Source organism: Lissotriton helveticus, chromosome 6, assembly GCF_964261635.1.
Source record: "Lissotriton helveticus chromosome 6, aLisHel1.1, whole genome shotgun sequence".
In the NCBI taxonomy this organism is placed as follows: Eukaryota; Metazoa; Chordata; class Amphibia; order Caudata; family Salamandridae; genus Lissotriton; species Lissotriton helveticus.
The window spans coordinates 2,102,077,623-2,102,221,801 of record NC_136067.1 but is presented as its reverse complement, the minus strand read 5'-3'; positions in this window follow the sequence as shown (position 1 = coordinate 2,102,221,801).

Genomic DNA, 144,179 nt, shown 5'->3' with positions numbered 1-144,179 from the left:
TCCCAATTGGGTATGTGAAGGCCCCAGTTCCAAAAGGAGTGAACCACCATCCTATCCGGTGGACATTAGAAAAACAATACAGGACTAGGGTCAGAGCTATGTTCTACCTGCACACTCTTCCACTATATTTAGTCTATTGTCAAATGATCAAAAACCTGTGCGTATAGGTTGAGGGAGTGACCCTTAAACACCCTCTAAATAGTGATGCAAACCATCACATTCAATGAGAAGAAACACAGTAACCCGCACAAGGGAAATTGTACACAAGTTGTAATCTTTGCCAAATAATGCAACAGTATTTTTCAGACATATATCATAAGCAATTTCTGATAAAAGGTGAAGTCCAAATCTTGAAGGTTGTGTTATGAGCCTTTTTATTCAAGAAAAACAGAAGTTCCGAAAAATTGCTAGCTGCCAACGCGTTTCGTCACCACCGTGACTTCTTCAGGGATTGTAAAGGGTACTATGGCATATCCCCAATGGTATCTCTCGCTTTTACATGTGTAGTTTCTGAGCTTTTATTGGACCCATCATGGTTACTTCAGTAAGTAGCGGGCATATTTAGCGTGCCGCCGAAGTTTCGTGTAGGGTCCTTTCCAAACTCGTTCACCTTTTATCAGAAAGTGCTTATGATATATGTCTGAAAAATACTGTTGCATTATTTGGCAAAAATTACAACTTGTGTACAATTTCCCTTGTGCGGGTTACTGTGTTTCTTTTCCTATCCGGTGGACATTAGACTGACCAGTCATATATCCTCTATTTGAAGGAACTACATACCGTTTTGATACAATCGGTTATGTTTGTTGTACCGTTTGTGCATGTTCTTTATTGTTGCTCTCTCTTTCAGTCCCTCCTCTGCTCTTTTCTTTTTCCCTTTCTATCCTCCATGCACATTTATTAATTTATCCCTATTGCCGTATTTCCAAGCCGGGTTCTCTGGCCGGGTCATCTTTAATGGTGTTCCCTGCCGTTCTTTGTTCAATTTATTGCTTTTTTCTGATGTCTATTCTATGTCTTCTTTCCAATGGGTGATTGGTCATACTCTTCTTTCTATCTCTTTTTCTTTTTTCACCCTTTCTATCCTTTCTTTTTCCTTTTCCAGGTTTCAGATTTCAGTTTTCTTCTTTCAGCTTGGATGGTATATAGATACGATATTCTCTGTTCTTATTCATATGTGGAATTTTCTTTTCAAATGTATGATTTTTTTACTTGAATTTATTTGCAATACTCTCCAAATTGTTTCTTGGAATGTCAAGGGTATTCGTAGGCCTATAAAGAGACTTTGGGCCAGATGTATCAACATTGGATTTTGTGATTCCATAATAGCGAATTTTAAAGATTCGCTATTATGGAATCGCAAAATGCAATGTATGTAGGTTTTGCAAAAATACTTGCGATTTCTACATATTCCTTCATTGTGAATCGCAAATTGCGATTCGCTATTAAGGAATACCTTCCCATTAATTCCTATGGGCCTAGAGGCCCATAGGAATGAAGGGGAAGATATTCGCTATTTGTGAGTACCAAATAGGTACTCGCAAATTGCAAATGCAATTTCAAGGGTGATAGTGGGCCAAAAGGCCACCCTGATGCACCCCCAAAAATGTAAGTGTGCACATGAGGCACACATACATGCCCTAAGGGCGTGTGTGTGTGCCACATGGCACTTAGAAAAATGCAAAAATTTACCTTTTCTAAGCAGTTGCAAATTACCACAAACTTGAAGTTGGTGGTAATTTACGATTACTTAAAGCAAGGTCGCAATTTTTTACTGCTTCCTGCGTTGCATTTAGGTAATCGCAAATTGCGATTCCCTAAATGCATTTGCAAAATGGGTAATCGCAAAACTTGCGATTCCATATTTTGCGATTGCCTTTTGGGATGATACATCCCAAAAGGCCTTTTACTGTTTGCAAACGGGTCAATTCTGCGAATCGCCCCATTTGTGACCGGTAAAAGCCTTGATACATCTGGCCCAGAGAGTTCTTACTCATCTCCCTAATTTTTCTCGTCATATTGCCATGATTCAAGAAACTCATCTCCTTGAAAAAGATGTGCATTTGTTAAAAAAGAATTGGGTTGCTTCGCTTTACTGTTCACCTGCGGAGTTATCTTGTTTCATAAAACTTTAAATGTCGCCGTTTTTAAAAAAGAAACTAAAGTTGATGAGGATGGTTACTTCTTTCTGTTAATATCAACGGTTGTTTTTATTCCTGTTTAATGTTTATGAACATATGTTATGATATGTTATTCGGATTTATGTAGCGCGCAGCTGCCCGAGCAAAGGGGCGTCCCGGCGCTACCAGCATCAGAAAACGGACCTAAACACCAGGACAGAGGAACGCTGAAGAATAAAAAGCGGCCAAGGAGACTAAATTAAAGGAAAGAGGAAAGTTTTGATAGCTTTCCTAAAGTCCAACAGACCTTCCATTCCATGGATCTGAACAGGCAGGAAGTTCCATAGCTTGGCTGCCAGGCAGCAAAACGACCGGGCCCCCGCTCAAAGAAGTTTCACACGGGGAACAATGACCCAAGGAGTACAGCTGGCATGGGAGAACATATGGGGTAAGCAAGTTACCAAGCAGGCTAGGCGTAGCAAGCTTCAGAATCTTAAAAGAAAGACACAGCGTCTTAAATTAGATGCGCTCCACCATGGGGAGCCAGTGGAGTCTCTGAATGGCACCAGCAGAGGGGCAGGACCGCGGGAGCCCCAACAAGGCTCTGGCTGCGGCGTTTTGAACACGCTGCATATTATTTCAGCCTGATTGGCCCCTAGTAGGAGAGAACTGGCATAGTCCAGTCGTGATAGAATAGCTGACTTGACAATCAGCTGGCACACTGGTGGGTCAAACAAATTCAGAAGGGGCTTAAGACCCCGCAAGAGGCCAAAGCAGGTGCCAGCAACTTTTTTGGTATGGTCTTGAAAAATGAGAGAGGAATCCATCCATACCCCCAGGTTCTTAACCACTGCCTTGGGGTTAGGAGTATGACCCAGAACACCCGGCCACCATTGCTCACTCCACAAGCTCGAGTTCTTCCCTGCTTACAAAGCCTCGGTTTTGCTAGCGGTCAGTTGTAAGCAATTAGTGGTCATCCATTCTGCATCGGCAGCCAGGCCGCCTCTAAACCTAGAGGCATTCAGTGTGGAACCTTGTAGGACGGGCGTTAAAATTATTGCTGATTTAGCGGCAGAAAACTGCCGCTAAAGCGGCGATAATGGGCTTGATAATATGCACTTGAGAATTCCCAAAGAAGCCCAGGTTCTGGTGTTAACCTGGGCTTCTATGGGAATTCACAAGGGCATATTATCAAGCCCATTATCGCCGCTTAAGCGGCAGTTTTCTGCCGCTAAAGCAGCAATCATTTTAACGCCCGGCCTTGATAATATGCCCCATAGAGATTTAACAGAATGCAAAAATTATAGGACTATTTCCTATATTTCTGCAGATTGCAAATTGTTTTATAAATTATTGGCTCTGAGTACTACTGAATTGATCCCTTTTGAATTTGCATTGAACATTCCGGCTTTGTACATATTTCTGATAATTCTCGCATCTTTCTAAATATTATTCACAGCGCTAATTATTGCCAAATTCCCTTGGCGGTAGTCACCTTAGAGGCTGAAAAACTTTTGATTGTGTTAATTGGGATTTCTTTTTTAGAGCTCTTAATTGGTACGGATTTGGTTCCAAATTTCTACATAATATTGAAGCTCATTATTAATTTCCTTCTTCTTCTGTTTTTCTTAATGGTCTTCGGTCGTCATATTTTCCTCTCACTAGAGGCACCAGGCAAGGTTGCCCTCTCTCTCCATTGTTGTTTATTCTAACGTTAGAACAATTTTTACAAACGTTATGCCGTTTTGCGACCCTTCCTGGTTTCACTCATAGGAATATGCATATTAAATGTACCTCTTATCCAGACAATATTTTACTTTATGTTTCTGACCCTCTTACCTCTATCCCCGAGTTCTTTGGTCCACTGTCTCGCTACTCTTCTGTGTACGGGTTTTGGTTTAATATTAACAAATCTGAAATAATGCCTCTTAATAGGTTTTATCTTCAGGACAGGTTCAGATACACTGGTTTCCTATGGAGTTCTTCTGGGATTAAATGTTTAGGTATTTTCTATTCCTCATCTCATAAAGAAACTATTGCGGCCAATGTAGATGTGTTAAGAACAAAGATTATTTCCCTTTCTGCTAAATGGTCCCCCCTATATCTGTCTTTGTGGGGCAGATTATCCACCATTAAAATGATATTTTTACAAATGCTTTCTCTTAGGCTTTTTCACACATTATTCTGTTCTTTACATAATTTACCTTCAACGCGGAGTCGAGTTTCCAGATTTCTCAAGGTATCATTCAGCTTTTGTTCTTGAATATATTTGGTCTTCTGTAGGTTCTGTTAGTTTGTCTTCTTCTTCTCTAATCCTCTAAGGCAATCCTTTGAACTCTCGCTCATTTCTCCTTTTTGATTTCTTCAATTTGTTCTTATTCCCCCAAAATCAGGCATCTCTGTTTCCCTATATTAAACCACTCTAGTATCTTTGCTAAAAAGTATGTTTCCCAGGTACAAATTAATGTATCCCATATGTGTTATGATAAGATTTTGTGCATATTTTATCCTTCTAGTATTGATATAGATTTTGTATATGACATATCTCAATGGTGTGTTTCTCATACATGTTGCTGTATTTCCTTTGAATATTTTTCGTGAAAGTATTTTTAACCTGAACAAATAAATCCTGCTTTGTCCTACCAGACTTCTGTCTCTAGGTTTGTTGTGGGTACAATGAGTGCTTCAAACTGGACTTTTACTATTAGATGTGGAAAGATGGTAGAGTTACCACAGTACAGTACCCAGTCACCCCCCCAGCCTCAGAGTCCAGGGATAGGGCCTGTTTACAGTGAGGCAAATATGAAATACTGAATAAGTGGGAGGGGTGCCTAGAAATTATTTCAGGACTAACTAAAAATAAAAGATTTTAGTTTTCTTGTAATTTGTTCGAAGTGAATCTCAATAAAACCTCAACACACCGTGGGCACTGCAATTCACTTTAAGATTGTGTCCCCAGTGGAAAATGGACAATGTTTCACTGCAACCCACCAAACGTGGCATGCAAGTGTAGAACACTCTTCATTAATCTATTTATCCTCACTTTAAGGGTAATTAAGTATTCTGGTCCTGACAAGGGGCGCTTCCCTATAGTTTCACACTTATGGAAGCAAAGTAATAAAAATGGTATTTACAGACCTCAACCTGTTACCGTATTTTTGGGCAAGACACAACACAAACATAGTGGCATGTACCATGGTTGACAACACATAGTGGTTATAAACACTACCTACAGTTGTTTTTTTAGTATCAAATCCTGTTGATTATCCCATAGGTAACATAGTGAATGACCGGTAAGACTAGCCCTCGATTTAGGCCGAGCCTTCATGCGCACACACGCACTGTGGCTTGGCAACAACATATTTTAGGTTGAGTCTGCTCTCTGGCAATGACCTATTGTATCCTAAAAAGTTACTTACCTTTTGTTGGCATCCTTATCACTCTTCTTTACATCCTTCTACTTCGGCCACACTTTCAGGCGTCACTTACTGTGTGACTTCCTCGTGTTTGTGTGGATCATGGTCAAAGAAAAGATTGATTTAACTTAATTGGTTTTCCGTCTACTTCTCCCACTGTAAACTGAGGTACAATTTTTTTAGGTTGCGTTTTTATATAATACAATCTGACCAGAAAATATTGGACGCTTTACATGGGCAGCAGTTACAGTACAAAAGTTAAATTTATTTTTGTATGCCGGGAGATTAAGTGACTTGCCTAGAATAACAGGATGTTAAGGTGACTCTGCATGTATTTTTTTTTTCAGCCCAAGCCCTTAAATGTTTCAAACTGTTGAGTCAATAACGTACCACTGTGGGTGGGCTTCAGGCAGTGCTGTTTTCATTCAGCAGCAGTAAACACACTACCTGTGTACTTTCACTGTTCTCATTACAAGGGTCAGACTGCGACCACAAATAGGCCCAGGCATAAATATAAAAGTGGCCCTGATTAGTGATCCATGTAGCTAACAAAGTGGCCCACATTTGCAATTTAGGCCAGTTTTGAACTTGTAAAGACACCTTGTATGGGTATTTTGCAAGGTGTGATAAACTGCATGCATGTGTGCTTGTTGCAGGCAATGCTTGTGCTAATATTAGGGAGTTTATCAGTAAAAACCGGCCCACAACCAGTCAAGAAAATGCCTCCCCAGAGTTATCTGCCAGACCAGCTTATTGAGCACTGCCTGATTACCCTACTGGGCAGTCCGACCCTGCCCATTGCAAACCCTGTCATGGACACTGCGTTGCACAGGCTGAAAAACAACAAGGTTGTTGGAAGCCACCCTTTTGTAGGAAAATCTGCATCTATGTGACATGCTCAATTCATGGGGTTAAAACTATTATCAAGATCATTGGCATGTTCCATGGTGACCACTGCTGCTCTGCACTCTACCCTACTCCAATATAACCCACTCCACTACTATCCACTAAATCTACTCTACTCCAGTCTACACCGATCTACAATCGTCCAATCTACTCCTCCCGAATCTACCCTAGTCTGTTCCATGCCACTCAGCCCCAATTCAATCTATCCTACACCAATCTACCCATCAACACTCTATCCCTATCTACCCCACTACATCCCATTCTACCCCACTATACACTACCCAATCTTCCACACACAAATCTATCCCAATGTTCCCCCACTCTACCCTGGTTATACTCATCTGTATCGGACACAAATATTCCTATCCTTGACTGCTTCCCTGTTTTAGAGCTTCAGGTTTTGCTGGATCTACTGTCCAATTTGAAATCTGGCTCGCCACTTGACCCTTGCCCTGCCAAGTGCCTTGCGACCTTGGCGCCTGCCCTTAACTCTATGATTAATCCTATGATTAACCTGTCTTTGAGCTCGGGACAAGTCCCTTCATCTTGGAAACAGGCCCTTGTTCTCCCCCTTATTAAAAAGCCGAATGCAGATGCCAAATTGCATTCCAACTATAGGCCAATTTCCCTGTTGCCCGCCCTGGCCAAAATTGCGGAAAAGCATGTGCATACCACCTTAACCAGCTTTCTAGAGGTTAATTCCTTATTACATCAGTCTCAGTCAGGGTTTAGATCTAACCTGAGCACTGAAACCGCGTTACTTGAGGTAACGGAGGTTGTAAAGGAAACTCTTGACAGGGGTGGAAAGGCCTTGCTCGTCATGCTTGATCTGTCGGCGGCCTTCGACACCGTTCCCGACGACCTTCTCCTAACCAGACTCTGGGAGATTGGCCTGAGGGGAACGGTGTTCGAATGGTTTCAATCCTTTCTGGCCGACCGCAGACAAACAATCTGGGTCCCCCCATTCGCCGCCCCTATGCCGCAGTTGGAGGTTGGGGTTCCGCAGGGCTCCATACTCAGTCCCTCCCTCTTTAACATCTTTATGTCACCTTTGGCGGCTCAAGCGGAGGAGCTAGGGGCCCAGATTGTGTCTTATGCGGACGATACGCAGCTCCTGTTCACATGCGACAGGGGCTGTGATTTTGACGGAATGGCCATCCGGAAATGTCTGGAGTTCGTGTTTGATTGGTTCGGAAAAAGCGGCCTCAAATGCAACTCGGACAAATCCGAGATATTGTTTTTTGGTTGTCCTGAAGACTCAAGATGGAGGCACTGGTGGCCTGCGAACATGTTCCCCCCTGCCAGCGATTCTGTTACAGCTAAGAACCTGGGCATGTTGATTGATAACACTCTCTCCTTCACGGCCCAGGTAGCTGGCCTGACGGGGAAGTGTTTTGCCATATTAAGGATGTTAAGAAAGTTTCTGCCGTATCTATCTTTGGAACATAAGAAGATTACGGTGCAGGCCCTGATAGGGTCACGCTTGGACTATGCTAACATCCTTTACCTTGGCCTTCCTGAATATCTGTTAACCCGTCTACAGGTAGTCCAAAATTCGGCAGCCAGGGCAATCTTTGGTCTTGCCAGAAGAGCTAGGGCAAGCAATCTCCTTGCGACTCTGCACTGGCTGCCGATTCGGAAGCGCATTGCGTTTAAGGCCTTAACTATAGCCTTTAAGGCGCTCCACAATTTCGGCGCTGGCTATTTGCAGAAAAGGGTCAATTTCTATCTACCATCTAGACCCTTGAGGTCGGCTGCCCTGGCCAATGCCATCGTGCCGTCAGTGAGACGTGTGAGGTGTGGAGGCCGCTCTTTCAGCTACCTTGCCCCCCGTCTCTGGAACACTCTGCCCTTGACGCTGCGAACGTGCTCGAATCTGTTTGCTTTTAGAAAGGGACTCAAAACCTATCTCTTCGCTCTGTAAGCCGCCTGTGTTGTTTGGTGCCGCATGGCTGTTGTTGTTAGTTGCTGGTATTTGTGTGAGGATCTATAGCGCCGGGACGCTCTATGAGCAGCTGAGCGCTTTACAAAACCCCCAGTAACATAACATAACATAACCCTCCCACAATCTACCCCACTCCACCCAAATCTCCCAGTTCCAATCCACCCCATTCAAATCTACCCAACTCTCATCTACTCCATGCCAATCTACCCCACTCCACTCTACTTCATTCTATCCCTCCACCCCACTCTGCTGTAAGCATACCACTTTATTCTACTCTACCACACTCCAATCTACCCCACTCCACTCTACCCATCTATACCTCTCCACTCCACTTTAGTCCAATCTACCTGACCCCACTCTACCCCAATCTACCAGATTCCACTCCAACCCCCTCCACTCTACCCAAATCAACCCCACTGCACTCCACCCCAATCTCCCCACTCCACCCCATTTCACTATAATCTAGACCAATCTACCACGCTCCAATCTATACCACTCTGTCCCAATATACTCCAATTTGATCACCCCCACTCCACTCTACCGCACCCTATTCCTCCACTCTACCCATCTATACCTCTCCACTCCACTTTAGTCCAATCTACCATGCTCCAATCTATACCACTCTGTTCCAATATACTCCAATCTGATCACCCCCACTCCACTCTACCGCACCCTATTCCTCCACTCTACGCCAGTCTACCACACCACACTCTACCCAACTCCACCCAATCTACCCAACTCCATTTTCCCAATGTATCTCACTACAGTCTACCCCAATCTACCCCACTAACCTACACTATACCCCACTCTATCCCAATGCACACCACTGTACCCAATTTACCCCACTCCATTCCACTATGCCCCAATCCACCTCAGTGTACCCCAACCTACTCTACACCACTCCACGACACCAATTTACTCCACTGTACACCAATTTACCCCACTACACCCCAATCTACCCCACTATACCCTACCCAATCTTCCACACACAAATCTATCCCAATGTACCCCCACTCTACCCTCCCACAATCTACCCCACTCCACCCAAATCTCCCAGTTCCAATCCACCCCATTCTAATCTTCCCAACTCCCATCTACTCCATGCCAATCTACCCCACTCCACTCTACTTCATTCTATCCCTCCACCCCACTCTACTGTAAGCATACCACTTTATTCTACTCTACCACACTCCAATCTACCCTACTCCACTCTACCCATCTATACCTCTCCACTCCACTTTAGTCCAATCTACCTGACCCCACTCTACCCCAATCTACCAGATTCCACTCCAACCCACTCCACTCTATCCAAATTAACCCCACTGCACTCCACCCCAATCTCCCCACTCCACCTCACTTCACTATAATCTAGACCAATCTACCATGCTCCAATCTATACCACTCTGTTCCAATATACTCCAATCTGATCAACCCCACTCCACTCTACCCCACCCTTTTCCTCCACTCTACGCCAGTCTACCACACCACACTGTACCCAACTCCACCCAATCTACCCAACTCCATTTTCCCAATGTATCTCACTACAGTCTACCCCAATCTACCCCACTAGCCTACACTCTACCCCACTCTATCCCAATGTACACCACTGTACCCCAATTTACCCCACTCTACCCCACTCTGCCCCAATCCACCTCAGTGTACCCCAACCTACTCTACACCACTCCACGACACCAATTTACTCCACTTTATCCCTATCTACTGCACTCTACCCCATCTACCCCACTGCACTTGATCCCACTGTACCCACTCTTCACCAATATACCCCATCCCACCGCACCCTACCATGCTTCCTCCACCAACTTGTAGCCATGCTGAACAGCAGCCAAATTGGTTTACAACATGTCTAAAACACTATGACAAAAAACTTAGCTTTCGCATAGGCGAGAACTATTGGTTTTGCAATTGCTTGTTTTAAAATATGTCACATATTTGAGGGGACAATTAACCACATGGAGAGATTCATTGTTATAGACTATGCTCCTAAGTATTCCATGCATGTCTTTGTTGTAGCCTTTCTTGCCTACTTATGATTGGTGTAGAAATAGATACCCCTTACACAGCATAGCTCCACCATACCGAGCACAATTCTTCCAAGCACGGCATAGCTCCTCCATCCCATGACAGAGCTCTCTTTTCACATACCTGAACCCCCCTGATGATGCCCCAACTCTCGTCCATAATAATGTCGCACTTAAGGCCCACAGATATATGGCTTGTCTTCCATCCTTCCTCATGTATCTCTCCACACAGCTCACTTGTGTCTGCTTCTCTCCGTTACTCGTGGTGACCTCACTGGAAAATATCAGTAGATGCTCCTAAAGCAACAGGGCACATTTAGCCTAGACTGTCATATAACTGCCTTTATATATCATTTACTACTATAGATGAGGCATTGAAGCATTGTATGATGAGTAAAACGCTACGACCGAAGCCAAGGTTAGAGGTTAATCTACTAGTCACTGTTGTTGGGGATCAGAATTAGACCCGTGCTTCCAGTGAACCCTGTCATGCATTTACTCCAGTTTCTTTTTGGTCAGTTTAATGAAAATTAGGTAGATGTCATCATTCGTGGGGGCCATGTGTTTATTTAAATGGTTTGTCGGATGAAAGATCGACTGGAGAGATTCAGAATTCTTAGGTTGCAGGGATGATGACAATTTGAGATTCTCCTGGACTAAACACCCACTTCTGCTTTTTAACTAACCCCCACCCTACAGGCTCATGCACGAGTCAAGCACCCTGGCAAGCCCTCTCCCTATCTCACTGGGCCGTTGACTTGGTCCCCATCATTGCGACATCACTGAACTTGCCCATCTGCACAGGAAGTGACATCACTGGAGTCCTATCATCCATCTACACAGGAAGTGACATCCCTGGATTTCACATCCTCCATCTACACAGGAATTGACTTCACTGTGGTTCCCCACCAAATCTGGTTTTAAAAGAAGTAATTTCCATCATCCAACTTCATGGGAAGTCACTTCACTCGAAATATCTTCATCCATCTGAGTAGGACATGACCTCACTAGATTTATTAGCATCCATCTGCATAGGAAGTGACATCACTGGATTTCCCATTGTCCATCCACACAGAAAGTGAAATCATTCCTCTCCCCTGCTTAGTAGTAAACCTGTGTAATGGTGGCTGCAGTGTGGAGGTACACCAAAGGGAAGGCAGTCTGTACCTGGACCTCATGCAGTGGAGAAGTGTGGCTAAATGGTTAGAGCGGCAGACCCTGATGCAGAAGTCTAGTCCGGGACCAGGGTTCAATTCCACGCCTCGGTGGGTCATGGGCTCAAAAATTCCACGGACCTGATAATTCTCGCCTCGGTGCCTATTCCAATCATGGAGTCCCACTCTGCAACTCTGGGCAATAGCTTGCTTAATCTCCACAACGGCCCCCACAACGCTAAGGATGCCTGGCCTCCACCTTGGGGGTGCCCAGGAGTGGACACCTCAATGGGAAAGCCAGGACGGGTTCCACAGCGGTATTCGTACAAGCGCCTTGAGACCCTTGCGGGTGAGTAGTGCGCTATACAAGTATCAATTTACAATTTACATGCAGCAAACAGAAACACGTCCTTCCCCTTCCCCCTGCTACCCAGCAGTGACCTTCCATGACCTCAAGCCATCTCCATCTCCTACTCATTGCTGTACCACACAACATCAAGAGACCACTCTCCTGCGCTTTCTGCACATTTTCATGCACTTATCCACAACCACAATTCACTGCACCCACACCGGTATCACCAATAACCCACTCGTGCACAGTCCTGTAACCATCCACAGACTCACATGCATGCTCTTCAACATCCCTTCAGTCACCTAACACACTACAAAGATTGAAGACCTGCTACACAACAGCACTCCGGATCTGCATTTCCTCATAAAAACCTGTCAGACACCTACATCGGCATCTGATATCTTCACAGCCATCCACCTCCCCTCCAGCTATAAGATTGGGGGGCAAGATAGACTTCACAAGTCTGGAGGAGGAATCACTATCATCCACAAGAACACCATTGGTTGCACCACCTCAATGAACAGGTCACCCTTCAACATGGAGCACCTGTCTTCATGTCACAGCTAACTTCACCCTATGCGGCGCTCTCAACCACTGGCCACTGGGAACTCTCACCAAATTCACAGACTCCATCAGGAACTTTGTTGCACCACTCACCCTTGATACAAGCAATTACATCCTACTCAGAGACTGGAACTTTTATCTGAAGGACCACCCTACCTCTACTCAAAATCACTCATTGAAGAGCTTGGAAGCCTGGGCCTCACCTAATGAATAAAAAGTCCCATTTGGAAATGGAATAATATCAAGGACAGGAACACCATTCCTAGTGGCTGCCAAGCCGAACACAGCAACAGCCTTCACAAACCTTCAACAATTTCATCATCTTCTATGCCAACTTCATGTCCTCGTCTTTGCCATAGTGAAGTATTTCACCTCATCAAAGGCCTCCTCCAAATCTGTTGTTCCTTTGCAAGACCTCTACAACTATCCCTCTCAATTCAAGTACAAAATCACTCAAAAAGACATCACTAAACACCTCCTGGTCTTATCCAAAAATCAATGCTAACCACATTTCCCGTCATCACTCCAGAAGAAACTGCTGCTACCAAGAAGTACATCCAATCAGTGACCTCATCGACCCCCTTGCACCACATGTGCACTCCATAGGACTTCAACCCATCAGCAACATGCTCACACCCATTCTGTATGCCTCCATCTCTTGCATGACTTTCATAGACCCTTGAAAAAAAGCAAATGTCCTCCGATTGCTCAAGAAACCCTATGCAGATCCTTCAACTCTCGTCATCTTCAGGGCAGTCTCCCTGCTGCCATTCCAAGCCAAGGTTTTAAAGAAAATCATTAACAGAAACCTCTCAGAATATTACAAAACAAATAGTCTTGTGCTCCCAGAAACACCATTTCATGCATTTACTCCACTTTATTTGTGGAAGATTAAATTAAAAGGCGGTAGATGTGATCATTAGACCTACTTCAACACAACTCAGTCTGGTTCCAACGTCTATACAACATTGGAATCCAAGGACATGCACTCCGATGGATCTTCTTCTTCCTTAATAGAAGGAGCCAGTCAGTCAGCCTGGCACCGCACATCTTAGACACCCGTGACTTTATCTGCTAGGTTGGAGTGTGACTGCAAGCACACAAGCACGGGTGGGAGAAGTGGACCCTGCTATGTGTGGTGGTGGTGATGGGGCTATCTCTACCAGCTACCCTCCAAGTCCAGACCTGGTGGATAGCTGGTGGCTGAAGGGGGTTCATAGTTGGGCAGTGTGGAGTCAAACTAACAGCAAAGGCCCTGCAGAGCCGGCAGTGAATTCAGTGTGACGGAGTGCTGTGTAACTGTGAGGGAGCACTGAGGAGAGGTGCTCCTTGTGTGAGGGCAGGTGCAGCAGTCCTAAAAGACTGAAGCAGCACATAGGTTTCAATGGCCGCTGAGGAGGGTGTCCTTGGCCAGCCCCGCCTCCCCTCCTACCTGGTATTTACTGGAGAGGGATCAGGCCTACCACTGTGTTTTGGCACCTGGGCTTGCAGTGGAGGAGGATGACTGAGATTGAGTGAAAAGGGCCATGGGGAGTAAAATACAGAAGTCTGTTGGGGCCCCTCCTGTCCTAGAGTACAGAAAGTAACTTAGGGGCACATAAGGATGGCGGGCAGACTCTGTCTGCCCGCCATCCTATTGTGAAAGGGGACTGCCCGCCATAAGGGCTTGGGTCCCGGGCCATTAGTACTCAGCACCACCTACCACAATGCCAGGAAGGCATGTTGTGCACATCCATGCACAACATGGCAGGCACCGCGCGGTGCCTGCCATGTTGTGCATGGAACTGTGTGCACCCCACATGCCCCAGAGTCCATGGGGGCCTGCAACAGGCCCCTACAAGCAATTCCCGCCTGCCTTTCCGTGGCAGCAATGCCGCCACGGAAAGGCATGTGCCCGCCATAATGCTAATATGGATGGCGGTGTCTCCCAGACACTGCCACTATGTTAGCAGCTTTTCCGCCCGGTCGACTCTTCGACCGGGCAGAAAACCGGCGCACGGTCTTTCCATCCACCGGGCTCCCACCCGCCATGGTCATGTGGCGGGGGGAGAATTCAGAGCGGGCAGAGGTTTTTTGCGGGCGGATCGCCACCGCCCGATCCGCCCGCAATCTTAATGGACCCCTTAGTGTCTATGATATTTGGTGTTCCTGGTCTCCTGTGCACTGCCTTGATGTTGTTTTTGGTGACTCGCTACACTTTTCACTGATCAACCTTGGGAACTAGGGCCCCACCCACCCTTCCTCTGCTCATCACTCATGGCTAAGGGCAAAGCCCTGAAACCACCCTGACAGGGCAAAATGGACTGATATAAATAAAACAGTGGGACCCTGTTCTGAGGGCCCATAACACCCTGAACTGCAAGACAATGCTGCATTACTCAAGGTGATCTAGACCTCTAGCATGACCCTAGAATCAAGAATCAGAGAATCGGAGAGTGACAACAGTCACAAGTAGAATATCTAAAGTCGAAATCATGGTCCGTACCCTCAAACACTAAGTCTCTTAGGTCAAGATGATTACGAAGGATCTCGTCTGGCATGTTGACGATGCAGAAAACAGAGCAAGGAGAAACAATCTGAGGTTTGTGGGATTCCCCAAAGGGTGGGGGGGGAGCAACATGGTGGACTTCCTGGGTTAGTGGCTTTGTACCACATTTTCCACAGTTAAATTATCCACTTGCTTTGTCATTGAACGAGCACATACCGCACTCAATGTGAGACCCCCACCCTGTGTACCCCACACCCTTGAGTAGTCATCTCAAATTTTCTGAATTCAAGACAGTGACATGGGCCTCAAGGAAGCTAGACAGAAGGGAACTGTGATGCATGCACAATCATGATAATACTGTACTACTTTAGAGAGGTGCAAAACTGATTAGCACTTATGATGCAATTAATGGTAAGCTACATGCACTGCAGTTACAAAACATGCTATTGTTCACAGCAAATTTTAAAGTGATATTTTGGGACAAAACCTTCATCTTCCAAACTCCAGAGGAGGCATGGCACTGGCTGGAGTAATGCTCCCTACTTGAAACACCTGGAGAGGGATCCCTGATGACCGCACGCTAGATAGGACTGGGAGCCTGAACCAAATTTTAAAGTTCAGTGAAGCGAAGAAGGGGGTCCTGGGGGGAGGTGGGGGACACACCAAGGAGGAGAGATGCTCAGGATTAAAAGGAGTGATCTATGGACTCCGATGTAGGTGCACTACATCGGATGCACTGGACTCACTAGGCTGACTCCAAAGGAGGCCTGGCACAAGATGGAGATGGAGGGAAACAGAGCTCTGATGATGCGGCTCACTGCTAAATGGCAGAAGCTTTTGGATGGGGTCCAGGTGGCAGAACTATAAGGACAAGTTGACTTTTCGTAGTAGTGAGTTTTCACAGCTACTCTCCCTGTTGCTGTATGGTACAGTGTGTCTTGCTTTATACTCCCAAATAAAAGAAATTCAGCACTCTCAAGCATAGACACTTGGTAAAGCATGAGGAAAACACCTGGAAAGGGTGCTTAACTCCCATAAAATGAGGTACATCAAAAGACCGTTCCAGTCGGGTCAGAAGTATTAAACCCTGAAAAATAAGAAAAGTTCTGTGCAAACGTTTTTGAGCTATCATTTGGTGGTGTCGGGCAATGTTTCCATTGGTGGTATGTAAAAGCATTTTGTGGGATACTGAATTGGTGTAAAAAGTGATGTACCTAATGGTGGTAACAGTACATAGTTATAGTCTGATGTGTCTTCTAACATTTCAATGCTTGAAAATGCAGCGCATTGTTCTAAATCAGACAACATATTATTTACAGTTTCAAAATCCTAATTGTCAGAAAATGTACTGGAAATGTACTGGAGGTAATGATATCATTTAGAAAAATTTTAAATAGATGTAGTATGTTCAGAGGTTCAGTGGGACCAAATACATAATCAACCTTGTCCCAAACTATACCATCAGGAATTGGAGCAGCTGTAATGTTCATGAAGGACAGGTCTCTTTGTTTGCAATGAGAAGATGTATGAACTTTCAGGACCAAGTTCACATTTGATACAGCAGAACGTTCTGGGAGATTGTATCCATTCACGGTTAAGCAAAAGACAGTCACTAGGCCAATCCAGAAATGAAATAAACAGTACACCAGTTATTATCCAGAGCTGGAGCCAAGGTAATACTAGGTAAGACTTTTTCAGACAAATGTAGAAGTCACAAATTAGTTGCTTGCGGGAAACTGGTGATGGCATTGTTTCAGGTTCACTGGAATCCAGAGAGAAGGTATCAAAGTCAATGAAGTAGCCAGATGCAAGTCGATCTATTTTTGGTAGCTAAGCAGGTTTTTTGAACTGGCAGACGTCTCTTGTAGAGGCATATCCAAAACGCCACTGCTCGCCTTATCCTCAAAATTCCCCTGTGTTTGTCAGTTTCTCACCACCTCCGGCATCTTCATTGGCTCCCTGTTAACAAGAGAATTCAATTTAAGGCTCTCACCTTTGCTTTCAGGGCCTTTACTCATTAAGGGCCTCTTTATCTCAGGTCACGATTGAAGCCCTATTCACAAACCAGATTTTAAGATCAAATAAACTGCAACTGCTTCAAGTCCCTCGCATTTACAAAGCAGGAAGAGGTGGGAGTTCTTTCTCATATCTCACTCTCAGACTATAGAATGCACTGCTCTTAGTTTGCGGTGCAGCCCTTCTGAACCCTGCTACAGACAGAGCCTTAAGACCCTGCTTTTTGACTCCTGCCTAGCAGGCTAATTGGTTCTTACCTCTTTTTAGGCTTTTTTTTTCTTGAGCACTCCTCTAGAGCTGCCACACCTCTTTGGAGGCAGTTTTGTGCTAATATCGTATCGTCAATTGGCTACTGATGAGAGTGGATTCTGAACTCTTCATTTGTGGTGATGCCTGTAATCTGGTTTGATGCAGAGTGAGGTCAGGATGATTTTTGGATGAAAACCTTGCAGAAACTCAAAAATTTGCTTTGAAGGGCACCTGCTCTTGGAATGCCAGACTATATTAAAGATGTTGTTCGTGTTTCCCACAAAGATGATAAGTGTGCTCTGTCTGTACTAACACAAACTCATGGGGCACAACAAGCTCATTGGACGGACAAGCCATCAAAAAGCAATTTGTCAGCTATTTTTGTCAGCTTGCAGCAGTGTTTCCTGGTTGTCTCAAATCAGTCAATTACCTTTATTTGATCTCAGGACATAAGATCAGAAAAGTACAGTACATCATAAAATGCATATTCAATAATACAATACATTTCCAATAAGTTAAATACAAATAAATACAATCAAAAACCAAAACTAAAAACAGAAGACAACCTCCCTGCATTAGTAAGTAATACATCCAAATCATAATATAATGTCCAAAATGCCAAGACGGCTTAAAATAGTATTACAAGGCAATTAATCTCCTACTTGTTAATACCATAGATAAGTAGGATGCAAGGGAAAGACATGCATAGGAGTCAGGGAGCATTTGGAGGAAAGACAGAGCTGAGCGACATTGCACAAAGTTATATTTCTGCAGTAGAGGAAAAATAAACTTCTTACGTTCAGAATATATAAAAATTCCCAAAAAATATAAGGTGGAGATTAGATTGAGAAGAGATATCATCGCATGGACAAACTGGCAATTCATTAAGTGGGTACACTCCCGCAGGAAAACCCAGAATGCACGAGATAAGATTTAATCTAAATCGCACCAATACATATCGAGGGCGCTGAGGTATTGGAAATGAATTTCAACAACTTCCCTACTGTTGCGCAAACTGGAGTAGGAATAGTATTATTGGAAGTCGTAGTAAAGACTTGCGATGTAATGCATCACGGACTAACATCGCGGTTATTTTAACGACCGCGTCGTCATAGCACGCAATGTAATACATCACGTAGTAAAGTGCTATATTCATTTAAATTTTAACAGCTTTGAGGAAGAGATAATAATTTCTTCGAAAAGTGGGTAAGCAGAAGACAGTCACTAGGCCAATCCAGAAATGAAAAAAACCAGTACACCAGTTAATATCCAGAGCTGGAGCCAAGGTAATACTAGGTAAGACTTTTTCAGACAAAGTAGAAGTCACAAATTAGTTGCTTACGGGAAACTCGTGATGGCATTGTTTCAGGTTCACTGGGATCCAGAGAGAAGGTATCAAAGTCAATGAAGTAGCCAGATGCAGGTCGATATATTTTTGGTAGCTCAGCAGGTTTTTTGAACTGGCAGACTTCTCTTGTAGAGGCATATTGATGTAGACATCGGTGTTAGGTCGAATTAAAATTTCTCTTTCATTTGTGTTTTTAAGTTCTGTTTCAAGAGGAACGAGTTCTATTTCATTGTTAAAAATGCCATCATTTAGTATTTGTGACTCTTCAAATGTTATGAGTCGTTCTGTCTGAACTTCCTGTATGGTAGTGAGAGGAGAACATTGGCTACCCATGAGCCCAAGAGGGCTACTATTCAGTATTGGCCACATAGTGTGGTTTGATCAGATAAATGGAGACAAATCTCTTTTATTTTTGCCCACAAGAGGTGGAAGAAGTACTGACCCAAATTCTTTTTTGTCCACAATCTTTTCTCTGACCAGATCCCCGACTTTTCAGATACAGGCAGGTCTTGCCGTGACTGATTTGACTTCCCCAGTGGCGGTGCATTCTACCTGCATGTTACTTTGTAGTGCTCAGAATTAATTGAGATCCTGTAAAACAGCCAAACGTTTATTGATGTCAAATGGTTTTTCATTCGCCAATGTGCTTTCACAATCAAGCCGTCCTTGAAGTGGTTCACAACATGCAGTGTTTTTAATGCAGGGCTAACGCACAGTTTCCGGATTAAAAAGTTACAAGTATGTGTGTGAGTTTAGCTCAATTTTATTAGAGACTTCTTTTGTTATGTTTTTTTACGGGGTCTTTACTTTATGTTTTGTCTCTACACCTTTCTTTCACTGGACAAACACTTTTTTCTATATGAGAGAGCGATCAATGATGACAAGAACGTGGGCAAGCTGGTGAGAACCTACCAGTAGCTCCTCTGGTGGTACGCAAGTGAGATACTTTCTCATTTCTCTACACAATTATTCTTTGTAGTACACATACACTTAATTAGAATGGGTATGTTGTATGTTGAGTGACTTGACTGACTACTTTCTTTTTGTTTAAGAATATTAATCAAGTAGGCACAGAGGATTAGGTCATACTGTGTAAATGAGCATCTGGGTGAAGATAAGAATATCCACCCATACCAATCCTTTATCAAATTTATGAGGGTTCCCTCTTCAGCTCCTTGTTGAAAGCACTTTCACAATCAAGATCAGGTACCCACATTTTTGTCCCAAATAAGACCTTGTAAGGAGTGACACCTCCTAGGGAACTTCTTGGCATATTGTTAAGGGCTCTGTGGACCCCGTATAAGTGATTGACGCAACTACCACCCAAACCTAATACTCTTGCTGTTAAAGATTGCTTCAAATCTCAGTTTTTCCTCTCCACAACCGAATTTCCCTCTGGATGGTACGGAGAGGAGTACTGCAATGCAGTGCCCAAACTTCCCATGGCTTCATTGTAAACCCTAGAGCTAAACACGGGGCCACGGTCAGAATGTAATGTGCCAACTCCATATGTCCCTATGAAGACTCGCAAATCTTTTATAACAGTTCGAGCGTCAGCCGAGAGCTGAGGCCATACCCATAGGAATCTAGAGCATGAATCCACTAACACCAAGACATACTTGTAAGCCCCATATGATTAGTAGGAGCCACAGTGGTCCAAATAGACACAAGCAAGTGATCTGTCTGATATCAGTAAAGGTGTTCGCTCTGGACGTGCTACAGTGGAACCCTTCATCTGCTGACAGATGTCGCACTTTAGGACAAAATTCCTTGTCTGTTTGGTTAGTCCTGGCCACCAATAGCGTTGCTTCAATAAAGAAACTGTAGCGGTAATCCCTGTATGTGCAGAACCTAGACCATCGTGTGGAGCTAGAATTAAACCTAATCTGCAAATCCATGTTTGGTATTACTCTATCCCCCCACTCCTGAAATGTGAACATACGGAATGTTATTTGTATCTAACTTGTAGGTGTACTTGAGTGGAAAACCTTTTGGTAAGGCTGTGCTATTTTTGCATGAAGCAATGACAGCTACCGTTATCTGGCCATCTAATCTCGTTTTTGAACGAGTGTTTGCAGCTACAGCAGCAGTTCGTACTGCCCCCTTTGCGGCATCATCGGCCAATGAATTTCCTTCAACGTGAACGCCATCACGTTGATGACAATGCGTGTGTATCACGTGAGCTCTCTGTAGTTTGTTTTTCAACTCAGCTACCTGTTCCCATAGCATTTTATGCTTAATTGTGAAACCTTTTGAGTCTTTAAACCCATTCTGACCCCAGTAATGTAGATACTCATAGTATGACTGGACACAATAAAAAGAATCACACACAGTCAGTGTGGGGAATTCTCGATCCGTAGTTATTAGTGCCAGTAACAGGGCTTTTAATTCTGCCAGCTGTGCTGTGCAGTCTCCTAGAGATGGAACTTGCCTTCCAGCATACGACCCTTCACGATCGCACACGTGGCGCTGTATTGATGTTAACTTCCTACAGCTGGATGAGCAAATCCATCCATGTTAATAATGTATTCATACTGATCTAGAGGCATTATTTCATTCCGGAGTGGATATTCTTGTTCATATTGCAGAAATGCTTGTGTTTTAAGTGTAGAGCCAAATTTGCAATCTATATCTGTTGCAATGAGAGAATTAGCCCATTGTATCCATCTTGGTTGTAAAACTTTAGCATTTGGAACGCTTGCTTTTGTAACAGCCTCTATGGCCGGTACTGGAGTTAGGACAATTATTAGTTTCCCTTGTGCCAGTGCTCTTTCTCTTACTATAGCGGTCTGCACTGCTGTCAGCATTTTTTTGTGTACAAGTGTGATTTGTATGCTATAGGAACAAGTTTGCCTTCATTGAAGGTTAGGTAAGTATACCCAGATTGACCCGCTATGACACAGATCATCAAATTTGTGGTGTTTACACATGTGTGTAGGTGTTTGGAAGCTATCATTTCAGCTTGTAGGGAATGAAGGATATCTGTGTGTTTTTGTGTTCTTGTGTCCAATGCCTAACTGAGAAATGAGGTCTTATTAGGTAGTAGAAAGTACTTTTTCTGCGTAATCCAAAATGTATGTTCTGCCAAAATGTAGGAATCCCAATATAGATTGTACATTTTTCAGCGATTTAGGAGGTTGGAGCAACGCACACCTTTCTAAAACGTTAGCTGCCAGGCTTTTCCCTTCACTTGAAAGCTCATATCCCAAAAAAGGACATTGAGGTGGGCTGTTTTTATATTTTTTTTAAGTTGAATTGGTAGCCCTCAGAGGCGAACCACAAAAATATATTGCTCACCCTAGTCAAGTGATCCTTTAAATCATCATCCGTCAGATAAATATCATCTATATATCACAATGTCTCTTCCTCAAATTATGAAGTAACTCTGCTACAATAGCAGAGAACAACCCAGGGCTATTCTTATACCCTTGAGGGAGTTGACAAAATCAACCCTGAGAACAGAGCACTGAAAATGCTGTCGAATACCTGCTCTCAAGCACTATATTTTGACAGAAAAATCCATGAGAGATATCTAGTGTTGTTTTGTATTTTTCCGCACAATGTTATATATTAATGTGGCACTGTGTGCATTCTGTACGGCAAATCTTTCAGTGCATGTGTTCAGATGTCTGTAGTCTAAAACTAGATGGTATAAATTATTGGGTTTCATTACGGGAAACAAAGGAATATTCATTGAGGAGGTGCAACTTTCAATTACACCCTGGTATTCAAGTTGATCTAAAAACTTCCTGACGTGTTTGTTTGCTTCTTGTTTTTTTGGGTACCGTCTCTGTGGAGTTGGAGTCGTTTTTATTGGTATTTTATGGTGAGGCGACTCACCATCCCACCCAACATGGTTGCGATATAATGCTACCGCCCACTTCTGCACGTATGTATTGTATTTGGAACGAGGTCGGAAAAAACAGGTAAAATTACAGTTTCTCCCTTTAAGCACTCCAGAACAATTTCAGGCCGCCAATCTTTTTCAGCTAAAAGGATGTCATAGCTGTAAGTCAGGTTCTTCCAAAAGAGACTTTGAATTTTTCTAGGTTTGTTCCCCTCCATTTGAGTGTTATTTCATGTAACCTATGCAGGACACTTACCCTTGTATCAGGTGTGTCAACCGTGATATGCTCATTCATCTCTGCTGACACCAAAAAATTCCATCAAGTTCTGGTGAGCTATTGTTACTTCTGCTGCGCTATCTAGCATCATCAGAGCCCATTTCCCGTTCAGAAGTTGAGTTCTCAGAATTCTGGGCATGTCTAACTTTAAGACCTGCTACTTTCTTCTATTTGAATAGAGGTTTTGTTGTTGGCTTCTCTTCGTTTTCGGAAGTATACTCAGAAGCACATTGCATATCTCTGAACTTCTTGTCTGTGTTCTGACCCTCTTTCCCTCTCTGAATTTTTTTAAGAACCCTGAAAGGAACAAGAGGAACGTGTATCAGTATCCTGATACCTGGCAGGTTTTTTTTATGTTATCATGATTCCTAAGGTTGTACTTCTTTTGTGAGGGCTCCTGTTGAGGAGACCACCCCTGGATTGTGATCTGTTCTCTCTATTCTTTTGGGGGCATATCAGCAAGGGCTGGAGTTAAAATTATTGCCACTTTAGCGTCCAATTTCGGTCGAAAAGCGACGATAATTTTAACGCCCTATTAGCTAACACGTGAATCCATGCTTCTTCGCCCTTTCCCTTATCGCCCAGCTTTGCATCTCTAATGAGACGCAAAGTGGGCGTTCCTCACCAGGATAACAGGAGAAATGTCACTAAGTGAGATTTCTCCTATTATCAAGCCTCAAGCAAAGAAGCATAGCGACAAGAAAAGTTGCGATAACCTCTGTTATTGCTACTTTCCTTACACCTGCTTTGAAACTGACTTATGAAGACATCTTAAAGAGGATAGGATGCACACCTTCTGTATTCTTTTTAATCAATCTTAATCTTGTCTGGTCCATATGTACAAAGATTGCGTGCAGATTGCTATAGCGCCATGCCCCATGGCACTGAGGAACTAGTATCAAACAGGTGGTGTGTGGTCACGTCCCAAGCAAATGCACAGCTCATTGTGCCATTCAGGCCTACATATATCTGTATCAGGCATTAATACTTACTCCATGTCATCCTTGTATTCGCATGTTTATATCCCATTTTTCAAGCACTGCGAAGAGTCCACAAGTTAAGTATGCATAGCTTGTTTACACGTTTCTACTGTTCCTAGTGTGTCTACCAGACTTTCCATACAAACATGACTGAGGCTTAGAGTTCTTTCCAGGCAGCATTTTATTCGATAAAAAATGACCCAATGCATTTCGGGCTCATCGCCCTTCTTCGGGGGTCGCTGTGAAAGATCATTAAAAAACGCAATTACCAACTGCTAGTAACACAAACATTAACAGTTATCATTTGTCCCTCCAAATAAAATAACACTCTGTACTATGCTCCCAGAAGAAGATTATCATCTCTACGTGAATCAACATGCACTGGATTATACAGAAGTACCGCTTATTGTGAACCATTCCTTGTTGTACCTTTCTTAAGCATTCTATCTGCGCACTTTTTCCCTTTTAACTGATCAAAAAAACAGACTCCAGACTAAACAGTTCTGTATTCTTTATCCTTCACGTGTCCCTGACAGTGTACAAACGTTGTTCTATCTCTCGCTCTGGTCTGGCCTCACCCCTCTTCATCCCCCTTGCCGCTGCCCGCCAACAATCTTCCTGTGACCTTTTACTTGCATGTTTTCAATCTATCCTCATCTCCTCGCTCACCATACTGGTTCGCTTCTATTCACCATCCCACTGCATTGTATAATTAACCACCAATACACTATTCTGTGATGCCTTGCTCTTATGCTCTTGTACATACCTGCCATACAATGTTAACATTTCTCCACCCTCGCTGTTTCTTCAACCAAATCCTAAAGCGCCCCACAATCCCTCTCACTTTTAGAATGATTCTTTGCGTCTTTTTTATCGAATAAAATGCTGCCTGAAAAGAACTCTAAGCCTCAGTCATGTTTGCATGGAAAGTCTGGATAGACACAGTAGGAACAGTAGAAACGTGTAAACAAGCTATGCATACTTAACTTGTGGACTCTTCGCAGTGCTTGAAAAATGGGATATAAACACGCGAATACAAGGATGACATGGAGTAAATATTAATGCCTGATACAGATATATGTAGGCCTGAACGGCACAATGAGCTGTGCATTTGCTTGGGACGTGACCACACCCCACCTGTTTGAAACTGACTTAGCCATGATATCCTATTGAAGGTGGATATCATGGCTAAGTATGTGTAGCCTTATCAGCAAGCTATCGCCAAAAGTTGTGCGATTATCGCTGGATTTCCAGCGATAATCGCACAGTTGGCAGTTTGCGCTCTGAATTTTATCACTTTGAAGATAAGCGTTGCTGATAGCACGCTATCTCCGTGATAAAATTCTGAGTTGGCCGGCAATAATTATCCTGGCGCTAAGTGCACTTAGCGATAATTATCGCCGGCCCTTGCTGATATGCCCCTAGGTTTTTATTGTTATTATCCCATCTTGAAAGAATTGGGTGCTTGCTTGGTCTTATCCTTTTGAGGACCAGCCATCATTTGAGGTTTTTTTGCTCTAGCTCCCAAACTATCTCTACCTAATTCAGCATAGATGTCTTAAATAATTTTAGGTAATTCACGTTCCTGTTGTAAAGGAGTGAAATCCCTCAGGCGTTGGCTTATTGCCTCTGCTGCTGCCTCCCCTTTTCTATTTTCTAACATAACAGCTGATACCTGGGCAAAACCTCCTAACAATTTCATCCCTAAATTCGGAGCAGGTTCTGCTCCATACTCATTCTGTATTTGTCTTAATACATCTGATATTACTTCTAATGAAGGGATACCATGTGCTCTGGTATATATGGCAGCGAAAACTGTACCCCAAGAGGTACAATCCTGTATCTGGGGCGCTATCCCCCTTGGCAAGCAGATTGTTAGCATTCTGTGTTTTTCTTGAGGTTGTGTGAGCTATCCAGAATGGCATTTGCTCATGTCTAGTGGAAATTTTATCCATAACTGAGTGTAGCATTTGTGGTAATATTTTAGCTGTAGATCCCTGAATTTGTCCTGCTTGGGTAGCCCTTGCTGGCTGAAGTGTGAGTGTTCTCATCACGAACTGTGTCAGGTTTCTGTAAAGTTGTATTATTTCTTTATGAAGTGGACGTAAGTCTGCTACTGGCATTGTGTCAATGTCTGGATGTGGTGTTTAGGCTGCTGGGACTGGCCAAGTCGCTCCATCTCTTCCAAGCGGACCGAGTCTCACTTTTTCCTTTGTGTGTGGGAGGGCGCCTTTAAACCAGTTTATGTGCTCCTGGTTGATTAGCGGAACTTCAATGTCATCATACGGACAGTATTCATTTGGTGTTTCATCTTCACTGTAAGAATGGAATGTATTTGATTGTGCATCTGCTTGTGGGAATTTAAACCATGAATAGAATGCCTCTGTTTTGTATGATTCGTGTGTCTCAATACCGAATGCTACTGTCCCACCCCTAGCTGTGACTCCATAGTCTGCTAGTTTTAAAGTAAGAGCAGTTATGAACTGAGAGACTGTAAGACCCCTTCTTGGTCTCGAGATTGTCACCACGCGAGGGATGGCAGACCATTGCAAGCTGGTTTGTCTGTGTGCAGGAACCTCAGTGTCTCAAGGCAGTGTGTCAGCATAAAGTCCTTTTTTCTCCTCTTGCCTCAGCAAATATATGGTGTATATATACCCAAAGTAGTACACTCAGGGGTTCTACCTTGCTGTTTCATGTCGGACTTAGGATGACAGAAGGAATGACCCTTATACTTAGTTATTATGTAGAAGATGGTAGTCCTGTTGAGATCCAAGAATCCTCATCATAATGGATGAAGCTAATTTTCTGAGAAATCCCCACGTCCTGTAAGCAGTACCGTAGCGAGGTAAAAGGTCAGCCCCTAGAACCGTTATGCCGTGTAATGGTAGGGGAGAATATAGGTGAAAGGTTATGTGGTTCCGTGGGCCTATATTGGGGTACCTGTATGAAACATACACTGCCCAGATGTGACAGATGCAGAGGTGTCTTTTGGAGTCAGGTTTCCTTACCGGAAACAGTCTGGATCAAGGGGGCCTGCATGCGGAGACTGCAGGGGACATCAGGAAGTCCATAAGGGGGGGAACTACAAGGGACTTGAGCTCTGGAGGGCTGGGGAACCTTGTTGCCATCAGTGGCCCACTTCAACTCGAACCAGAGGTGACTCGTGCAACGGTGACTTCAGGTGTCGGATTTTTGCGGTTCCGTAGGCCTCAGAATCCTTGCGCTTGGAGTTTCTGCAGGATGCAGGGAACAGTTCTGCCCTTCTTTGGGAGGTCTTCATCTTTCCCAAAGGCAGGCAGTCCTCCTAGGGTTCTGGCTCAGGTTTTAATGAGGGATACATACAGCTGCTTCTTCTCTCCTCTTCTGATTTTGCGGCTCTTCAGTGTCCTCCCTCTTCATAGGTCGTCAGGATTTGAGTCTCTGGTGCTAGGGACTCCCCTAAATACTGAATTTAGGGGCATTAAGGTAGTGTAGGGTAGTAGCCAATGGGCTACTGACCCTTGGGGTCACTACGCCCCCTATACGACTATTCCCTGTGGCAATAACCCTGTCCCAGAATTCCTAAGTATGACATATCAAAGATGAATGAATGAAATTAAATGAAAAAGGATTTATAAAAGCGCATGGCTGCCCGGGAGCGTCCCAGCGCTGGAGTACAGAGGACAACCAAGGGAAACTGGGGAGGGGGGGGGGGCAGGTTTTTATGCATCCTGTGGGAACAGGAGCGTTTTCAAGAGTTTGCGAAATTTCAGGTAGCTCGGTTCGGATTGAAGCCTGACCGGAAGGGAATTCCACAAGGTCGCGGCATTGACCAAAAAACGGCGTCCTCCAGTTCAAGCCTTCCTGACTCTTTGAACTGTGGCCAAATTACCATGAGCAGAGCGCAGAGTCCTGGTGGCCTTATAGGAATAGAGCATGTTTCCAAGGATAGGGGGCCCTTTGCCCTGAAGGGATTTATGAGTGATGCACAAGGACTTAAATGTAATCCTTTCTCGGACTGGCAACCAGTGGAGGGCCTTGAGTGCCGGTTTGGCCGATGATCTCCAGGGAGTGCCTATAAGGAGCCTGGCCGCTGGGTTCTGGATGCGCTGAAGGATGTTAATAGTTGATTCTGGGGCGGCCAAAAAAAGGGCATTGCTATAGTCTAATCTGGATAGGATTAGACCCTGAATAAGCAACTTCCTGGATTGTGCCGGTAATAGGGGAAGGATCTTACGGGCTGAACGGAGTAAGCCCACACAGGTGCCGGCAGTCTTTTTTGCCTGTGTCCTGAGGGAGAGGTCCTGCTCAAGCCACACCCCTACACTTTTAAGTTCCTTCTTCGGTGCGGGGAAATTCCCCAGGCACGAGGGCCAGATGGAGGTAGGAAGAGATGTTATTTGCTGGCCCAGAAGCATGAGTTCTGTCTTTGTGCCGTTCAATTTAAGTCGGGAGTCACACATCCATGCGTGAATTTCAGAAAGGCAGTTATGCAGGTTTTCTGAGTTACCCTTCTCCAGGGAAAGCGAGACGACCAGCTGGGTGTCGTCTGCGTACGTAATGACTTTAATCCCAAAGGGAGTGACCACATCCTCCAAGGGGGCCATATAAATATTAAACAAAGTAGGGCTCAGTGATGAGCCCTGAGGAACCCCACACTGGAGGGGGAATGGCTTGGAGCGCGCGCTTCCTTCCCAAACCTGGAAAGTTCTATTCTTCAGAAAGGATGTGAGCCACAGCAATGCTGTGCCCATTACCCCTAGATTGAAGAGGCGCTGGACTAAGATCTTATGGTCCACCGTATCAAAGGCTGCGCTTAGATCCAGGAGGATCAGCACGGCTGATCCTTCCGAATCCAAGATGCACCTTGCCTCCTCGACCACTGCTAATAGAGCGGTCTCAGTACCCTGCCCAGGGTGGAAGCCAGTTTGAGAAGTGCGAAGCGACCTATTGGTTTCCAAGAAAGCGGAGAGTTGCTGATTTGCGATTTTCTCCGTGATCTTGCTGAGACCTGGCAGCAGAGAAATTGGTCGGAAGTTGGCTAACTCTAGGGATCAAGTTCTGTTTTTTTTAACAGCGCCTTTACTACTGCCTGCTTCCAGCCAGGGGGAACCACCCCTTGATCAAACGAGGCGTTAATAAGATCCGTAGCCAAGGGGGAGATGGTGGGTCCCACATGTTGCCGGATCATTAGGGGATCCACTCTTCATGGCGGACAGAGCAGTTTGGAAGTCGTCCCTGGATATCTGGGCAAAGGAATCCAGAGAGGGGCCAGAGATTGGAGCAGTGAAGTCCGCAGGAACATGAGTATAAGACCTTTGCGGTAGAGATTGTAAAATGTTTAGTATTTTATTCTCAAAAAAGGCCGCTAATTGATTACATCTAGAGTCTAGAGGCTGTAATTTTGATATCAGTGACCCTGATTTAACATGGGCAGGTTGAAATCATCCCTTTCCTTATTTAGGATATGCTGATACAAGTATATGCTTACGGGGCATACACTGCACCGAATCTGAAGACATCGGTAGCAGTAACACCTCACTCGCGCATGCGCGAATGATTTCCAACCCCGGCCCGGGCGCATACGCAGACACTACTTCCATGCGCATGCGCCGGCGGATAGTGTTTTTCTCCGCGTATGCTCAGTTCGTTTTTGGACGCGCCCAGCCACCCCGCGCAGAACCGGGTAACACTTAAGGGCCATATCCATCTTTGGGCATTTTCATTTTCCAATTAAGGGTCAATCAACCAACTATTGCGATACTATAAAATGGGCTACCTCTTACTGGACCAACACTTCGTCGGAGCCGCGTTGACGGGAGGAAAGCCAACCAGGCTCTGCTGTAACCGTGAGTGTGTGTGTATATGTCAGAGGTGTTTTTCTGCCTAAATCCTAAATCTGGCTCTACTGCCTCTGATCCTAAAACCTGATTCCTTAAACACCTTATAGGTTGCCACAGTGGGCAGGACAGGAGACCCCCAATACCACGCATCTGGCTCATGAGGTTATTAGACCTGTTACCATAAGTAAGCTACATACTTCTTTACAGCATGCCATTAATTCCATTTATTCATCGTATGGAACCAGATGAAGATCTTCAGAAACTATTAATGTGTGTCCCTGTCTATGTGTTTGTTCGTATTTTTACTTTTTCTTTCCTAGGGTTCCTGGACCGCATTTTGGTTCCTTGTTACCCTGTTATGTATTTACACATTATTTCTTGAATATGTTCTACTGAGGTGCCGGGTTTTTAGGAACCCGGTGGTGCCAGGGGGTAGCACCCGAAGACCTCTGAGTTCTCCCTTGTTCCGGACCACAGAAACACTGAGTCTTCTAGTTACCGTCAAAGATCAAGTTTTATTGGTAGCTACCAAGTAACACGTGTCCCAGAAGTACACCACACGGAGAGTAGGTTCTCGGGAGACTGTTCGTTCTTTACAGAACCAGCCGTCTCCTTATATACAAAAATAATAGCTGCAAGCAAGAATTCCGGAGTTTATGATATGGCTATACACATATTTCTACAATAATACAAAGAGCGAAGTCATGTAAGCAAGCCCATACTTTAGATGTCCAGTTCGTTGATAGATTACCCAGTTAGGCCTGGAACTCCCATCAGATATCGATGAAACCTCAATAAAGAAAGGTACAACCCAGTCATAAAACTGGCCATAAACAAGGAACGTGGACAGGTGCATGTTTGCAGAAAGCATGGTCTGTATGTAGTGAATGGTTTGTGGAATGTTATGTATTGATGCTATCGTATTCGGCCACTGGGCGGGGAGCTGCTAAAACAGGTTTGGCTTAAGGCAATGGAGTCAGTTGGGACAGGTCAGGGGGAAGTCGCGCAAGGTGGACGTGTCCCTTTTGATCAAGCTCGACCTTTAATTGTGTGGAAAAGTAACTTTTGCCATGTTATATGTGCCTACGTGTTCCCCATCCTATGTTATATGTGCATGATCGATATGCATGTATCCCCCTATGATCGATTAAAGATGCAATCATAGTTGTGTCCAACTCTAGAATGCCAGTTTCCAGTTCTCGTGAAAGCAACGAGTATTAGGCCTATGTTGCCACGTTTTACAGTGTGCACGTTAATTCATTGAATTGTCCCCGTTCCTAGGCCTCAAAAGGGCCCGGACACCAGATTCAAGCTCCAGTCTCCTGAACCCACTCTGAGGAGCGATACAGCCCCCACCTGCATCCCTGACCCTTCACTTACTTCCTGCCGCACAGTGCCCGGCCCGGCCTGGCTCTGCCTGTCTGTCTGCCAAGAGTATGTTATACTTCTAGTTATCAGTCCAGCCCTCCTTCTCTGCATTCCTAAGCTACTGAATCGCATCAATAGTTTCAGCTATGGTCTAGCCTTTCTGTCTCCATGCAAGAGAGTTACTGTATTAATATTCATAGAATATTCCTAGCACACGCAATACATGTAGATTAATGCATGCACCAGTCTCAGTGTCAAGTAGCTTTTGCCCTGATAACTTTTGGATTCCATCAACATGTACTCCAAACACCAGATACCAGATATGATATAGGTACATGTCGTCCTGACACCGCAGACTTTAGTCTCCTCTTCCAGCGCAGAAGTCATAGCCCCCAGTTTTCCCTGGTAACACGTCATTGCCCGTTTGCGCGCACCACTAGGTTAAAGGTCCCAGCTGCTTGAGTAGCCCCCTCCATGTTTCCGCCCATTCATGACACTTTTGTGACGTTCACCTCACATGTCTCAGTGTACGCCTTGTACACGCCTTCTTTCTCCACCCATGCACTCATATCTTACGTTTGTCATAAGTTACGCCTACTGTATGCAATGTAATGTAATGTATTACTATATATATGCTGCACTGTCGATGAAGCATTGCAGCTGCCTTCCTTCTTATTTATTTCAGGCTGTCCCGTTCCAGTCCCTTCCCTTTTTGCCTGAATAAATCCTTTTGACTCGGACACATCGGATCCTGCCTCTTATTTATTGAGCTATCTGTTATTGTTAATATAGTAAAAAATAGTCCCGGTATTATTTATTTATATACCACATAATGGCGCCCGAATAGGCACGAGCCCCTTCCTCACGCGCTGGCGATGCCACGCAGGTCCCCTGACCCTCTACAGCCGTGACGGAACTCTACTGCGCACCGGCAGATATTTCTGCTTCAAGTCTCCCTCAGGCCCACGGAGGAAACGGAGGCTGCGGTCCGACATTCAGACGAAGCGGTGTGGAATGCGGTTCGTCCCGACCAGAGCCCAAGCCGAGAGAGCAAGGTCCGAAGTATCTGGAGGCCCACCTGTAACCGAAGTTTCCGAAGTTCGTAGTCCGACGTCGTAGCAGTCCAGTCCAGTCCGAGGCCTTCCAGTTTCTGCTTCCCGGTGAGTACCGTCGCAAGGGAAGTATCTAGACAGGAGCATTAGTTTGTTCCTGGTCCGATGGGTTTGGGTACGCAGATCCAGTACGAAGTATTCACCTAGGTGGATACGGGTCCTGACATGTCTCTTTATGGGACCGGTATGTTCTGTACTGTTTTAGCAGTGCATCCAGTAATTCTAGTAAGTTTCGTTTTCAAGAAATTCATGTGTTCTGTTTTCAGTGTATCAGGTAATATTTCTGTTCGAACTGTTATTCATGTATTTTTATGTCGTGGTATGAGAGTTTTGTTCGCTATATTATTACTGTGATTATTGTGTATTGTGTTTCAAGTGTATTAGTGAAATGCCTCTGTTCTCGAAGTTACGTCAGCTAAAGACCAGAAAAGGGTTACTCGAAGAAGCAGTTCCTGTCCCTCCTAGGGACAGTCCAGGACATTTTATGTATCACAAGCATGGCTTAGATGCCATAATATATCTAGACTTGTGGGCGGACTATACCAAGGAATTAGAAGAGAAATATAGATGGCCCGCATCAGGTACATGGGATGCCGAGTGCATCATGCGAGTAGAAGAAGCATTATGGAAAAAGAAAGCCAGACAGTCCCAGAAAGATGCCATCGAGTTATGGCGCAAAGAATCTCATAAAAGAACCGAAAAAGAATTCAGAAAAACAGAATTAAGTAGGGAATCCTCAGAAAGAGCCCAAGAAAGGGAATTAATCGAAGAAGGTGAACGAGTTAGAGCAGAACAGTCAGACAGACAAAGAAATGCCCTTATTAAGGGTATGTATCCTCTTCTTGCCGAGGGCTTGCCAAAAGCAACCCCGGAAGTACCCTGTAATTTCCCGCCGCCATTGGTCCCGATTAAACTACGTCATAAACCGACCGCAGCTGATATTTTTCTTTTGTCCTATTTGGACGACACAGTCCCAGAATATGCAAGTCCTATTCCGCCTGCTCCCGTTAATAATGTAATTCCTGCTCCTCCAGTCGCTGGTTCCGTGGGTTCAGTTCATGTTACAGCACCCGTTACAGCAGCTGTTACAGCACCCCCGACCCAGCCCACAGTACATGTACCCGTTTCGTCAGTCACTCTACCAGCATGTACAGTATACACCGACGATTCTAGTTTAGGAGCCGCGGGGGGAGATTCCCCTAGTACCCCGCCTCAACCAAGACGTATGACGCTACATGAACTAGCGTTGCAGCGTACGCCAAAAGTCCAGAAAGTGACTACATACGTAGATATCAAGCGAGCACTTACTGAATGTCGTTATGATCCAGTTCCAGGCGATGATTACATGGTCATATATTCATTACGTTTAAGAAGGGTTGCCGGCTTTTTGGAAACCCTGCCCGATATGAGAGAACATCTAGACAGAATATATCGTTTTATCCGTACAGGAGTGAATCCAGAAAGTATTCACGAAGCCATGGTTCAAAGAAAAGTCGAGACTCAGCTCATGATTTTAAAGTTTTTGATTAACTGTTTAATACGAGAGCAAGATTGTCCAGAAAAAGATCAAGAAGAAATGAAAGCCCTGACCAGGTGGAGTGACAATATAGCCGAGGGAAAACACAAGACACAAAATTGTATAGAGGTTATGTACAAGAAAATCCGTAGGGAAATCATAAAGATACACGAGAAACGAGAAGCAAAACAAGCAACCGAGAAAGAAGACGACTCTTCTACTGAAGAGGTAGACGACGAGAATCCCTCCAGAATAGCGTATGTAGGTAGAGCTAGACTTTCCGACCGACATTCACGCCCAGATTACAAGAAAGTTTTTCCTCCTCCAGCACCAGAACAGTGTTCTCTTGAGCAAGTATTCCAAGCTACCGATCACATTCTGAAATCACGAATAGGTTATAGCGAGCTTAGTACAATGCATGAACAAGAACTAGCCCGATCAGCAGTCCGATGGACTACTGATTCTACCACTTTTCCAGACGAAATAGTGGCACAAATGTTTCTGAAACTGCCCCCAGCCGAGCAACGTCTGGTGGGTATGTATATGATCCAGCACCTCATTACGCTCTATGAGGATCAACATTCTGATCCAGGTCCATTGCATGATATATTGAACGAGTTACTCCAGTACAGATGGAAAGGTCTAGGTACTGATTTAATTAGCGTCATTCTAGAACAGCGCCACAAATACCGAACGTTTCTGAATCCACATTTTGTTCACGTCTCACCCCCAGAAAGTAAATCATTCTACATAGACAGACAGAATCCGTTACGAGAAGTACATCCAGTCAAGAAAGAGGGTGGTGGTCTAGAACGAGTATTTGTTTACACCCCCATCACAAAAATGGAACTCTTAGAAATGAAGAAGTTAATTCCCTGTCATGATAAAGATCCATCAGGGTTCCACCGTGAATTAAAGGACATGCTCCGTATGGGAGAATACACATACCCTGATATCATTAAAATGTTAAAGGTCCTGTTGCCTGCGGGCATATATGAAAAACTCAAGGAAAAAGAATGGGAGGTGGGAGAGAAAAAGATAGATTGGACAGCTCTAGAAGCTGAAGATAATTCACGAGTACCAGGTACCGGTCTTGGGGATAAAGCTAAAGAATTGCCCGAGTTATTAATACAAGTTTTGCCAAGATTACTAGCCACGAAAAAGGAAGATTGGGATGCCATCTCAGCCTGTAAACAGAAGCAAGACGAAGATACTAGTGATTTCTATTCTAGATTTGAAAAATGTTTTATTATTAATAGTGGTCTAAAAACAAGTAGTGAATCATACCCTCATCTTTTTGTTACTAAACTAGTTGAGAATTCAAGTCCACAAGTTAAAAATCGAGTCTTGAAAGTCGAAAGCACCTGGCAAGCTAATTCTCCGTCACAGATGCTTCAAATGCTCCAGTACCACCAGAACAGAATCAGGGAAGAGCAGGAACACGAAAGGAGACGTATGAAAGACACGAAAATGAAAGTATTAGTTGCGCAATCTGTTCCACAAGACAGTCAGAAGAGGGGTCCGAATCAAGCCAGTCATCCTGCAGCTCCCATTAAAGGGACATGCAATTACTGTAAACAGCCAGGTCATTTTATAAACGAATGTGCAGTTCTGAAACACAATATAGCTACTGGTAAAACTAAAGAAAGACCACGTCCGCCTAGACAAGAACAAGTTTCACAGACTTCCCAGCCACCACAGAATGCACAACAGACAGTTACAGCACCGCAGCCTATCGCTGCAACACAGCATGTTACACAGCAGATGTACCAGTATGCACAGACAGAGTATCCAGATTATCAGCCATATTCATGAAACAGCCTAGAGAGGGAGGTAGGCTTGCCTCTCATCGAGATACCTGTAGATCAAGAGGGTCCCTATGTGCATAGTCAAGTATTAGGGAAAGACAGAAAGTTTCTGATTGATACAGGGGCGAGTAGGTCTACCATCAGTCATGACGAGGTTCCAGGGGCTCCGCTCTCAGGCTCTAGAAATGTTTCCCTTGGATTTTCAGGAAAGCCTATTGTTAATGAAATATCGAAACCAGTTACTCTAGAGGTTGGTCCATTGTCCCGAACTACAGATCTGTTACTCACGAAGTCTTGTCCAGAAAATTTGTTCGGCATTAAGACATTAAAAGAATTAGGAGCAGTCATATGCTGCTCCCCAGAAGGGGTCCGCCTGTTCCTCCGAGATTTCAAAGGTCATTATGTATTACGTGATTTTGATCCAAGATTATTGAATGTACCACAGCATTTATGGGCGAAAGGTCCAACTGATGTAGGTTGTATGCATATCACACCCCATCGTGTGACTCTGAAGCAAGGTGGTGTTTTACCGCGAATCAGACAGTACAAATTGCCACCTGAGGCTGTAGCAGCCTTATCCAAAATTATTGACGAACTTATTGTTCAAGGAGTGGTTGTAGAAACTGACTCCAATGTATGTAATTCTCCTATCATTCCAGTCCTGAAACGTACTGATCCAAATGCACCTCCAGTTTATCGATTAGTGATTGACCTTCGAGAACTTAATAAGTGTATCATACCTCAGTACCCAGTAGTCCCAGATATTTCTTCCCTCTTGACAGCCATTGATTCTGAAGCTAAGTTCTTCACAGTTATCGATCTCAAGAACGCATTTTTCAGTGTCCCCATTCATCCAGACAGCCAGTTCCTTTTCGGATTCTGTTTAAATGGAAGAAGCTATAAATTCACACGAGCTCCTCAAGGTTTTACAGAAAGCCCTAGTATTTACAGTCAAGCACTTAAGAGACAACTAGACAATATTCACATGCCAACTGACACTGCCCTGCTCCAGTATGTCGATGATCTACTGATCACAGCCTGTTCTGAACGTTACTGCGAACGTGCGTCACTTACAGTTCTGTATTTTCTGGCCGAGATGGGGCACAAGGTGTCCCCATCCAAATTGCAATTCTGTGTCCAGCAAGTGGTCTACTTGGGACACTTACTGTCCAAGTGGGGTAGGCAGTTGACACCTGACCGTATCCAGTTAATAGCACGTCTTCCACAGCCCAAGACACAGAAGGAGGTACGAGCTTTTATCGGCCTCACTTCTTACTGCAGACAATGGATCCCTCAGTACGCATTTCTAGCCAAGCCACTGATACAGTTAACGACACAGGAGGCAGCCACATCGACTGTCCTCCCTTGGACCCAGGAACATACACTTGTTTTTAATGAGTTAAAGAAAGCTTTATGTAATGCACCCGTTCTAGCAACACCGAACTACAGTAAGCCTTTTACACTTTTTGTGACAGAACGTGATGGTACTGCATTATCTGTTCTCACACAAGATCAAGCAGGACAATACAAGCCCTGTGCTTATTTTTCTAGCACATTAGATCCAGTGGCCCAGGCTCTGCCTGCGTGCCTCAAGTCAGTTGCAGCCACAGCTCTAGCTATCAGACAAAGTGATTCCATAGTGTTAGGACACTCCCTGACAGTACAAGTTCCACACTCCGTGGAAGTTCTTTTAAACCGAACACAGACTCAGCATTTGACAATTGCACGTTTAACAGGTTATGAACTGACACTGTTTCAGCCACACATAGAAATCAGACGCTGCAACATTTTAAATCCAGCTACACTGTTACCGTCAGTTACTTCAAATCCTGCCACACATGACTGTGTGGAAGTTGTTAATACCATGACAAAGCCAAGGCAAGATCTGACAGACATTGCATTACCTGATCCCGACCTGACACTTTATGTGGATGGTTCATGTATGAGAACAAGTACAGGGGAACTAGTAGCCGCGTATGCAGTGACTACTGACACCGAAGTTATAGAAACACATCGTATTGACACCCTGTCTGCTCAAGCAGCAGAGCTAGTCGCTCTGACCCAAGCCTGCATACGTGCCAAGAACCTGAAAGTAAACATATACACAGATTCACGTTACGCATTCGGAGTCGTACACGACTTTGGAGTGCTCTGGCAGGAGAGAGGTTTCATGACTTCCCATGGAACCAAGATTCAGCATGGTCTCCTCATTCAAGCTCTGTTAGATGCAATACATTTACCGACAGCTATCGCTATCATGAAGTGCAAGGCACATACGAAAGTCACTGACATCATTTCCCAGGGTAACGATCTAGCAGATCGAACAGCCAAGCTCACAGCTCAGACTCCAGACATTCCAGTTAACACGACACTGGCACACATTCCAGAACAGACTACTTGTATGACAGTTAAGGACCCTACCCAAGATGTCATAGACATACAGTTACATGCTACTCCCGATGAAATCAAGAAATGGTCCGAACAAGGAGGGGTCCAGACAGATCAAGGATGGATGACGAAGGGAAAAACCACATGGTTTCTCCCCGACTCTATGGTTCAAATCATTATTAACACCGCACATAGTCCAGCACATTTAGGAGAAAAAGCTATGTTAGACAGTATCCAGAACCTTTGGTTCAACAAGCATTTACGAGCAGCAGCCAAGCAGAAAGTACGTACCTGTATGATATGTTGTCAGTTCAATCCAGGTAAAAGTGTCCCGGTGGAACAAGGTGGATTCCAACCTCCTGACCACCCTTTTGAAGTCCTCCAGATGGATTATATGCAGATGGAGCGATGTCGAGGTTTCAAGTATGTCCTCGTAGTTGTATGCGCTTTGTCCAGGTGGACAGAAGCATATCCAGTTCCAGATTACACAGCTGCGACCACTGCCAGGCAGTTGGTTCGTGAGTATTTTCCCCGCTATGGATTACCTAGGGTCGTGTATTCAGATAACGGCCAGCCATTCTCATCCGAGCTCATGAAACAAGTTTCCCTTCTGTTAGGGTACCAGTGGAAGTTCCATTGTGTACGCCATCCTGAAGCAGCCGGTCTTGTAGAGAGACATAACCAGACTTTGAAAATCCGCATTGCGAAAGTGTGTGCAGAGGAAGGTGTAGATTGGATAGTAGCACTGCCAGTTGCCCTTTTATACATGAGAATGGTCGCTCACTCCCGTTCAGGTCTATCTCCCTATGAGATAGTATTTGGTCGCCCCCCTAACATGTGGGGTACACCTAGACCCCGTAGCATTACCGATATTGACAGTAATATGTTGACAGATTACCTTGCCTCCTTGATGTCTGCAATACAATCTTGTCGTTCACAGGTTGCCGCTGCATTTCCAGACAACACCGAGGTGAAACCGCATGAAGTCGTTCCGGGTGACATGGTCCTTATAAGGAACTTTGATCGTTCAAGTCCGCTGGAGCCCCGTTGGAAGCAGCCCCGTCTTGTCCTCCTTACCACCCGGACGGCAGTGAAGGTCGAGAATCGCAAAGGGTGGCTACATATGAGCCACGTTAAGAAATTTCACGGACTGAAACCTAAAACATTTCTCAAGGACTGCCCCGTCCCCAAGAACTGTCCAGACTATGAATCTAAAATTCCCCTGTTAGAGAAAACTCCGCAGCAGGAGTATAAAGCAAAGTTGCGGTCTAGTAAGATAAGTCAGCCAGTTTAATTGTCTAAGTCCCTCTCGGGTGAAACGGTTAGACAGGTTCCTGACATGTATGAGATAGACCCACACAGTGAGAGAGTTAGTCAAAACTCTAAAAGATGTATTATCGTTCTATCCTTTTTATTGTTCCTGAGTCTTATGGTTACATGCATAAGTTATGCGTTACATTTATGTTTTCCTATTTCACATGTACATATGTTTTCTAATGTTACAGTAGAGCACACATTTAGTGATCTGCCTCCTCACGAGTTATCCTATCGTCTTGCCATGCGTAACAATACTTTTATCCGAATGTTGCACTATTCACACCAGACCAGCAATGCCACTAATTGTTGGGTGTGTGGTCGACTCCCCCCTTTCCAGACACCGAAGGGAGTTCTGCCACTTTTTCCCTATCCGTTTTCACATAATGGTTCGTGTGGAGCATGGTCCACGTTAACGTCATCCTCCACTGATATGTCCTTTCTGAATCGTACATGTTTCCCAGACAAGCAAGGTCTTACCCATAGAACAGGGTTAGATCTAGAAAATGAAGTATATGATTTAGGTAATTATTCCTCGAATTTCATGGTCTTGAATGTTCAATCCGATACTACTCCAGATTTGCCTGCTATTTCAGTACTACCAGTCAAAGGCGAATTATGTGTCAGAAAGAATGGTTCCGCACATGTAGGACATAGTGATTGTACTACTATGGTCGAGTATAGTGACAGTGGGAAATCTATTTTCAAAGCCTCACGTCATTCTTATTTTGTTTGTGGTCAGACCGCATATGTTCGTCTGCCCCTCGATTGGGATGGAACATGTTATATTGCCTTCCTACTGCCACCAGTTTTCCTAGCCCCATCTGATTATCACAGAAACACACATCTAGTACACATTAGACATAGAAGGGAGACTGAGTCCCCAATTGTCGATCAAACTGAAACTGCTCTAGAACAATATCAAGACTTCAATAAAGGTTTCTTTTTCTTTATAGGTCCTGTCCAGAATAGTAAGTTAATACGTAGGTTAACCAGAACCCTTGAAGCAGTAGTGAATGAGACTACTTCCGCTCTAGGTAACTTGACCGAAGAACAATCTGCTATGCGTTTTGTTGTGCTCCAAAATCGTCTCGTTCTTGACGTCATACTGGCCGATAGAGGAGGAGCTTGTAGAGTCATCGGATCTAGTTGCTGCATTTTCATTCCTAATAACGCGCCGTCTGTTTATTCAGCTATAGCCAGACTTCATAAAATTGCCCATCAGTTACACCAGAATCCAGGCACCTGGACATGGTCCGGTTGGCTCTGGAGTATCATATCTGCCTGGGGATGGAAAGTATTGTCATTCCTGGGTATAGCAGTAATGATCATATTCAGTTGCTGCGTCTGTTTACAATGTGGCCCTGCGATTTGCGGCATGTGTGCTACCTCTTGTATTCCTAGTCCTAAGTCCCGTTCTAAGACAATTCGAGACGAGCAAATGATGCTATATGAACAGATAGATGGTATCATGAATATTGATGTTTCCTGATGGAAACGTAGGGCACAAGGAGGGAATGTGGAAAAGTAAATTTTGCCATGTTATATGTGCCTACGTGTTCCCCATCCTATGTTATATGTGCATGATCGATATGCATGTATCCCCCTATGATCGATTAAAGACGCAATCATAGTTGTGTCCAACTCTAGAATGCCAGTTTCCAGTTCTCGTGAAAGCAACGAGTATTAGGCCTATGTTGCCACGTTTTACAGTGTGCACGTTAATTCATTGAATTGTCCCCGTTCCTAGGCCTCAAAAGGGCCCGGACACCAGATTCAAGCTCCAGTCTCCTGAACCCACTCTGAGGAGCGATACAGCCCCCACCTGCATCCCTGACCCTTCACTTACTTCCTGCCGCACAGTGCCCGGCCCGGCCTGGCTCTGCCAGTCTGTCTGCCAAGAGTATGTTATGCTTCTAGCTATCAGTCCAGCCCTCCTTCTCTGCATTCCTAAGCTACTGAATCGCATCAATAGTTTCAGCTATGGTCTAGCCTTTCTGTCTCCATGCAAGAGAGTTACTGTATTAATATTCATAGAATATTCCTAGCACACGCAATACATGTAGAATAATGCATGCACCAGTCTCAGTGTCAAGTAGCTTTTGCCCTGATAACTTTTGGATTCCATCAACATGTACTCCAAACACCAGATACCAGATATGATATAGGTACATGTCGTCCTGACACCGCAGACTTTAGTCTCCTCTTCCAGCGCAGAAGTCATAGCCCCCAGTTTTCCCTGGTAACACGTCATTGCCCGTTTGCGCGCACCACTAGGTTAAAGGTCCCAGCTGCTTGAGTAGCCCCCTCCATGTTTCCGCCCATTCATGACACTTTTGTGACGTTCACATCACATGTCTCAGTGTACGCCTTGTACACGCCTTCTTTCTCCACCCATGCACTCATATCTTACGTTTGTCATAAGTTACGCCTACTGTATGCAATGTAATGTAATGTATTACTATATATATGCTGCACTGTCGATGAAGCATTGCAGCCGCCTTCCTTCTTATTTATTGCAGGCTGTCCCGTTCCAGTCCCTTCCCTTTTTGCCTGAATAAATCCTTTTGACTCGGACACATCGGATCCTGCCTCTTATTTATTGAGCTATCTGTTATTGTTAATATAGTCAAAAATAGTCCCGGTATTATTTATTTATATACCACAATTGACTTAACATGAGGGCAAGATGCAAGATGGATGCCGTTCACAAAATGGAGTTTAAGGGATGGGGACGGAAACTATGATTTTGGGGTGTTGGCAACCCTCGATTGTGACGCAAATACATAGGAATGATGTCCTAATTATTATCGGTTCATAGACGCCAAAATCGTCTTGGTACGTTGAGGTTTTGTGACACGGGTATTGGACCTCGATATCGGGAGAACAACAGGGTCCGGATTTTTAAGAACCACAGACCCTCCTTTTGCCCTCATATAAGGCAATAACTCATGCTAATCTGAGTCCAAATCGGTATGAAGAAATTCGTGGAGATGTTGCCGTAGCATCATTCTGTTACTCAGCTCGTCCTGGGACACAGGCTTCCGTACACACGAGGTAGCACAGAGGCCACATAGTGCAGGAGCACAATGTATACACAGGCAAAACATGAACAGAAGTGCCAAGATCATCCCAATGAAGATCAAGGTTTTCCATCCCCAGGCAGTGATCAGCTCCCAGAACCACCCCAGCAGGGACCAATCCCCTTTCTCAACGTGAAGGGAACCAGATATTTCGTGTAGTTTGGAGATGGCCTGGTATACTGTCGGTGCGTTATCAGGGATGAAAATGCAACAACTGGATTGGATGACTCTACACACACCACCACGATCGGCGAGTATGATGTCTAAGGCAATTCGGTTCTGAAGGGTCATAAGTCGATCCGACTGAAGCTCGGTTGTCAGATTGCCAAGCGCTCCGGCCGTCGTAGTCACGGCGGATTCAACTATCCTCGATAACTGGCGAATATTTCTGCTGTTCACCATAGGCCCCCAAAATGGCAGAAAACCCTTTGCGAAGTCAGCGAATTCCTGACCCGCGGTGTCGTCTTTACTCACGACACCCCTAGCGGTCCTTGTCCGATGGTAATCTGCTCTGGCCGTGTAGGTGGGAGGCAGCAGAAATGAGATAAAACATGTACCTGAGAAGTCAGGGGGCAACCACGTGTAGGCTTGGTCGTGGCAAACGAAATACGTGCCTTTGGCTGCCAAAAGTATAGGGGAAGTTCGGGAAGCAAATACATATGTTTCCGTGCAAATGCTCTTTCCTAACTGTGCTGTGGGGTCCCTACCAATACCCTGTAAGCATAAGTGACCTCGGTGGGGCACTATCCCAACTGGGCGGGATTTCCTTGCTGCCTGGCTCTTGATCAGGTAAACCCCATGTTTAGTCACATTCCAACGGGTGTAGGGACTGAGTTCATCTTTGGGGATTGTCAGATATGTGTTGATATCCCTACTCATATTTCTTATCCCTTCAATCAGTGCCTTGTTACTGGAACCGCTCGCAGTGGAACGGGTCAGGTATGGTTCTAGGGCGAATAGGAACATGGTCTGGAAAGCCCACAGAGAACCATAGTAGCTGAATGGCAAAATGAAGTATGGGATCCCCTTATCGGTTGTGTGTGGCATGAGTCCGCATATCCAACAGTTTGATGTGTTCATTATGGACTGGTGTTGGTGTAGAAGCTGAATGAAAGAGTTGTTTACAAATTTGAGTCTTCGGGCAGACTCGTGTTCAGGTAGAGGGTGAAAGTAGTGTGGAGAAATAGTGGGAGGAGGTGGTGTCTGGGTGTCATTCGAGAAGATAACTTTGAATACGAATAGAGTATAACCAGTAAAAAACACAAGTATGCTACATAACATTAAAACACATAGTATCAGGAATCTTCTTTTGGACAGTATCGTGCATAACGGTTTTCCGAAGTTCGTGAGTCTGATAGGTCTCTCTACCCTTGGAAACTCCATCCTCTAGTTGCTGCCCGCGGTGGTTGATTGATTCTCCCAGGGGGTGCGCTCTGCTCAGTCCGGGGTAACTCCCGTCGACCAATCAGAACCGTGGACCTAGAACTTCCCAGTTGCACTCCCCAGACTTCAACCGCGACCCTAGCAGCAGAACCGGATGGCGGTTCGAAAAATCAAAAATGAGCTAGTTCCCCTGGCACGAGAGAGCTGAAAAATCTAAAAATAGTTCTTAGGGGGAAAAAGGAAATCACATTAGGTCAATCGTTTATTAGTCTCTTTGTTTAGACCGCAGGTCGTACCGTCGTTTCCCAGGTACGGTGTGGTCTTCAAACAGCGTCTCAGGTTCGGTAGTGTCCAATTGCATAGATGGCGACACAAGTCCTTGTAAAATATGATCACTCTCCTTTTCGGTACTAGTTTCTTTCAAACGTGCATCGCTGAAAGGGATGAAGCGAGGTACGGATTCTGTCTCAGAGTCGGCTAGTCCTTTGTTGACCCACCGGTCGTATGGAAGGGGTAGAGGGACTCGTTTACAGTGGGTCCCATGTACCCAGTTCTTCTTGCCTTCCACCCGAACAGCAGATCTCATTGAAAGCAGCACTAGGTGTGGTCCGGTCCACCTCGGCTGTCCGTTGTTGGTGCGCTGGAAATTTCGCACCAAAACCCACGAGCCGGGTTCGATGAGGTGACCTGGATCGTCAGAGGCTGGTGGAGAGGAACTGTGAACCTGTTGGTGTAAAACACGTAATTTAGTTGTCAATTCGCACAAATAGTCAAGCAGTACGGGGTGTTCTATCTCGCTTAGTTTCTTGGGTCTTGGCACGCCCCAGACGTTGGCTGGGCGGCCAAACACGATCTCATGGGGGCTAAGTCCTAATTTGGAGTGGACAGTCATCCTGGTTGATAAAAGTGCTAGAGGCAAGGCGTCAGGCCATTTAAGACCTGTACTGGCTTGGATCTTGGCTAGTTTGAGTTTTAGAGTGCCATTGAAGCACTGTACTAGTCCAGCTGATTGGGGGTGATTTGCAGCGTGGAATTTTTGGTGGATGCCTAAACACTCACACACTCTCTTCATTACGCATCCTACGAATTCACTTCCATTATCACTCCAGACAATTCTAGGCATACCGAACCTCGGGAAGAACTCATTGACAAGGGCTTTGGCAGTTGATAAGGCGGTGTTGTCCTTAAGGGGGTACGCTTCCACCCACCTCGAAAAGGCGCAAACAACAACGAGCACGTACTTTAGATTGTTGCACCTCTCCATGTGGATGAAGTCGAGCTGCAAAACCTCGAACGGATACGTTGGAGGCGCAAAATGACCAGCTGGAGTTGGGGTTCCCCTACCGGGATTGTACTTCAAACACACCAATCAATCAATCAATCAGGTCATTTGTAGAGCGCACTACTCACCCGTAGGGTCTCAAGGCGCTGGGAGGGGGGGGGTGCCGCTACTGCTCGAACAGCCAGGTCTTGAGCTTCTTCCTGAAGGAGAGGTGGTCTTGGGTCAGGCGCAGATTGGTCGGAAGTGAGTTCCAGGTCTTGGCGGCCAGGTAGGAGAAGGATCTTCCTCCTGTTGTCGCTCTTCGGATTCGGGGGACGGCGGCGAGGGCGTGGTTGGTTGATCTGAGGAGGCGCTTGGGAGTGTAGAAGTTGATCCGGTTGTTGAGGTAGCTCGGGCCTTGGTCGTGTAGGGCTTTGTGCGCGTGGGTGAGGAGCCGGAAGGTGATTCTCTTGTTGACCGGGAGCCAGTGCAGATCTCTCAGGTGTCCGGAGATGTGGCTGCGTCGGGGGACGTCGAGGATGAGTCTCGCCGAGGCGTTCTGGATCCGCTGGAGTCTCTTCTGGAGTTTGGCAGTGGTTCCGGCGTAGAGGGCGTTGCCGTAGTCCAGTCGGCTGGTGACGAGGGCTTGGGTGACCGTCTTCCTCGTCTCGGTGGGGATCCACCGGAAGATCTTACGTAGCATGCGCAGGATGTTGAAGCATGACGAGGAGACGGCGTTGACTTGTCTGGTCATGGAGAGGGAGGAGTCCAGGATGAAGCCCAGGTTGCGTGCGTGGTCCGTCGGTTTGGGTGCGGTGCCCAGGGCGGGGGGCCACCAGGAGTCGTCCCAGGCGGAGGGCGTGGAGCCCAGGATGAGGACCTCCGTCTTGTCTGAGTTCAGTTTCAGGCGGCTGGTCGTCATCCATTCGGCTACGTCTCTCATCCCTTCGTGCAGGTTGGCTCTGGCGGTGGCGGGGTCGTTGGTCAGGGAGAGGATCAGCTGGGTGTCGTCGGCGTAGGAGATGATGTTCAGGTTGTGTTGGCGTGCGATGGCCGCGAGGGGGCTCATGTAGACGTTGAAGAGGGTTGGGCTCAGCGAGGATCCTTGGGGTACGCCGCAGATGACTTTGGTGGCCTCTGACTTGTACGGTGGTAGGCGGACTCTTTGTGTTCTTCCGTCGAGGAAGGAGGTGATCCATTCCAGTGCCTTCTCCTGGATTCCGATGTTGCTGAGGCGCTGTACTAGGGTGCGGTGGCAGACAGTGTCGAAAGCCGCGGAGAGGTCCAGGAGGATGAGGGCCGCTGTTTCTCCGTTGTCCATCAGAGTTCGAAGGTCGTCGGTGGCGGCGATGAGGGCGGTCTCGGTGCTGTGGTTCGCTCGGAAGCCGGACTGTGAGGGGTCGAGGGATCCATTCGTCTCGAGGAAGGCGGCCAGCTGTTTGTTGACGGTCTTCTCGATGACTTTGGCCGGGAACGGGAGGAGCGAGATGGGACGGTAGTTCTTGAGGTCGGTGGGGTCTGCTGTGGGCTTCTTGAGGAGAGCGCTGAGTTCGGCGTGCTTCCAGCTCTCAGGGAAGGTGGCGGAGTCGAAGGAGGTGTTGATGATGTCCCGCAGGTGGGGTGCGAGGACAGCGTCGGCCTTGTTGAAGACGTGGTGAGGGCAGGGGTCAGTCGGAGATCCGGAGTGGATGGAGTTCATGGTGCGGATGGTGTCTTCGGTGCTGATCGGGGTCCAGGTGCGGAGGGTGGTGGGTGGTGGCGTCGTTGCGGTTGTGGCTTGCGTTGGTTGGTTGTTGAAGCTGTTGTGTATGTCCGTGATCTTGTTGTGGAAGTAGGACGTGAGGGAGTTGCAGAGGTCTTGCGACGGTGTGATGTCGTTGTTTCCGGCGTTGGGGTTGGAGAGCTCTTTCACGATGTTGAAGAGTTCCTTGCAGTTGTGTGCGTTGTTGTCCAGCCGGTCCTTGTATGCATTTTTCTTGGTGGCGCGGATCAGTTGGTGGTGTTTCCGGGTGGCGAGCTTGAGGGTGGTCATGTTGTCCGTCGTTGGTTCCCTTCTCCAGGCTTTCTCGAGGGCTCGACAGTTCTTCTTGGAGCACTTGAGTTCGTCGGTGAACCATGGTGTTTTTCTGCTGCAGGATCTGCTGGGCGGGGTCCTTAGGGGGGCGAGTTCGTCCGCGCAGTTGCTGATCCACTTCGTGAGGTTGTCGGCGGCCTGGCTGGGGTTCGCTGAGTTGGCGGGAGGGTGCTGGCTCAGGGAGGCGGTGAGCTGGTCGGCTGTGATCTTGTTCCAGCTTCTTCGAGCAACCTGTTGCTGGAGGTGGTGGATCGTCGTTCTTCTGAAGGTGAAGTGGACGCAGCTGTGGTCCGTCCAGTGGAGTCCTGTTGCGTGGCTGAAGGTGACGTCTTTGCTGGATGAGAAGACGGCGTCGAGTGTGTGTCCGGCGAGGTGGGTGGGGGTGGTCACCAGTTGCTTGAGTCCGAGGTTGTCGAGGTTGTCGAGCAGGGTGGTGGTGTTGCGGTCGTTGTTGTTCTCCAGGTGGAAGTTGAGGTCCCCCAGGAGGATGTAGTCGGCGGAGGGGAGAGCGTGCGGGCTGACGAAGTCGGCGATGTCCTCGCTGAATCGTGTGCGCGGTCCCGGGGGTCGGTAGATCAGGGTGCCTCTGAGGGTGGTCTTCGGGTTGGTGTGGATCTGGAAGTGCAGGTGTTCAGCGGTGGTGAGGGTGTCGTCGGTGTTGGTCGTGATGCGGATGGTGTCTCTGTGGATGATGGCGATGCCTCCTCCGGTCTGGTTGTCGCGGTCCCTCCGGGTGATCTTGTAGCCCTCTGGGATGGCGATGGCGATGTCTGGGGCTGAGGAGGCGTTCATCCAGGTCTCGGTGATGAAGGCAACGTCGGGGGCGGTGGTGTCGAGCAGGTTCCAGAGTTCTACGGCGTGTCTGTGGACGGAGCGGGTGTTGAGCAGGATACACTTGAGGTGGGTGCTGCTGGAGTTCGGCTTGTCGGGTGCAGGGAAGGTCCGGATGCAGGTGAACTTGCAGGCGAGGCAGCTGAAGGGTCCGTGGGTGTGCTTCGGGGCGGCTCGGTGACATCCTGGGATGTGGCCGGTGTTGAGTGCGGTGAGGTCGGCGGCGCTGTAGGTTCGTCGGGTCGGCTTCCGTCGGTGGGGGCCAGGGGTCCTGGCGCTGGTCGCGATCCGGTCGCGGACGGGCGCAGACGGGCTTACCTTTGGCGCGCCTTCGGCGCACAATCGGCGCGCCCGCTGCGCGTGACCGCTGCGCGTTCGCACGGTCGCCATTTAAGGCGAAGTGCGCGGGTGGGCGGAGCAGCTGGGAGGCGGGAGCGGGGAGGGTTACAGAAGGCAAAAAGGGGCGTGGCTAAGCGGCGGTGGCGGGAAGGGAGGGCGGGGGGCGTCGAGGAAGGCGGTAGGCGGACAACAAGGAAGGAGGGCAACACGGAGGAGAAAACAATGTAGAAAACAGGCACAAATGCACGAAAAAGCGGGGAAAAACAAGGAAAAACAAGTTACAAAATACAAGCACAAATCACTGTCAAAATAGCACAAAAAACCACTCGCAGCGGCGGGAGCCGGCAACGAGGCGGCGCTGAGGCAGAGGCGGCTGGGGGCACACGCAGCAGCTGGTGGCCGTGCGGCGCGGGGGTGTCCCACAAGTGGGTCACACTCACCTGCGTCGCACGGTCGCCATTTAAGGCCAAGTGCGCGGGTGGGCGGAGCAGCTGGGAGGCGGGAGCGGGGAGGGTTACAGAAGGCAAAAAGGGGCGTGGCTAAGCGGCGGTGGCGGGAAGGGAGGGCGGGGGGCGTCGAGGAAGGCGGTAGGCGGACAACAAGGAAGGAGGGCAACACGGAGGAGAAAACAATGTAGAAAACAGGCACAAATGCACGAAAAAGCGGGGAAAAACAAGGAAAAACAAGTTACAAAATACAAGCACAAATCACTGTCAAAATAGCACAAAAAACCACTCGCAGCGGCGGGAGCCGGCAACGAGGCGGCGCTGAGGCAGAGGCGGCTGGGGGCACACGCAGCAGCTGGTGGCCGTGCGGCGCGGGGGTGTCCCACAAGTGGGTCACACTCACCTGCGTCGCACGGTCGCCATTTAAGGCCAAGTGCGCGGGTGGGCGGAGCAGCTGGGAGGCGGGAGCGGGGAGGGTTACAGAAGGCAAAAAGGGGCGTGGCTAAGCGGCGGTGGCGGGAAGGGAGGGCGGGGGGCGTCGAGGAAGGCGGTAGGCGGACAACAAGGAAGGAGGGCAACACGGAGGAGAAAACAATGTAGAAAACAGGCACAAATGCACGAAAAAGCGGGGAAAAACAAGGAAAAACAAGTTACAAAATACAAGCACAAATCACTGTCAAAATAGCACAAAAAACCACTCGCAGCGGCGGGAGCCGGCAACGAGGCGGCGCTGAGGCAGAGGCGGCTGGGGGCACACGCAGCAGCTGGTGGCCGTGCGGCGCGGGGGTGTCCCACAAGTGGGTCACACTCACCTGCGTCGCACGGTCGCCATTTAAGGCCAAGTGCGCGGGTGGGCGGAGCAGCTGGGAGGCGGGAGCGGGGAGGGTTACAGAAGGCAAAAAGGGGCGTGGCTAAGCGGCGGTGGCGGGAAGGGAGGGCGGGGGGCGTCGAGGAAGGCGGTAGGCGGACAACAAGGAAGGAGGGCAACACGGAGGAGAAAACAATGTAGAAAACAACACCATACACTTTTCGACGTCATTCTTTGCATATTTTGGGATATTGCTATTCTGCCATACCGGGGCCAATAGTTTACATATTCCTTTCGAACTGATGTGCGCAATTCCGTGAGCCATCGTTACTACTGCAAGTACGTATGCATTAGGTAATAGCCATCGCTGGTGTTCTGATAGTTCGACCCAACAACCATTCACATCCAATCTACCTATGCTTTCTCTCCATTCATTCACCTCGTTCTCAGTGGCCTCGGCTTGTATCGATTTTACGCTTTCAATGGTGTCCTCACACATTCCTACATCAGCAATCCATCTGGCGGGACCCATAACATACATCCGACTCATTGTGTTCCTTGCAGTTTCTTTCGCAACCTCATCTGCCAATGCATTCCCGCGGCCAACATCATCCTGAATCTTTTTGTGTGCACTGCATTTTATAATGGCGACTTGTAGGGGTAAGGTGAGTGACTCAAGGAGCTCATTGACTAGCTGGCCATGTTGTATCTTTGCACCATGGGACGTAAGGAACCCACGTTCACGCCACAATCTCCCAAAACTGTGAGCCACACCAAAGGCATATTGGCTGTCAGTGTACACATTCACTCGCTTTCCTTTCGCCAACACACATGCTCTAGTAAGCGCAATCAGCTCTGCAGCTTGCGCAGAATTGTGGGAAACGCGTGCAGTCTCTACAATGGTGTGTAATGTCGTTACGGCATATGCTGTAGTCGTGTCACCATTCGGCAACTTGAAACATGAACCATCAACCCATAAAGTATCATTGCATTCGGGAAGGGGAGTGTCCTGTAAGTCTACTCTCCCTTTTGTCTCTTCTTCTGTCCTGAAACAGCAGTCATGTTTGTCAATCTTGTCTGTCTCTGTCGGGATGGGTAATAACGTAGCAGGGTTGAGTATATCACACCTCTCTATGTGGATGTGACCTGCTAGCAGGGTAAGTTCGTAACTGGATAGTCGAGCGCTAGTAAGATGTTGTGTCTTTGTTCTATTTAGCAAAATGTCTACTGCATGCGGAACCATAACGATCAGAGTGTTATTCATGACTAATCCGGCAGACTGTCGAATGCAGACAGCTGCTGCGGCGGTTGCTCTCAGACAACTTGGCAGTGCCTTAGCCACAGGATCCAGAGTTGCCGAAAAATACGCGCATGGGCGCTGTTTGTCCCCAAAGAGTTGCGTTAAGACTGATAATGCACAACCTTCTTTTTCGTGGACATACAATGTAAAAGGCTTACTGTAGTTGGGGTTTCCCAACACAGGAGCCGAACACAATGCATCACGCAACTCGTGGAAACTCGTCTGACAATCTTCAGACCAAGGCATAGGATTAGGCGTGTCTTTGCGGAGTAGTGCCAGCAAGGGCTTGGCTAGTAGTGAGAAATTCGGTATCCATTGTCTACAGTACGATGTAATGCCCAAGAAGGCTCGAATCTCTCTCTGTGTCCTTGGGGCACTTAGTTCTGTAATTGCCTGTATTCTTTCTGGTGTCAGTCTCCTTCCCTCCTTCGATAAGATGTGACCTAGGTAGGTTACTTCTTGTCGACAGAATTGCAGTTTTGAAAGGGAGACTTTGTGCTTCATGTCACATAAGTGACGCAATAGCGACAACGTAGCTTCCTTGCAAATCTCCTCAGTGTCTGCGGCGATCAGTAGATCGTCTACGTACTGGATCAAAGTTGACCCATCTGGCAGCACAATTGTGTCTAGTTGTGTTTTACTGAATATTGATGGGCTTTCGCAGTAGCCTTGAGGAGCGCATTTGAAGCGGAAGCTTCGTCCTCCTAAATTGAAGCCGAAAAGGTCTCTACTCTCTTCGGCGATCGGGATGCTGAAGAAAGCGTTCTTCAGGTCAATCACCGAGAACCAGTCTGCTGAAGCTGGAACCATTGTCAATAAAGCGGTAATGTCGGGGACGACTGGAAACTGCGGGATAACTACCTTATTTACTTCTCGGAAGTCAATAACAAACCTATACACAGGGGGCTGTGAAGGATCAGTACGTTTTAAGACCAGTAAAACTGGACTGTTACAAACGTTCCCTGTTGTTTCTTCGATAACATCTTTATCGATCAAATCATAAATGATCGTTAACAATGCCTTCTCGCATTCGTTAGATATTTTGTATTGGGGAATACGTGGCAATCCGATGTTGGCTTTCAAAGTTATGACATACGGTGCTATCTCCAAACGACCTACATCATTGGAACCATTAGCCCACAGTATATCAGGAAGTGATGACAATTCGGTTGGAATACCTTCTTTTGACAAGTACATTGGAGAAATGATTTTTTTCCCTAAGGTAAGTTGTACTCCCGAGGGAGAACAGTACAAAGTCGCATACAACCTCTTTAGCAAATCCAATCCTAACAAATTTTCACCGCAACCTGTTGTAAGAATGAGGGGTGTTTCTAATTCACAGGGGCCAACAGAAAGGGATATAGGACTAGAGATCGGGTTTCTAACAGGGGCGCCAGAGAAGCCTACTGAGACATTCATTTCGCCAGACAAAGGTGCGCCAGGAAGTTTTGAGTGCATAATAGAACTTTTTGTAGCACCAGTATCCAGCAGAAATGGCTCTGACACTCCTGAGGTAATTACCTCGACACAAGGTCCATCCTGATCTACTGGAACTGAAACAACTCCCTCTCTTTGTCCATGGCTGTCCTAGCGATCGTTACCCTCATTGTCGTGTTCGGTGTAGTAGTCGTCAGCATAGTACTGAGCTGACCTAGACGATGCGTTATTCTGTTGGTCAAAGCTATTCATGGAATTCTGAGGCGGAATAGATACTGTGTTCTGGGAGAAATTTCCACGGCCCCTACCTCTGGGGGCATGTTGAACACCTCTCCCTATCACACCTGAAACACCATTTAAGCGTCGCGCAAGAGCCGGGCAATTACTTTTAAAATGCCCCTCTTCCTTGCAATACGCACATTGATTCGGGCCATACGGAACACGCTGATGGGAAGACTCGTTTCCTTGCGCGTCTCTAGAATACTGCTTATTCTGTTGATAATTGGGCTGGCTAGCCATACGGGGCGGATAGGCCTGTTGGAGAAGAACTTTAGTTTTTAAATCTTTCGTCTTTTTGTCTGCCTTGTCTAGCTCGTCTTTGCGCCTGTTTTCGTAGTACTGAGCTGTTGCTAAAATCTGCGCTGACGTAGAGACAGCCCAAGCACTCTCTGAATCTTTTAGTTTAGCACACAGTTCGGAAAGCAGATTGTGTACAAACTTGTCTACAAACAATCTTTGGCCACCCTCGGTAGCCATATCCTGACCACTATGGTCAGTGAAAGTTTCCTCAAATCTTGTGAAAAAGTCAGACACATTCTCGTCTTTCTTTTGCTTGCACGCGGATAGCTTGTCCCAGTTCACGCGTACTTCAGGCATAATGGTCTTCATGTACGCAATAATTCTACCAGGAAGTTCAGCTATTAACGGCTCAGGCTTGAAACCACCGACTTGTCTAGCATCTGTAGTCGCAATGTTCGCCCACGAGTCACCTAATTCTTGGTCATGATCTGTATGACGTATCTTACTCCATAAAGGATGTGGAACAACGTTCCCAAACAACATGTCTATATCCGCTAAATTCATTATACATGAGCTTGCAGTTTGGGACAACTCCTTATAATACCCAGTCGGGTTTTTACGGGGATCGGGTAGTGTCTGTTTGAGTGCTAAAACTTCGGATCTTTTCCAGGGGACATGTACCCATACACGCTGGAAATGAGGCAGAACCGGTGGAACTGCAGTTGCGTCACCTTCCCTCCAGACCGGAGGAACCTCTCTCATGGGGTACTGTCTCGCTCTTTTCCTGCTAGATATACCACTGTCAGAGGATGACCCAGAATTACCACCCGTACTTCGATGTGATAATAATATCTCAACTGCTTTTTCAACGTCGGGACCAACTATCATACCCTCCCCAAATTTAAATTGTACACTACACAACTCTTGCTGGTTGCTCTTCTGACCATTATCTTCCAAATCCTCTGTGAGAAGTTGGCCTGATAGGTGATGTTTCCAATTCTGGAACCCCCGATTATCAGACCAAACAATCCCTTATGGTGTCTGGTTGTAAGTCAACCTTATTAGACAAGCTATCCTAGGGGTAGCATGGACTAAGCAGCCTAAAGGCTTAACTTAAGAGGTCGTGTTAAGCGAGCTGTTTTACCACATACAATCCTGTAATATCAAATGAAAGGACACCACACAAGTATATATTATAAAAATATATGTGTTTATTACTAAAAACAATCCCCAGTATTCTTTATGAATAAAGGGGCACAAGCGTTAAATCAAAAGCACAGTTTAAACATACAAAGTTGCACGATTATGGATGAGGGCGGGGGGCCACTCAAACCATATACTAAACAAGTGGTATAAGAGATACCAATCGAACAGTGGTTAGGCCTAGGGCCTAGAGAATCGCTGGGAGCAGTCAGGACAAGCAGTGCTGAAGTCGGGGAAAGCCCGCGGGATTCGGGTGCAGTGCGGGAAGCGCACGCATGCACCAATGTTAACCAATGGTGCGTAAAAGTTGTAAAGTTAAAGTTTAAGGACACTTCCGCTGAACCTAGAGGAACAAAACTTAAGACACAGACCCTAGAGATGTGTACCAGTGTGGGAACACCGGCGGAGCAAAGTTACCTCACCCACAGGAAGCGGGTGCACAGGGTCGAAGTTGAGTCGGGTTTCGTCACGCAGGCTCTTTGTGCTTGAAGCTGAAAGGTCCGCAGGCGGGGTGAAAGAGAAGTGTCCGGTGGAGTCCAAGGGTGGACTCAAGTCGAAAAGTACCTGAAAGCAGAGGGGACAGAGTCTGGGTCACTCAGCAGTGACCAGGGTGGAACCAGGACGGAACCAGGCAATGTCGGGCGCAATCAGGTGGTCGTCGAGGAGCTTCTCTCCGCTGTCACGTGGGCTCTGGGGCATCTGCGACGTCCAGGAGCAGGTCACGATCTGTCCCACGCAGGCTCTCGCCGTCGGCGCTGTCGGCTTCAAGATTGGAGCAAACAACACTTTGCAAAAGCAATCCACGCGGAACCGGGAGATTGCTTCTCACTCGAACCAGGAAGGTCAGAGTGGGGGCTCCTTTTCAGGGGAGCTGGTGCAGATCTGGAGCAACCAGATTCACAAGTCGTTTTCATAGTTTCGTTGGCACAGGGACCACTAGCCGGCTGGCAAGTGACCGGGCAATGCGTTGAGCCAAATGGAGCAGAAGGGCCCCACGCAGCACTCGTCGAGTGGGGAGGGCTGAACTTTGTTGCAAGAGTGGCTCAGGGTTGGGGCTTCTCAAACCCCGGTGTACAGCTTCGAGGGTCACTCGTGGGCTGCACGGTCAGCGTCTCGTGGTCAATTCAAGATGGCGTGCCCCACGCTTCCGGTCGCCTCCACGGGTCTCAGCTCTGCAGGGACTGTGGATCGGGCTGTAGGAAGGCAGGCAAGCTTGATCTCGTCGATCTCTGTCGCTCGAGTTCCGGCGGGAACTGCGACAAAGTAGACGTCGAGGGCTGGATGGTGCCTGTTTACACAGGGTGGTCACTCCTTGACCACAAGGGAGATTCTTCGGGCTTCCACGTTGAGTAGGAGGTCCAAGGGTCCAGAGTTTCGTTTCTTATGTTTCGTCAGGAAATCTAAAGTGCATTGGCACTGCTCCCACTCTTATTCGAATCTGGGGGGCGTGATTACCTGCTAGGTCCCCCCCTATGGGTGGGACCCAGGAAGTGGGTGGATACACCCCCTTCCTTTGATCCAGGCCGCCCTGGCACGAGGGCTGGAGTGCCCCAGAACCGGTTTGGCCGGATTATGCAAGGGGCAGCCTTGTGCGCCCCAAGCAGTGTCTGGTTTCTTTCAGACCTCCCTGCTACAATCCACTATCTCCTGTCTGGAGGGTGGTAAAACCCCCCTGCGACAGGAAACCCTTTGTCCAGGCCCCATTTGGCTGAGTTTCGGTCAGCTGCAGGGGTCCAGACCCGTGTCTGTGGCAGAGGCATCCATTTTGTGGATCTAAGGCCCTTTTAGAAATTAACCGCATTTAAGTAAAGTAACATGTCTTACCCCTCTAGAGGGATGGAATGCTATCCCCGTCGCCAGAACTGGCGAGGGGATAGTATTCCAAATCGTATGACACCTTACACGACATGTTTTGATAAAGCCAAACCAAAGTTGCTATATAACCGCGAGGATTATAAGGCACTTAAGAGTATATGGTATGGCCTTATCCTGAAACAGCTTAGGGAGTTGTTCCCGACAGCTGCAGACAGGCTCAGCTCATGCTAGAGCTCCATCTCACATTAAACCACGCACTCTGCCTCCAGGATTGATGAGGCCTTCCATAGGAGTGGCTTATAGGTTTATATGTGTCCAGATATAGGTTTAGACATAGGTATACTATATCTAAGCAAGGGGTGATTACACCACCTTACCCCAGCTGAGTGATCAGCCAGTTGTGTCAACTTAAGAACCAGCCAGGGGTGGCAAAAGATATGCTGCAGCCCCTGGTAGGCCTTGGTGGCCCCTATGCCCTGGGCACCTATAGTGCATTATATAGGGGCTGACAAGGAGTCCATTTCCAATTGTGGTATGTGCTATAGCACATGTATTATTAATTAAGTGAGAGAACAGCAGGCTGGGGGTCTGATCAGCAGGCCCACAGCCTCAGTAGTCGCAAACCAGTGAAGCAAAAAGCAAAAATTTGGGGTGACCATAGGATAGCAGACCCTACTCTCCTACACAACCCCCCCCAAACGCAGGGACATTAAACTAACCTTGACCAGATAAGTCTTCATGTTCTAAGTGGAAGTACCTGGAGAGACCATCTGCATTACCATGGTCAGTCCCTGGGCGGTGCACCACTGTAAAGTCCATCCCCTGTAGGGAAATGGACCACCTGAGCAGTTTGGGATTTTCACCCTTCATCTGATTGAGCCACAAGAGGGGCTTATGGTCTGTCTGAACTAGGAAGTGAGTTCCAAACAAGTAGGACCTCAACTTCTTCAGGGTCCAAACCACAGCAAAGGCCTCCCTCTCAATGGCTGACCAACGTTTCTCTCTAGGGGTCAGCCTCCTGCTAATGAAAGCAATGGGCTGGTCTTGACCATCTTGATTAAGTTGTGAGAGCACAGCTCCCACCCCAACTCAGAAGCATCTGTCTGTACAATGAACTGTTTGGAGTAGTCAGGACTCTTCGGGATAGGTGCAGAGCACATGGCCTTCTTCAGGTCCTCAAATGCCTTTTGACAGCTAACTGTCCACTGAACCTTTTTTGGCATCTTCTTGGATGTCAAGTCATTTAATGGTGTCACTATAGACCCATAGTTTTTCACAAACTTTCTGTAATACCCAGTCAGGCCCAAGAAGGCTCTGACTTGTGTCTGGGTAACTGGAGGAGCCCAGTCCTGTATGGTCTGGATTTTGCTCTCCAGTGGCTGAACCTGACCTCCACCTACTAGGTGGCCCAGGTATACAACCTTACTCTGCCCTATCTGGCACTTGGTGGCCTTGATAGTCAGGCCTGCCTTTTGCAGGGCCTCCAAAACCTTCTTCAGGTGGATCAGGTGATCCTCCCAGGTGGAGCTAAAGACAGCAATATCATCTAGATATGCTGCACAAAAGTCATCCAACCCAGCAAGGACTTGGTTCACCAACCTTTGGAAAGTGGCAGGTGCATTCTTCAAACCAAAGGGCATTACCACAAACTGATAATGTCCACTAGGGGTAGAGAATGCTGTTTTGGCTTTTGACTCCTCAGCTAGTCTGATTTGCCAGTAGCCAGCTGTCAAATCAAATGTGCTCAGAAACTTGGCAGAAGCCAATCTGTCAATGAGCTCATCTGCTCTTGGAATGGGGTGAGCATCTGTCCTAGTGACAGCATTGAGACCCCTGTAGTCCACGCAAAATCTAATTTCTCTCTTTCCATCTTGGGTATGAGGTTTTGGCACAAGGACTACTGGGCTGGCCCATGGGCTCTCTGATGGCTCAATCACTCCAAGCTCCAACATCTTTTGCACCTCAGCCTTGATGCAATCCCTGACATGGTCAGGTTGCCTGTAGATCTTATTCTTCACAGGCAGACTGTCACCAGTGTCCACCACATGGGTACACCAGTTAGTCTGGCTGTGTGTGAGTGAAAACAAATGCCTGTGGGCTTGCAAAACTTGTCTGCAGTCCATCTGTTGCTGGTCAGTGAGGCTGCCCGCCAAGGCTACTCCATCAACTGAACCATCATCAGGGTTCTGAGAAAGCAGGTCTGGGAGAGGGTCACTCTCTTCCTCCTGATCCCCATCTGTGGCCATGAGCAAGCTCATGTCCTCCCTGTCCACAAATGCTTTCAAACGATTTACATGGATCACCCTGTGAGGGCTCCTGGGGGTTCCAAAGTCAACCAAGTAGGTGACTTCTCCCTTTTTCTCAAGGATAGGATAGGGTCCACTCCATTTGTCCTGGAGTGCTGCTGGGGCCACTGGCTGCAGTACCCACACCTTCTGTCCTGGTTGGAACTCTACCAGTACAGCCTTTTGGTCATGCCAAGCTTTTTGTAATTCTTGGCTGGCCTCCAGATTTTTGGATGCTCTCTCCATGTATTCAGCCATCCTGGAGCGGAGACCAAGTACATAGTCCACTATGTCTAGTTTGGGCTTTTTGAGAGGTAACTCCCATCCTTCCTTCACCAAACACAATGGACCCCTCACAGGGTGGCCAAACAAAAGTTCAAAAGGGCTGTAGCCAACCCCCTTCTGTGGGACCTCTCTGTAAGCAAAGAGCAGGCAAGGTAAAAGAATGTCCCATTTCCGCCTGAGCTTCTCTGGTAATCCTTTTATCATGCCTTTAAGGGTCTTGTTAAATCTCTCCACAAGCCCATTGCACTGTGGATGGTAGGGGGTAGTAAACTTGTAGTTTACTCCACACTCCTTCCACATTGCTTTCAGATAGCTGGACATAAAGTTCGTGCCCCTATCTGATAGTACCTCCTTTTGGGAAGCCCACTCTTGAGAAAACTGCAATGAGGGCTTTTGCCACCACAGGTGCTGTGGTGGTCCTCAGGGGAATAGCCTCTGGATACCTGGTGGCATGATCCACTACCACCAGTATAAATCTGTTCCCAGATGCTGTTTGGGGGTCCATTGGACCCACAATATCAATTCCAACTCTTTCAAAGGGGACCCCCACCACAGGTAGTGGTATAAGGGGGGCCTTTGTTGTGCCACCTGACTTACCACTGGCTTGGCAAGTGACACAGGAGCGACAAAACTCCTTGACATTTTCTGACATGTGAGGCCAGTGAAAGTGTGAAACAAGCCTGTCCCACGTCTTGTTCTGGCCTAAGTGTCCTGCAAGGGGAATATCATGGGCCAAGGTAAGAAGGAACCCCCTAAACTGCAGAGGTATGACCAACCTCGTGGTCATGCCAGGCTTGGGGTCTCTAGCCTCTGAGTAAAGGAGTCCATCATCCCAATACACAGTATGGGTACCTTGGGCATCCCCAGCAGCCTCAGCAGCAGCCTGCTGTCTGAGGGGTTCAAGTGAAGGGCAATCTAATTGAGCCTGCCTCAGGTCTGCCCTTGAGGGTCCCCCTGTCCCCAGAAACTCAACCTGGTCAGGTTCAAGTTCCTCAGAGACAGTCTCCTCTTGGACTGCAGAATCAGTTTCCTCTGAAACTTGATCCTCAACCTGGGGCAAGGTGGAAGGCTCGGCCTTTCCTCTCTTGCTCCTTCTCTTGGGTTGTGGTTTGTCTATTGTTCCAAGATCCACCACTGGTTCAGGAAGGCACTTCTTAGCCTGAGACCTTGTCACTGCAAGGACGTGCTCTGAAATCCCTAGCATTTCTGCATGAGTCCTGTACTCCACTTCTGACCAAGCTGAGCTTTCAAGATCATTGCCTAACAGACAGTCTACTGGGAGGTCTGCACTCACAACAACTTTCTTTAGGCCATCTACCCCTCCCCAGGAGAAGTTTACAACTGCCACACTATGGGAAGTAGTGGAGTTGCTTGCATTGGTCACTAGGTAACTCTCACCTAGTACAATCTGTCCAGGGTCCACAAAGTCAGGTGTCACCATTGTGACACTGGCACATGTGTCCCTGTAGGCCTGAGCCAGTTTCTCATTGATTAAAGGCGTCTGCCTATATTTGCCCAGGTTACTGGGGCTTAATGCAGTGGACAAATCTAGGTCCACATCATATAGGAGAACTGCCTGAGTAGGGGTTCTGACTAGGCCAGATCCTACTTCAATACCCAGGGTCAACCCAGCTACACCCTTGGACTGTGTTCCACCACTGCTTACTGGACTAGGGGTTGCAGTTGCTTTAGGAGCTGCAGTGGTGGGGACTGGATTTGTCTTAGTGCATTCACTGCCCCAGTGTGAAACTGATTTGCAGGTATTACACCAAGGTGTCTTTGGACCTTTATTCTTCTTCTTCTTGTTTCCATTTTGGGAACCACCCTCCTTACTATTAGTTTGGGGGCCTGAAGACTTCTGGTCTTTTTCTTTATCTTTCTGATTTCCACCCTTCTGGTCTGTTTTCTTCTGGTCACCACCTTGGTTCTGGGGTTTCTGCTTAATCCTTGTTCTGACCCATTTGTCCGCCTTCTTTCCCAATTCTTGGGGAGAGGTCAGATCAGAGTCAATAAGGTATTGATGCAACAGCTGGTTTGTACAGTTATTAAGGATCTGCTCTCTCATTATAAGATTGTACAATCCTGTATAGTCTGAAACTTTACTTCCCTGCAACCAACCCTCCAAAGCCTTAGTGGCACATTCAACGAAATCAGTCCAGTCTTGGGTCTGTGCTTTTTGGGTGTCTCTGAACAACAACCTGTATTGCTCAGTGGTTAGGCCAAACCCTTCAATAAGAGCACTCTTCAAAACAGAGTAGTTTTTGGCATCCTCAGGTCTAACTGTGAGGAGCCTGTCCCTCCCTTTCTCAGAAAAGGAGTACCATAAAATTGCAGCCCACTGATCCTGAGGAACCTGCTGTACCATGCAGGCTCTCTCCAGAGCAGTCATCCATTTGTGGATGTCATCCCCTTCCTTGTAGGGGGGCACAATTTTTGTCAGGTTTCTATTATCATAGTTCCTGTCTTTTTCTCTAGGAAGATTGCTGCCACCAGTGGCATCTAAGCCACTCAATTTCTGCTCTCTTGCCAAGGTAAGTCTAGCTTGAGCCAAGGTAAGTTTAGCTTGAGCCAGGGCTACCTCCTCCCTCTCTATTTGGAGTTTGACAGCCCTCATTCTGGCCCTATGCTCAGTCTTCTGAGAGGCAGTCATACCTCTCTCAGATTCTCTTGAGGCACTAGAAATATGAGAGTCCCCTGAGGGAGATCTCACTCTTCTGTTGCCTGGGAGAATGTTATAGGGTCTGGGGAGGTGCTGGCCCTCTCCATTCCCCAGTAGGTCTAAGTTGGCCTGGTTAAGCCTGGCAACTTGGACCTGGCTACCCCTCTGATCCTGATCCTCGAGGTCCTCTCCATCTGAGTCCTCCTCCCCCTCCTCTCCTTCTTCTCCTTCTTCCTCCTGAGGGGTACCAGTTACAGGTGGGTTTACTCCATCTCCTGACTCTAAGGGAATTCCATTCGCCTTCTCTAAGTCATCCTGTTCTAGAATGGCTATCAGGATAGGACAGGTGGGACTTCTGCCCCTTTTTAACCCTCTTGAAATGCACAAGGCAATCAAGTCCTTTCGGGTTAATTTGTCATAGCTGGAAGTTGCCTGTGTAAGGTCAACTGTCACAGGGGTAGACCCTGAGGCCACTCCTGTGTCAGACATGACTCTAGTGTGGTGTAAGTGATGCACCTACCTACACTAAGTGTTTCCCTACTGTACCTTACTAGTGAGTTGTAGTCAGGGTGTGCTAATCCCTTTAATCTACAACTACTAAGTTCAGTAGAACTTAATATGCTAAGCTTTTGATTTATATGTACCTAGAGGTACTTGATGTGATCTTTCAATTTGATAAAAAGATTGCAATGGTAAAACAACAGCAAGCTCAAATCCGCACCGCTGCTCACCAATGTGAGAAGTTGGCCTGATAGGTGATGTTTCCAATTCTGGAACCACCGATTATCAGACCAAACAATCCCTTATGGTTTCTGGTTGTAAGTCAACCTTATTAGACAAGCTATCCTAGGGGTAGCATGGACTAAGCAGCCTAAAGGCTTAACTTAAGAGGTCGTGTTAAGCGAGCTGTTTTACCACATACAATCCTGTAATATCAAATGAAAGGACACCACACAAGTATATATTATAAAAATATATGTGTTTATTACTAAAAACAATCCCCAGTATTCTTTATGAATAAAGGGGCACAAGCGTTAAATCAAAAGCACAGTTTAAACATACAAAGTTGCACGATTATGGATGAGGGCGGGGGGCCACTCAAACCATATACTAAACAAGTGGTATAAGAGATACCAATCGAACAGTGGTTAGGCCTAGGGCCTAGAGAATCGCTGGGAGCAGTCAGGACAAGCAGTGCTGAAGTCGGGGAAAGCCCGCGGGATTCGGGTGCAGTGCGGGAAGCGCACGCATGCACCAATGTTAACCAATGGTGCGTAAAAGTTGTAAAGTTAAAGTTTAAGGACACTTCCGCTTAACCTAGAGGAACAAAACTTAAGACACAGACCCTAGAGATGTGTACCAGTGTGGGAACACCGGCGGAGCAAAGTTACCTCACCCACAGGAAGCGGGTGCACAGGGTCGAAGTTGAGTCGGGTTTCGTCACGCAGGCTCTTGGTGCTTGAAGCTGAAAGGGCTGCAGGCTGGGTGAAAGAGAAGTGTCCGGTGGAGTCCAAGGGTGGACTCAAGTCGAAAAGTACCTGAAAGCAGAGGGGACAGAGTCTGGGTCACTCAGCAGTGACCAGGGTGGAACCCGGACGGAACCAGGCAATGTCGGGCGCAATCAGGTGGTCGTCGAGGAGCTTCTCTCCGCTGTCACGTGGGCTCTGGGGCATCTGCGACATCCAGGAGCAGGTCACGATCTGTCCCACGCAGGCTCTCGCCGTCGGCGCTGTCGGCTTCAAGATTGGAGCAAACAACACTTGGCAAAAGCAATCCACGCGGAACCGGGAGATTGCTTCTCACTCAAACCAGGAAGGTCAGAGTGGGGGCTCCTTTTCGGGGGAGCTGGTGCAGATCTGGAGCAACCAGATTCACAAGTCGTTTTTGTAGTTTCGTCGGCACAGGGACCACTAGCCGGCTGGCAAGTGACCGGGCCAACGCGTTGAGCCAAATGGAGCAGAAGGGCCCCACGCAGCACTCGTCGAGTGGGGAGGGCTGAACTTCGTTGCAAGAGTGGCTCAGGGTTGGGGCTTCTCAAACCCCGGTGTACAGCTTTGAGGGTCACTCGTGGGCTGCACGGTCAGCGTCTCGTGGTCAATTCAAGATGGCGTGCCCCACGCTTCCGGTCGCCTCCACGGGTCTCAGCTCTGCAGGGACTGTGGATCGGGCTGTAGGAAGGCAGGCAAGCTTGATCTCGTCGATCTCTGTTGCTCGAGTTCCGGCGGGAACTGCGACAAAGTAGACGTTGAGGGCTGGATGGTGCCTGTTTACACAGGGTGGTCACTCCTTGACCACAAGGGAGATTCTTCGGGCTTCCACGTTGAGTAGGAGGTCCAAGGGTCCAGAGTTTCGTTTCCTATGTTTCGTCAGGAAATCTAAAGTGCATTGGCACTGCTCCCACTCTTATTCGAATCTGGGGGGCGTGATTACCTGCTAGGTCCCCCCCTATGGGAGGGACCCAGGAAGTGGGTGGATACACCCCCTTCCTTTGATCCAGGCCGCCCTGGCACGAGGGCTGGAGTGCCCCAGAACCGGTTTGGCCGGATTATGCAAGGGGCAGCCTTGTGCGCCCCAAGCAGTGTCTGGTTTCTTTCAGACCTCCCTGCTACAATCCACTATCTCCTGTCTGGAGGGTGGTAAAACCCCCCTGCAACAGGAAACCCTTTGTCCAGGCCCCATTTGGCTGAGTTTCGGTCAGCTGCAGGGGTCCAGACCCGTGTCTGTGGCAGAGGCATCCATTTTGTGGATCTAAGGCCCTTTTAGAAATTAACCGCATTTAAGTAAAGTAACATGTCTTACCCCTCTAGAGGGGTGGAATGCTATCCCCGTCACCAGAACTGGCGAGGGGATAGTATTCCAAATCGTATGACACCTTACACGACATGTTTTGATAAAGCCAAACCAAAGTTGCTATATAGCCGCGAGGATTATAAGGCACTTAAGAGTATATGGTATGGCCTTATCCTGAAACAGCTTAGGGAGTTGTTCCCGACAGCTGCAGACAGGCTCAGCTCATGCTAGAGCTCCATCTCACATTAAACCACGCACTCTGCCTCCAGGATTGATGAGGCCTTCCATAGGAGTGGCTTATAGGTTTATATGTGTCCAGATATAGGTTTAGACATAGGTATACTATATCTAAGCAAGGGGTGATTACACCACCTTACCCCAGCTGAGTGATCAGCCAGTTGTGTCAATTTAAGAACCAGCCAGGGGTGGCAAAAGATATGCTGCAGCCCCTGGTAGGCCTTGGTGGCCCCTATGCCCTGGGCACCTATAGTCATTATACAGGGGCTGACAAGGAGTCCATTTCCAATTGTGGTATGTGCTATAGCACATGTATTATTAATTTAGTGAGAGAACAGCAGGCTGGGGGTCTGATCAGCAGGCCCACAGCCTCAGTAGTCGCAAACCAGTGAAGCAAAAAGCAAAAATTTGGGGTGACCATAGGATAGCAGACCCAACTCTCCTACATCCTCACACAGAAAAACACACATCTGCTCAAAGACGTATCTTTGCGTTGGTTCATCCCATTGACGGAAAACGTTTAAGACAGACTCTACATCATATCTTGCTGTGTCAATAGCCCAATTTCGTGCTAGCTTATTCAATGATTCTCTTTCCTGATAATCGGGCATTTGGCTTCGTAATTGTCTTCATTCCGTGTTAGGGGTCGTTTTAGGCGACCGAAAAAGTGGTGAAGGAAAGTTAGTAACAATGCTGGCCATTTTATGCCAGACGGAAGGTGAAAGTGGGGGAATAACTGGTGGTAGAACAGAGTCACGCAAAGTAGAAACAGAAATGTTCGTAGAACGAGTATCAGAGAGACTAGAAGGTGTGCTAGGCGAAATTTTAGAAGGAACAGTAGGAGAAGTAGATGTGATCGGTGAGCCTTGAGGAGGCTGCACCAGAGAAACAGGAGCCAGCTGAAGAGCAGCTGGTGAGTGCTGTAAAGGAGCCTGTATAACAGCTACCAGAGGTGCAACTAAAGGTTGCGGGGGTGCTGTGGCATTTTGTGCATAGGGTGGTGGCGAATTTAATAAGTGGGACATTAATGGATCTTTCTCGGATCCTTTCTCTTGACCCTGTCCCTTATTTGGTAACATCGGGTAACATTTATCTACTGCTAGTTTCTTGCTCCTAAGCATTTGTTCGCTTTCCTGCTCTTCCTCGTTATCTCTGTATGCAACGGCAGCTTGCACCATCGACATACCTCTTTTATTTCTTTTTGCTAATTTTATTTCTTTCTGTTTGGCTTCTTTGCGCCATAAGCGGAAAGAGTCAAACATCGCCGGTCGGGCTTTCTTCTTGAACAGTTTGACCTCTAGGTTATCTAAAACTTCTGAGTCGAAACTACCATATTGGGGCCATTTTAAAACACCATCCTTGCGGGTGTATTTTATCCATACTTCGTTATATGTTATAGGACCTACGCCGTGCTTTACATAGAGCTCATACGTTGGAGTTCCAATTGGAGGAACCGGACAAGAATCCTCTAATCGGGAGTCCTTACTACAACCAAGACAAAACAAGTTTCCAAGTCTGCTAAAACCAGGCATCTTCGCTCACTAGTCTAGCTTCAAACTTCAAAGGATTATCTATTACGATATTTCTCGTGAATACACGAGTCCTTCGGCTTTGGGGCTTGCAAGTACCAAATCAAGTCGTATCTCAAGGATACCAAAAACTAAGGACAAACTAAGGACTGGGAGACGCTCCACTTATACTTAACTGAAGTATTTGAAGATCTGTGACGTCGCTAGAAGACTCGTCTATCGTTTCGCTCTACCAAGGATCACTGGGTCCAAAACAAGGCGATAGTCAGGGCAGCAGTCCTTCGTAGCCGTCGGGACGCGGGGAACCTCGCAGCAAAGACCTTCGGAACCACGTCGACATACAGGGGTCGCTGAAGTGGCTGGCCGTCCTCCGGAATTTTCACACGAAGCTCCTCACGAACATCTGGCTTGGACCGTCACCGCTTGATATCGCCCCGAGTTGGGCACCAACTGAGGTGCCGGGTTTTTAGGAACCCGGTGGTGCCAGGGGGTAGCACCCGAAGACCTCTGAGTTCTCCCTTTTTCCGGACCACAGAAACACTGAGTCTTCTAGTTACCGTCAAAGATCAAGTTTTATTGGTAGCTACCAAGTAACACGTGTCCCAGAAGTACACCACACGGAGAGTAGGTTCTCGGGAGACTGTTCGTTCTTTACAGAACCTGCCGTCTCCTTATATACAAAAATAATAGCTGCAAGCAAGAATTCCTGAGTTTATGATATGGCTATACACATATTTCTACAATAATACAAAGAGCGAAGTCATGTAAGCAAGCCCATACTTTAGATGTCCAGTTCGTTGATAGATTACCCAGTTAGGCCTGGAACTCCCATCAGATATCGATGAAACCTCAATAAAGAAAGGTACAACCCAGTCATAAAACTGGCCATAAACAAGGAACGTGGACAGGTGCATGTTTGCAGAAAGCATGGTCTGTATGTAGTGAATGGTTTGTGGAATGTTATGTATTGATGCTATCGTATTCGGCCACTGGGCGGGGAGCTGCTAAAACAGGTTTGGCTTAAGGCAATGGAGTCAGTTGGGACAGGTCAGGGGGAAGTCGCGCAAGGTGGACGTGTCCCTTTTGATCAAGCTCGACCTTTAATTGACTTAACATGAGGGCAAGATGCAAGATGGATGCCGTTCACAAAATGGAGTTTAAGGGATGGGGACGGAAACTACGATTTTGGGGTGTTGGCAACCCTCGATTGTGACGCAAATACATAGGAATGATGTCCTAATTATTATCGGTTCATAGACGCCAAAATCGTCTTGGTACGTTGAGGTTTTGTGACACGGGTATTGGACCTCGATATCGGGAGAACAACAGGGTCCGGATTTTTAAGAACCACACTACATTATGGTTTATTTGACCTTTTGTTCATTCACAGGTTCAGTAAATCGCCAACTGGGCGCAACGGACTTTAACAAAACAGATAGGTACATTTCACCTAGAATTATTTTTGTAGAGCACACTTTTACATCTACACCCATGTGAGTAAGGTGAGGATACCTAGTGCACATCCTTGTCCTGAAGAAGGAGTCTTCTACTCCGAAACATGTTGACGACGCACTTGTGAGGTTACCTTATCCTAATTAGTAAAGACAACCTCCCTTGCACTTTTTAATGATACCAGCCGGGGACTGAATAAAATATTTTAGAAACCCACGAGCCAGGTATTTTTTAATTTACGTTTTTTCACCTCTCCACTCACATTGTATCACCCTCACACACACCAACACATAGTTCACTTGTAAGTGCTCCTACGTAGTCGTGAGTCGCAGCACGCCGCATTCCGTAGAGGTTTGCGAAGACCCCGATGATGAAGCATGACACCAAGGGGCCTTTTGGTGTGTGAGGGGTATTTAAACAACACTGGTTGCTCCCCACCACTGTAGGGATCACTGAACCCATGTTAGTGGATTCCTTTTGTTTCTGCATGTTTCCAGGGGAGACAGAATCCACTCTTCCTCTCCCTCCCCCTTTTGTTTATTACGTCCGATATATCCTGCGCCATCGAGGGGTTAGGAATTTTAAAAAGATCTTTTACTATTTTGTATGTCTCTCGAGATGAGTTAGAGGACGTTCTAATTTTCTCCTCGAAGAAGGAAGTCTGGCCTGTTTTCCAAGCTGCTTTATACGTCCTCATGGCTACTTTATATTTCTCCTGATTAGGGGGGGGCCAATCTTTCCTCCCCCTACGTTCCAAGTTTTTACAGATTTTTCTTAGATCTCTAAGTTCTTGAGAGTACCATGGTGATTTGAAGACCCTGCTCTTCTTTTCCATTTTTTTCTTAGGTGCCACAGAGTCAAGGGTGTTATTCAGCCAATTGGTAAAATTAATGTCAGCCTTCACTGGGTCAGGGTCAGAAGGGGGGGCAGTATGCTCTCGTCCAAGGGTCCAGCTTTCAAAGGAGAATTTGGACCATACTCTCTCCAGAGTGCGAGGCACCTGTGCCTGTGGGCAATCAGTGTTAGTTTGCCAAGCAAACGGGACCAAAAAGTAGTCAGACCAAGGTAAGGGGAGAGGGGGAGATACTTCTAGCTGAGGGATATTTGAAAATATCGGGTCAAGAAGATGTCCGTTCGTATGAGTAGCCTCGATGTTTTTTAAATGGAGTTCAAACACATTTAGCTCCGATTTAAGATCGCATGCTATCTTGTCAGAGGAATCATCAAAATGAAGATTCAAGTCCCCTAGTAAAATGAAGTTAGGTGACGCAGCACAGGAGGTGATCGTAGTTTCTAGCAGAGAGCCTACAAATTGCCCTAGGCTACCGGGGGGGCGGTATACAAGAAGACCAGATAGAGATTTGTTTGGCGTGATTTGGAGGCTAAAGTTGACACTTTCGCAGTTAGAAATTCCACCCTCATGTATCCTGCAAATGAACTTATCCCTATAAACTATGGCCAGCCCGCCTCCCTTCCCCTGGGTTCTGTTGTGGAACTGTATAAGGAATCCCTGGGGTAGCGCACTGACGATGTCTGCCTCAGAATTAGAGGACAACCATGTTTCAGTGAGGAACATTATATCCATATTAGTATCCTGAATTAGTAGATTAATTTCTATACAATGTTTCGGTACAGATCTGCAGTTAAGCAATGCCAGGCTCACATACCTCGAAATCAAGCGATTGCCTTTCGGAAGTGGATCATCCTGGTAGAATGTCAATGATTTTGAAGGGGATGATCTAGTCCTTAAATGAAGGAGCTCATCCCGCGAATACCCAATGCGATGTTCAGATGGAATGGACATGGTATCTGGCCCTGAGCCCGGCCTGGCCCGGACGGGCCCAAACGGGCTTGCCTCTGGCGTGCCCGCTGCGCCCGCCCGCTGCGCGGACGGGAAGTAACATTCATTTTGTAGTGCTGAGGCCCCAAATCGGCCTGCGCACTAGACCGCTGACATTGTCCTCCCGCAATATGGCGCCCAAAGTCTGCGCCGGGGGGATTACGGCCGGTGAGTGTTCGTGAGCCCAAATTCGGCTCTACAGCAAGGTAGGGGGTCCCTATAGAGCAGTGTTTCAGCTCCAAATGCTATTATAATCTAACCGCTGTGGATACGGAATTAAAACAGCATAAAAGCAAAAAAGTTACGTTTTTTAAAATAAAGTGCACCAAATATAAGATTACACAGTTTGTATTAAGCGTTCCCTGGCTCCCGGCTTTTCGCCTCAGGAGTCCTAATACTCTAGGTGGGGATTTACTGACAAAATATTGACGACCACAATATCGAGGTACCAAAATATCGGGACATAAATATCGATATCAAGAATATCGACATCCTATCTACATCATGGTAAGTACAAAACTATCGGGAAAAAAATATAGATGTTAAAAATATCGAAGTACAAAATACTGTTTTTTTTAACATAAAAAATTATGTAAAATAAATTAAATAATACATATACCTTAAAAAAATATGTATAATTATTAGAAAATTTTAACAATTATAAATATTAAATGTAATGTAAGAATAAATCAAACATACATATATATATATATAATGTAATATATATTTACTTAATAATAATTAATACATATTTAATTTAATAAATTGTACAATGTTAGAAATCAATTAAAAATTATAAATACATATATATATACACACACACCTGTAACAGAAAAATGAAAAAATAAAATATATATATTATAAATTAAAATAATAAAATAAATATGAATCTTTAAAAACTACATTTTACACTACGTTAAGTGCAACAGTAGGGAAAGCGAGAGCAAAGAGGTTCAAATTACTATTCCCACTCCAGAGAGTGTAACAGTACGGAAAGTGTTGGACAGCGGAGGAGTAAAAAATACTATTCCCACTCCAGTGAGTGCAACAGTAGGCGAAAGTGTTCGATAGCGCAGGTGTAAAAATTACTATTCCCACTCCAGAGATTGCAACAGTAGGGAAAGAGTTGGCAGGCGTAGGGGTAAAAATTACTATTCCCACTCCAGAGAGTGCAACAGTAGGGAAAGTGTTGGATAGCGAAGGGTAAAAATTACTATTCCCACTCCAGAGTGTGCAACAGTAGGGAAAGTGTTTGATAGCATAGGGGTAAAAAATACTATTACCACTCTAGAGAGTGCAACAGTAGGGAAAGTGTTGGATAGCTGAGTCATTCAAATTACTATTCCCACTCCAGAGAGTGTAACAGTAGGGAAGTTGTTGGATAGCGCAGGAGTAAAAATTACTATTCCCACTCCAGAGAGTGCAACAGTAGGGAAAGTGTTGGATAGCGCAGGAGTAAAAATTACTATTCCCACTCGAGAGAGTGCAACTGTAGGGAAAGTGTTGGATAGCGTAGGGATAAAAATTACTATTCCCACTCCAGAGAGTGCAACAGTAGGGAAAGTGTTGGATAGCGTAGGGGCAAAAATTACTATTCCCACTCCAGAGAGTGCAACAGTAGGGAAAGTGTTGGATAGCGAAGGGTAAAAATTACTATTCCCACTCCAGGGATTGCAAAAGTAGGGAAAGTGTTGGATAGTAGAGGGTTAAAATTAATATAGAAAAAAGTAAAAAATAAAAAAAATATCAAGTACAGTACAACAATTTTCAATAACACAAAAACAAAAAATATATTAAACTTTAAAAAATTACGAAAGATGGAAACATATTATAAAGTTAAAAAATGTAAAGATTTAACTACAAACATACATTTTTAACAAATTAAAATATAGTTTACAAATAAATAACTATATTTAATATAAATGAAATATAATCTAAAACAATTATTATTAAACAAAAACAATACTTTTTATTTCCTACCCTATAACACCACACATTTCAAAACACACATCTAAATTTATATAAAAGTGTACCACCATAATAAATATAATTAATGATCAAATAAACAATTATGAATAATTATAAATCAATTTAAAACATATACAAATTATTTTAATCACCAAACATCACCCCTATAAATTCAAATTCACCACACAAAATAATTAATCACTAATAATTAGCAAGTATATATTAATTATTTAAACGTTAAATATTTTCCACCCTCTACCCCATCAAACACCACAACACACACATTAAAATAATCACACATTTTCCATAGAGAATTACCATTATTAGATTATTATCAATTAACAACAACTTATTAATTAATTGAATTTAATTTACTTCCCATCCTTTACCTCTATAAACCCCACAACTCACATCTCTAATTAATTTCCATATCTAAATTTTAATCAATTGATTACCATTAATCATCAATTAATTATTAAATAATTTTAAATAAATGACTTCCCACCATATTCCCCTTGTAAACCTACAAACCACTCCTGCTTAATTGACACAATTAACATAATTACTAATTAATTAATAATAATTATCAAACAATTATTAAATAATGATTAATACATAAATTAGCACAAACACTATAAAATAAAAATAAAATAAATTAAAATAATTAAAACAATTAGATTACTTGACTAAAGTTAAATGACTTTCCACCCTCTTCCCCTATAAACCCACAACCCGCTCCTAAAACAAATAGCATAATTAACATACTGATCAATTAATTAATACAAATTAATTACCAATTAATAATTAATTAATAAAAATATATATTTATAAATACTAATAAATAACAATTATTAATTACTTTATTATAATTACATTACTTCCCACCCTATTCCCCTATACACCCACAACACGCTACAGAACTAAAAAACGCAAAATGTAATTAACATAAAAGTATTAACTTCTAGAAACTTTTACACATACATTAAAAAAAGCAATAAAAATTCGATCACATACTTTTCAAATACTGCTATAATAAATAACACTAATATAAAAATCTATATTATTAACAACAATATTTTTACAAACTATATTACTGTCTTCGATATTAAATAAAACAATATTTCTTACCTTACTGTCGATATTCTGGTCCATGATAGTCTTCCAGTCAATATTCTTGAACCCCAATATTTAAAACTCGATATTATGGTACTTCGAAAAAAACAACTTGATATTCTGTCTGTGCACCAAAGATGACTACTTCTGAAAAATAGTGTTCACCTCAGTCGGGCCCACCTTAGGAGTGGTACTAGCCTGCTGGGGACACGCCTACCTGACTAGCTTATTTTTCCACCTGTCCAGGTCCCAAGGGGGTCCAGGACTAAAGGGGAGGCTTCTCTCCTGTCAGTGGGGCTAGATTTGTATTCCCACAGTGCGGCTAATCGGCAGGTCATCCTGTGGGAGAGGGTGTTACACTCTCTTCTCAAACAGGCTTTTGATCTGGGCCTTCTGAGAGCAAAAGCTCACACCCCAGGAAGTCACAACAGTGTTTCGGTTGACAGGCTGGCAGAAGCAAGGCGAAGAGCACACCGGAGGGTGGGAGGTTTTCATGGGGCACTTCTAAGGTGCGCTCTGGGTGTATATATTGACCAATCGAACACCGGTTTAATAATACAAGATGTTTAATACCAAACATCTCTATCTTCAGTGAAGCCATCATGTAGCAGGGTAACTCGTTTTCACCAATTTCCAGCACATGTCTTGAAACGGCTTCCCTGGTCACTTGCATTGGCAGTAATAGGACTTAACAGCACAGGGACACAGCTGCTCATGCAGGTATGCCCTCAATGGAATACTAAGTAACCTGCCGTGGGTCTGTCAGGCCTGCTGCATGGTTGACCTACAAGTTGTACATGAAGTGGTAGAGGCATGGCATACAAGGGTGTGTGCTATGTCATGTTTTCACTTTCATCTGCACCAGGAGAGGCAGCCTGCCATGGCAGTCATGTATGTGCTTGGTGAGGGGGCCCCTAGGATGGCACAATTCATGCTGCAGCTCTTTGGGGTCACTCCTTTAGTACCCCTGTCCCTAGGAATCCGGGTACCATCTGCTAGGGCTGTACACTGGTAGCTAAAGGTATTGCCAATTGGGGAAACAATTGCACATTTTTGGAAAAGAGCACTGGTACTGGTTAACTGATTAGCAGGAACCCAGTGCGCTTTCAGTCGAAATCACATCTTTTACTGGGGAAAAAGTGGAGGTGACCATGTCCCTTTCTAACAGTTAAGGCCGGAGACCAGCAACCAACTCACACAAGGGGTCCTCGGTTTTCAGAGCAAATCTGTCAACGCAATCTTACACTATGTGAAATACAGTAGCGACATGCTGGAAGCAAAACAAAAGAAGCTTAAAGACAATTATATGGTAGCCCAAATGCAGTTACCACAGAACAGAGAAACTAGGGGACTAAAGGTTCCACTCTTAGGACTCAAATTAAACCTTGGGCTTGGAACAGCAATGCGGAGAGTCTCTTTAAACTATGTTGGGAACGTCCTAGGTTTGAGGAGGGGCTGAGGTAATGTGGCAGGAACAAACATAAATGCTCTAAATAAAGTCACCCAATGTGACATTTGTAACCATGTAGGACAAAGAGGTTAACGGACATCCCGTTTCTCTCCTTATTGACATGAGGGTCACTCACTCAACATTCAGAATAGCTGAGATCTCCAACCTAGCCCTCTTGGGAACGAAAGTCCAAGTTGTAGGTGTTACCAATAAACAGCACATTAACCAAATCACTGCCCTTGTACTAGTCAAGATAGGCAGCATCAAAGAGCAACATCAATTTGTGATCTGAGACTTTGTAAACTTGATAGAAACCGAGCTTCTCTGCAAACTCAATTGCGTCATTTATTGTACGCCGAGTTTAAATTACAGTCTCCAGAACCTCTTGTCAGGTTAGATCCTGCCGTTACAACAGAGGACCTGCCAGTAAATTTAAGAGAGACAGTTAAGCAAGAAGTCTGGGATTTCACAAGGAAAGAGATTGGGTTGATTAAAGATACTAAGCCTGTAAAGATCACCCTTAGACCCAGTGCCGTCTATCTTCAAGCCAGACCATTTGGATCCCTTCCCCCTTTAATTTTAAGTCTTGCCACCGCTGTGATCAATCCCACATTCAATAAACTCATGAATATTTCTCTTGACTCTGCAGTGGTTCCTAAAAATTGGAAACAAGCATTATTGCTCACTCACTTAAAAGAAAAGTCTGACGACCCAAAAGTCTTAAGCAGCTTCAGGCCAATATCTCTTCTCCCAACAATTGCTACAATTTTGGATAAAAGGGCCAACAGGCAGCTATCTCATTTTTGGAGTCTAACCTCTTTCTACAAGACTCACAATTGGGTTTTCGGGCTGGTTACAGCACTAATTATGCCTTATTCAAGGTTTTAGAATTCATCATGGAAAATCTTGAATGGAGTACTCCAGTCATGATCATGCTTTTGGATTTGTCTTCATCGTCGGATACTGTTTTCTATACAATCTTGTTAGAAAGGCTCAAGAAGATTGGGATGAGCGATCAGGCTTTGCTCTGGCTCAAATATTTTTTGAAAGAACGTTCACCTCTTCCAAGCCTCTAGAGTGCGGAGTGCCCCAGAGTTTAGAGCTTAGCACCCCCCTTTTTAATATCTACCCAGCAACCTTGTGCTCTCTCAACCCCTGCTGGAAGGCTATTGTGGAATGGATTTATGGACGCTGAATGAAACCTAAATCTGAAAAAACTGAAATCCGCTTTTTTAGCAACAAGCCTTTTCCGGATGCTACCATTTGGTGGCATTCGGAATTATGCGTTGCTCCCTTACCGACTCCAGTAGTGAGGAACCTGGGGATAAAATGTTATTCCAATCTCACTTTCAAGCCTCAAATCATTACCCGCCACTTGCTTTGCCACCTTGAGGGCTTTCTGGAGGATACTCCACCTGATTCCTGAGGACTGTCGTAAAACAATTGTCAATGCCTTGTTCATGTCCAGATTGGAATACGCTAATAGCGTGTATTTAGGCCTGCCCTCTTTCCTAATTTAACGGCTCCAAACTATCCAAAACGCCACTGCTCGCCTTATCCTCAAAATTCCCCTGTGTTTGTCAGTTTCTCACCACCTCCAACATCTTCAATGGCTCCGTGTTAACAAGAAAATTCAATTTAAGGCTCTCACCTTTGCTTGCAGGGCCTTTACTCATAAAGGGCCTCTTTATCTCAGGTCACGATTGAAGCCCTATTCACAAACCAGATCCTTAAGATCAAATAAGCTGAAACTGCTTCAAGTCTCTCGCATTTACAAAGCAGGAAGAGGTGGGAGTTCTTTCTCATATCTCACTCCCAGACTATAGAATGCATTGCTCTTAGTTTGCGGTGCAGCCCTTCTGAACCCTGCAACAGACAGAGCCTTAAGACCCTGCTTTTTGACTCCTGCCTAGCAGGCTAATTGGTTCTTACCTCTTTTTAGGCCTTTTTTTTCTTGAGCTCTCCCCTAGAACCGCCACACCTTTTTAGAGGCAGCTATGTGCTAATATCGTATCGTCAATTGGCTACTGATGAGAGTGGATTCTGAACTCTTTCTTTGTGGTGATGCCTGTAATCTGGTTTGATGCACAGTGAGGTCAGTGACCCGGTATCAAAGGATGATCTTTGCATGAAAACTTTCCAGAAGCTCAAAAATTTGCTTTGAAGGGCACCGCTCTTGGAATGCCAGACTATAATAAAGATGTTGTTCTTGTTTCCCACGAAGGAGATGGGTGTGCTCTGTCTGTACTAACACAAACTCATGGGGCACAACAAGCTCATTGGGCGAACAAGCCATCAATCAGCAATTTTTCAGCTATTTTTGTCAGTTTGCAGCAGTGTTTCCTGGTTGTCTCAATCAGTCAATTACCTTTATTTGATCTCAGGACATAAGATCAGAAAAGTACAGTACATCATAAAATGCATATTCAATAATACATTACATTTCCAATAAGTTAAATGCAAATAAATACAATCAAAAACCAAAACTAAAAGCAGAAGACAAAATCCCTGCATTAGTAAGTAATAAATCCATCCAAATCATAATATAATGTGCAAAATGCCAAGACGGCTTAAAATAGTATTACAAGGCAATCAATCTCCTAGTTGTTAAGACCAAACATAAGTTGGATGCAAGGGAAAGACATACATAGGAGTCAGAGAACATTTGGAGGAAAGACAGAGCTGAGTGAAATTGCACAAAGTTATATTTCTGCAGTAGAGGAAGAATAAACTTTTTAAGTTCAGAATATATAAATTTCCCCCAAAAATATAAGGTGGAGATTAGATTGAGAAGAGGTATCATCGCATGGACAAACTGGCAATTCATTAAGTGAGTACACTCCCGTATGAAAACCCAGCATGCACGGGATAACATTTAATCTAAATCGAACCAATACATATCGAGGGCGCTGAGGTATTGGAAATGAATTCCAACACCTTCCCTACTGTTGCGCAAACTGGAATAGGAATAGTATTATTGGAAGTCATTGTAAAGACTTGTGATGTAAATGCACCACGTACTAACAACGTGGTTATTGTAACGGCCGCGTTGTCATAGCACGCAATGTAATACATCGCGTAGTAAAGGGCTATATTCATTTAAATTTGAACAGCTTTGAGGAAGAGATAATGAATTCATATAAATGTCATCTTCTAGTCATTGTAGTACATCAACCTTTGTTGTACCCCATATGTAGCTGATGCAATAGCCTTTGCAGTGTATATCTTTTTAATTGGTTCCATTGGCTTTGAACCTAGTTTTTTCACAATGGAAAATATGGCCATGATGCTCTTTTCCTGCGCATTACATCTATTCATGATCATATTTGACCATGTGCCAGAGCTATTAAATAGAACACCCAAATATAAAAAAGTCTTTGAAATTTGAACTCTACGGGAAGAGATATGAAAAGAAGGTGGTCTTCTTGGTCGTTTACCCGTAATTAAAATATAGGTTTTCGCTTTGTTAACCTGGAGATCCAATGAACCCATAAAAGATACATAATTATCAATAAACTTTTGCAGTGTGAAACCAGTCCTAGCTATCAATACAGCGTCACCTGTGTATAGCAACATGGGGATACGTTTTTTATTTGCCATGGGGACATCTATGGCGGAGTGAACCCCTGCTGATTTCACGCCATTGGTATAAAGAGAGAAAACAAGAAGTAGCGCCGCACGCTGTACTGATTACCCTCAACCATGTCTGCTGTACTTTGGCAGGCTCATGAGTCATGATTTTCACTGAGGTCCAGTGTGGGTTTTGAGTAGTGCATGATTTAAGCCAGTTGTGGTTACAGCAAGGGTTTTTGACATCAGCCAGCACGCCAATTCACAACGTGCTGTTTGTTTCAAATCTATTGGATGCTTTACCCATGCCATGGGAGATTGCTGTGGTGAAGTGTGCTGCACTCAAAAGCGGGGTTGATTATGTCACCAGAGGCAATCGTTATGCAGATGAGAGTACATCTACTGTGCACTTAATTCTAGCACTATCCATTTGGATGAACCATGTAGCGCAGAAGGAGAGACTGTTTTCAGTATGTTACTGAATATGGTATGTACAGTTGAGCAGAGAGAGCATCTGGGGATGCTGGGGCTGCCCGAGTGGGTTTGTGTGACAACCCGATCCATGGCAGCTCGGGCCCCGCGCCGGCGGAGGCCGCCCCGACCGAGGAACAGGAATGGCCCGCGCCTCCGCCACCCGCCATCGATGACGAAACCGGCCTTGAGGCCGGGCCACCAGGGCCCCCCCGCGAAGACATCGCCGAACTCGGCGACATCCCTGAACTAGGCCAATGGCGCCAGGAAGGTGGTCCCACCCGAGAACAATTCCGGCAGGAACAGAAGACCTGTCCCTCCCTCGAAGGGACCCGGCAGCAAGCCGCAGCTCAAGCCGCCGGGGACACTTTGGGGTCCCACTGGGTCTACTGGGACCACGACCTCTTATACAGTGAACAGAAAATTGCTGAACTGGGGGCCAGCCGAGTGTTGGTGGACCCCCTACGATTCAGAGACTTCCTCCTAAACCTGGCACACGACGTGCCCCTCGCCGGGCACCTGGGGCAGGACAAAACTTACAGCCGCCTGGTGACCCACTTCTACTGGCCCAAGATGCGCAGCGATGTGAGCAATCACTGCAGGGCCTGTCCGACCTGTCAAGCCAGCGGGAAGAGCGGGGGAAAAGCCAAGGCCCCGCTCCAACCTTTTCCCGTGGTGACAACCCCCTTCGAGCGGGTGGGGATCGATATTGTGGGGCCCCTGGACCCCCGCACCTCACAAGGACAACGCTTCATCCTCGTCCTGGTGGACCACGCCACCCGCTACCCAGAAGCCATCCCCCTCCGGACCATAATGGCCCCCGTGGTGGGCCGAGCACTAATGGGGATCTTCTCCCGAGTGGGATTCCCCCGAGAGGTCGTGAGTGATCGGGGCACAAACTTTATATCGAAATATATGCGGTCCCTGTGGCAACAATGCGGGGTCACATATAAGTTCACCACCCCGTATCACCCAAAGGGAATGGACTTGTGGAGCGGTTTAACAGAACACTGGGGATGATCAAGGGCCTAGAAGAACCCCTCCGCCGCAAATGGGACGTCCTACTACCCTGCCTCCTGTTTGCCTATCGGGAGGTACCGCAGAAGTCCCTGGGATTCAGCCCCTTTGAACTATTGTATGGACACCCTGTCCGAGGTCCCCTCAGCCAGGTCAAAGAAGGCTGGGAGAATACAGCCCGAGATGCACCACCGGATGTCTACCGGTACCTCCTGACCCTCCAAAACCAGACTCAGAAGTTCAGGGAACTTGCCGAGGCCAACCTGGAGGCCAGTCAGGAGGAGATGAAACGCTGGTATGACCAGAACGCCTCGTCCATCGAGTTCGAGCCGGGCCAACAAGTCTGGGTCATGTCCCCGGTCGAACCTTGTGCCTTCCAGGACAAATGGATGGGGCCCTTCAAAGTGGTGGAGCGCAAGAGCCCCGTCACCTATCTGGTGGACATGGAATCCCCCGGAACCCCCTCCGGGTCCTGCACGCCAACCGGCTCAAGCCTCACTTTGCCCGCACGGAGCTGAGCCTGCTGCTAGCTACGGATGACGGGGCCGAAGACGACTCCGAGCCCCTGCCCGACCTCCTGAAGTACTCTGAAAAAGATGGCTCCGTCGAGGGAGTTCCCCTCTCCTCCGCCCTGACCCCCGAACAGCGACAGGACTGCCAAGAGCTGTTGGGGCAGTTTGCGGGCCTGTTTTCGCTCACTCCCGGGGTCACACAGTGGTGTGTCCACGATGTCGACACCGGGGACAGCCCACCCGTGCGGCACCGGGCCTACCGAGTTCCCGACCGAGTCCGGGCCTGCATCCAGTCCGAGGTTGCCAAGATGCTAGCCCTGGGAGTGGTCGAGCCCTCAGACAGTCCCTGGGCCTTTGGAGTCATAAATTAATTGTCAAATGATTACTCCAGGTGAGTCTCGACCTTGTGTGGACATAGTGTGGCTAATGGATACTGTGTCCAGATGTCTGGCATTTGAGGCACATGCTAGGTCCTGATTGGCTATGTGTTCCTAACTCATGGGGTATCTGACTTTTTATGATGATTTTAGGAGCTCACATACCCCCTTCTGCCATGTGCGCTTTATTGAGGCAGTCTCCCTTGATTATTGTAATGTCACTGCACCTATCTGTGGGATTGGTCATGAGCTTTCTGCTCGAAAGTTTGCCTGCCGGCTACGTACCCTAACACCAGTGACCTATCAATCAGTAACCATGGGCCTAGGTCTAAGGGCCGTTACACAAAGGGGGTTAAACCCATGTAGTCACGGGGACCTGGGTGCTAAATGATACATTCGTAAGGGGGTCCCCGTAAGAAGGGAGGTGTATTGTAGACAACATACACGAAACAATTTTCAATATGACTCAAACACAAATTCAAAAACTATTTTACAATTGGTAATTTGATTTATTTCCAATGTGCTGTGATTGCCGATTGGCAATGGTTGAATCACATCGATTCATAAGTAGTAAAGCCCCAAGGGGAAGAAAGGAGGAGGGGGGTGGTGCTCGAGGGAGTGTTAAGAGTAGAAAAGAAAGCAGACTCGAGTGCGGGCGTGCTGTGGCAGAGGAGCAGGACGGTGACTGCGGTTTCTCCCTTTAAATCTTTAAGAACAAGATACTTCAGTAAGAATTACACCTTGATGGTGACGTCGTACAAGCAAAATTCGCCGTGCTACGGCAGTTCACAAAAAATAAGACATCTCCGTCTGGCCACCACAATAACTAGCGAGTTAGACCACAAGAAGATTAACCATCACGCCCCTCTTTAAAACAGTTTTGGTTTCCACTTTGAGATTTGATCACGACAGCTAGCGTGGCTGGTCTTCCCCTGTACAGAGCCCGTCAGGGCCGTACCCCATGAATTGCCCCACCCTTCCCTTCCCTCTGTGACGTCCTGATGAAGACCCCGTGAAAGGACTTTATTAGGCCTACTATTAGGGGTCGAAACGTCGACTTGTTTCTTTGCTGTTGAAAATCCGGCACACCCACGATTGATTTGATAATTAACTGTGACCGTTGAATTTTCTTACATGTAGTTTTCTTGAATTTTGCCTGTATGATGGCTTTTGTGTTATAATTGTTTGTGATCTGCGTTTGAATTTGGTATTACCCTTTTTGATACTGTGTCATTCTTTTCTACTCTTAACACTCCCTCGAGCACCACCCCCCTCCTCCTTTCTTCCCCTTGGGGCTTTACTACTTATGAATCGATGTGATTCAACCCTTGCCAATCGGCAATCACAGCACATTGGAAATAAATCAAATTACCAATTGTAAAATAGTTTTTGAATTTGTGTTTGAGTCATATTGAAAATTGTTTCGTGTATGTTGTCTACAATACACCTCCCTTCTTACGGATAGGTCTAAGGGCCTGCTTGACTACATATTTGTGAGTCAAGGTTGATGTGGATTTCAGAATAGGCAATCCTATTAATAAGGATGACATTTATTTTTTATCGATGAACGTATCATTTTCCATATTAACATTCCCCCTCTAGTTGTTTCTTCAACTACAGTATCTAACTCATGCATTTGTAAGTAAGTAAGTAAGTAAGTAATATTTTATTTATATTGCACAGTTACTTAAAACCATTTACAATACATCTTAAAAAGAAAGACAATCCTAAAAAATGCATTTGTATACGAAACTTTCAAAATCAGTATATAAAAATCAAAATATCTATACTACTATTATAAAGGAAGAACTTTGAAGCTTTGAGGCGGGTAAACTCGGGAACCACAGTGCCAATCCACACACCCGATACATCGTTGTAATCGTCAGGGTGTGCAGATGGACATAGGCTATATAAACTTACGAAATATACGTTATTTAAAAAATGTACCGAAAAAAAAGTCCCTTGGAAGAAGCGCCGGCCGCGATGTGCGTGCCCGACATGAGGAGCGCGGAGAGGAGCGGCATCCAGGAGCGCGAGGAGGACCGGCGGACATGGCGCAGGGAGGAGCAGTGAGGAGCGGCGGGCAGGCGGTGAGGTGCGGCGGACAGGAGGTGAGGAGCGGCAGACAGGCGGGGAGGAGCAGTGAGCGGCGGATGAGGTAGGTTATTTATTTATTTATTTAGGAGCGGTGAGCGGCGGAAAAATGAAGAAAAAATGAAAATCGTGCGCAAGAGGAAGCAAACGGAGCATTACAAAAGTGAGCCAAACGGTGCATTACTGGAGGAAAAAGTTACGTGTGCAGGTTACAAAAGCGTACATCGTGAGCAAGAGGAAGCAAACGGAGCATTACAAAAGTGAGCCAAACGGTGCATTACAGGAGGAAAAAGTTACGTGTGCAGGTTAAAAAAACGTAGAAAGTAAACATAGAGGTATAGGAGGAAAAAGTGACGTGAGCAGGTAGCAAAAGAAAGCAAACGGAGCATTAAAAAAGTGAGCCAAACGGAGCATTACAGGAGGAAAAAGTTATGTGTGCAGGTTACAAAAGCGTACAAAGTAAACATAGAGGTAAAATACTGCAATATATGGAGGAAGGCTCCGGTGGACCCACGGACAACGTCGGGGCGGGCGGGGCCCTGAAGCCTAATTGCTCCCGGACAACATCGGGACGGGCTGCTAGTATATTAATATTTGTATCTGTACATTTTTTAATAAAAACAGCAAGCATATACCAGTGTGTCCACATTAGTGAGTTGCTTGCATTGGTTAAGATATTATAGTTATTAAAATGATGTCTTATCCGTCTGGTTAGTGGGGCAAGTTGGCTTATTAGTCTAAAGTGACTTTCATCATGCATTTGTATCGTTACTTTATTTTGGGACCTGTTGTTTCTTATGCCTGCTTTTGACTACAACTTCCTTCCTAATTGCTTGCCTCCTTCCCATTTTCAGGACTGTGTTTTTACAGCAGGTAATCCCCAATTTTATAACCCTGCATACCAACAGCAACATAATGATAACTGGCAATAGTGATTTACATAAACTGGAGATCCACAATGGGAGTCAGGAGAACCAATTCGAAAACCATTCCTGCTCAATGGAACCTCCCTCTTCACCCATGTCTCTTAGTAGATTGTATAGTGCAAGCATCAGTGTTCCATTGTCCATGTCATTGCTGGGATAAACGTACAGCAGGCGGCTCCAATCTTGGCACAGACCCCTCCCTCCAAAGCAGATATTAAGCCTAGTACATACCGGTGCTCTATCACCATAAGGCATATTGCTTTCATTTCTTCCTTGATCAAATTGAGGTCTAGCTCAGTGTTGTTCATCATTTTGAGCATCTCCCATTTAGTAATTTAGAGCCAGTGGGCATTAGCTTTTGTCTGTGGGGTGAAGAATGGTACTGAACCCCTTGCCTCCAGTTGTGCTTCCAGTGAACAATCTGAATTCTTCTGGAATGCCTTTAAATTGAGCCCAACTAAAATAGTCTGCAGCTCTCTTTTTCTTTACCTGTGAGAACGGAATTTCTTTTTTATGGGTGAACGCATCAATTTCCATATTAACATTCATGAGCACTTGAAGTACCGCCTGTAAAAGAACCAAATGTACCCTGCACAAGGTGCTAATGGGTAAAGCTATGGAAATTCCTTCTGTTCCAGCAGCCACTCTTGTGAATATCACAGATTAGCTGGTCCTCAAGTACTGCAAGTGCTGCAAGTGACTATCTGATGTGATGCATTCTTTCTCTTGTCAGGTTGAACTCACTAATCCAGCTGTCTGAGGGTCTCCACAGCATGGCCTGAACCCTTGCAACTAGCTCTACATGAAGAAACATGTCCGTAAGTCCTGTTTGAAGGAATGGCCAAGGTTCCTCGTCACAGAATTTGGTGTCAAATGTGCTGATCTCCAGAACTGGACACACACCTCCCATACCAAGAGAGCAAGGGATGATGAGAAAGAAGCAAAGCCAAAATCCAATAATTCCCTGAGTCGCCCCAGGTTTGAGGTGTCTGAAGCCTCAGAAGAAGAGGCAGAGCAGTCCGATTGTCCACAGTCTGAGTTCTGTTGTCATTCCAACAACTGCTTTAATACCACGAATACCACGAACAAAAACAGTTAACTGGGGCGATAGACGCTTCCTTGTGGCAGCTCCCAGATTATGGAATTCCCTGCCAGCTTCCATCAAAGACAGCCCATCCCTCATGCATTTCCGCAGAAAGATAAAGAACTGGCTGTTTGATCAAGAATAGTTAGCGGCCTAACCTCGGGAATACATTCAAAGTTTCTAGCGCCGAGACGCCTACGGGCAATTGTACGCGCTGTATAAATCTCAAAAATAAATAAATAAATAAATACATAATTTCGACCACTGGGTTGAGAATTTGCATCCACCAGAACACTGAGAACTCATGGATGGCGGAAACTAATCTGCCAAAGCAGACCTTGCATGAAACAGAGACAATCACAAGGCACGGGAGCCCCACCTCGATCAACGATTCGGCCTCAACAGAGCCAAAGATATTGAGCACTTCCAAGGGTCGAGGTCCAGCTGAGGACAGTTCACCAAAGACTAAAGCCACCCGGAAAAAAACTGTTGATGACAAAGAAGAGCCTGGATATAATTAGGGAGGACGGTGAGTTGGAGGAACAACAACAGGGCGATCTGACTGACATTGTAGATAAATGTCTGGACTTAATGAGCACTAAATGACTAAAAAGGAGAAAAAGTTCATTTGAAAGTATTCAGGTACAGACTGGACATAACTTGCCAAGATCAGGTTTGACACTGAGGATTGCCTGACAGACGTTGATTAGCCCTCTTGAGACAAGTCGATACAGCAAAGGAAGCCTGTTGGACCCGGCCTCGTGGCGTGGTCCCACTCCTCCCGCATGGCGGGTCCTGGACGACATCAACCCCTGACCTCCCCCCTGAAGCTACCCTCTCCAAACTTCAACGAGAGCCGCCACTCCTGTCTGGACACTCTCATCCAGGCCCCTCTGACTCCCAGGCGCGAGGGACCGGACATCAAAGGACTCCAGACCTATATCTGGGGCAGCTCTGGAATGGGCCAGTAGTTGTATCCTGGAGCTGAGAGCCCTGCAGATTGAATCGCGACTGACCCTGAAAAGAACCCGCTTCTCTGAACCCTGGAACTTTGGAGCCCTGCTGGCGCTGCCGCGGCCCGACCTCGCTGAAACCATCTACGGAGCCCTGCCTGTCGCTGCCGCGGCCTGACCTCACCGAAACTATCTTCGGAGCCCTGCTGGCGCTGCCGCGGCCCGACCTCGCTGAAACCACCTTCGGAGCCCTGCTGGCGCTGCCGCGGCCCGACCTCGCTGAAACCATCTTCTGAGCTCTGCTGGTGCTGCCGCGGCCCGACCCCGCTGAACCATCTTCGGAGCCCTGCTGACGACGTCGCGGCTCGACCTTGCGGAACCCCCCAGCTCGAGGATTGAGAGCTGAGCGTAGGGTGTCCCTGTGCCAGGCTGGTACTAAGACTGTCCCGCTACCTTATCCCCACAGTTACCGAGACATTAAGGATCCCTCGATCCGTTTGTATATATATATTGCTGAGAGAACCTGCCTTGATTGCTGATAAAGACTCTAAGAATCTATCCTCTTGTGTGGTGTCCATTTGTAGGGGTGTGATTGCTCGGCTGTAACGATTCTAGGAGAGGAACCTCACCCAGGAGGCCTCTCGACGGCGCTCGGCCAACTCCAGAAGGAGAGAAGGGTATCGGGGTTGTCAGTCAGACAGCTTCTGCCTCCCCCTGGGATCGCCTTTCTAACATTGGTGGCAGGCGGTGCGATCCGAGCCGATGCAAATCGTATAGAGAGTGACTCACCCGCTACTGACAGAAACACACCACAACCATGACTACCAAAGAAACCAGACCGACCGAGGAGTTCCAGAAGGAACGGTTGGAGGAATATAACCACAAAGAATTGAAACAATTCTGCAAGGACCTGGGCATCGCTACCACTGGACTAAGCACCAAGGACGTTTTCAAGCAGGCCCTACAAACGTGGGTGGAGGCAGGAGCGACGCCACCCCAGGTCGAAGGTGACGCGGTCCCAGACATGCACCCGGAAAACTTCGCAACCCCAGCGGAGGAAAGACGTACCAACGTGGACACGAACCTCTCCCACGAAGACGCCCGAGAACGAGAAAGGAGCCGGCTCCACGAATTGGAGCTCGCCCGACTCCGTCTGGACGGAGAACTACAGATGGCCGAGAAAAAGATAGCCCTTGAGCAACTACGGCTGCAAGGAGACCTGGAGGAGAAATGAAGGCAGAGGGACTTAGAGGAGAAGAAGCTCACGTTCGAGCACGAGCGTGGCTTAAAAGAACTTGAGATCAAGGCCAAAAATGGTGAGGCCAGCGCCTCCGGGAACCGGAGCCCACCTCCTCCTGCGGACACGAAGGTCCACATCCCCAAAGATGTCGTCAAAGAATACTATAAAAACGACGACATCCAACAATGGTTTAAGGCCTACGAGGTAGCCATGGCATCTCATCGAGTGCTCCAAAAAGACTGGGGTGCCGGCTTGTGGGGGAAGTTCGTCAGCGAAGGAAGAGACGCCCTGCTAGAGCTCCCAGATGCCGAGATGACCTCTTACGAACATATGAAAGCCGCCCTCCTTACTCGCTATGGACTCACCCCCGAGATGTACCGGCAGCGATTCCGAGACTGTAAGAAAATCCCCGGTACTACATGGGTGGAGTACGTGAACTTCTATAGTAGAGCCCTAGAGGGGTGGATCAAAGGCAGCCAGGTCACCACCTTTGAGCAGCTGTTCAACCTCATTGTATGGGAGCACATCTCCAACAACTGTTTTGTCGAACTCAGGCAGCATCTCCTCGACAGCAAGCTGACCGAGCCACGTAAACTCGCCGTCGAGGCCGATCGATGGGTGAGCACCCGGGTCCCCCGGAATTCGATGGGAGACCACGGCCGAGCTCCCCAGGGGCCCCACCGCCCGCGAGGCGGCGGAGGAGGCCCGATCAGGAACCGAGACTCCCCCACGGTGCCGCCCCCAACCCACACTTCGCCATCTCTGGCCAGAAGAGGGGCCCGCCCAGCCCGGCCGGGGCCCCGCCCGAACATTATCTGCCACAAATGCCAGCGGCCCGGTCACTATGCCAATGACCCCCAATGCCCGATGAACCAACGGCCCGGCACCACTGGTCCTCCAAACCGCCAGATCGCGGCCGCTTCCCTGGGAGAAGAAAGGGGCGAAGAAGAGAATTATGACGAAGACCAGACCGAGTGGGAGCCCGCCGCCATGTCCCTGGTGTGTCTAGGCGAAAGAGACATGGTCCCCCGGGCTCCGATTCCGGGCAACACTCAGAAGTACCGCCAGTGGGTCACCATTAATGGGCACCGGGCCGAAGCCCTCCGCGACACCGGAGCCAGCGTGACGGCCATCCGTTGCCACTTGGTGACCCCTGACCAGATCCTGCCCTATGTGCTGTGCCCAGTAAGGTCGGCGGACAATTCAGAGAGCCTGTGCCAGATGGCCCGAATCCCCTTCGAGTGGGGGGGAGTGTCGGTCATGCTGAAAGTGACCGTCCGAGACGATGCCCCCGTGGACTGCCTCCTCGGGAACGACCTAGAAAGTTCCCCCTGGGCCGACGTCGAGCGGAGAGAGCATCTGGGGATGCTAGGCCTTCCCGAGTCGGTCTGTGCGACCACCCGATCCATGACTGCCCGGGCCGCCATCCCGACTGATTCCACCCCGACCGAAGAACCGGAGTGGCCCGCGCCGCCGCCGCCCTCCGTCCCCGAAGACGCCCACCCCGAGCCCGGTCCACTGGGGCCCAACCGTGAAGAAATTGCCGAGCTCGGCGAACTCCCGGAACTAGCCCAGTGGCGCCAAGAAGGTGGCCCCACACGAGAGCAGTTCCGTCAAGAACAGAAAGCGTGTCCCTCCCTCGAGGGGACCCGACAGCAAGCCGCCGCTCAAGCCGCCGGAGACCCATCGGGGTCCCACTGGGTCTATTGGGACAACGATCTCCTCTACAGCGAACAGAAGATTGCCGAACTGGGGGCCAGCCGGGTGCTGGTGGTCCCCCTCCGATTCAGAGACTTCCTCCTGAACCTGGCACTCGATGTGCCCCTCGCCGGGCACCTGGGGCAGGACAAAACCTACAGCCGCCTGGTGACCCATTTATACTGGCCGAAAATGAGGAATGATGTGCACAATCACTGCCGGACCTGCCCAACCTGCCAAGCCAGCGGGAAGAGCGAAAGGAAGCACAAGGACCCCTTCAACCCTTCCCCGTCGTCAGCACCCCATTCGAGCGAGTGGGGATCGACATTGTGGGGCCTCTGGAGCCCCGAACCTCTCAAGGGCACAGTTTTATTCTCGTCCTGGTGGACCATGCCACCCGCTATCCCGAAGCCATCCCTCTCCGGACCATGACGGCCCCTGTGGTGGGCCGGGCGCTGATGGGGATCTTCTCTCGGGTGGGCTTCCCACGAGAGGTCGTCAGTGACCGGGGTACGAACTTCATTTCCCGATACATGAAGTCCCTGTGGCAACAGTGCGGGGTCACGTACAAGTTTACGACCCCCTACCACCCTCAAGGGAATGGACTGGTGGAACGTTTCAATCGAACCCTCAAGGGGATGATCATGGGCCTGGAAGAGCCCCTCTGACGCCAATGGGACGTGTTGCTGCCCTGCCTACTCTTCGCCTATCAGGAGGTCCCCCAGAAGTCTCTGGGGTTCAGCCCCTTCGAACTATTGTACGGACACCCCGTCCGGGGTCTCCTCAGCCTGGTCAAAGAAGGCTGGGAAGCTGCAGTCCAAGATGCTCCCCCCGACGTCTACCGGTACCTCCTGACCCTCTGAAACCAGACTCGGCGGTTCCGGGAACTTGCCAAAGACAACCTCGAGGCCAGCCAAGAGGAGATGAAACGCTGGTATGACCAAAACGCCTCTTCCATTGAGTTCGAGCCGGGTCAACAGGTCTGGGTCATGTCCCCGGTCGAACCATGTGCCCTCCAGGACAAGTGGACTGGGCCCTTCAAGGTGGTGGAGCGCAAGAGCCGTGCCACCTACCTGGTGGACATGGAGTCCCCCAGGAATCCCCTCCGGGTCCTCCACACCAACAGGCTCAAGCCTCACTTTGTCCGAACGGAACTTAGCCTCCTGATGGCTACTGATGGTGGGGCCGAAGACGACTCCGAGCCCCTACCGGACCTCCTGAGCACCTCCGAGAAAGACGGCTCCGTAGAAGGGGTCACCCTCTCCTCCGCCCTGACCCCAGAACAACGCCAAGACCTCCAAAAGCTGTTGGGTCAGTTCACAGACTTGTTTTCTCTCACCCCCGGAGTCACCCAGTGGTGTGTCCACGATGTTGACACCGGGGACAGCCCGCCTGTGCGACACCGGGCCTACCGAGTTCCCGACCGAGTTCGGACCTGCATTCAATCGGAGGTCTCCAAGATGCTGGCCCCGGGGGTAGTCGAACCCTCTGACAGTCCATGGGCCAGTCCCGTTGTCCTGGTCCCAAAAGCCGCCGCCCCTGGTGCCACTCCCGAACTGCGATTTTGTGTAGACTACGGGGGTTGAACGCCGTCACCCGGACCGATGCTCACCCCATTCCCCGGGCCGATGAACTGATCGACCGCCTGGGGGCGGCCCGCTACCTGAGCACATTCGACCTAACCTCCGGCTACTGGCAGATCGACTCACCCCGGGCGCCCAAGAGCACTCCGCTTTCTCAACCCCCGATGGCCACTACCACTTCAGGGTGATGCCCTTCGGGATGAAGACCGCCCCCGCAACATTCCAAAGGCTGGTGAATAAGGTGCTGGCGGGGCGAGAAGAGTTAATCGCCACCTACCTGGACGATATTGCGGTGTACAGCCTCCACTGGGCCGAGCACCTCAAGCACCTCCGGGAGGTCCTGGCGGCCCTCCAGCGGGCCAGACTGACCATCAAAGCTAGCAAATGCCATATAGGCCAAGGTTCCGTGACCTATCTGGGACACCAAGGTGGGAGCGGCCAGGTGGCTCCCCTCCAACCCAAGATCGACGCCATCATGGCCTGGGAGCCCCCGGTCACCCAGACGGCAGTCAGAGCTTTCCTGGGGCTCACTGGGTATTACCGGCGCTTCGTGAAGAACTATGGGAGCATTGTGGGCCCCCTCACCGAACTCACTTCCAAATAACAGCCACAGCAGGTGCACTGGACACCCGAGTGTCAGACCACCTTTGAGACTCTGAAGACAGCGATGTGTACCTCCCCCGTGCTCCAAGCCCCCGACTGCAGCCGGGAATTAGTAGTTCAAACCGATGCCTCGGAGCACGGTATCGGGGCGGTCCTTTCCCAAATCAACGCCAAAGGAGTTGATCAACCCGTGGCCTTCATCAGCCGACGTCTGCTGGCCCGAGAGCAACACTGGAGCACCATTGAACGAGAAGCCTTCGCCGTGGTGTGGGCCCTCAAGAAACTCTGACCCTATCTCTTCGGCACCCACTTCCGGGTGCAAACTGACCACCGGCCTCTGCGGTGGCTGATGCAGATGCGAGGGGAGAACCCAAAGTTGCTGCGATGGTCCATCTCCCTTCAAGGGATGGACTTCACTGTGGAACAAGGCCCCGGCAACGACCACGCCAACGCCGACGGCCTGTCCCGCTTCTTCCGCCTCGGCGAGGAGAACCCCCAAGAAGATGGGTGACTCTCCCTGCCTTCAGCTGGGGGGGACGAGTGTTGGACCCGGCCTCGTGGCGTGGTCCAACTCCTCCCGCATGGCGGGTCCTGGACGACATCAACCCCTGACCTCCCCCCTGAAGCTACCCTCTCCAAACTTCAACGAGAGCCGCCACTCCTGGTGACCCCCGGCTCCCCCCCTCAGGAACACGGCGACCCCTACTCGCCCCACTCTGCGGGTCCGGCCCTACCCCGGGCCGCCATCTCAGGCCCCGACTTCATCTTAGGCCCTCCACGTCCGGACCACGTGGCCTCGGCCCGACCTCGGCCGCGGCCCCAGCACAGCCCCGACATCGAGGCACCAAGATCCGACCAGGTGGTAAAGCGGCCACTTGACGGATCAAGGAGGAGGGGAGTTTCGATGGCCCTCCAGCCGTCCCCGGGTGCCTGGTTTCGATCGCCCTCCGGCCTCCCTGGGCGCTGGCTCCACCCCCCTGCTGGGTGTCTGGACACTCTCATCCCGGCCCCTCTGACCCCCAGGCGCGAGGGTCCGGACATCAAAGGACTCCAGACCTATATCTGTGGCAGCTCTGGAATGGGCCAGTAGTTGTATCCTGGAGCTGAGAGCCCTGAAGATTGAATCGCGGCTGACCCTGAAAAGAACCCGCTACTCTGAACCCTGGAACTTCGGAGCCCTGCTGGCGCTGCCGCGGCCCGACCTCGCTGAAACCATCTACGGAGCCCTGCTGGCGCTGCCGCGACCCGACCTTGCCGAAACTATCTTCGGAGCCCTGCTGGCGCTGCCGCGGCCCGACCTCGCTGAAACCACCTTCGGAGCCCTGCTGGCGCTGCCGCGGACCGACCTCGCTGAAACCCTCTTCGGAGCTCTGCTGGCGCTGCCGCGGCCCGACCTCGCTGAAACCATCTTCGGAGCTCTGCTGACGCTGCCGCGGCCCGACCCCGCTGAACCATCTTCGGAGCCCTGCTGACGACCTCGCGGCTCGACCTTGCAGAACCCCCTGCTCGAGGATTGAGAGCTTAGCGTAGGGTATCCCTGTGCCAGGCTGGTACTAAGACTGTCCCGCTACCTTATCCCCACAGTTACCGAGACATTAAGGATCCCTCGATCCGTTTGTATATATATTGCTGAGAGAACCTGCCTTGATTGCTGATAAAGACTCTAAGAATCTATCCTCTTGTGTGGTGTCCATTTGTAGGGGTGTGATTGCTCAGCTGTAACGATTCTAGGAGAGGAACCTCACCCAGGAGGCCTCTCGATGGCGCTCGGCCAACTCCAGAAGGAGAGAAGGGTCTCGGGGTGGTCAGTCAGACAGCTTCTGCCTCCCCCTGGGATCGCCTTTCTAGCAAAGCCTTTTCACATTGACCATTGACAAACAATGAAAGCACTGCCAGAGAGTTAGGGTAATAGTCTGAGGGTGATAGTTCCTTAGGCTTTCTGCTGAATCAGAATAAGAATCCCAGTATGAGTTGAGTCTATACGATGCAATAATGCCACAAAATTCTGAGCATGTGTTGGACCCGGCCTCGTGGCTTGGTCCTACCCCTCCCGCATGGCGGACCCTGGATGACATCGGCCCTCCATCGACCCGCTGTCGCCCCTCCGGACACCACCCTCAACGAACTCTCGAAGAGAGCCACCCTTGGCAAACCCCAGCTCTCCCCCTCTGGAACCCGGCGAACCCGGCTCGCCCCAACTCTGCAGGTCCGGTCACCACCCCGGGCCACCCTCTCAGGCCCGACTCCATCTTGGGCCCATCACGTCCCGAGCACGTGGCCTCGGCCCGACCCCGGCCGCGGCCCCAGCGAAGCCCCGACATCGTGGCACCAAGATCAATCCAGGTGGTAAAGTGGCCACTTGACACATCCCGGAGGAGAGGAGTTTCGATGGCCCTCCAGCCGTCCCCGGACGCCTGGTATCGATCGCCCTCCGGCCTCCCTGGGCGCTGGCTCCACCCCCCTGCTGGGTGTCTGGATACCTTCATCCCGGCCCCTCTGACCCCCAGGCGTGAGGGTCCGGATATCAAAGGACTCCAGTCCTATATCTGGGCCCGCCCTGGATCAGGAGATCAGTTGTATCTGGGAGTCGAAGCCCTGCTGACCTCGTCGCGGCTGATCCTGATAAGAACTCTGGAACCTGGAACCTGGAACCTATGAGCCCTGCTGACGTTGTCGCGGCTCCACTACGCTGAACCATCCGCCGAGCCCTGTTGACGCTGTCGCGGCTCTACCAAGCTGAACCATCCGCCGAGCCCTGCTGACGCTGTCGCGGTTCTACCAAGCTGAACCATCCGCCGAGCCCTGCTGACGCTGTCGCGGCTCTACCAAGCTGAACCATCCGCCGAGCCCTGCTGACGCTGTCGCGGCTCTACCAAGCTGAATCCTCCGCCGAGCCCTGCGGACGCTGTCGCGGCTCTACCAAGCTGAACCATCCGCCGAGCCCTGCTGACGCTGTCGCGGCTCTATCAAGCTGAACCATCTTCGGAGCCCTGCTGACGCTGTCGCGGCTCCCGGCACCCCCCAGCTCGAGGATAGAGAGCTGTGCACAAGGTCTCCTAGTACCCGCTGGTACCAAGACTATCCCGCTACCCCCTTCCCCGGACCTTAAGACGTTGTTGGGATCCCACGATCCCCCTGTATATATTACTGCAGAACCTTGCCTTTAGTCCTTATATAAAGACTCTTAAATCTACTCTTGTGTGGTATCTCTCTGTGGTGGTGTGATTGCTCGGCTGTTACGATAGTAGGAGAGGAGCCTCGCCAAAGAGGCCTCTCGACGGCGCTCGGCCAATTCCATACGGAAAGGTGGGTTTCGGGGCGGCAGTCAGACATCTTCTGTCTCCCCTGGAATCGCATTTCTAACATTGGTGGCAGGCGATGGGATCCGAGGCGACGCATATCGTACAGCGAGTAACTCCCCCACTACTAACAGAGACCACAGCAACCATGAGCGATAAAGAAGCCGGAACAACCGCAGAGTTCCAGAAGGAACTACTGGAGGAGTACACACATAAAGAACTCAAACAGTTCTGCAAAAACGTAGGTATCGCTACCACCGGACTAAGTACAAAGGAAGATTTTAAAGAAGCGCTGCAAACATGGGTGGAGGCCCGAGAGACACCACCCCCGACCGGAGGTGAACCGGTCCCAGACGTGCACCAGGGGACCTCAGCAGCCCCCGTAGAGGAAAGAAACACCAACAGAGATCCGCGCCTCTCCCACGAAGATGCCCGAGAACGAGAGAGAAGCCGGCTCCACGAGTTGGAGTTTGCCCGACTCCGGCTGGATGGAGAACTCCAGCTAGCGGAAAAGAAAATCGCCCTCGAGCAACTACGGCTTCAAGGGGACCTGGAGGAAAGACGGAGACAGAGCGAACTAGAAGAAAAGAAACTCACGTTCGAACACAAGCGTGGCCTCAAAGAGCTGGAGATCAAGGCCAAGAGCGAAGAAGCTGGCGCTGCGGTGCTCCGCAACCCCCCGCCTCCTGCCGACCCGAAGGTCCACATTCCCAAGGATGTCGTCAAAGAGTACTACAAAAACGACGACATCAAGCAGTGGTTTAAGGCCTACGAAGTCGCCATGGCCGCGCACCGCATACCCCGAAAAGATTGGGGTGCCGGCCTATGGGGGATATTCGTCAGCGAAGAAAGAGACACCCTGCTGGACCTGGCAGACGACGTGATGTCCTCCTATGATCACATGAAGGACTCCCTGCTCACCCGGTATGGACTCACCCCTGAAATGTACCGGCAAAGATTCAGAGATTGTAAAAAGATCCCCGGTACTACATGGGTGGAGTACGTGAACTTTTATAGCAGAGCGCTAGAAGGGTGGATAAAGGGCAGCAAAGTGACCACCTACGAGCAGCTGTTTGACCTCATCGTATGGGAGCACCTCTCCAACAACTGCTTTGTCGGGCTCAGACAGCATCTACTCGACAGCAAGCTGACCGAGCCACGGAAACTCGCCGTCGAGGCCGATCGATGGGTGAGCACCCGGGTCCCCCGGACCCCGATAGGAGAATCCGGTCGGAACACGCAAGGGCACCCCCGCCAGCGAGGCGGCGGAGGAGGCCAGAACCGGAGCCGAGACTTCCCTTCTGCGCCGCCCCGGAGTCCCCCCCGGGGGTCGCCCCAGAACAACACTTCACCGTCCCTGACCCGAAGAGGGCCCCCCCAGCACGACCGGGGCCCCGCCCGAACTTTACCTGCCACAGATGCCAGCGGCCAGGTCACTTCGCCAGTGACCCCCAGTGCCCAATGAACCAGCGCACCGGCGTTGCCGGACCTCCGACCCACCAGATCGCTGCCACAGCCCTGGGGGAAGGAGGCGAGGAAGAAGAAGAGGTCTACAAGGAGGACCATACTGAGTGGGAGCCAGCCGCCATGGCCCTAGTCTGTCTGGGCGAGAGAGACATGATTCCCCGGGCTCCACTCCCGAGCAACACCCAAAAGTACCGTCAGTGGGTCAACATTAATGGGAGCCGGACCGAAGCACTCCGTGACACTGGAGCCAGTGTGACAGCCGTCCGCTGCCACCTGGTGACCCCCGAACAGATCCTACCGAATGTGCTGTGCCCCGTGCTGGCCGCCGACAATTCCGAGACCCTGTGCCAGATGGCCCGCATCCCCTTCGAGTGGGGTGGGGTGTCGGGCATGCTAAAGGGGACCGTCCGGGACGACGCCCCCGTGGACTGCCTCCTCGGAAACGATCTCGAGAGTTCTCCCTGGGCCCAAGTTGAGCAGAGAGAGCATCTGGGGATGCTGGGGCTGCCCGAGTGGGTTTGTGTGACAACCCGATCCATGGCAGCTCGGGCCCCGTGCCGGCGGAGACCGCCCCGACCGAGGAACAGGAATGGCCCGCGCCTCCGCCACCCGCCATCGATGACGAAACCGGCCTTGAGGCCGGGCCACCAGGGCCCCCCCCGCGAAGACATCGCCGAACTCGGCGACATCCCTGAACTAGGCCAATGGCGCCAGGAAGGTGGTCCCACCCGAGAACAATTCCGGCAGGAACAGAAGACCTGTCCCTCCCTCGAGGGGACCCGGCAGCAAGCCGCAGCTCAAGCCGCCGGGGACACGTTGGGGTCCCACTGGGTCTACTGGGACCACGACCTCTTATACAGTGAACAGAAAATTGCTGAACTGGGGGCCAGCCGAGTGTTGGTGGTCCCCCTACGATTCAGAGACTTCCTCCTAAACCTGGCACACGACGTGCCCCTCGCCGGGCACCTGGGGCAGGACAAAACTTACAGCCGCCTGGTGACCCACTTCTACTGGCCCAAGATGCGCAGCGATGTGAGCAATCACTGCAGGACCTGTCCGACCTGTCAAGCCAGCGGGAAGAGCGGGGGAAAAGCCAAGGCCCCGCTCCAACCCTTTCCCGTGGTGACAACCCCCTTCGAGCGGGTGGGGATCGATATTGTGGGGCCCCTGGACCCCCGCACCTCACAAGGACAACGCTTCATCCTCGTCCTGGTGGACCACGCCACCCGCTACCCAGAAGCCATCCCCCTCCGGACCATAATGGCCCCCGTGGTGGGCCGAGCACTAATGGGGATCTTCTCCCGAGTGGGATTCCCCCGAGAGGTCGTGAGTGATCGGGGCACAAACTTTATATCGAAATATATGCGGTCCCTGTGGCAACAATGCGGGGTCACATATAAGTTCACCACCCCATATCACCCAAAGGGAATGGACTTGTGGAGCGGTTTAACAGAACACTGGGGATGATCAAGGGCCTAGAAGAACCCCTCCGCCGCAAATGGGACGTCCTACTACCCTGCCTCCTGTTTGCCTATCGGGAGGTACCACAGAAGTCCCTGGGATTCAGCCCCTTTGAACTATTGTATGGACACCCTGTCCGAGGTCCCCTCAGCCTGGTCAAAGAAGGCTGGGAGAATACAGCCCGAGATGCACCACCGGATGTCTACCGGTACCTCCTGACCCTCCAAAACCAGACTCGGAAGTTCAGGGAACTTGCCGAGGCCAACCTGGAGGCCAGTCAGGAGGAGATGAAACGCTGGTATGACCAGAACGCCTCGTCCATCGAGTTCGAGCCGGGCCAACAAGTCTGGGTCATGTCCCCGGTCGAACCTTGTGCCCTCCAGGACAAATGGATGGGGCCCTTCAAAGTGGTGGAGCGCAAGAGCCCCGTCACCTATCTGGTGGACATGGAATCCCCCGGAACCCCCTCCGGGTCCTGCACGCCAACCGGCTCAAGCCTCACTTTGCCCGCACGGAGCTGAGCCTGCTGCTAGCTACGGATGACGGGGCCGAAGACGACTCCGAGCCCCTGCCCGACCTCCTGAAGTACTCTGAAAAAGATGGCTCCGTCGAGGGAGTTCCCCTCTCCTACGCCCTGACCCCCGAACAGCGACAGGACTGCCAAGAGCTGTTGGGGCAGTTTGCGGGCCTGTTTTCGCTCACTCCCGGGGTCACACAGTGGTGTGTCCATGATGTCGACACCGGGGACAGCCCACCCGTGCGGCACCGGGCCTACCGAGTTCCCGACCGAGTCCGGGCCTGCATCCAGTCCGAGGTTGCCAAGATGCTAGCCCTGGGAGTGGTCGAGCCCTCAGACAGTCCCTGGGCCTTTGGAGTCATAAATTAATTGTCAAATGATTACTCCAGGTGAGTCTCGACCTTGTGTGGACATAGTGTGGCTAATGGATACTGTGTCCAGATGTCTGGCATTTGAGGCACATGCTAGGTCCTGAATGGCTATGTGTTCCTAACTCATGGGGTATCTGACTTTTTATGATGATTTTAGGAGCTCACATACCCCCTTCTGCCATGTGCGCTTTATTGAGGCAGTCTCCCTTGACCATTGTAATGTCACTGCACCTATCTGTGGGATTGGTCATGAGCTTTCTGCTCGAAAGTTTGCCTGCCAGCTACGTACCCTAACACCTGTGACCTATCAATCAGTAACCATGGGCCTAGATCTAAGGGCCTGCTTGACTACATATTTGTGAGTCGAGGTTGATGTGGATTTCAGAATAGGCAATCCTATTAATAAGGATGACATTTATTTTTTATCGATGAACGTATCATTTTCCATATTAACATTCCCCCCTCTAGTTGTTTCTTCAACTACAGTATCTAACTCATGCATTTGTAAGTAAGTAAGTAAGTAATATTTTATTTATATTGCACAGTTACTTAAAACCATTTACAATACATCTTAAAAAGAAAGACAATCCTAAAAAATGCATTTGTATACGAAACTTTCAAAATCAGTATATAAAAATCAAAATATCTATACTACTATCATAAAGGAAGAACTTTGAAGCTTTGAGGCGGGTAAACTCGGGAACCACAGCGCCAATCCACACACCCGATACATCGTTATAATCATCAGGGTGTGCAGATGGACATAGGCTATATAAACTTACGAAATATACGTTATTTAAAAAATGTACCGAAAAAAAAAGTCCCTCGGAAGAAGCGCCGGCCGCGATGTGCGTGCCCGACGTGAGGAGCGCGGAGAGGAGCGGCATCCAGGAGCGCGAGGAGGACCGGCGGACATGGCGCAGGGAGGAGCGGTGAGGAGCGGCGGGCAGGCGGTGAGGAGCGGCGGACAGGAGGTGAGGAGCGGCAGACAGGCGGAGAGGAGCAGTGAGCGGCGGATGAGGTAGGTTATTTATTTATTTATTTAGGAGCGGTGAGCGGCGGAAAAATGAAGCAAAAATGAAAATCGTGAGCAAGAGGAAGCAAACAGAGCATTACAAAAGTGAGCCAAACGGTGCATTACTGGAGGAAAAAGTTACGTGTGCAGGTTACAAAAGCGTACATCGTGAGCAAGAGGAAGCAAACGGAGCATTACAAAAGTGAGCCAAACGGTGCATTACAGGAGGAAAAAGTTACGTGTGCAGGTTAAAAAAACGTAGAAAGTAAACATAGAGGTACAGGAGGAAAAAGTGACGTGAGCAGGTAGCAAAAGAAAGCAAACGGAGCATTAAAAAAGTGAGCCAAACGGTGCAATACAGGAGGAAAAAGTTACGTGTGCAGGTTACAAAAGCGTACAAAGTAAACATAGAGGTAAAATACTGCAATATATGGAGGAAGGCTCCGGGGGACCCACGGACAACATCGGAGCGGGCGGGGCCCTGAAGCCTAATTGCTCCCGGACAACGTCGGGACGGGCTGCTAGTATATTAATATTTGTAGCTGTACATTTTTAATAAAAACAGCAAGCATATACCAGTGTGTCCACATTAGTGAGTTGCTTGCGTAGGTTAAGATATTATAGTTATTAAAATGATGTCTTATCCGTCTGGTTAGTGGGGCAAGTTGGCTTATTAGTCTAAAGTGACTTTCATCATGCATTTGTATCGTTACTTTATTTTGGGACCTGTTGTTTCTTATGCCTGCTTTTGACTACAACTTCCTTCCTAATTGCTTGCCTCCTTCCCATTTTCAGGACTGTGTTTTTACAGCAGGTAATCCCCAATTTTATAACCCTGCATACCAACAGCACCATAATGATAACTGGCAATAGTGATATACATAAACTGGAGATCCACAATGGGAGTCAGGAGAACCAATTCGAAAACCATTCCTGCTCAATGGAACCTCCCTCTTCACCCATGTCTCTTAGTAGATTGTATAGTGCTTCGATGGCAAGCATCAGTGTTCCATTGTCCATGTCATTGCTGGGATAAACGTACAGCAGGCGGCTCCAATCTTGGCACAGACCCCTCCCTCCAAAGCAGATATTAAGCATAGTACATACCGGTGCTCTATCACCATAAGGAATATTGCTTTCATTTCTTCCTTGATCAAATTGAGGTCTAGCTCAGTGTTGTTCATCATTTTGAGCATCTCCCATTTAGTAATTTAGAGCCAGTGGGCATTAGCTTTTGTCTGTGGGGTGAAGAATGGTACTGAACACCTTGCCTCCAGTTGTGCTTCCAGTGAACAGTCTAAATTCTTCTGGAATGCCTTTAAATTGAGCCCAACTAAAATAGTCTGCAGCTCTCTTTTTCTTTACCTGTGAGAACGGAATTTCTTTTTTATGGGTGAACGCATCAATTTCCATATTAACATTCATGAGCACTTGAAGTACCGCCTGTAAAAGAACCAAATGTACCCTGCACAAGGTGCTAATGGGTAAAGCTATGGAAATTCCTTCTGTTCCAGCAGCCACTCTTGTGAATATCACAGATTAGCTGGTCCTCAAGTACTGCAAGTGCTGCAAGTGACTATCTTATGTGATGCATTCTTTCTCTTGTCAGGTTGAACTCACTAATCCAGCTGTCTGACGGTCTCCACAGCATGGCCTGAACCCTGGCAACTAGCTCTACATGAAGAAACATGTCCGTAAGTCCTGTTTGAAGGAATGGCCAAGGTTCCTCGTCACAGAATTTGGTGTCAAATGTGCTGATCTCCAGAACTGGACACACACCTCCCATACCAAGAGAGCAAGGCATGATGAGAAAGAAGCAAAGCCAAAATCCAATAATTCCCTGAGTCGCCCCAGGTTTGAGGTGTCTGAAGCCTCAGAAGAAAAGGCAGAGCAGTCCGATTGTCCACAGTCTGAGTTCTGTTGTCATTCCAACAACTGCTTTAATACCACGAATACCACGAACAAAAACAGTTAACTGGGGCGATAGACGCTTCCTTGTGGCAGCTCCCAGATTATGGAATTCCCTGCCAGCTTCCATCAAAGACAGCCCATCCCTGATGCATTTCCGCACAAAGATAAAGACCTGGCTGTTTGATCAAGAATAGTTACCGGCCTAACCTCGGGAATACATTCAAAGTTTCTAGCGCCGAGACGCCTACGGGCAATTGTACGCGCTGTATAAATCTCAAAAATAAATAAATAAATAAATAATTTCGACCACTGGGTTGAGAATTTGCATCCACCAGAACACTGAGAACTCATGGATGGTGGAAACTAATCTGCCAAAGCAGACCTTGCATGAAACAGAGACAATCACAAGGCACGGGAGCCCCACCTCGGTCAACGATTCAGCCTCAACAGAGCCAAAGATATTGAGAACTTCCAAGGGTCGAGGTCCAGCTGAGGACAGTTCACCAAAGACTAAAGCCACCCGGAAAAAAACTGTTGATGACAAAGAAGAGCCTGGACATAATTAGGGAGGACGGTGAGTTGGAGGAACAACAACAGGGCGATCTGACTGACATTGTAGATAAATGTCTGGACTTAATGAGCACTAAACGACCTAAAAGGGAGAGAAAGTTCATTTGAAAGTATTCAGGTACAGGCTGGACATAACTTGCCAAGATCAGGTTTGACACTGATGATTGCCTGGCAGATGTTGATGAGCCCTCTTGAGACAAGGCGATACAGCAAAGGGAGCCTTTTCACATTGACCATTGACAAACCATGAAAGCACTGCCAGAGAGTTAGGGTAATAGTCTGAGGGTGATAGTTCCTTAGGCTTTCTGCTGAATCAGAAAAAGAATCCCAGTAGTTTTTCGAGATAGGGTAGAGACAATTATTTAGGGGACTAACATCTGCTGTATGATTTCCTTGATCTGAGTTGAGTCTATATGATGTAATAAGGCCGCAAAATGCTGAGCATGGCCGTTGTCATTACTGTTTAAATGTTTGGATGGCCGATGGATGTCTATTTGCTGGTAGGAGATATCCCTCATCTAATAGTCAATCCTACTTTAGATCTCTTAGTTAGGCCTTCCCCATCAAAAAGCAAGGTGATACATGTTCCCCGGCAGGTGAGTGTGTATAGGTATAATGTATATAATGAAATGTTAGCTGAACATGTGATAATTATGGAGGTGGAGGACTGCTCCGTCTGTTCTTCTCTTCCCTCTTCTGCAGGTGTTGGGGCAGACTATTTTCCCTTGCCCCTACCTTGTTCCTTTTCCTGTTATGCAGTGTTCTTGAATCTTTTCTATTGTCATGTCTCCATTAAACTGCTGTATCCTGACTTTGATATTCCATTAGGAGATGCTCCAATTGTCAGTGGGGAAAACCTGAAGTTGATGGACTGCTAAACATGTTTCTCGCTTTTGCATGGGGTTTAAACCAAAGAATCAGCGTGTCATATAGTTCTTAGGCCCTGGGCACATGCCCATTTTACAATACTCCAGTTTAAAGTCGACATAATTTAAACGGAGACCTTTCACATACATTTGCCTGCGCACCAGGAAATGCTAATGAACTCAGAATGTATTTGTTTATATGTATTTCTTGGTAGGCACTTTATCATCTCTTAGAACATTCTGTTCAAGGGCTCAGGACCCTTTGCAAATTATTGTTGCTGGTATTTTTCTGTTTGGCTACAGCTCTGGGTAGATCGAATCAACAAATATGCCAGACAAGAGCTAGGACAAGAGATCAGGCACAAAACATATGTGTATCTTTTTTAAACTAGACAAATCCTCATCTTTAGGGAGAAGAGCACTTTTTGACTGATTGTCAACATCTCACCATGCGTGGATTCTATCCCAGCCGAATTCCATCCCTGTCTTGGGAGGGACTCGGTCCTGATCTACACCGAGATAGACTGCCAGATGCTACACGCACCCAGGTCATGGGGAGATAGACCAATCAGGGTATCTTGGCAGATGAACACACCTGTGCTTACTTAGGTTAAGATGCGCTAGGTAGGGTTTACCATTTTATGTATTCATATAACCCACTGCTAATGTACAATGGTTGAACTGTTCATTTTCTTCATTATCCTAGTAATGCTGATGACATTATTCTGCTTCATTCTGTTAATCATTGCAGTGCGTGTATTTTATAAGAGTCCAAGTGCCTCATTAAATACATTGAACCTCCCATTTGTGTACTTCTTGGGTATCACTTTGGGCAAGCTTGAATTACTAATAAAAGGGTAGACCACGATTTCCTTGGGGGTATTAGGGTTGTCATACTCTGAGGTTGCAGACACCACCCGGGGCCCAGCCAAGTTACGGGTCCAGATGACACACTGTGACCTAGTCAGGAATTAGGTCAACATACTCTGGTGATATGAAAGGCTTCAGTCCCCTTCATTCTGAGGTTTATGTTGTCCAAACACACTCTTACTGAGAAAGTAAGAACCAACAAGCGTGAGTATATTACGACATTCATTTCTCCTGTTACTAACACAAGTTTTTCTAACCAGAGCATGCATGACCTAATCCGTAAAGTTAACCAATTTGAAAAGGTAGTCAGAGATATTTGATTGAAAGAATAAGAATAGATTAAGAGTGAGGGGACGGAAAAACAAATACAGAGCACGTTATCGGTAAAAGTGAAGAGGTTATAAAGGAACTACCTCCTAGATTTCACACTAACATCACAAATATAGCAAGATGATGGACAGAAAGCTGAAACGTTTGGACCAAAACATATGCAAATCAGTCTTGACCCTGCTCCTCATGGGAACAGTCCAGCCCAAACAACCGGTCCTCCCTAGACCAAAAGCAAGAATTCTGGGATTGGTCTCAGGGTATCACCCCTCATCAGCCAGGCTAACTTGAATCCGGTGGCACAGTGAGCAAGGGACACCGCAGCAGTAAACACTGACATCAGCAAAAAAGGATCCTTATGTATTTTGTGGCAGCCAGAGGGGACTGAGACTGTCGAGAAATTAGGATGGAGTGAACGCGAGCATAATTATATGCTCAAGTGGAAACCTTTGCAAACTTAGATGCTAGCAGAAAGGGAATTTATTATATATGAGATAAGTCGGCTTATTTCTAATTACTACACCAGTGGACTGGTAGTTGTTATGCAACCCTAGTTTTTCTTAGGATCTATCAAATTAATGAGATAGACTTACCTCTGGAGCAATGTTTGAGAAAGGGTAAACACATTTTTAATAGATACTGAGCAACATTTTTGGATCACATATATCCTCGATAGGAGTGGCAGTGAATGATGTGAAGATTAGAAAGCTATCCACCATAGCTGAGCGCCTCACCACTAACACTGCAGGAACTTTGAGTGTGATAAATAGGGCATTGTTTGCAATGAGAGCTATGATGATACAAAACTGCCTTGGGCTGGATTTGAGGGAAGACAGTTTACAAGGTCATTCATGTGCAGGAATGCTGTGGATGTGTTCCACGCGTAGGTAAGTAGCTTGACAGCTGTATTATTAAATATTATAAATATAACGCATCAGTTAATTGAACTAAAGGAGTCAGGCGCCATGGAAGGATTAGGATCCATATTTGGATACATTTGGAAGGGATTTGCTCGGATGGGGGAATGGCTCAGTAGTGTAGCTGTGGGAATTCTGGAATTTCATATACCACACTTCTACTTCTATTGCTTGGCATTGCATGTATGCATGCTCCTTTCTTTGAACTTTTTCAAAGAAATTATATCACAAAAAAGTAGGGAATGTGAGTATGAGAAGCTGTCAGCAACAAGAGGAAGAAAAGACTTTATGTAAAATTCAAAGAAATGCAAAGCGTTCTGCCTGACACCTGGACGGATCTGGGAAATTTCAAGAAGAACCTGAATTTGATGAATGATGTCTTGCAATAAATGAATTAAACGATGATTTAGAACTCATCAGAGTTTGTGAGAGTTGTTCTTTTTTCTGTCTATTAAATGCATCACAATTTGAGTTTATGCGAACCTCAGCTGTGTTTACCCTGTCCTATAAAATAATTATTTCCTATGGCTTCGCACCTAACCAAACACCCCCATCCACACTCAATCACACTTCATGTATACAACTACACACCACTACTTTTAGTTTTAGTGCCACAAACAACCAAATAATTAACGTTTATTTGGGTTTGTTTGTATGGTAGTTCCCGTTGTGGCCTGTGAGGCCTAATGAAAGATGTTGATTTCCTAAGCCTTGAGATGTGAAATATCAGTACGCATGCGTGAAGTCGAAAGCCGGACTAATGGACTGCCTGTGCTCGAGCAGAAGAGTTCAAGGACAGCTTGCCCTGTAAGTCTGTTAGGTGCCAAGAAACTGTGCATCTGTGTGAACTGTGGGAAAGGATGCCGAAGTAACAAGTTAAAGGACAGTGGCCAGTCGGATCTAGTTAAAACAATGAACAGTTCATCCCAATGAACATGCAAAATTTGAACAATAAGACGATGAGGTTATGTCCATCCACCCCTTGGTTTGTCCAATCAAATTTGTAGAAAAACCTTGATGAGTTACTTTGCTAGATAGACTAGGTATGAAAAGGGTATAAAAGAAGACATATGAACTTAAGAAAAAACTTCCTTTTCGATTTCCTCCTGAGATGCTGTCGGAATGCTGATTCGTTTCCTGATGCGTAAGGACTTAGAAAACTTTTCTTTAAACTTTTCTTTGAATGAATATAGAGTCTTTTATTGAGGTCACTAGCTAGAGAGAGTAGGGAGATGAGTTTTGGGAACTGTCATGTCTTTACTTAATAACCGTGCTTTTGACTTTAAATAATAATGTTTATTTCTGCACTTCTGAATTAAATTAAATTATTTAAATTATTTTCTTCTTAAATCTGTGTTTACATTATTAAATGAGAAAATAAAGAAATAAAGTTGGGTCATGCTAGAAGATTTTTACTTTAAAATAAAATTAGATAAATGAAGAATTAAGCTGGTCTTGTTCATCCTTGGTCTAATTTTGTACTAGCAGATCTATCGACATAACGGTGGTGTGTCTGAATAAATTGTTTTAATTCTGAATAAACTGTTTTAATTATAAAACCATGGTAAAGATAATGAACTACAGATGTAATTAACTGTACATATTAAATAGTTAGGTTAATTTAGACACTCCGCCAATGATCCAGCAGCCCTCTGTTGAGTAATATCGATCCATGAAGTAGGGAAAATGTGTGTATGAATGACTCACAGTGTTATGGGCCCCACTGATGAGTAAGTGCATGATACTTCAGGGATTGGTAATGTAGAGATAGAAATTATTTCTTGAGTGCCGCTGCAGCAGTAATTAGCTTGGTAGCAGAGTAGTGGTTGCTATGGAATTAGCCAGGGTAAGGTATAGTGATGTATATAGAGTTTGATGTACAGAATTATGACTAACATCTGTTGAGTTCGTATTACCAATGCTCGTTTGTATCTCGTCCAGATTCCTTCTAAAGCTATCGCTCCTCTCTGCTCCCTGGTGTGATCGGAGCTCGTGGTATCGTAGCGCTATACTTCCCATTTGCTGTGTGCTTGCTGCCAAATATTCCTAGTGCCTGATCGCCTCGCATATTTGCATATTAGCGCTATACTACGATAGTGCGCTTTGACGAGATTTGCATTGCCATTGATATTTCATCTGCCTGTAACCATCATCTGTGCCTGACTGTGCCGGTGCCACTAGCGTTTCCGTCGCGTTTACTCACTGTGTGCCCCAATCGTGTTTCGCATTTGGCTTGCAGCCATTTTGTTGTTTGTTTGTTGTTGTGACTCCCTGCCCGGCCCTCCACCCCATTCCCGCCTCACAGCTGCCCCTCCCTCGCCCCTCCCCCCTCCACTATCCACCTATGACACATGCCTTTGCGCGCAGTGTTCACGCGCAGCGATCGCGCCCCATGCGCGCCGAAGGTGCGCCAAAGGTAAGCCCGTCTACGCCCGTCCGCGCCTGGACCGCGCCCAGCACCAGACCCCTTGGCCCTCACAAAACCCACTCCACCCGCATTATATACGACGCCGCAACGCTCTCAGCACTTAACCCCGGCCCACTCCCAAACTGCTACCAAGCCGCTCCAGGACACACCCATGGACCCTTCACTTTCCACTCCTGCAAGTTCGACTGCATCAGGACCCACATCAAATCCACAAACTCCAAACAGATCTCGGACACTAACCACCTAAAGTGCTTACTGCTCAACACCCGCTCGGTCCACAGACACGCCATTGAACTCTGGAACCTACTCGACACTACATTGCCGGACGTCGCCTTCCTTACAGAAACATGGATGAACGCCTCATCAGCCCCCGACATCGCCATAGCCATCCCGGACACCTACAAGATCATTCGAAAAGATCGCACCAACCAAACAGGAGGAGGTATCGCCATCGTCCATAAGAACACCATCCGCATCACGACCAGTTCCGACGATAACCTCGCTACCGCCGGACACCTTCACTTCCAGATTCACACCGACCCCAAAACCACACTCAGAGGCACCCTCATCTACAGACCCCCAGGACCCCGCTCACAATTCAGTGAAGACATCGCTGACTTCATCAGCCCACATGCCATCCCATCCGAGAACTACTTTCTACTGGGAGACCTCAACTTCCACCTGGACAACAAAAACGACAACAACACCACCACCCTCTTGGACAACATGGCCAATCTCGGACTCAAACAACTCGTGGACACCCCCACCCACTCTGCCGGACACACGCTCGACCCTATCTTCACCTCCAGCAAGCACATCTCCTTCGATCACACTACAGCTCTCCATTGGACGGACCACAGCTGCGTTCACTTCCACTACAGAAAATCCTCGACCCATAACCCCCCACAACCTATCCCCCGAAGAAATTGGAACAAAATCACCACTGACCAGCTCTGCTCATCGCTTCAACAAAATCCCCCTGCCAATTCATCAGACCCAAACCAAGCAGCCACCAACCTCACAAAATGGATCAACCACAGCGCAAACGAACTAGCACCCTTGAAAAACCATCTAATCAAGCAAGATAACAAAAAAGCCCCCTGGTTCAACGATGACCTTAAGAAATCCAAGAAGTTCTGTCGGACTCTTGAGAAAACCTGGAGAAAAAACCCTACCACTGACAACCTGGCCTCCTTCAAGAACGCCACCCGCAAACACCACCAACTCATCCGATCCACCAAGAAATCAGCATTTAAGGATCTACTTGACAACAATGCCCAAAACAGCAAGGAACTATTCAACATAGTCAAAGAATTCACGAACCCCTCCGCAGGCACTAACAACATCACCCCCTCCCAAGACCTTTGCGACTCTCTATCATCTTTCTTCCACAACAAAATTGCCGAAATACATAACAGCTTTCAAAACCAGTCCGATGACCAGCCCACTCCACCCACCTCCGAACCAAAACCCCCCTCTAACAACCTTTACGCCTGGAACCCAATCACCACTGAAGACACCACCCGCCTGATGAATTCCATCCACTCAGGATCGCCAACCGACCTTTGTCCCCACCACATATTCAACAAAGCAGACTCCATCATTGCACCCCAGCTCCGAGACGTCATCAACTGCTCCCTCAACTCCGCCACCTTCCCGGAAAATTGGAAACATGCCCAACTCAACGCCCTTCTGAAGAAACCCACAGCTGACCCAACCGAACTTAAGAACTACTGGCCCATCTCGCTCCTCCCATTCCTCGCCAAAGGCATTGAGAAAGCCGTCAACAGTCAGCTCGCCGCCTTCCTCGAATCCAACAAATCCCTCGACTCCTCTCAATCAGGCTTCCGAGCCAAACACAGCACCGAAACCGCCCTCATCGCAGCAACAGATGACATCCGAACACTACTGGACAACGGAGAAACAGTTGCTCTCATCTTACTTGACCTCTCAGCAGCCTTCGACACAGTCTGCCACAGCACCCTCATACAACACCTCAGCAACATCGGAGTACAAGGAAAGGCATTGGACTGGATCATATCGTTCCTCACCGGAAGAACACAGAGAGTCCGCCTCCCCCCTTTCAAATCAGAGGCCACCGAAGTCATCTGCGGCGTTCCACAAGGACCATCACTCAGTCCCACCCTCTTCAACATATACATGAGTCCCCTCGCACCCATCGCGCGCCAACACAACCTCAACATCATCTCCTACGCAGACGACACCGAGCTGATCCTCTCCCTCACAAAAGATCCAAACACCGCCAAAACCAACCTACACGAAGGAATGAAAGAAGTAGCCGAGTGGATGAAGAACAGCCGTTTAAAACTAAACTCGGACAAAACAGAAGTCCTCATCTTAGGACCATCCCCCTCTGCCTGGGACGACTCATGGTGGCCACCGGCCCTCGGAACCGCACCCATACCTACGGACCACGCACGTAACCTGGGCTTCATCCTCGACTCCTCCCTCTCGATGACCAGACAAGTCAACGCCGTCTCATCATCTTGCTTCAACATCCTACCAATGCTCAAAAAAATCTTCCGCTGGATCCCCACCGAAACAAGAAAGACGGTCACCCACGCACTGGTCACAAGCCGACTTGATTACGGCAACACCCTTTACGCCGGAACCACGGCCAAACTACAGAAAAAATTCCAACGCATCCAAAACGCCTCAGCCAGACTCATATTGGACATCCCTCGGCAAGCCCACATTTCCGACCACCTGAAAGACCTACATTGGCTCCCTGTCAACAAGAGAATTACATTCCGTCTCCTCACCCACGCACACAAAGCCCTCTACGATCTAGGACCCGAATGCCTCAACACGCGTCTATCCTTCTACACCTCCTCCCGCCAACTACGATCGTCCAATCAAGCCCTCGCCGCAATTCTGCGCATCCACAGATCCACCATGGGGGGAAGATCCTTCTCCTACTTAGCGGCTAAGACCTGGAACTCTCTCCCCACCCACCTCCGCCTCACTCAAAACCACCTCGCTTTCATGAAGCAACTAAAAACCTGGATATTCGATAATTAAATTCATCTCCCTCCCACAAGCGCCTTGAGACCCACTGGGTGAGTAGTGCGCTATACAAATTATTGAACTTGAACTTGAACTCTTCTCACAGCTAGGAGTATTGTACTGTGCACAGCGCCAATGCTTGTTTGTATTCTCTTCTCACAGCCAGGAGTATTGTACTGTCCACAGCGCCAATGCTTGTTTGTATCTCTTCTCACAGAAAGGAGTATTGTACTGTGCACAGTGCCAGTGCTTGTTTGTATCCTCCTTTCACAGCCAGGAGTATTGTACTGTGCACAGTGCCAATGCTTGTTTGTATCTCTTCTCACAGCCAGGAGTATTGTACTGTCCACAGCGCCAATGCTTGTTTGTATCTCTTCTTGCAGCCAGGAGTATTGTGCTGTGCACAGCGCCAATGCATGTTTGTATCCTCTTCTCACAGCCAGGAGTATTGTACTGTGCACAGCGCCAATGCTTGTTTGTATTTCTTCTCACTTCTCACAGCCAGGAGTATTGTACTGTGCAGAGCGCAAATGCTTGTTTGTATCCTCTTCTCAGAGCCAGGAGTATTGTACTGTGCACAGCACCAATGCTTGTTTGTGTCTCTTCTCTCAGCCAGGAGTATTGTACTGTGCACAGTGCCAATGCTTGTTTGTATATCCTCTCACAGCCAGGAGTATTGTAGTGTGCACAGGAGTATTGTACTGTGCACAGCGCCAATGCTTGTTTGTATCCTCTTCTCACAGCCAGGAGTATTGTACTGTGCACAGCGCCAATGCTTGTTTGTATCTCTTCTCACAGCCAGGAGTATCCTACTGTGCACAGCGCCAATGCTTGTTTGTATCCTCTTCTCACAGCCAGGAGTATCGTACTGTGCACAGCGCCAATGCTTGTTTGTATCCTCTTCTCACAGCCAGGAGTATCGTACTGTGCACAGCGCCAATGCTTGTTTGTATCCTCCTCTCACAGCCTGGAGTTTTGTACTGTGCACAGCGCCAATGCTTGTTTGTATCCTCTTCTCACAGCCAGGAGTATCGTACTGTGCACAGCGCCAATGCTTGTTTGTATCCTCCTCTCACAGCCTGGAGTTTTGTACTGTGCACAGCGCCAATGCTTGTTTGTATCTCTTCTCACAGCCAGGAGTATTGTACTGTGCACAGCGTCAATGCTTGTTTGTATCTCTTCTCACAGCCAGGAGTATTGTCCTGTGCACAGCGTCAATGCATGTTTGTATCTCTTCTCACAGCCAGGAGTATCCTACTGTGCACAGCGCCAATGCTTGTTTGTATCCTCTTCTCACAGCCAGGAGTATCGTACTGTGCACAGCGCCAATGCTTGTTTGTATCCTCTTCTCACAGCCAGGAGTATCGTACTGTGCACAGCGCCAATGCTTGTTTGTATCCTCCTCTCACAGCCTGGAGTTTTGTACTGTGCACAGCGCCATGCTTGTTTGTATCCTCTTCTCACAGCCAGGAGTATCGTACTGTGCACAGCGCCAATGCTTGTTTGTATCCTCCTCTCACAGCCTGGAGTTTTGTACTGTGCACAGCGCCAATGCTTGTTTGTATCTCTTCTCACAGCCAGGAGTATTGTACTGTGCACAGCGTCAATGCTTGTTTGTATCTCTTCTCACAGCCAGGAGTATTGTCCTGTGCACAGCGCCAATGCTTGTTTGTGTCTCTTCTCACAGCCAGGAGTATTGTACTGTCCACAGCGCCAATGCTTGTTTGTATCCTCCTCTCACAGCCAGGAGTATTGTCCTGTGCACAGCGCCAATGCTTGTTTGTATCTCTTCTCACAGCCAGGAGTATTGTCCTGTGCACAGCGCCAATGCTTGTTTATATCTCTTCTCACAGCCAGGAGTATTGTCCTGTGCACAGCGCCAATGCTTGTTTGTGTCTCTTCTCACAGCCAGGAGTATTGTACTGTCCACAGCGCCAATGCTTGTTTGTATCCTCCTCTCACAGCCAGGAGTATTGTACTGTCCACAGCGCCAATGCTTGTTTGTATCTGTTCTCACAGCCAGGAGTATTGTACTGTGCACTGTGCCAATGCTTGTTTGTGTCTCTTCTCACAGCCAGGAGTATTGTACTGTCCACAGCGCCAATGCTTGTTTGTATCTCCTCTCTCAGCCAGGAGTATTGTACTGTCCACAGTGCCAATGCTTGTTTATATCTCTTCTCACAGCCAGGAGTATTGTCCTGTGCACAGCGCCAATGCTTGTCTGTATCTCTTCTCACAGCCAGGAGTATTGTCTTGTGCACAGCGCCAATGCTTGTTTGTATCTCTTCTCACAGCCAGGAGTATTGTACTGTCCACAGCGCCAATGCTTGTCTGTATCTCTTCTCACAGCCAGGAGTATTGTCCTGTGCACAGAGCCAATGCTTGTTTGTGTCTCTTCTCACAGCCAGGAGTTTTGTACTGTGCACAATGCCAATGCTTGTTTGTATCTCTTCTCACAGCCAGGAGTATTGTACTGTGCACAGCGCCAATGCTTGTTTGTATCTGTTTTCACCGCCAGGAGTATTGTAGTGTACACAGCGCCGATGCTTGTTTGTATCCTCTTCTCACAGCCAGGAGTATTGTACTGTGCACAGTGCCAATGTGTGTTAGTATCTCTTCTCACAGCCAGGAGTATTGTACTGTCCACAGCGACAATGCTTGTTTGTATTCTCCTCTCACAGCCAGGAGTATTGTACTGTGCACAGCGCCAATGCTTGTTTGTATCTCTTCTCTCAGCCAGGAGTATTGTACTGTGCACAGCGCCAATGCTTGTTTCGATCTCTTCTCTCAGCCAGGAGTATTGTACTGTGCACAGCGCCAATGCTTGTTTGTATCCTCTTCTCACAGCCAGGAGTATTGTACTGTGCACAGTGCCAATGATTGTTTGTATCTCTTCTCACAGCCAGGAGTATTGTACTGTGCACAGCGCCAATGCTTGTTTGTATCTCCTCTCACAGCCAGGAGTATTGTACTGTGCACAGTGCCAATGCTTGTTTGTATCCTCTTCTCACAGCCAGGAGTATTGTACTGTCCATAGCGCCAATGCTTGTCTGTATCTCTTCTCACAACCAGGAGTATTGTCCTGTGCACAGCGCCAATGCTTGTTTGTATCTCTTCTCACAGCCAGGAGTATTGTACTGTCCACAGCGCCAATGCTTGTCTGTATCTCTTCTCACAGCCAGGAGTATTGTCCTGTACACAGCGCCAATGCTTGTCTGTATCTCTTCTCACAGCCAGTAGTGTTGTCCTGTGCACAGAGCCAATGCTTGTTTGTGTCTCTTCTCACAGCCAGGAGTATTGTACTGTGCACAATGCCAATGCGTGTTTGTATCTCTTCTCACAGCCAGGAGTATTGTACTGTGCATTGCGCCAATGCTTGTTTGTATCTCTTCTCACAGCCAGGAGTATTGTACTGTGCACATCGCCAATGCTTGTTTGTATCTGTTTTCACCGCCAGGAGTATTGTAGTGTACACAGCGCCGATGCTTGTTTGTATCCTCTTCTCACAGCCAGGAGTATTGTACTGTGCACAGGGCCAATGCTTGTTTGTATCTCTTCTCACAGCCAGGAGTATTGTACTGTGCACAGCGCCAATGCTTGTTTGTATCTCTTCTCACAGCCAGGAGTATTGTACTGTCCACAGCGCCAATGCTTGTTTGTATCTCTTCTCACCGTCATGAGTATTGTAGTGTGCACAGCGCCAATGCTTGTTTGTGTCTCTTCTCACAGCCAGGAGTATTGTACTGTGCACAGCGCCAATGCTTGTTTGTATCTGTTCTCACCGCCAGGAGTATTGTAGTGTACACAGCGCCAATGCTTGTTTGTATCCTGTTCTCAAAGCCAGGAGTATTGTACTGTGCACAGCGCCAATGCTTGTTTGTATCTCTTCTCACAGCCAGGAGTATTGTACTGTGCACAGCGCCAATGCTTGTTTGTATCCTCTTCTCACAGCCAGGAGTATTTTACTGTCCACAGCGCCAATGCTTGTTTGTATCTCTTCTCACAGCCAGGAGTATTGTACTGTCCACAGCGCCAATGCTTGTTTGTATCACTTCTCACAGCCAGGAGTATTGTACTGTGCACAGTGCCAATGCTTGTTTGTATCTCTTCTCACAGTCAGGAGTATTGTAGTGTGCACAGCGCCAATGCTTGTTTGTATCTCTTCTCACAGCCAGGAGTATTGTACTGTGCACAGCGCCAATGCTTGTTTGTATCCTCTTCTCACAGCCAGGAGTATTGTACTGTGCACAGCGCCAATGCTTGTTTGTATCTCTTCTCACAGCCAGGAGTATTGTACTGTCCACATCGCCAATGCTTGTTTGTATCTCTTCTCACAGTCAGGAGCATTGTACTGTGCACAGCGCCAATGCTTGTTTGTATCCTCCTCTCACAGCCAGGAGTATTGTACTGTGCACAGCGCCAATACTTGTTTGTATCCTCTTCTCACAGCCAGGAGTATTGTATTGTGCACAGCGCCAATGCTCGCTTGTATCCTCTTCTCACAGCCAGGAGTATTGTACTGCGCACAGTGCCAATGCTTGTTTGTCTCTCTTCTCACAGCCACGAGTATTGTACTGTGCACAGCGCCAATGCTTGTTTGTATCTCTCTCTTCTCACCGTCATGAGTATTGTAGTGTGCACAGCGCCAATGCTTGTTTGTGTCTCTTCTCACAGCCAGGAGTATTGTACTGTGCACAGCGCCAATGCTTGTTTGTATCTGTTCTCACCGCCAGGAGTATTGTAGTGTACACAGCGCCAATGCTTGTTTGTATCCTGTTCTCAAAGCCAGGAGTATTGTACTGTGCACAGCGCCAATGCTTGTTTGTATCTCTTCTCACAGCCAGGAGTATTGTACTGTGCACAGCGCCAATGCTTGTTTGTATCCTCTTCTCACAGCCAGGAGTTTTGTACTGTCCACAGCGCCAATGCTTGTTTGTATCTCTTCTCACAGCCAGGAGTATTGTACTGTCCACAGCGCCAATGCTTGTTTGTATCTCTTCTCACAGCCAGGAGTATTGTACTTTTCACAGCGCCAATGCTTGTTTGTATCTCTTCTCACAGCCAGGAGTATTGTAGTGTGCACAGCGCCAATGCTTGTTTGTATCTCTTCTCACAGCCAGGAGTATTGTACTGTGCACAGTGCCAACGCTTGTTTGTATCTCTTCTCACAGCCAGGAGTATTGTACTGTCCACAGCGCCAATGCTTGTTTGTATCTCTTCTCACAGTCAGGAGTATTGTACTGTGCACAGCGCCAACGCTTGTTTGTATCTCTTCTCAAAGTCAGGAGTATTGTACTGTGCACAGCGCCAATGCTTGTTTGTATCCTCCTCTCACAGCCAGGAGTATTGTACTGTGCACAGCGCCAATGCTTGTTTGTATCCTCTTCTCACAGCCAGGAGTATTGTACTGTGCACAGCGCCAATGCTCGCTTGTATCCTCTTCTCACAGCCAGGAGTATTGTACAGTGCACAGCGCCAATGCTTGTTTGTATCTCTTCTCACAGCCAGGAGTATTGTACTGTCCACAGCGCCAATGCTTGTTTGTATCTCTTCTCACCGTCATGAGTATTGTAGTTTGCACAGCGCCAATGCTTGTTTGTGTCTCTTCTCACAGCCAGGAGTATTGTACTGTGCACAGCGCCAATGCTTGTTTGTATCTGTTCTCACCGCCAGGAGTATTGTAGTGTACACAGCGCCAATGCTTGTTTGTATCCTGTTCTCAAAGCCAGGAGTATTGTACTGTGCACAGCGCCAATGCTTGTTTGTATCTCTTCTCACAGCCAGGAGTATTGTACTGTGCACAGCGCCAATGCTTGTTTGTATCCTCTTCTCACAGCCAGGAGTATTGTACTGTCAACAGCGCCAATGCTTCTTTGTATCTCTTCTCACAGCCAGGAGTATTGTACTGTCCACAGCGCCAATGCTTGTTTGTATCTCTTCTCACAGCCAGGAGTATTGTACTTTGCACAGTGCCAATGCTTGTTTGTATCTCTTCTCACAGCCAGGAGTATTGTACTGTGTACAGCGCCAATGCTTGTTTCTATCTCTTCTCACAGCCAGGAGTATTGTACTGTGCACAGCGCCAATGCTTGTTTGTATCCTCTTCTCACAGCCAGGAGTATTGTACTGTGCACAGCGCCAATGCTTGTTTGTATCCTCTTCTCACAGCCAGGAGTATTGTACTGTGCACAGCGCCAATGCTTGTTTGTATCCTCTTCTCACAGCCAGGAGTTTTGTAATGTGCACAGCGCCAATGCTTGTTTGTATCTCTTCTCACAGCCAGGAGTATTTTACTGTGCACAGTGCCAATGATTGTTTGTATCTCTGCACACAGCCAGGAGTATTGTACTAGTCTGTGCAGCGCCAATGCTTGTTTGTATCTCTTCTCACAGCCAGGAGTATTGTACTGTGCACAACGCCAATGCTTGTTTGTATCTCTACTCGCCAGGAGTATTGTACTGTGCACAGCGCCAATGCTTGTTTGTATCTCTTCTCACAGCCAGGAGTATTGTACTGTGCACACGCCAATGCTTGTTTGTATCCTCTTCTCAACGCCAGGAGTATTGTACTGTGCACAGCGCCAATGCTTGTTTGTATCTCTTCTCACAGCCAGGAGTATTGTACTGTGCACAGCGCCAATGATTGTTTGTATCTCTTCTCACAGCCAGGAGTATTGTACTGTCCACAGCGCCAATGCTTGTTTGTATCTCTTCTCACAGTCAGGAGTATTGTACTGTGCACAGCGCCAATGCTTGTTTGTATCTCTTCTCACAGCCAGGAGTATTGCACTGTGCACAGTGCCAATGCTTGTTTGTATCCTCTTCTCACAGTCAGGAGTATTGTACTGTGCACAGCGCCAATGCTTGTTTGTATCTCTTCCCACAGCCAGGAGTATTGCACTGTGCACAGTGCCAATGCTTGTTTGTATCCTCTTCTCACAGTCAGGAGTATTGTACTGTGCACAGCGCCAATGCTTGTTTGTACTGTGCACATCGCCAATGCTTGTTTGTATCCTCCTCTCTCAGCCAGGAGTTTTGTACTGTGCACAGCGCCAATGCTTGTTTGTATCTTCCTCTCACAGCCAGGAGTATTGTACTGTGCACAGTGCCAATGCTTGTTTGTACTGTGCACAGCGCCAATGCTTGTTTGTATCCTCCTCTCTCAGCCAGGAGTATTGTACTGTGCACAGCGCCAATGCTTGTTTGTATCTCTTCTCACAGCCAGGAGTATTGTACTGTGCACAGCGCCAATGCTTGTTTGTATCTCTTCTCATAGCCAGGAGAATTGTACTCTGCACAGCGCCAAAGCTTGTTTGTATCTCTTCCCACAGCCAGTATTGTACTGTGCACAGCGCTAATGCTTGTTTGTATCTCTTGTCACAGCCAGGAGTCTTGTCCTGTGCACAACGCCAATGCTTGTTTGTATCCTCTTCACACAGCCAGGAGTATTGTACTCTGCACAGCGCCAATGCTAGTTTGTATCTCTTCCCACAGCCAGTATTGTACTGTGCACAGCGATAATGCTTGTTTGTATCTCTTGTCACAGCCAGGAGTCTTGTCCTGTGCACAACGCCAATGCTTGTTTGTATCTCTTCTCCCAGCCAGGAGTCTTGTACTGTGCACAGCGCCAATGCTTGTTTGTATCCTCTTGTCACAGCCAGGAGTATTGTACTGTGCACAGCGCCAATGCTTGTTTGTATCTCTTCTCACAGTCAGGAGTATTGTAGTGTGCACAGCGCCAATGCTTGTTTGTGTCTCTTCTCACAGACAGGAGTATTGTACTGTGCACAGCGCCAATGCTTGTTTGTATCTCTTCTCACAGCCAGGAGTATTGTACTGTGCACAGCGTCAATGCTTGTTTGTATCTCTTCTCACAGCCAGGAGTATTGTCCTGTGCACAGCGTCAATGCTTGTTTGTATCTCTTCTCACAGCCAGGAGTATCCTACTGTGCACAGCGCCAATGCTTGTTTGTATCCTCTTCTCACAGCCAGGAGTATCGTACTGTGCACAGCGCCAATGCTTGTTTGTATCCTCTTCTCACAGCCAGGAGTATCGTACTGTGCACAGCGCCAATGCTTGTTTGTATCCTCCTCTCACAGCCTGGAGTTTTGTACTGTGCACAGCGCCAATGCTTGTTTGTATCCTCTTCTCACAGCCAGGAGTATCATACTGTGCACAGCGCCAATGCTTGTTTGTATCCTCCTCTCACAGCCTGGAGTTTTGTACTGTGCACAGCGCCAATGCTTGTTTGTATCTCTTCTCACAGCCAGGAGTATTGTACTGTGCACAGCGTCAATGCTTGTTTGTATCTCTTCTCACAGCCAGGAGTATTGTCCTGTGCACAGCGCCAATGCTTGTTTGTGTCTCTTCTCACAGCCAGGAGTATTGTACTGTCCACAGCGCCAATGCTTGTTTGTATCCTCCTCTCACAGCCAGGAGTATTGTCCTGTGCACAGCGCCAATGCTTGTTTGTATCTCTTCTCACAGCCAGGAGTATTGTACTGTGCACAGCGCCAATGCTTGTTTGTGTCTCTTCTCACAGCCAGGAGTATTGTACTGTCCACAGTGCCAATGCTTGTTTATATCTCTTCTCACAGCCAGGAGTATTGTCCTGTGCACAGCGCCAATGCTTGTTTGTGTCTCTTCTCACAGCCAGGAGTATTGTACTGTCCACAGCGCCAATGCTTGTTTGTATCCTCCTCTCACAGCCAGGAGTATTGTACTGTCCACAGCGCCAATGCTTGTTTGTATCTCTTCTCACAGCCAGGAGTATTGTACTGTGCACTGTGCCAATGCTTGTTTGTGTCTCTTCTCACAGCCAGGAGTATTGTACTGTCCACAGCGCCAATGCTTGTTTGTATCTCCTCTCTCAGCCAGGAGTATTGTACTGTCCACAGTGCCAATGATTGTTTATATCTCTTCTCACAGCCAGGAGTATTGTCCTGTGCACAGCGCCAATGCTTGTCTGTATCTCTTCTCACAGCCAGGAGTATTGTCTTGTGCACAGCGCCAATGCTTGTTTGTATCTCTTCTCACAGCCAGGAGTATTGTACTGTCCACAGCGCCAATGCTTGTCTGTATCTCTTCTCACAGCCAGGAGTATTGTCCTGTGCACAGAGCCAATGCTTGTTTGTGTCTCTTCTCACAGCCAGGAGTATTGTACTGTGCACAATGCCAATGCTTGTTTGTATCTCTTCTCACAGCCAGGAGTATTGTACTGTGCATTGCGCCAATGCTTGTTTGTATCTCTTCTCACAGCGAGGAGTATTGTAGTGTACACAGCGCCGATGCTTGTTTATATCCTCTTCTCACAGCCAGGAGTATTGTACTGTGCACACTGCCAATGTGTGTTAGTATCTCTTCTCACAGCCAGGAGTATTGTACTGTCCACAGCGACAATGCTTGTTTGTATTCTCCTCTCACAGCCAGGAGTATTGTACTGTGCACAGCGCCAATGCTTGTTTGTATCTCTTCTCTCAGCCAGGAGTATTGTACTGTGCACAGCGCCAATGCTTGTTTCTATCTCTTCTCTCAGCCAGGAGTATTGTACTGTGCACAGCGCCAATGCTTGTTTGTATCCTCTTCTCACAGCCAGGAGTATTGTACTGTGCACAGTGCCAATGATTGTTTGTATCTCTTCTCACAGCCAGGAGTATTGTACTGTGCACAGCGCCAATGCTTGTTTGTATCTCCTCTCACAGCCAGGAGTATTGTACTGTGCACAGCGCCAATGCTTGTTTGTATCCTCTTCTCACAGCCAGGAGTATTGTACTGTCCATAGCGCCAATGCTTGTCTGTATCTCTTCTCACAACCAGGAGTATTGTCCTGTGCACAGCGCCAATGCTTGTTTGTATCTCTTCTCACAGCCAGGAGTATTGTACTGTCCACAGCGCCAATGCTTGTCTGTATCTCTTCTCACAGCCAGGAGTATTGTCCTGTGCACAGCGCCAATGCTTGTCTGTATCTCTTCTCACAGCCAGGAGTATTGTCCTGTGCACAGAGCCAATGCTTGTTTGTGTCTCTTCTCACAGCCAGGAGTATTGTACTGTGCACAATGCCAATGCTTGTTTGTATCTCTTCTCACAGCCAGGAGTATTGTACTGTGCATTGCGCCAATGCTTGTTTGTATCTCTTCTCACAGCCAGGAGTATTGTACTGTGCACAGCGCCAATGCTTGTTTGTATCTGTTTTCACCGCCAGGAGTATTGTAGTGTACACAGCGCCGATGCTTGTTTGTATCCTCTTCTCACAGCCAGGAGTATTGTACTGTGCACAGGGCCAATGCTTGTTTGTATCTCTTCTCACAGCCAGGAGTATTGTACTGTGCACAGCGCCAATGCTTGTTTGTATCTCTTCTCACAGCCAGGAGTATTGTACTGTCCACAGCGCCAATGTTTGTTTGTATCTCTTCTCACCGTCATGAGTATTGTAGTGTGCACAGCGCCAATGCTTGTTTGTGTCTCTTCTCACAGCCAGGAGTATTGTACTGTGCACAGCGCCAATGCTTGTTTGTATCTGTTCTCACCGCCAGGAGTATTGTAGTGTACACAGCGCCAATGCTTGTTTGTATCCTGTTCTCAAAGCCAGGAGTATTGTACTGTGCACAGCGCCAATGCTTGTTTGTATCTCTTCTCACAGCCAGGAGTATTGTACTGTGCACAGCGCCAATGCTTGTTTGTATCCTCTTCTCACAGCCAGGAGTATTTTACTGTCCACAGCGCCAATGCTTGTTTGTATCTCTTCTCACAGCCAGGAGTATTGTACTGTCCACAGCGCCAATGCTTGTTTGTATCACTTCTCACAGCCAGGAGTATTGTACTTTGCACAGCGCCAATGCTTGTTTGTATCTCTTCTCACAGTCAGGAGTATTGTAGTGTGCACAGCGCCAATGCTTGTTTGTATCTCTTCTCACAGCCAGGAGTATTGTACTGTGCACAGCGCCAATGCTTGTTTGTATCCTCTTCTCACAGCCAGGAGTATTGTACTGTGCACAGCGCCAATGCTTGTTTGTATCTCTTCTCACAGCCAGGAGTATTGTACTGTCCACAGCGCCAATGCTTGTTTGTATCTCTTCTCACAGTCAGGAGTATTGTACTGTGCACAGCGCCAATGCTTGTTTGTATCCTCCTCTCACAGCCAGGAGTATTGTACTGTGCACAGCGCCAATGCTTGTTTGTATCCTCTTCTCACAGCCAGGAGTATTGTACTGTGCACAGCGCCAATGCTCGCTTGTATCCTCTTCTCACAGCCAGGAGTATTGTACTGCGCACAGTGCCAATGCTTGTTTGTGTCTCTTCTCACAGCCACGAGTATTGTACTGTGCACAGCGCCAATGCTTGTTTGTATCTCTCTCTTCTCACCATCATGAGTATTGTAGTGTGCACAGCGCCAATGCTTGTTTGTGTCTCTTCTCACAGCCAGGAGTATTGTACTGTGCACAGCGCCAATGCTTGTTTGTATCTGTTCTCACCGCCAGGAGTATTGTAGTGTACACAGCGCCAATGCTTGTTTGTATCCCGTTCTCAAAGCCAGGAGTATTGTACTGTGCACAGCGCCAATGCTTGTTTGTATCTCTTCTCACAGCCAGGAGTATTGTACTGTGCACAGCGCCAATGCTTGTTTGTATCCTCTTCTCACAGCCAGGAGTTTTGTACTGTCCACAGCGCCAATGCTTGTTTGTATCTCTTCTCACAGCCAGGAGTATTGTACTGTCCACAGCGCCAATGCTTGTTTGTATCTCTTCTCACAGCCAGGAGTATTGTACTTTTCACAGCGCCAATGCTTGTTTGTATCTCTTCTCACAGCCAGGAGTATTGTAGTGTGCACAGCGCCAATGCTTGTTTGTATCTCTTCTCACAGCCAGGAGTATTGTACTGTGCACAGCGCCAACGCTTGTTTGTATCTCTTCTCACAGCCAGGAGTATTGTACTGTCCACAGCGCCAATGCTTGTTTGTATCTCTTCTCACTGTCATGAGTATTGTACTGTGCACAGCGCCAACGCTTGTTTGTATCTCTTCTCACAGTCAGGAGTATTGTACTGTGCACAGCGCCAATGCTTGTTTGTATCCTCCTCTCACAGCCAGGAGTATTGTACTGTGCACAGCGCCAATGCTTGTTTGTATCCTCTTCTCACAGCCAGGAGTATTGTACTGTGCACAGCGCCAATGCTCGCTTGTATCCTCTTCTCACAGCCAGGAGTATTGTACTGTGCACAGCGCCAATGCTTGTTTGTATCTCTTCTCACAGCCAGGAGTATTGTACTGTCCACAGCGCCAATGCTTGTTTGTATCTCTTCTCACCGTCATGAGTATTGTAGTGTGCACAGCGCCAATGCTTGTTTGTGTCTCTTCTCACAGCCAGGAGTATTGTACTGTGCACAGCGCCAATGCTTGTTTGTATCTGTTCTCACCGCCAGGAGTATTGTAGTGTACACAGCGCCAATGCTTGTTTGTATCCTGTTCTCAAAGCCAGGAGTATTGTACTGTGCACAGCACCAATGCTTGTTTGTATCTCTTCTCACAGCCAGGAGTATTGTACTGTGCACAGCGCCAATGCTTGTTTCTATCCTCTTCTCACAGCCAGGAGTATTGTATTGTCAACAGCGCCAATGCTTGTTTGTATCTCTTCTCACAGCCAGGAGTATTGTACTGTCCACAGCGCCAATGCTTGTTTGTATCTCTTCTCACAGCCAGGAGTATTGTACTTTGCACAGTGCCAATGCTTGTTTGTATCTCTTCTCACAGCCAGGAGTATTGTACTGTGTACAGCGCCAATGCTTGTTTCTATCTCTTCTCACAGCCAGGAGTATTGTACTGTGCACAGCGCCAATGCTTGTTTGTATCCTCTTCTCACAGCCAGGAGTATTGTACTGTGCACAGCGCCAATGCTTGTTTGTATCCTCTTCTCACAGCCAGGAGTATTGTACTGTGCACAGCGCCAATGCTTGTTTGTATCCTCTTCTCACAGCCAGGAGTTTTGTAATGTGCACAGCGCCAATGCTTGTTTGTATCTCTTCTCACAGCCAGGAGTATTTTACTGTGCACAGTGCCAATGATTGTTTGTATCTCTGCACACAGCCAGGAGTATTGTACTAGTCTGTGCAGCGCCAATGCTTGTTTGTATCTCTTCTCACAGCCAGGAGTATTGTACTGTGCACAGCGCCAAGGCTTGTTTGTATCTCTACTCGCCAGGAGTATTGTACTGTGCACAGCGCCAATGCTTGTTTGTATCTCTTCTCACAGCCAGGAGTATTGTACTGTGCACAGCGCCAATGCTTGTTTGTATCCTCTTCTCACAGCCAGGAGTTTTGTACTGTCCACAGCGCCAATGCTTGTTTGTATCTCCTCTCACAGCCAGGAGTATTGTACTGTCCACAGCGCCAATGCTTGTTTGTATCTCTTCTCACAGAAAGGAGTATTGTACTGTGCACAGTGCCAGTGCTTGTTTGTATCCTCCTTTCACAGCCAGGAGTATTGTACTGTCAACAGCGCCAATGCTTGTTTGTATCTCTTCTCACAGCCAGGTGTATTGTACTGTCCACAGCGCCAATGCTTGTTTGTATCTCTTCTCACAGCCAGGAGTATTGTACTTTGCACAGTGCCAATGCTTGTTTGTATCTCTTCTCATAGCCAGGAGTATTGTACTGTGTACAGCGCCAATGCTTGTTTCTATCTCTTCTCACAGCCAGGAGTATTGTACTGTGCACAGCGCCAATGCTTGTTTGTATCCTCTTCTCACAGCCAGGAGTATTGTACTGTGCACAGCGCCAATGCTTGTTTGTATCCTCTTCTCACAGCCAGGAGTATTGTACTGTGCACAGCGCCAATGCTTGTTTGTATCCTCTTCTCACAGCCAGGAGTTTTGTAATGTGCACAGCGCCAATGCTTGTTTGTATCTCTTCTCACAGCCAGGAGTATTTTACTGTGCACAGTGCCAATGATTGTTTGTATCTCTGCACACAGCCAGGAGTATTGTACTAGTCTGTGCAGCGCCAATGCTTGTTTGTATCTCTTCTCACAGCCAGGAGTATTGTACTGTGCACAGCGCCAAGGCTTGTTTGTATCTCTACTCGCCAGGAGTATTGTACTTTGCACAGTGCCAATGCTTGTTTGTATCTCTTCTCACAGCCAGGAGTATTGTACTGTGTACAGCGCCAATGCTTGTTTCTATCTCTTCTCACAGCCAGGAGTATTGTACTGTGCACAGCGCCAATGCTTGTTTGTATCCTCTTCTCACAGCCAGGAGTATTGTACTGTGCACAGCGCCAATGCTTGTTTGTATCCTCTTCTCACAGCCAGGAGTATTGTACTGTGCACAGCGCCAATGCTTGTTTGTATCCTCTTCTCACAGCCAGGAGTTTTGTAATGTGCACAGCGCCAATGCTTGTTTGTATCTCTTCTCACAGCCAGGAGTATTTTACTGTGCACAGTGCCAATGATTGTTTGTATCTCTGCACACAGCCAGGAGTATTGTACTAGTCTGTGCAGCGCCAATGCTTGTTTGTATCTCTTCTCACAGCCAGGAGTATTGTACTGTGCACAGCGCCAAGGCTTGTTTGTATCTCTACTCGCCAGGAGTATTGTACTGTGCACAGCGCCAATGCTTGTTTGTATCTCTTCTCACAGCCAGGAGTATTGTACTGTGCACAGCGCCAATGCTTGTTTGTATCCTCTTCTCACAGCCAGGAGTTTTGTACTGTCCACAGCGCCAATGCTTGTTTGTATCTCCTCTCACAGCCAGGAGTATTGTACTGTCCACAGCGCCAATGCTTGTTTGTATCTCTTCTCACAGAAAGGAGTATTGTACTGTGCACAGTGCCAGTGCTTGTTTGTATCCTCCTTTCACAGCCAGGAGTATTGTACTGTCAACAGCGCCAATGCTTGTTTGTATCTCTTCTCACAGCCAGGTGTATTGTACTGTCCACAGCGCCAATGCTTGTTTGTATCTCTTCTCACAGCCAGGAGTATTGTACTTTGCACAGTGCCAATGCTTGTTTGTATCTCTTCTCATAGCCAGGAGTATTGTACTGTGTACAGCGCCAATGCTTGTTTCTATCTCTTCTCACAGCCAGGAGTATTGTACTGTGCACAGCGCCAATGCTTGTTTGTATCCTCTTCTCACAGCCAGGAGTATTGTACTGTGCACAGCGCCAATGCTTGTTTGTATCCTCTTCTCACAGCCAGGAGTATTGTACTGTGCACAGCGCCAATGCTTGTTTGTATCCTCTTCTCACAGCCAGGAGTTTTGTAATGTGCACAGCGCCAATGCTTGTTTGTATCTCTTCTCACAGCCAGGAGTATTTTACTGTGCACAGTGCCAATGATTGTTTGTATCTCTGCACACAGCCAGGAGTATTGTACTAGTCTGTGCAGCGCCAATGCTTGTTTGTATCTCTTCTCACAGCCAGGAGTATTGTACTGTGCACAGCGCCAAGGCTTGTTTGTATCTCTACTCGCCAGGAGTATTGTACTGTGCACAGCGCCAATGCTTGTTTGTATCTCTTCTCACAGCCAGGAGTATTGTACTGTGCACAGCGCCAATGCTTGTTTGTATCTCTTCTCACAGCCAGGAGTATTGTACTGTCCACAGCACCAATGCTTGTTTGTATCTCTTCTCACAGTCAGGAGTATTGTACTGTGCACAGCGCCAATGCTTGTTTGTATCTCTTCTCACAGCCAGGAGTATTGCACTGTGCACAGTGCCAATGCTTGTTTGTATCCTCTTCTCACAGTCAGGAGTATTGTACTGTGCACAGCGCCAATGCTTGTTTGTATCTCTTCTCACAGCCAGGAGTATTGCACTGTGCACAGTGCCAATGCTTGTTTGTATCCTCTTCTCACAGTCAGGAGTATTGTACTGTGCACAGCGCCAATGCCTATTTGTACTGTGCACATCGCCAATGCTTGTTTGTATCCTCCTCTCTCAGCCAGGAGTATTGTACTGTGCACAGCGCCAATGCTTGTTTGTATCTTCCTCTCACAGCCAGGAGTATTGTACTGTGCACAGTGCCAATGCTTGTTTGTACTGTGCACAGCGCCAATGCTTGTTTGTATCCTCCTCTCTCAGCCAGGAGTATTGTACTGTGCACAGCGCCAATGCTTGTTTGTATCTCTTCTCACAGCCAGGCGTATTGTACTGTGCACAGCGCCAATGCTTGTTTGTATCTCTTCTCATAGCCAGGAGTATTGTACTCTGCACAGCGCCAAAGCTTGTTTGTATCTCTTCCCACAGCCAGTATTGTACTGTGCACAGCGCTAATGCTTGTTTGTATCTCTTGTCACAGCCAGGAGTCTTGTCCTGTGCACAACGCCAATGCTTGTTTGTATCCTCTTCACACAGCCAGGAGTATTGTACTCTGCACAGCGCCAATGCTTGTTTGTATCTCTTCCTACAGCCAGTATTGTACTGTGCACAGCGCTAATGCTTGTTTGTATCTCTTGTCACAGCCAGGAGTCTTGTCCTGTGCACAACGCCAATGCTTGTTTGTATCTCTTCTCCCAGCCAGGAGTCTTGTACTGTGCACAGAGCCAATGCTTGTTTGTATCCTCTTGTCACAGCCAGGAGTATTGTACTGTGCACAGCGCCAATGCTTGTTTGTATCTCTTCTCACAGTCAGGAGTATTGTAGTGTGCACAGCGCCAATGCTTGTTTGTGTCTCTTCTCACAGCCAGGAGTATTGTACTGTGCACAGCGCCAATGCTTGTTTGTATCTCTTCTCACAGTCAGGAGTATTGTAGTGTGCACAGCGCCAATGCTTGTTTGTATCTCTTCTCACAGCCAGGAGTATTGTACTGTGCACAGCGCCAATGCTTGTTTGTATCTCTTCTCACAGCCAGGAGTATTGTACTGTCCACAGCGCCAATGCTTGTTTGTATCTCTTCTCACAGTCAGGAGTATTGTACTGTGCACAGCGCCAATGCTGGTTTGTATCTCTTCTCACAGTCAGGAGTATTGTACTGTGCACAGCGCCAATGCTTGTTTGTATCTCTACTCACAGCCAGGAGTATTGTACTAGTCTGTGCAGCGCCAATGCTTGTTTGTATCTCTTCTCACAGCCAGGAGTATTGTACTGTCCACAGCGCCAATGCTTGTTTGTATCTCTTCTCACAGTCAGGAGTATTGTACTGTGCACAGCGCCAATGCTTGTTTGTATCTCTTCTCACATTCAGGAGTATTGTACTGTGCACAGCGCCAATGCTTGTTTGTATCTCTACTCACAGCCAGGAGTATTGCACTGTGCACAGTGCCAATGCTTGTTTGTATCTGCCTCTCACAGCCAGGAGTATTGTACTGTGCACAGTGCCAATGCTTGTTTGTACTGTGCACAGCGCCAATGCTTGTTTGTATCCTCCTCTCACAGCCAGGAGTATTGTACTGTGCACAGCGCCAATGCTTGTTTGTATCCTCTTCTCACAGCCAGGAGTATTGTACTGTGCACAGCGCCAATGCTTTTTTGTATCTCTTCTCACCGCCAGGAGTATTGTATTGTACTGTGCACAGCGCCAATGCTTGTTTGTATCCTCTTCTCACAGCCAGGAGTATTGTACTGTGCACAGAGCCAATGCTTGTTTGTATCCTCCTCTCACAGCCAGGAGTGTTGTCCTGTCCCTGCAGAGCTGCAGCTGTGAGAGGGTGAAGCTCTCTTATTCCTGAATTGTTTTGTAAATTCAAAGCTTGTTGTCGGCTCCGCCCCTTCTCCCTCATCATCGGGTCGGTGGGGTGATTAGAGGGGGGGTACTGGGGCTCCCCCTTGGTACCACCCCTCTGGATGATGCGCCTCTGACGTCACTGTGGAAGGGCAGGGGTGGGACCACAGCAGCCCTGGATGCCAGACACAGACAGGCGAGTTATTATCATCCCGAAGTGAGCGCGCCGTGTGATCTGCTGCAGCTCCGTGTGATCTGCGACAGCGCCGTGTGATCTGCTGCAGGTGAGTAAGCTGCTGGTGTGGGCGGGATGCAGTCGGGGTCAAGGGGTTTTGTTCCCGCCTTCTCTGTTAGCGATGTAATTGTGGCGTAAGGGCCTGAGCTGCCGACTCTGTATGTCCTGGTTCGAGTCTCGGCGTCTGTTTCATCTCCTGTGATTCTAGGCACATCACTTGCCCTCCCGGCGCCTGAAAATGAATGTGAATGTACCTGTGTAATGTAACTGCGGCCTGACAACGCACACGCTGCAGGAGAGATGTTGCAGTTTTACAGGTGCCGCCGTGTGTCACACAATGACAGCTTCCATCGCACCCGGCGAGAAGCTGACGTCACACGGCGGCCGTGAGAGTGAGGTGAAAAGCACTCACTGCCGAGACTTGGAGCTGCTGACGTCCATTCAAGGCGGGAAGAAACGGCAGGACATTGCACCAGCCTCGGTGGGCTTTTTTGTTTTTTTCCGAGGGGGCTTGGGGCAAAAGAGCCTCTTGGGTACTTCTCTGCACGAGCCCCCGCCCCCTCCTCAGGCCCCGCCTCCTCCTCACACTGTGAGATTTTGGCTCAGGTTGGCAGCTCTGTGACTGGCGCTTTTTTATGTATTTATTTATTTATGCGTTTTTATACAGGGCGGGCTTTACCCAAAGGCGTCAGAGCGCTTCACAATAGGAACAGTAATGATACATGAGAACATTACAAGTGAGCATGTTACAAGAGGAAACGTTACATTACATGAGGCAATAGTGACAATTGTGCATGTATCAAGAGCAAACAAAATACAAGAGGTAGCAAACGATATGTTCCAAGAGGAAAAAAGTGACGTGTGTATGTTACAAAAGAAAAAGAGTACCAACCACAGGTAGAAGGATAATACTGCAATAAATGGCAGACTCTCAAACCACAAGAACACACTGGAAGGCCCTTCCATCGTCATGTAGAGCAGAATTTCCAATAGCGGGAGGTCTTCCTTCAGATAATAGAGTGGGCGTGGATTACTTTTGGAGGCGTCTTTGGAGGAGGAGAACTTTGAGTTCCCTTTTGAAGGCCTGGGAGGAGGCGGTGGTCCGGAGCTGCGGCGGAAGGGAGTTCCAGATTCTCACTGCGTTGCCTGAAAAGGATTGGGCCATCGATCTTTCCTTTTTGAAAGTGGGAGGTTCAAGCAATAGATTTTCCGCATTTCGTGACGGTCTAGAGCCTCCAGAGAGTTTCAGTTTATTCGTCCGGTAGCGAGGAGAGGAGGAGTGCAAGGCTTTGTGGGTATACAGGCAGTCTTGTAGATAGATCTTGCCTCGATGGGAAGCCAACGGAGGGTGGATAACATGGGTGTGATGTGGTCACTTCTTTAGGCCCCATATATGAAACGAGCTGCTGAATGGAGATCAGATTTAAGGGGGGATAGGTGGGATTTGGGGAGGCCAGTAAGAAGAGAGTTGCAGTAGTCTAGTCTGCAGGGAACCAGCGATTGCACCAGGGTTTTAAGGTCCTGCCCCGGGAAGAAGCGATGAATCCCCCAAAGAAGGCGCAGTTGGTATCGAGCAGACTTTGCAATTGAATTTATGTGGGAGAGTAGATTGAGTTTTGTGTCGAGTATGACACCAAGGGATTTTGTGCTGTCGACAATGATGGGTTTATTGTTAAGTAGATTCATCTGATCCATTCATGATTGAACCGGGGAGGAGAAAGTGAGGAGGAGGAATTCAGTTTTGGAGGGATTCAGAATCAGTTGATGAGTTGACATCCAGTTTTGGATGGAGTCCAGAGTAGAGCTTAGGGTGGAGAGGTCATGAGTGGAGGCAACCCTGAGGTAGATTTAAGTGTCGTCTGCATAGAGATGATAGTGGATCCCAGATTTGCTTAGGAGATTTCCCAGTTGTTCTAAATAGAGATTGAACAGAGTGGGTGCAAGTATAGAGCCTTGAGGAACACCTTGACCCACCGCCAAAGGAGATGAAAGACTATGCGCTATTTTGATCATTTGGGATCTATCGGGGAGGAAGGAAGCAAACCATTTAAGCACAGTGCCCTCCATGCCCATTCTCTGTTGAAGAGTGTTGAGGAGGGTGTTGTGATTAACAGTGACAAAGGCTGTAGAAAGTTCAAGGAGAATTAGAAGACAAGATTCCACTGAATCGAGTATCCACAGCCTGTCATCGATCACTTGCAGCAGGGCGGTTTCAGTGCTGCAGTTTTGAATGAAGCCGGACTGGAAATTGTCAAGAAGATCATTGTCCTTGATATGACGAGAGAGTTGTTTCACTACACATCTTTCTGTGATTTTCGTGAGAAAAGGTAGGTTAGTGATGGGGCGGAAGTTGTTGAGGTCGTGCGCATCAGCTGTGGGGTTTTTAAGCAGAGGGGTGACCTGCCCAGTTTTGAAGGGAGCCTTGTCAGAGGGAGAGGTTAACCAGAGTGGTCCAATAGGAAAGAGAATTGGTATAGAAGTCAATGGCAATGGCACTAGGGATGGGGTCAAGAGAATGGTTGGAGGGCTTTGTTTCGAGGATGCATTTCAGGAGGGCATCTTCAGAGATGGGGGTCAAAGTTCTGCCAAATGGCTAGGGATTTGCGCTCTTCTGGGGTTGTAGGATGGCTGACCTGATCCACAAGTGATTTCACTATTTCGTCAAAGAATATAGCGAATTCCACTGCTTTCTTTGTAGAATCCTCCAAGTTGGAGCTTGGGGGAGAGCTGTTTGGATTTTTGATGAGATCGAATAGTTTTTTGGGTCTAATTTTGGCTGAGTCGAGGAGGGTTCTGAAGTGCGACGCTTTTCCAATGAAGATGTGCTTGTGGTACTCGAATCTTGCTGAACGAAGCGGGCCAAATTATCGGTGGAGGGCGCTTGTCTCCATTGTTTCCCCAGGAGTCTTAACTACTTCCTTTCTTCATAGAGGGATTTGTTAAACCAAGGTGCTGAGGGAGTAGGCCTTTTTTTGTTTGCTTTGGAGAGGAGCGACGTTATTGATTTCGACTGCAAGGACTGTGAGGGTTTGGGAGGTGAGTTTGTTAACATCTAGGTTCGGGTCTAGCCTTGGAAGTAATAGCAAAGCTGATTCACAGAGGGTACAGAGGTCAATATTTTTAGTGTCACGGAACCAGGAGGTAGCCCTTTTAGGTTGGCCGAGAGTTATAGAGTGTGACAGGTGAAGAGAGAATGGGATGGGGAGCTGGTCAGACCAGTCTACATGAATAGGGGTAGGGATAGTAAGCAAGCCTGTTTACGAAATAACAAGGTCCAGGATCGAGTGTGTTGTTTCTGTGCAGTGCTGGATAAGATCGTTTGCAGAGAGGAAGGTGGCCAGCAAATTCGCAGAAAAGTCTTGAGACGAGCCCCAGTGGAGATTGAAGTCACCCACGAAGATCTGATTGTCACTTTGCGAGTATTGGTCGCTAATGAAGTCAGTGAGTTCCTCCATAAACAAGGGGCCGCTACAAGGCGGGCGGTAAATGGCATGGAATCCGAGGGGTGAGCGGTGATGCAATTGAAGTTCAAGGGATAGGCATTCAAAAGTGCGGAAGGAGCTGATAGGAAAAGCCTTAAGTTGAAGGGAGTTTCCAAAGATGACTCCTACACCTCCCCCAACTTTGTCAATTCTTTCATTTCTAAATATAGAATAGCCTGTGGGTACTAGGAGTTCTAACATACAGTGAGAGGTATCGTTGAACCAGGTCTCTGTGAGGAAGAGCATGTCAATATTGTTAAGTATGATGGTGTCGGATATTTCAAGTTTGTGTTTTATTGCAGATTTGTAGTTGTGGAGCAGACAGCCCAGCTCCGTCGAGACTGTTTTGGTGACGGGGGCATTTGGGCTATGAGGGGTGATAGGGATGTTGTACTTATACGAGGGTGCTCGGGAGGGTTTAGGTGGGTAATTGGTTCTGACAGAGGAGATGGTCGGAATAGTGTAGATAGTAGGGTTACTTGGAGATGAAAGTGGAACAAGGGTGGTGTTCGAGGGCTTGTGTGAGTTTGCAATGTTTGCAGACGACAGGTTATGCTTGGCTATTATGGGGTGTGGGGGCGAGGTGCATCTCGTGGGAAGGTGAGTGTTTTCCAAAGGAATTATGGAAAAGTGGAAATCTTGGAGCTTAAAAGTGAAATGGTAGCTTCAAGTTGGGAGAAGAAGGTGATAAGAGAGCCTAGCTTATTTTCCAGAGAGAATAGGGCAGATCACTGCATGTTGGGTGGCTTGATGGAAACAGGGGGGTGTAATTGGCAGTGGAAGGCAGGGGGATGTCGGGGGACGGGAGGGGAGTTGGGGTATAGGGTTCAGAGGTGGGGAAAGGTGGTGGTTGAGAGCGGGTGTTGGTGCATCAGAGGTGAAAGGAGAGTTGTCTTTGTTGGACTTGCAAGAAGGATAGGAATTAAGGACATAATTAGGGGGAGGTAGGTGAGGAGCGAGGCGGCGGGGCGGAAAGAGAGGGGGGAATGTGTGGAGTCATGGGAAGGAAGGAGGGTTGGGAGAAAGTGAGGGGAGGGGGTTGGAGAGGTCCTGTAAGCTGGGTGAGGTGGCTGTGAGGGAACGGGCAACTGGCGGAGTGAGGGGGGTTGGGAGATGGGGAAGTTGAAGAAAGGAAGTGGTTCTGCTAGGCCCGAGGGAGGGAAAGGGTTACCAAGGGGGGAAAGGGGGTAGCACAGTATAGGGGGAGGGAGACAGATGCACTGGGTTTGTGGAGAAATCGGGGGGCATAGCGAGGGGAGGAGGGGGAAAAGAAGAGGAGAAGAGGAGGGAATAGGGGGAACGTAAGGAAAGTTAACAAGGGTGGAAAGTAGGAGGTGGACTAAAAAGGAGGGTGGCAGGTAGGGATAGGAGATGAGATTGGACGGTGCAGATTGGGCGAGGAGCGGATTAGCTAGAGGTCCGGCTGACGTGATGAAGGGGGGGCATACTGTGAGGGGGTAGAATTGGAGAGGAGGGCACAGGGGAGGGGGAGGGAAGAGGGTCGACCTGTACCTCCCGAGGGTGCAGCCTATTGGAGTGTAGGGGGTCAGGGGTGGAGAAAGGGAGTAATGGGTGGAGCTAGATGAAGAGTCAGGGGACAACCCGGTCGCAGGGGAGGGGGGTAGGGAAGGGAAGAGGTGGTCGAAAAGAGAGAGAGGCAGGTGTCTTTGGCTTGGATTATGACTGTACCGTTGTTAGAGTGAGATGGTGAGGGAGCCGTTGAAACACGCAGAGGGGGACATTTTTAGCTGTTTCCCGTGAGGGATAGAGGACGAGGAGGTGACGTTAAGGGAGTTGTGTAACCTGGTGAACCAAGAGGGGGTGTCGTGAGTGAAGAAAATGACATCATTTTTGAGCCTCCCATGACAACCATTGTAAAATTGATTGACAAAAAGGGAATCAGGGAAACATTCCATGGTGTTACGCTTGAAACTTTTTTTTGCAACTTTAGTCAGGTTAGGAGGATAAATGATTTTGTAGCAATTATTTCCAGACTTAACTCGAGTGGTGGCCATGTTTGGAGAATGAGGAGGAGGAGGAGGGTGGTGGGGATAAGAGAGGGGTGTTACCAGGAAAGCTTGGTGAGGAGAAGTATAAGGACAAAAAGGGGGCACATATTGCAGACGTCGGGTGAAGATATCTGAACTAAAGTGCGCCCGGGAAATGAGGCGATTAGGGACAGGTTGTTACTTCAGAGCAGGAGAAGGTGGGGGCCCATATTCCAGTCGTTGAGAGAGCTTTACTGCTTGGGAGTCTCTATGATTCCGTTAGTATTTTGATGGGCCCTTCACCTACGTAATCACATAATATACATGGTGCCACCTGGCACTAGATCATATTTTCCAGGGAATTGTTTACACATGCTAGGGCCAACGGGACCACTGTCAGAACCATCACAGAGCGAACTAAGTAAAAGTAAAACAGATGATAAACGTACAACCAGTAACCACTGGTAAACACTGTACCTAGCATCAGCCTAGATAAAACAAATTAAAAACAGGGGATTTTATCTTTTTCCACAGCCACTCCCCCGTTCAAAGAGGATCTCAGGCAGGGTACCGGTGAAAGTGGGCTGTATTGGTATAAATGTAATGGCTGTTCTGCCCTCCCTTCCCTCTCGCTCCTCTGCCTTCCTACAGCTTCCTCTTTCTCCCCACCTCTCTCCTTTCTGCCTCCCTCTCTCCTCTCTCCCCTCTGCCTGCCCCCTCTCCTTCCCTCTCTCCTCTGCCCCCTCTCTCTCCTCTGCCCCCTCTCTGCCTCTGCCCCCTCTGTCTGCCCCCTCTCTCCTTCCCTCTCTCCTCTGCCCCCTTTCTGCCTCTGCCCCCTCTGCCTGCCCCCTCTATCCTTCCCTCTCTCCCCTCTGCCTTCCTACAGCTTCCTCTTTCTCCCCACCTCTCTCCTTTCTGCCTCCCTCTCTCCTCTCTCCCCTCTGCCCCCTCTCTGCCTCTGCCCCCTCACTCCCTTCTGCCTCCCTCTCTACCTGCCTCTCTCCCTGCCTCTCTCCCCTCTTCCCGCCTCTCTCCCCTCTCGCCTCTCCCTGCCTCTTCCCCTCTCCCTGCCTCTTCCCCTCTCCCTGCCTCTCTCTCCTCTCTCTGCTTGCCTCTCTCCCCTCTCCCCGCTCGCCTCTCTTCCATCTCCCATCTCCCTGCCCCTCTCCCCTCTCCCCGCCTCTCCCCGCCTCTCTCCCCTCTCCCCGCCTCTCCCCGCCTCTCTCCCCTCTCCCCGCCTCTCCCCGCCTCTCTCCCCTCTCCCTGCCTCTCGCCTCTCTCCCCTCTGCCTGCCCCCCTCTCTCCTTCCCTCTCTCCTCTGCCCCCTCTCTCTCCTCTGCCCCCTCTGCCTCTACCCCCTCACTCCCCTCTGCCTCCCTCTCTACCTGCCTCTCTCCCTGTCTCTCTCCCCTCTCCATGCCTCTCTCCCCTCTCCCCACTCGCCTCTCCCTGCCTCTTCCCCTCTCCCTGCCTCTTCCCCTCTCCCTGCCTCTTCCCCTCTCCCTGCCTCTCTCCCCTCTCCCTGCTTGCCTCTCTCCCATCTCCCCGCTCGCCTCTCTCCCCTCTACCCGCCTCTCTCCCCTCTCCCCTCTCCCCTCTCCCCACTCGCCTCTCTCCCCTATCCCTGCCTCTCTCCCATCTCCCTGCCTCTCTCCCCTCTCCCTGCCTCTCGCCTCTCTCCCCTCTCCCTGCCTCTCTCCCTGCCTCTCTCCCCTCTCCCTTCCTCGCTCCCCTCTGCCTGGTTCTCTCCTCACTCCCTGCCTATCTCCCCCTCCCCCTCACCTATCCCTGCCTCTCTCCCCTCTCCCTGCCTCTCTCTCCTCTCCCTGCCTCTCTCCCCTCTCCCTGCCCCTCTCTCCTCTCCCTGCCTCTCTCCCCTCGCCCTGCACCCTCCTCTCTCCCCGCTCTCTCCCCGCCTCTCTACCCTCTCCTTGCCTCTCTCCCTTCTCCTTGCCTCTCTCCCCTCTCCTTGCCTCTCTCCCCTCTCCTTTCTCCCTGCCTCTCTACCCGCCTCTCTCCTTGCCTCTCTCCCTTCTCCTTGCCTCTCTCCCCTCTCCTTGCCTCTCTCCCCTCTCCTTGCCTCTCTCCCCTCTCCATGCCTCTCTCCCCTCTCCCTGCCTCTCTCCCCTCTCCCTGCCTCTCTCCCCTCTCCCTGCCTCTCTCCCCTCTCCCTGCCTCTCTCCTCTCTCCCCACCTCTTACCCTCTGACTGCCTCGCTCCTCTCTGTCCCCTTCTCTCGCACAGGTCTCTGTTTCTCCCGTTCCTTCCACCTCTCACCCCTTTTGTATGTTCCATCTTTATCTTTGCTATAATGATTGCACCCACTCATGCTCAGGCCCTCAGCCTTAGACCCCAGCAGGACTGGCTCAGCCTTTCATCCTTGTGAAGTGGATATTAGTAGCTGTCATAATGGGTGTGATGTTATCCTACAGTGGATTTGATGTAATGTGATGTTTGGTTGTTTAACTCCTTTTTAGGTCTTGCATTTGCAGCGCTCTAGCGCCGTTTAGGCAAAATACCTTTTGTAATCGATTGGCTTTTCGCCCTAAAAACGTGCATGCGTTGCATTGCTTTCAATGGCAATGCATGCACGTTGGGCGATTCCCTTGCTTTGACACCATATGTTTGTAATTAACTTCAAACTCATGGTGCCTCCCTGGCTCACTCCCACAAGGGAAACGCTTTGTGTGCTCTTTGGCCGCACTCTCCTCAACCCTCCCACTTTTAGCATGAGGCGAGCTTCCATTTTAGTGCAGATGTGGAGTCTTATTGTCAACTCATAACCATGTGATTCTGGGCTATTCACTTCCTCTCCACGTGCCTAATGCCTAAAAATGATGTACATGTAAAGCGCTCCAGTGCCTACGGAGTTTGTGCTATATCTAAATAAAAGCCCCACAGTTAACATCTTCAATGTTCTTTGATGGTGTAAGGGTGGCCTATGGTTTTAACGCTGCTCTCTCTCCGTTACCGTGCCAGAGGGATCATGTGCTGCGGGGAGCTGTCTGCTCTGCCTGAGCCGTCAATGAGTCGCTGCTCATGGGGGAGGTGGGTACCTCAGAGGGGGCAGTCTGGGAACTGCTCACAGCCTGCTCCCTCCCCCTCTCGGCCTCTCCACCCTGAGATACCACTTACAGTGCATCCGGCTACCATTTTCGCTCCCCGGACCCTCCAGCGCCTCTTCACCCATCCCCACTGAGGTCCTGGGCCCCGACGACAGGAAGCGGCTCCCGCTGCCGTTTCTGGGCACAGACGACAAAGCCTTGAACCAGAGAGCATGGGAGGCGAGTGCTGGGCGCAAGGGGTTGAATGAAGTTCCAGGGCAGATCGTGTGTGCTTTGTAAGCAGGTGGAAACTGACTGTAGCCTTCCGGAAGCACACAATGTTGACAACATCTGAATCGGGCCCTGAGAATAACATTGGAAACCCGTACTTCAAAACCGATGTGTTTCGACCACTTCCACATCACTCAGCATCACCACAGCATCACTCAGCACCACCACAGCATCACTCAGCACCACCACAGCACCACTCAGCGCCACCACAGCATCACTCAGCACCACCACAGCATCACTCAGCGCCACCACAGCATCACTCAGCGCCACCACAGTATCACTCAGCGACACTACAGCATCACTCAGCGCCACCACAGCATTACTCAGCACCACCACAGCATCACTCAGCGTCACCACAGCATCACTCAGCGCTACCACAGCATCACTCAGCGCCACCACAGCATCACTCAGCGCCACCACAGCATCACTCAGCGCAACCACAGCATCACTCAGCGCAACCACAGCATCCCTCAGCGCACCACAGCATCCCTCAGCGCCCCCACAGCATCCCTCAGGGCCACCACAGCATCCCTCAGGGCCATCACAGCATCACTCAGGGCCATCACAGCATCACTAAGGGCCACCACAGCATCACTCAGGGCCACCACGGCATCACTCAGGGCCACCACGGCCTCACTCGGGGCCACCACGGCCTAACTCAGGGCCACCACAGCATCACTCAGGGCCATCACAGCATCACTCAGGGCCACCATAGCGTCACTCAGCGCCATCACAGCGCAACAACAGCATCACTCAGCGCCACCACAGCATCACTCAGCAACACCACAGCATCACTCAGCGCCACCACAGCATCACTTAGCACCACCACTGCATCATTCAGCGCCACATCAATATCACTTAGCACTACAACAGCATCACTCAGCACCACATCAGTATCACTCAGCATCGCCTTTGCACTAGTACACCACCACATCATCAAGACTCAGCAAGATCTGAGTATCATTCAGCATCACCTCAGCATCGTGTCTGCACCAGTCACCACCCCTACCACCTCAGCATCACTCAGCACCACCTCAGCCCACTCTCAGAATCTGGCATCTATTGATTCTCCCCTAGAGTCTGGCCGCTGCTAGTGTTATCATACAGGTACTAGTTCCCAACCTTCACCCTCCGATTGTTTATGCCCCTGTCAAAAAAACAAGAGATAATGGGTAACCCAATTTACCCTTGTAGGTTTGGGCAATGAACAATTGAAGGTAGAGAGAAGCTACAAGGGGTTTCGTTAATACTTCAAGATAATTAAAATGCACTAGTCAGAAGGGTTAGTGTGTAGCAAATCTGACCCAAATGTATCCCTAGGATAACAACACAGTTATTAACATCAGTACAGTATTCAAGAAACCAAATAATGGTCAGGAAAAAGGATAAAGCACACGGAAAAATTATATTTTGAAAAGGTATTGTATTGAATGGATCACAAAAATAAATTAGCGGGGATATCATCAACAAATCACTGTAGGCAAAGTGGGCTATAGATGGATGTACAGATAACTTAACAAATCAATACATAGCAGTTCATCAACTCCTTTGTTTTGTTAGAGTATTGCCAAGACCATTCCTGAACAAAAAATACATCTTTTGAAAAATAAATTTCGTTGGAGATGATGATGTTGTCGACGTTTCGGTCTTTTGGTGCAGACGTCTATAAGACCATCATCAGGACTAATGTATTTGCAAAGGTTGCCCCTTAAACTAAAGGCCAGAGATAGTCAGGCCAAATGGACACTGAAGCACGTAAGTCACCTCAATGTTTTATTTCTAGAACAAGACTTTGTGTTCCAAGTAACGCTGTAGGTGGTCGATATTTCTCAATTATCACACCACTTCTTGACGAAATGAATTATTTAGGGTTTCACACGTAACGGTGGTCTAAAGGTTCCATTCGACGGCATAGGTACACAGCAGGATCAAGAGGCCCTATGACAACTGAGTAACCCTGTCCATTACAAGAAGTTATCCTATGACCCTACATCTAGAATTCGTAAACAGATCCTTTTACTGACTACCATGGGACATGAGGGACAATGGTTAAGTAAAAAAGAATTTGAATACTTAAATAAAAATGATTACAACATTCCAGCATTTTATACGCTACCTAAAATACACAAAAATAGTCAACAACCGCCGGGAAGACCTATTGTAGCTGGGTTCCAGTCGGTGTTACAACCACTGGCAGAATACATTGACTATTTTTTAGAACCATTTGTGTGCCAAACCAAGTCATTTACTCAAGACAGTAAAGATGTCATTACCATACTTGAAGGAGTACATTTTGATCCATCAATTAATATTCTAGCTACGATGGACATCGAAAGTCTCTATACGAGCATACCCCAAAGTGAAGCTATACAGGTAATCTTTGACGTATTAGAGACTCGCACATGTCCTCATCAAGTCCCCACATGGTTCATTACTGAGTGTGCCAAAATTGCCCTTGAAGAGAATTATTTCCTTTTTAATAGTGATTTTTATGTGCAACTCAAAGGCGTGGAAAAGGGGTCAATTTTTGCTCCCAACATAGCTAATCTTTTTGGGGCCGCGTTTGAGGAAAGGGTGATCTATAATGATAACCCCTTCCTTCCAAATCTATGCAAGTATCTACGATACATCGATGATGTATGCATAGTATGGGAAGGAGATCAGGACAAATTGGAAGAATTCCATTCATGGTTAAATCACAGTGACGCCAATCTACAGTTCACATTAGAAAGCAGTCCGAATGTCATTAGTTTCTTGGACTTGCAGATCATGGATGATGAAGGGGTTCTTGCTATGAGCCTTTACACCGAGCCGACGGCTACAAATACGCTATTAAAATACAATAGCCATCACCCCTGAAATCTGCATGACAATCTCCCTTTTGGTCAGTTTCTCCGTATCCGGCGCAACTGTACCAAAAGGGAGGATTATTTCAGAGAGACTAAGATACTCCAGGCTAAACTGGTTATGAGATCCTACCCATACAGATTAGTCAAACACACTATGAAGCGTGCATGGTTCTATGACCGTCAGGCTCTACTATGCAAATCAAAACCTGAAACTACGAATGATGGCAGGACAGAACCCATTACATGTGTCATGACTTATGGTACGGAGTCAACGCAAATTAGTAAAATCATCAGATGCAATTGGCACCTGATCAGAAAGGTAGAGCCACAATTAGCGATTTCTCGTTTTGCATTTAAGAGGGGGAGAAATTTGCGTGATCATCTTGTAAAAGCTTATGTTGAGCCTAGGGCTAGTACCATCACCAACCTTTGGGGCCTGACACCTATCATAGGACATTTTCCCTGTGGTGGGTGTGCGGCGTGTGCAACCACTGAGGTAACAAAGACTTGCTGCTTAAATGGGAGACAAATAACATTAAAGCACCATTCTAATTGTCTGACTAAAAATGTAGTCTACTGTATACAGTGTCCTTGCGCTTTGAATTATAATGATAAAACAACTCAAGAAATTAAAAAGCGCATCCTACAACATCAATCACGCATCCGCTGCAATGTGAATACGGCTCCTTTGGTTGAACATTATAACAATATGTGACACATGCCATCTGAAATGAAGTGGTTTGTCCTTGAAGTTGTAAAAGGTACAAGGAGAAGACAGAATGTAGACAAGCTGCTCACGCATAAGGAAAACAAATGGATCTGGTTATGCAACACGGTTGAAAATGGATTGAATGCTCTTATTGAATGACATACATTAGCCATTCTAAGATAATAATGTCATTCAGTATAGACCTCTTGTTGCTGTCCCCTTTTGAACTATATATTTTGACCTATATATTTCTTCCCCTCTCGAGAGAGCGATACGTTGTGTTATGTGGTTAGAAAATCACTCGGCTGAGTGTTTTTTCATATTGCATGATTGGTTGCTAAATTGTTCGTACGCGTTATTTGTTTAAATGTGGATGGGAAGTTCAGCAGTCTTGAGCTGCGTTTCTGGACACACGGCTGTGTGTACTATTTTGAGTGTTTGGATATGTTTCATGTTGCTTTGTTGGTTATTAAGTTGGCACTGATTTGAGTGAGTCTTTTCACTATATAAGGGGTGTCATTGTATATACATTTTGTACGAGTTTATGTGGTCCGATATTCAAGATACATTACAGTATGGCCGCCATTCATTTGCGCATTTTTATGCTATTGTTTTGCTGTTTTTTCGTGACTTTTTTCATTAAAATGAGGGGCACATGTTTTTTACATGTTTAGTCCGATTTATTATTACTGGTGTTTACATGGAACGCTTTGTTACATAAATGCTTTTGTTAGCGGGGATCGCGTATACGTTTGGATATTGTTTGGATCCACTTCAAGATGGCCGCCAGGTTAGCTGGCTTGTGACGTCATTTTCTTACGGCGTCTTAACTATGGTGCTAGCGTCTTTCCGGTGATTCCTGGACATTTTGTCGGGCGTTCCGAAACTTAGTACTGCCGGTTTCCCTGCCGCTTAAGTAAGAATTTCTATGTTTAATAGATGTTTCCTTTCTTTATTCATCATTTATTTGTCTGAAGACTAAGGCCAGTATGTAATACTCTATACCTCCAGGTTGTATGGTGGCTTACCGTGACGTAAGTTACTTTTGAGTATTTTACACTTGGTTGTTATATCTACTTAGTTGTTGGTCGAATGTGGCGCGCACCTTGTTAATTAGGATTCTGTTGTTATTTTATTTTATAGATGACCAGTCTGGCTTGTTTTGAACGTGAGTAATGTCTTTGTTGTCCACTTGTTAATATTGGGTATTTACCAACCTATTAAGACATGCTTAATGCATTGTTTTATTCCTCACTAGATTATGACTGGGTCTGATTCGTGAGACATGTGAGTAATCAGAACCTGTCCGGCTACATTTTATATCCCTATGGGACATTGATGTCGTTTTTGAATTATGGTTTTGCTAGATCACTTATTGGTTTGAATTTCGCACGGTAGTGGTGATGTGGTGATTGGTGTATCTACTATGTGGTAGCTTATCTGGCTGCATGACGCTGGTTGTTTTTCTTCATGTTGTGAGCGGACTACATAATTCTCCTCGTACCTTAGGGTTTTATTTATGTCTGTGTTATTGTGTTTATATTAGATATTCCTGTGCAACTGTTTTGTCCTAAGGATCGGTTAGACCAACGAGGACCGAAACGTCGACGCACAAGGCCTTTTTTGCATAAATCATCAAATTTATTGGAATATAATCTGCCAACTATATTGTTAATTCACTCAAATGTGGTTGATTCAAAGGTCCACATTGTATGTGATAGGTGTTTTCTATACTACCACTGTATCTATTGTGACTGTTCTGGTAGTATTCTTGTTGCCAGACTTTTACCTATGAGAAAAGCTACCTATATACTGAAAATTAAAGAATGTATATATTTTTGATACAATTATAGCATTTTTCATTGAATCCCTAGGGTTACATAAAATTAAGTGTTCATGTTTATGACACAAAAAACATGAAATTAGTACTTGAATGGTTCCTTCCTGGACATTTTGCTTCTACTGTTTATGATACCCAGTCCCGGGGGGATTATTGGGTGGCTCTGTTCTATTACTGCTTTTAATTTCCAACACATTTTTATTGTTGCTGCTTGACTGACCGGATGTTGGTTTATTAGCCCGAATTCCAAGCGGACTTGTGCTTGAGATGTAAACTGCGGAATCCGAAAGATTTGTTTAAATGGCCTGATTGTTGAAGATTCAGGAAGTTGGCATCTTGGCCTTTAAATAGTTCAGAGCCATACGTAAGGGTTGGGAGGAACTTGGCAGCAATGACTTTTAGAAGATGGGAATTTGATGGACACTTTAATTGAAATTTTAACATGTTTAATGCAAATCGTAATTTATTTGCTTGAGCCTTTCTGGTGATTAAATGTTCTTTAAGTGTGAACCTTGAATCAACCACTACTCCCAGGTCTTTATAGGAGACACTCTGCTCTATTCCGTTCCCTGCTGCATACCACTTATATTTTATTGTGTTGGGCACTGTGTTTGCTGAGAAACACATAACCTTGGTTTTTTTATAGTTAAGAGACAAACCAAGCTTCTTAGAATATTCCACCAGCTTTGTGATCAAGTGTTGTAGGCCCACTGGCGTCTGGATGCATAAAATAATGTTGTCTGCATACTGCAAACTTCTTATTTTGCAGTGAGCAATCTTTGGAGGTCACTTTGGACTTCTGATAGCCTCTTGTCTAGGTCTGCGGTGAAGATGTTAAATAGACTAGGAGTCAGCACGCGTTCTTGCTTTAAACCGATATGCGTTGGAATCCTTTCTGTAGTTCTTTCCCCGTTACCGAGTTTTATCTGAACCAAGGTCAATGTATACAAATTGACGATGCCCGTAGTTGCAGTGGTGGAAAGCCCCATTTTGCCATCTTTTGCCACAGAAGTTCTCTGGGTACCATGTTGAACTCTGCTTTTAGGTCAACAAAGCAGGTATACAATTTGGTTGATTTTTGCTTTGCTTTTTCGACGAGGAGGTTCAAGGCCAGACGGTTACACATCGTACTTGTACTGGGTTTAAAGCCTGTCCGTGTAACTGGGCTGATCTTACTAGAAGTGACCCATTCTTCCAGAGCTATCAGGAGATTTGATGCATATATTTTAACTTCTACATCGATTAAGGCGATCAACCTATAATTCGCCGGATCCGATCTGGCACCCGATATAAATATCGGATGTAGAACGCTACCTCTCCATGACGCTGGTATGCTGTTTGTTTGAAAAACATGGTTGAATAATGGGGTGAGAAATTCTGCCCAAAACGATTTATCTTGTTTAAAAATACCATTTGGTAAGCCATTTGGGCCTGGGGCTCTGCTAGATCTGAGTTTTTTTGTGACCATTTCGACCTCGTTGATTCAAATCCAATTTCCCTCTAGCGCATTAGCTGGGTGATCTTTTTTTTGGTTGATGCAGTGCATTGTGATCTGTATTCGTAGCTATATTTTGGGTGTTTTCATCCATATTATTTTTGGCTAGATGGGCTATCCAGTCTGCCTCTAGAATATTTGTGTTATGTTGACGGAAAGATCCATTTGCTATGTTATTTATTTCCATCCAGAAATTTTTGTTGTTATTTGATTTACTTGTTTCCAGTAATTTTAACCAAATTTCAGTTTGTTGTGATTTCTTTAAAATCTAAACTTCTTTTTTTATATTTCTGCCTAAACTGAGGATTTGTTGCTTTGCCACTTCGCTCGTTATTAAGGCGTTTCCACATAGTTTTCTCATTTCCCGATTGAATGCCCTTTTCTTCACCGTTAAGGAGCTGAAAGTCTCGTAGATTACGCTCCTTAATAATCTCATTTGTCTGGGCAGGTAAACAGCCAAGAGTAGTTTACGATGTCCTCACTCCACCCATGTGCGCTGGCGGGATGGGTCCTCCTGACTTTAGGCTTTATGCCCTGTGCGCCCAGGCAAGTTTTCTGCATTTTTGGATTCACCCCCCCCCTTATCAGCCTCACGTCGCCATTGAGAAGGACATGGCTTCTCCTTGGCCATGGTGAACAGCTTTGTTTGCGCCCGCGGTGCGCCCTCGGGCCGAGGTTGACACAGTCGCTATGCTCCGATGGGCCTGGTCTGGCCTGCGTCGGGTGTCTGACATCTCCCATCTCTCGATTCAGAAAAGGGGGTGGTGATGAACAGTGTGTCTGAATTAAGCAGACCACTCTTACCCAGTCCAAAGATCAGGGCTTGATCCATCACCGTTATTTAGCTCACTGCCACATCCCAGCTCAGAACCTGGCTATATGCAAATTAGTCTGTCCCTGGCCCAGTGCATCATGGGAACAGGGCAGACCAAACTACCAAGCCAATTCTTCACCAGAAAGGAGACAAGCTTCCGGGGACCGGTTTCTGCCATTTCAGGCGCATATAGCCAGGTTCTGAACTGGGATGGTGCAGTGAGCTAAAAAACGGTGTTGGATCTAGCCCTGATCTCTTGACTGGGTGAGAGTATTCTGCTTAATTCAGAAACTCTGTCCATCACCACCCCTTGTTGTTAAATATTTTGTCCACCCTAAGCGTGGAAGGGTATACTCAGATGTGAGTCCCTTGCTCATTGCACCATCAGGATTCAAGCAAGCCGGGCCGACGACGGCTGAAAGGCCAGAAACCGGTCCCCGGAAGCTTGTTTCCTTCCCAGTGTAAGAATTGGCTTGGTAGTTTGGTTTGCCCTGTTCCCATCATGCACTGGGACAGGAACAGACTAATTTGCATATAGCCAGGTTCTGAACTGGGATGGTGCAGTGAGCTAAAAAACGGTGCTGGATCTAGCCCTGATCTCTTGACTGGGTGAGAGTATTCTGCTTAATTCAGAAACTCTGTCCATCACCACCCCTTGTTGTTAAATATTTTGTCCACCCTAAGCGTGGAAGGGTATACTCAGATGTGAGTCCCTTGCTCATTGCACCATCAGGATTCAAGCAAGCCGGGCCGACGACGGCTGAAATGCCAGAAACCGGTCCCCGGAAGCTTGTTTCCTTTCCAGTGTAAGAATTGGCTTGGTAGTTTGGTTTGCCCTGTTCCCATCATGCACTGGGACAGGAACAGACTAATTTGCATATAGCCAGGTTCTGAACTGGGATGGTGCAGTGAGCTAAAAAACCGTGTTGGATCTAGCCCTGATCTCTTGACTGGGTGAGAGTATTCTGCTTAATTCAGAAACTCTGTCCATCACCACCCCTTGTTGTTAAATATTTTGTCCACCCTAAGCGTGGAAGGGTATACTCAGATGTGAGTCCCTTGCTCATTGCACCATCAGGATTCAAGCAAGCCGGGCCGACGACGGCTGAAATGCCAGAAACCGGTCCCCGGAAGCTTGTTTCCTTCCCAGTGTAAGAATTGGCTTGGTAGTTTGGTTTGCCCTGTTCCCATCATGCACTGGGACAGGAACAGACTAATTTGCATATAGCCAGGTTCTGAACTGGGATGGTGCAGTGAGCTAAAAAACGGTGTTGGATCTAGCCCTGATCTCTTGACTGGGTGAGAGTATTCTGCTTAATTCAGAAACTCTGTCCATCACCACCCCTTGTTGTTAAATATTTTGTCCACCCTAAGCGTGGAAGGGTATACTCAGATGTGAGTCCCTTGCTCATTGCACCATCAGGATTCAAGCAAGCCGGGCCGACGACGGCTGAAATGCCAGAAACCGGTCCCCG